The sequence below is a fragment of the Amblyomma mixtum genome, chromosome 3, assembly GCF_055824585.1.
Source record: "Amblyomma mixtum isolate Tamu chromosome 3, ASM5582458v1, whole genome shotgun sequence".
Classification (NCBI taxonomy): domain Eukaryota; kingdom Metazoa; phylum Arthropoda; class Arachnida; order Ixodida; family Ixodidae; genus Amblyomma; species Amblyomma mixtum.
This window is the reverse complement of record NC_143014.1, coordinates 175,397,324-175,503,646: the sequence shown is the minus strand read 5'-3', so window position 1 is coordinate 175,503,646 and position 106,323 is coordinate 175,397,324. Positions and strand designations below refer to the sequence as shown.

Sequence of the window (106,323 nt, the reverse complement as noted above, 5' to 3'; positions counted from 1 at the left end):
GGCTGTAGAAAGCATTTTTGACCCACACTTGATAGGCACCAGCAGCATTGCTGCACTGAGTATTAGAGACAACTTGTCATGTGACAGCACACAGCTATGCCGGTCAAGCTACTAGTGCCATCAAAGCAGGCGCAACCACCATGCTAAAGCACAGTTAACAAGATAATGGCTCCCTGAAATTCACAATGGGACAAGATCCCAGAGTGGGTTGTAGCCTTAAATAGTAGTGAACAAAAAGATATATTTTCAATTTTTTCATAAAAAATGAAAATATCACGGATATAAAAGATCAATTTGCTATTTCTGAGTATATTACGATGCAATAATGCTCTTGCCTTCCTCCAGGAGTTAAGAGTGTTACTGTTTGCCTTGAGTTCATTTTTCATTTTTGTCTTTTCGAGGGAACTTCCAATCGTGTTCATTTTCCATCTCTTGTAAATTATTATTAACTTGCTGTCATTTTCAAGGGACATATTCTGCGGTTGCATGTATTACTGCACATTTTTATAAGCAGTGGGTGGAATGTGAGGTCAACATAACATCATCAAGACTGCTCAAATGGTAATTATCTGCGACCACAACTATGAAACGAAACTCTACCAGCTTCCACTGGATTTCGGAGTAGTGCAGTCCACGCATTCACAAGTTTTGAAAAGGTGGAGGTTTGTTTTTTGATCTTCTCAGGAGACATGTCAGAATGACCAACCAAGTTGTTGAGAAAGGCACTGTTCTTGCGAGCCTGAAAACTCTATAGACTGTCTGTTATCAATATTTTCAAAGCTTTGGCCCTGGTATGAGGCTCTATATTGGCTCCATCAACCGTGAGATGTCAGGCGCAATGTGCTAAGCTAAACGACAGCAGCCTAGCTCAAAACCCACACATCTGTGAAAAGAATTGGATTTCCAGGGTGATGTAGGTCAAAGAACAGCTGGTGTGGATAGGTGACAATGGAAAAGTGCGATTTCATCAGAAGAATCTAAGTTCTTTTCATGCAGGAACGCTGGAATTTATTGTATACGTCGCCTGGATTTGCAATTTATATGGACCTCGTCATCAATCCCCCATGTTAAACCACACAGGCGGGAACGTAACGACAGGGGGCTGATTCTCTGCTCGTGGAGTCAGTTGACTGGATTTAAGGTATCATGAGTGAATAGTTTTATCAGGGAATTCTTGAAGAGGTTATGCTTTCATAGGTGCACAAGAATCTGGGATTTGGATATATGTTTCAGCAGAATTATGACCCAAAGCACTCTTGTACGCTTATGAAAAATTGGATGAAGAAGTGGATGATTGACATAATGGAGTAGCCAAGGCAGTCTGCTAAGATTATTTCAATTGAACAACTTTGGGTAAGCATCGTGCACTGTCCGAGGGACAGAAAAGCCAGCAGCACCGAACAGAAAGTCGACCAGCTGCTGCAGAAGTAGGGAAACATAGACTAGACCTTCACTGACATCTTACTGAACTCCATGCTTCGGCAGTGTCAAGCAGTAATCGATGGAAAAGGCTTGCGTGTGAAGCACTGACGCATTACGTTATTGTGAAAAGGCATTCTTGAAAGTGTTGCCTCATTTCATAATAAAGACAGATATTATAGCAGATAACTCCAGGCAGCACAGAAAGCTGAAAGCGCGTTGACGGAGCAGCTGCACAGACCTCTGCTGCTGGTGCTCTGTCAAAGGCTGAGGTAGATAAATATTTAATGAAAAGAAGGCAAAGAGGTCAGCCGGAAAGATGGATATCTGGCCTGCTACTCTACACTGGTGAAGGAGGTAGTAACTGGCTGAGGCTTCACACACACCTCGGTTTTTTTCAGCTTTGCTAGTGAAGTGGGCTTTCACACTAAAAAACGTCAAGAACTGCTTCCATCGTGCTAAATTTATTTGGCGAAATACTGGGCAATAGGTAGCCGATTTTGAGATAAGAACAGTGCGGCAATGACTGTTTTTCTGTTTTTCACGTTTCCACTTGCGTGCATACTGTCAGGAGCGTCGAAGCAGAACTGCTCCAGAATCTTAAGGGCCTCCCGCATCCTTGGCGATGCGATGCCCTACCATTTTTTTTCCCGGCTTCGGCGCCAGTTCCTTCGCTTGCGTCCACGACGTTCCGTTCTTCCACCAGGTGCCGAAACGGCGCGCTCGTCACATGCTGTTTGCTGTTAGTGTGGTGTAGCCTCCTCACAAGCCGCTTATAATGGGTGTGATGCGGTAGCAGTGGAGCTAGTTACACCGTACTAGCAGCAAACAGCACGTGATGAGAGCACAGTGTCGGCAGGTGGTCGAAATTATTCCGGAGACCATCCACTACGGCACCTCTTTCTTCTTTCACCCCCTCCTTTATCCCTTCCCTTATACGGCGCTGTTCAGGTGCCCACAGAGATATGCGAGACAGTTCCTGCGTCATTTCCTTTCCTAAAAACCAGTGTTCATTTTTTCACTGGTGGAAGAACGGAACGTGGAAACGAAACTGGATTTCACTCCTTCTTTTAACTTTCAATCTCCTGTATTCCATTCCCCCTTTCTCAACTTGTGCCTCATGGCACACTTCTTGAATAAAAAAATAACTGCTGGTGGTTTAGCTTTGCTAAGCATGGAATATTGAGCGAAAGCAGGTTTCTGCAGGTGGGCACCAATGCCACGTACATGGAAGTGAGATTGAGAAGTCCACTAACCCAGGGAGCCAGTTGTGGTCCTTTCCTTTCGTCAAAATCAACGGATTCTACAACGTTGTCAATGCTGACCCAATGAACGATGGTGGCCCACTTGGCTCAGTGGTTATGGTGCTCTGCTGCTGACCCGAAAGACACGGGTTCAAACCCGGCCGCGGCGGTCGAATTTCGATGGAGGCGAAATTCTAGAGGCCCGTGTACTGTGCGATGTCAGTGCACGTTAAGGAACCCCAGGCCGTCGAAATTTCCGGAGCCCTTCACTAAGGTGGCCCTCATAGCCTGAGTCACTTTGGGACGTTAAACCCCATAAACCAATACGCTTCTGTTTGGTTTTTGAGGAAAGAAAATGGCGTAGTAACTGTCACATCATTGGTACACCCATACTGTGCCGTGAGGGAAGATATAAAGGAGGGAGTGAAAGAAGAAATGAAGAGGAAATTGAAAACTGGTTTTTGAAGTGAAAGCTTCACTACACTAGGTAAAGCCAAGGTGACCGCGCTTGCGGATCTCACCTTCATTATCTGAAGGTCAAATTTGAGCTTCTGATAAAGGAAAGGTGCATAACTGGCCCCCTGGGACAGTAGACACCTTAGCCGCGCTTTAAGATATGAAACCGACGAAGAACGGGAGCTGCGGTCTGGTCCCCTGGGACAGCAGACATTAGTCGATCATTAAAGGGACACTGAGGAGAAATTGAAGTTGGCTTGTATCGACAGAATACCAGCTCCTGATTACAAAAACGCCACTCATACTGACAACAAAGCTCTTGTAACGTAGAAAAGAGCAAGAACCAAAATACAGGTATCGCCGCCACAGGCCAAACTCGCAAGTACAAGCGTCATGACGTCATATAACAAAACAGTGTTGCTGGAACCAATGGTTCTAGCAACGCTAGGACACGAGAAACACAAATCACTGAGGCGCAGCCAATGCATGCGCAAATCTCCTTGGCGTCGCCAGATGGCGCCACGTGCCGGGCAGCTAAGCGCTCGCCTGAAGCATCGGGACCAATCAGCGCCTGCTCGCCGGCGTTAGGCGGGCTCCCGGTATTCCGCTGGCGGTAACATGGTACACGGTATGCTAAAGGTGTCTATTTGCGAGAACTTCGTTGAACGAGATCCATCGTAACGCTCGCAAAACGCCGGTGCAAACGTAAGCGAAGCGACTGTAGCGACGGCCGCAATAGCCGATAAATGCCTTCAACGTGCGGCCGGCGGTAGCTTTCTTTTCGGCTGCTGCTAGGCCGCACTGCTGGCAGCCAGAAATCACGGAGTCTGCAACACGTCATGTTTCACGTCACTTAGTCCTCTGTCGTCATAGCCGAATCCCAAGTTTGAATCACAGCGGCGGGAAAAACCTTTTCAACTTCGAATCCAAATTTCTTAGAAATAAATGCATTTTTCGCTGCCGGCCAAGTGGCAACAAAGCCATGACATGCCGAACTATCGGATTTTGCTATAAAAAATATATTAATAGTGCTCTCCTCAGTGTCCCTTTAAGACACGAAGCCAACGAAGAGCGGGAGCTGCGTGACGTCAGAAAGAGGCGTCACGGCGAACGAATGGCAGCCCTTCGCTGGCGACGTAAAGAGCGCGGCATGATGCATTGCGCGCAGACTCAGGTGAAAGCTCAGCACTGCAGGTCGCTGTGAGGTGCGGAAACGCGAATTTTTAAAATTATATTGTAAATGATCGGTCCGCTTTTGAGGTCCAGTACGCAGCATGAACACTCGGTGGCCTGTACTCTACATAATGGAAGTGTATTATAAGCAACCTTGAACGCCCTTTTCAGGGACCCTTTAAGGGAAAGGATAAAGGAGGGAATGAGAGAAGATAGGTCATGTGGCTGCCACACCTCCACCGCTCTGATGACCTTGGCTTGACTAGGCCAGTAAAACTTTGGCTTAAAAAAGAAAAGAGGACGTGCGAAGGCACTTCGTTAGCGGCATGCGTTCCTTCTCCGTTTCTATTTTTCCTTGCTGTATATGCGTCTTGTTTGCATGTGGTGCCTGAAGAGCTGGTTTGCTTGTCGCGAGGATGTGGCGATTCTGGTGCCGATGGCTCTCAGGCATTGGGAGTGGGAACGGCAGAGCGTGCCGGCGACGCAAGGTAAAAAGTACGTCCATTTCCCAGGATAACAGACAGAGAGAGGGAACATGTGGGAAGACGCAGCTCCGCGGCCAGTCTACCAGCGGCAGCACAAGCCTCTTCAATCGCCCCAACTCTCCCCACACCGGGGAGGGGGGGTACCGGCTCCGTGCGATGATGGAGCTGCTGTGCAGGGCCTCCTAGGGCCTCCGCCGCTACGTCAAAGGATGAGGCTTTCCACGTACGTCAGGTTTTTCTGCTTTGCTAGTGAAGTAGTGCTTTCGTGCTAGAAAGGGTGAAAGAAGACAACAGCGACATGCCAGTTAGCGTCCGAAACTAGCGTTCAGCTGGGTTAGGTTGGCTGGCTGGTCGAGCCACCGTTGCTGCGGGTTGGCGCGAAGCTAAGAAAGGTGAAACCGAAACAAATCCGTCAGAGTGTTGTCCGATACGGAGTGCGCCCGTTCGGCGGCACGCCTGCTGTCACACGCTCTTAAAAGGTACGTGAGTGACTGTGCTACATGAAATTTGGGTTTTGAGCAGGGCTATTTCAACGACCTCTTACCGCACCAGTCATCCCTGGATGCACCATCCTTTCAGGAGGCCGTCCGAACTGACTGGTGCGAGACCTGTAGCGTCCGATGCCATGGACTTACACGAGCGTTGGCCGGGACCAAGCCAGAAGTTGGAATTAACGGGCTTTTACTGTAGTATTACCGCAGTCAGAAAAAGAAGCATGGGTCATCGCATTCTTGATGTGGATTAGATACCAGTATGTATTCACCAAATAATTATGAGCAGGTCAAGGGATGAAAAAAAATTCAGCTGCTTGAAAGTGGCAACACACAGGTGGCTTCAACGTCCGACCAATAATCTTGCTTAATATGTTCACTGCGGCAGTGATTTTCAGGGCCAATTCCCTCTGCATTGTGGGCCTAGAGATGTAAAATTTCAGGAAAATTTGAATGGCGTGAAAAAAACCGTTCTTTTCAGGGTTTTTTTCATGAAAAATTGGAAATTTTGCAAAACATGACAAAAACAGATTGATTTGCAATAGCACAACAATCAATAATAATGCTCCAAAGTTCAGTCGAATATGCAGTTATAGATGTCATATTGTGAAACGAACTTCTGGTTCTATTGCACCGAGAAGATAAATAATGATTTGCACTTCATGCGAATATGGAGGTATAAATATCATATTTGTGGAACGAACTTCTTGTTCTATTGCACCGAGAAAGGGAACATGAAAACTGATCTATAAGTCACTCCATATGGGACTCAGAATCACTGTCGCTGGATGCGACACTACGCGCAGCAGCATGGATTGAAGCTGTGTCCACAGCTAGGTTCGACTGCACATACACAAGCTTTCAAACGCGTTCCCCTGAAAGGCTGTTGCGAATCCTTGTATGGACATTCCTGAAACGTGACGAGTTTGTTCGCAGCTGACGGATGATGGTGGTATCTGCAGCAGTCGGCAAGCCAGACGAGTTAGCGACTGGTTGGGGTAAAGGCCTTGCCACCAGGTAGATGGGGTCACGTGCTTCGCTGAAGACCCGTCCTGTACCAAATTCCTGCGGATGTTCTGTACTCTGCTATGTTGGAAATCAAGAAGCTAGGCTTGTATTTGGCTAAAACCACTTACATGCACAGCAGCCTATGTTATTTATGCCGTGTGTGTAGTGCTGTAGAATTTGCAGCCGTTTTGTTCTACTTCAGCCGTGAGTTCAAGTATTAGTGTGTTTTTAAGTCAAGCCTGGATCTTATATGTGACTTGGCCTTCAACCCGCGTACTCGTAGCACGAACGTTTTAAAAAGCACTACCTGGCACCGGCAATGACGACTGCCCTCCAATCGTTCAAAGATGCACGCTGTAATTGTTTTGAAAGCAAGAACAAAAACCTGAACTAAAAGCAAGCAATCGTAAAACCTTGAAATTGCATTGTGAAATTTTCAATGTTTTTTCCATTTTCCCTCGTCTGAAAAAAAAACGAAAAAAAAAAACGGTTTTTTCCCAAAATTGCAGTGTTTTTTCAGGCCTTCACATCTCTAATTGTGGCCCACCAGTGGCCTCTGACAAAGTCAACTTATTGGAACCGACAACGTATGGCAATACCAACCTGACATGTGCATTTTCTTCAGGCTCTCTGAAAAATCTGAGCTGTCCCATGGTTTCACGGTGCCTCTCAATATTCGTGCCGCACAGCAAGAATACATGACATGACCCACCGGTGACCCTCGGCGCAGCGAAAAGTTCCAGACAACTAAGGTGCTAGTGCTACGCATACATTTCACTTCATGAAGATAAAATTAGTAAGCTTTGAAGTGTAGTAAACCTTTATTTGTGCTGTGTTTTTTAAATAAGACATTAAGATTACTTTCTGACCTCCTCACAAAGTGTCAATGGCTGTCAATACCCAAGAATCTGGGCTCCAGGTAAAGGCTTATACACAGTGATAAAATGCACACCAGGCCTGACAATATTTTGTCACTTAAGCAGCTAATTTCAACTGCTGGTGCACAACTCTTCATCACCGAGGTGCTTGGTTGCAAGAAGAAAATCTTTCAAGATTTCCAGAGTCCATGAATGCACAAGCTTTGAGATGGTTTGGCTGTCCCATACAAAAATGTCCACGCTTCACCAGTAGTGTGCTTCATGCTGTGGGAGTCTTACAACACCGACTCCACCTCCCAGACGCCTATAGTTCATGCTTCCACATAGCTTCCACTGGTTCTGTTCCGGGTCATAGACCTCAATTGTCTTCAGGTATGTGGTGCCATCGAATCCGCCAACAGCATAAAGAAGTCCGTTCACTACTGCCAGCCCCACCTGCAAAGGCAGTGCTTTTTTCACACAGGCTGCACACTTCCAATGGCAATGAGAGCTTTTTGTATTGGCTAGATGCATGCATGCCATGCATAAAGGCCAGCACAAGAAATGCATGCAATAAGCTCATGATGTCACAATAAGCAAGAAGTTAAGTATTTAAAAATCACAACTAAGTGGCATATTTCATAATGTGTACGAACAGCTTATGCAGGGCAAAAGGTCCTGTTCACTAGGCTGCAAGACGTGGCACTGTACACCAGGTTTCACTAAACTAAGAAGCTGGTCACGTTTATGCTGGTTCACACTAAGACTGGCTGTGATGTGTGCTCTCCTGCTGCAAACGCTGCTTCTCAATCACAACTGCCTCTCCAAAGAGTTGCGTACACCTGCAGTCAAAATTTCATGAAACACACCACTGACAAAAAATTTTGACGTAATATTTGCATAAAACTTGGAATAGAGATATGCAGCATGACATTGAGAGGGTGAATTAAACAGTGCACCATTAATTCTCAACCAATGCACCCTGGATGCAAAGAAATTGAATTTCGTAGACAAATCCACATTCCATAAACTTACGATGATGGACGTACATATATACACATGCACCACAATGAAAGCAGCAACAAATTCTTAATCAATTGTTGCTACGTGGTCTATTATGAAATGGTGCCAAGTTGTGGTAACCATGAAACACAGCTAAGGTAGTGCACACGACAGAACCTCAACAACGAGGTAACTATGGAGAACCAACAGTTTGCAGAAGAAAATGCACAAGAGCCTTTCCACTCTGTTGGAAGTGCAACTAACCCCAGAGCGCCGTGAGGTCATGGCCACTATTGGCTGCCACTGGTTCAACTGTGGGTTGTAGCGTTCTGCACTGCTGAGCTCTGTAGTGTCATCACGACCTCCGACAGCATAGATCATGTTGCTGTAAACAGCAGAGCCCAAGTGCTTGCGCCTAGTGCCCATGGATGCCACAGAACCCCAGCGGTTGGTCCGTGGGTCATATCGCTCCACTGGAAGAAAAAAAAAAATCAAATTAAGATGAGTGCTGCAGGCACACAAATAACTGTTCATTATCACTGCGCTTGCACACTGGCCCGGAGAACAGCCAGCAAAAAAATGTCGCTGTACCAAAGCATTTGTTATCAAGGGTCCTGCACACCATGAACTTGCAAAATGTGCAATGCTGCACAATCAGCAAGTTTGCACTTCAAATACAATCATTCCATTACAATAAAACAAGTGCGCCTAAAAAAAACATAACTAGTATCCACTAAATGAAAGAGGCCAGCTATTAATGATGCCAAGGAAAGCAGAAAAGTTCCAAGTGAAATTGAAAATTGAAATTTTAAAATGGCGGGCACTATATAAAAAAGAATATGCCACAAATGGCACACTGTCTCTTGTCCTTTGTATTAGTTGTCGTGAATGCGATATACAAATGCTAGATGTCTGAGTGACTGCAGCAGGAATACTTCATCTAACTGCTACGACTCATGGATAGAATGTCTTACCCTCACAAATCAACCATGAACAAAATGAAAGCAGATTAATTTGGCACTAGTGCCGCAATAAATTTTCATGGTTTTATTACATGACCTGTGGCAGCACAGTAATGACAGTGCTATGTGGGACAGCAGGTTGCAAAAACCATGAAATGAGTAGAAATATTTATTCTGTGTGGAAAGACAAGATTAGATGCTGCTTTATTAACAAAAGAAAAATTTTTTCCCCACATAATATTTAAAGTAGCTAACACCAGACAGACAACCAAATTGGAACATGGTGATATAGTGTATCTGATGTTGCATTACAGATAGCAAGCTGTAATTTAAGCCTATAGGGCAGGAATACAAATATATCACAGCTTACTGTCAAGCATCTTATTAACTGAATGCCACAGCCTATAGGGTAAGGCTCCAAACATATCGCAGCTCACTGTCAAGATCTTTTTAGCTGAATGCTGTAGCCTACTGCAATGGTAAGTTCAAAATTTTACAGCTGTAGGCCTTCAAGTAAGTTATTTTAAGAACACGGCTCTTAGGCGCCCGTTCAGCGTCAAAGTCGGCAAAGTCGCCACCTGACAGGTGGCGTGTTGACAGGTAGCACAGTAAAATGCCACCTGTCACAGGAAGATCCCGGAGGGTGGTTAGCAGCATAACACACCATCTGCCGGCGGTGGCAGGTGGCATGTGAAGAATTGCGCTCAAATCTCGCATTACTGAGTATCGTAATCATGTTTATTTTTTTTCCTGCCCTCTTTCCCAGAGAAAGGCAGAATCTAGAGCTGCCACAAAACTAACAAATTTTAAGACTGATGCATTATTTCTAAGGATGTCTGAATATCCAAAATTTTGAACACAAAACAAACATTTTTGTTATTCGATTCATATTCGGTTCGAGAAATTGGTAATAGAGAATTTCCAAGTATTCAATAACTTCCGAATATTCTACAGCGACTGAGTACTGCACCGGCTTTCACAAATCCGAAGATGGCAGCACCACAAAAGGAATCTGGGCAAATTATTCGCAAATCGAGTTTAAAGTGTCAGGAAAACAGTACACACTTGTCCACTTCGCTTTCTTTTTTGTTGTTTATTGTGTGGCTCAGGACGGTGCTAGGCTTGGACCTCATGAGAAAGTCTGCAAGCAGGCTTTCCCACATATCACATGGTGAAAACAAGATGGACTATTGTCAGCTTCTAACAATTGCAGCACGAAAGTGCATGCTTTTTTTGTTTGATCCTCTCATAATATTGCACGTTGCATACTGTGATGCTGTTTAATCAAGCAGTATACATTTCTGCACGTCATGTTTTTTTTTGTATGATGCTGAGTCAGTCTAGTTTAGTTATTCCACTTGGAAAAACCATAAATTATTTAAAAAAAAAACAAAAACATTTGCCTCTATCTTTTTCTGAAAAAATTTTTTTTTTTCATACTGAACAGATATTCAGTTCGAAATTCTCAGGAATTTTTTCTTCATATTTGTATTCGATTCATACTTGAAAATTTAAATAATTGCATGCCCCTAGTTATTCCATGTTATCAGTTAACATATGCCCTTTTTATACTGAAAACAAGATAAAAAAATATTTTGGGTGCTTTCAAAGGCATGAAAAATCATCAAGCACCTCCTCCACGCACTGTAAAGTTTTCTGGATAGTCCTTTTTACCAACAAATTACTATACTAGGGCACGAATATGCACTGTCCAATAAGAAATGAGCCCAATTTGAATTGAATTCTGCAAATAAAGCTGAGGTCCTGCACGCTCATAAAAATGTGAACAATAATATACGATTTCGGACATTTCTGAACAAATGCCATTGACCTTGATATATCGAATATCGGTTGTGTCGAACAGACAGAACATCCCCCTGAAAATCCCATGCAAAAGTATATCACTATTGTTGGTGTTTATTGAACTTGCATTCAATGAAGCATTTGATATATTGAAAGACGCCCCATGTCCCTGAAAGTGTTGCTCCTCCTAACGGCTTTCTTCGATTACTTTTCTAGCGCGGGGACGGGTCAGCTGCACGGCCTTGGACACATGGTAGTGCCATCGCTGCAAAACCATGTGACGAGGTGAACGTGGGGTCTGCTTGAGTGTGGCCTTCAGTCCCCTGTACTCAGTTTTCACGCCATATCACTGTCATGCGGTGAAGCTGACCAAACTAACTAAAGCTTAGTGGAGATTCACGCCAGTCGTGCTTTGCTGCCACTGGCGTGCACTTCAATTTTAATGAGTGATAATTCTATTTATAGTGTGCTCGTAACAGGATTAGACACCTTATGATAGGCTGTGGTTTCGATGCAATGCAGGTTAGGCCTAGCAACATATAGCGAGTGGCACATTGCTGCATGAAGCGTGTCACTAGCATGGGTGCAATGCATTCTTGCTTCCGGGTTATAGATACGCTTACCTACTGCCATTTTGCATATACTGAATTATCGATATGTCAAACTATTCCGCGACCCCCCTCTGGTTCGACTACACTATATTTAAAAGGTTGGATTCATCCAACATTCTGCTTGATACTGATAGCACCACAAGTGCTTTATGCAGCTGAACATGCAAAACAAATGGCGCACAGAGAGTCACTCTGGAATAGCAGCCATTGTGTCACCTACTTTACAGCAAAAAGCTGAGTTTTGCCACACAACCATCATTCTAATATCTTGATTAGCTAACATTACACTGCAAGCTGCAAGCCAGGCTCATTAAATATCCACAATACCACTGTTTGTTTCCATGCAAACAACATGCAGCAAAACTGGCGGTGATGGTTCCCACAAGTCTACTACCGACCATCCTGCGCAGTGAATGCTGTCATTACAATAGACTTGTTGACAATATTGTGGAGTTTTTTGACTGACTGAAATGGTATAATGAATCACTGCAATATTACACAGTCTACTAGGTTCACTGACATGTAGAGTCTCCTTCAGAACACTCAGCTCAGGACAAAAAGTGACAGTATAATCAATTTCATTTGAAAGCAGAAATTAAAAAATATATTTTCTAATCATTCTCTTATGCCCCACACCACTGGGCAAAGCGTCATAGAATAAGCGTCATAGAATACCACGATTACATGTAGATCACAAGATCGAAACTTCCCATGCCAACTATTCAAACTCTTCCAGAAAAAATGTAACAGTGTAAACCTTGTAACTCTTACCTGTGTTAAGCGGAGAGGTGCCATCGGAGCCTCCCATTGCATAAAGGTAACTGCCCAACACAGCCACAGCTACCCCAAGCCTTTTTGTGCTCATAGGTGCAACTTTAGCCCACCGATTTGTCTGTGGGTCATACCTGCAACCATATCAAAGCATGTTCAAGCATCAGTCATTACCATGTATAACAATAGCAAAAGTAAAATGACACAGCAAAACTAAAAAAAAAATTTGACAATCCACTGCATGGAACCTCAGACTCCTTCAAGGTGATGAGAATGTGACAAGTTTCAGTGTATTTGATACTTCTGTATGCCTAATGTAGTGCAATGTTATTGTTGAGAGTGGATGAGCACTATATTGCAAGCCTAAAAGTTTCAATGACTAGTGCAGTGACAAAGTGCTAGCGACCTTTTCCTTAGAAAATATTTCCAACTTGCAGTCAGTACCTTTTACTACTTTAACTATAATTTGCCCAATCATGCAGAGAAAACAATCAGTCTGCTCTACATATTGTATAATGCACCGCAAATATCTAGGAATGATCTACTGACATGGTGGGTGACCAAAGGCCCACAGACAGTACTTGTCTTCCCACAGACACAAAACTAATTCCAACACAGACACAAACTTACACCATGAGACCCTGAAAAATTGGCCAATTTTAACATTTCACCAGCTATATGTCAGCTGGGGGAAGATGTGACGCCAGCAATAAATGTCATTTGGAGCCTGCAGCACTAGCCCAAAAATGCCGACATGAACAACATGTTTGTTACACCAAAACAGTACCATTAATCTAAGCTTCTTGTTTTCTCAGCACTTGTTCTTTTGCAGGAATGTTTTCACACAGGCAGAGCTGCAGCCAGTGGAAATTTTGTCCAGCCATAAGCAGATCTTCAATGAATTTGTTGGCACCGTGAGCTAGCCCAGCAACATCAGGATAAAAAGCGTGCTTATGGCTACAAAAAGCTAATTACAAGATGTCCTATGTGGGCGAACTAATTCCACAAAAAAAGGAAACATTCTGACATTTAAAGTCATAATCGTTTGAGAAGCCAGGTAATACTGTATTTACTCGCGTAATTTGCATCCGTGCATAATTCGGGCATCTCCAATTTTTTACCCGAACTTTTGAAAAAAGTTTTACTCGCATACTTTGCGCTTTCTGCTGTACCAGATCACCAGCTTGTAAGCGGGTGCGCGCGTGGCAGGCTTGGGAAGATCGGCATGGCCGTGTCGCCGTGTGTGGTTGCAAAAGATGCAAGTGGCGAGGTCACGAATTGTGCACCGTTTACCCGGCTTGCTTGCGCTTGCGGCTGCTTTCCCGGATTAACAATTGCACTTGTGCCTCAATCCAAAACTACTGAACCGTTTGCTGTTCGGTTTGCCGCTAGTCAGCCGGGCTGCACGCGAGGGCACTGTTTTGTTGCCCGTTATTTCCTTTGCCCCCCACTGCTAGCTTCACGACTGTAAAGTTGTGCATTTATTACTTTGGGCTGCGCACGCACTGTCATGCTGTCCTACGGGGAACTACATAACGTGGGGCAGGATGGGAGAGGGTATGAGTCATAAATTTGGAGCTCAAAAGAAAAACTGCCGGTCATTGAGCTTTCACAAAAATATGCTCCATAAAGAAACATTTAAGCAGCACACCTTTCAACAAAGTTGAGGCACGACACGCCATCTTGACCTCCCACCGCATATAGGTAACCATCAAGTACAGCCACTCCAACGCTTGTGCGGCAGGAACTTGTAGGGGCAACATCACTTGACCACTGGTTTGTTTGGGGATCGTACCTACATAAAGGTCAAAATAAAGAATTTTTAAGAAAAATGCTGTTAAGATATGCATGACATCTAACATGAGACATGAAGATATGAGAGCGAAAATGTGTAAATGACTATGGACACTGAGACGATTAATGAACATGCACTATATATTTTACTCCTTTTGCTGCCATGTATGAGACCTACTTATTATGATAAGTTGTACTAATACAGCTGGTGATAAGTTCATCTCATCACGAGTCCCTTTGCTTCTAGTCACAGTCCTTGGTACTACATGGTGACAAATGGTCTGCATGTGGCTTTGTGGTTGCATTTTGTTGGTCACAATGAGAGTGGCGCAACAAAAATAGCTGCCCGCTTGCTATGAATAAAAGTAAATGCACAGAAACAAGCTTTGAACTTCCTTAAACCACTGCTGAGCTCTGCTCAGAGACTGAGCACGACATTGTTTCAAGCCTAGACTTAGACAGTAGCAACTCTGCTGATGCAGTAGCAATTTTGGCAGCGTCTAAAAGTTACCCTGCACCGATTTGTCAAATCCCCTGGCTGCACAACTGTGTCCCTTGTTTTCTCAAACTTGGGGGATAAGCAAGACAATAACTGATGTCAACAGTGTTGTAAAGTAGTCAATTTGTACATTTCTTTGATGAGGAGACAACTGATATAATTTCCAGCAAGCTGTTATGTTGTGTGGAAAAGCCAAACTACTACAATTTGTTTTCTTGTAATTTGACACACAAAAGAAGGCTTCGAATTATGAAGAAATGGTATGAAAAAAATTCTGCACAAGCTGATAAAAGAAAAGTTCCAGTAAAATTGGTACAATTTTGGCCACTTCTTGCAGTACACACAGGGTTAAGACAGTACAATTTCTTTTGTGGTGGCCTGGCAGTCCAATAGCTTTCAACATGGCTAATGCACATGCTTTAGCATATTCTTACCCAGGTGTCCATTATACTGTTACCAGAAGTTTAATGCTTTAGCTCCATGCTGGCAATGGAGGACAGCAACCACTTTACTGTAGATGCTTACTGCACCAGTTGTCACAATATAACACTGGTTTGTAGCATCCTGAATATTTCAGATCAATATCAATAAATTATTTCAGAAAGCATAGCGCAGAGCCAGTCATATTCATGTTTTCATGTGCACCAGACTGCTCAGGTGCTATTCACAAAAAGCTTGTGCAGCTGCCAGTATTGTTTCATTCTCTGTTTTCCTTTACACTGTTTCAAACTTTTCTATCTCGGTGCAAGGGCACTACCCAGTGAACTATATTGATGAACAGTGGATAGCAAGAGGTTCGAAGTGATGACTCAGGATATCATGGGGGCTGAACATGAATGCATTGGAGGAAACAAATGTTTTTTTTCTAACCTATCTATATTGCAACGCAGGGCCCAGATTTATGACTAGCATGGAAATTCAAACTTCACTATATTTTTTTCCAGCCAGCTTTCCAATGTCCATATAGAACAGTCACATACAGTAATGAACAAAAAGATATGATATTTCAGTTTTTCAAATTTAACTTTTTTTAGCGCACTGCACACGAGGTTGGTGGGATGACAATACCAGACTACTTACACAATAGCAACTACTGTTTATCATCACATTAAGCGACAATTTATTCCCACAGCAAATTTATTGAACAACTGTTTTCTGCACTGCGTGAAGGTATCAGTGATTATAAGTTTTTTTTATTACAAAATGAAGCAACAATTTCAAGAATGCCTTTTCACAATAACCTAATGCATTAATACTTCATACACAAGCCTTTATCGGCAATCACTGCTTGATCCCGCTGAAGCATGGAGTCCAGGAAGCTGTCAGTGAACGTCTAGCCCAGGATCCCCACTCTAGCAGCAAATTCTGGACTTTATGCAAGGCGTTGGTGGCTTTTTTGTTGCTCAGACGACACACGACACTATTCCAAATAAATAGCAAACAAATAAATAGCAAACAGGTCTTTTATATCCTTGATATTTTGAATTCATGCGAAAAAAATTGAAAATGTCATACCTTTTTGTTCACTACTGCAGCTCTATAGACACATATTTTATAAGTTTTGGTCTCTATACTAAGGATAATTTCCTTTAAACTTAAAGCTTTACCATAGAAAGATACAAACATCAGGTTTAGAAGTGCCTATGCTGCATCAAGGTCAGCATGGGCATCTTGCTGTTACATAACACAGGGTATAATTGATGTTGAAATTAATTTCCTTTCTTATAAACAAGGAGCCGGGAGGCTCCTTTAAAAAAAACTCTGTACTACAACTGAGAAGGAAAAACAAATATAATTCATTAACATGTGGTCAACATACGCAGTCGATCAGTGTGCTTTATCTGGCATAAAAAGTTTAAGACTTTCCTTCTTCACATTTCTTTTTTTTTGTGCAAACAAACAAGGAGCATCAAAATAAATTCATAATCAACATGCAAATTCTAACCGTTCAATGCTGTTCAGATATGACTGGCCATCATGACCACCAACAGCATATAGAAGGTCATTTAGCACAGCAACGCCAACACCACATCGCCGTTTGCTCATGGGAGCTACCATGCGCCACTCATTTGCTTGAGGATCATAGCGCTCCACACTGGCAATAGCGTCACCGCTGCACCATCCACCCACTGAAAGAAAGAAGAAACATTTTAACTAAAGCAGAACAGAAAGACCACAGGTCATGCGCTATATCAGTCAGGGAGCGAGCACAGGCTTTCATTCTGAATGAGGACTTTCACGTGCCATGCTTCAGCAAGTTGGGCTGCTTTCAGCTCTGTTCAGTCCAAACTGATAGTCAAAACTATCTCTTTGGCATCACACCCCTCTTAGTTGTGTCATAACTACCGATATACTGTGTTAAAACTAAATGCGACATAGGTGCGCTAGCACAACATGTATGCAGACTTCGCATAGGTTACTTATGACGGTTTTTACAGACAAATGTAAGTGGCAGCTGGCACGACATGGTTTCAGCCTTTCTGCTTGGCTTCAGCTGCTGCAAAACCGGTTTGCCTCCTTTCCACTAGGCTGCAGCTGGTGTGCACAGGTTTCGTCTTTTCCATGTGGCTGCAGCTGCTGCGAAAACAGTCCTCCTTCACCAGGACATCACCAGGCTTCACCAGGACACATAACGGCTTTTTCGCTTGTGACCAACATAGCGTAGCGCACTTCAGGCTGGCAGTTGGAGGCTTCACCAGGAGAGAGGATGGCTTTTTTGCTAGCGAGGCATCTAGTGCTAGCACACTAAAAATTCACAGCAATCACACGGAGGCACAATGTGAACTACAGTGATAGCTATGGTAATGCTGCAGGTTCACTGCAGTGATGTGAGAGCTGCTTCGGGGCTCCTTGTCGCTTGCGCCACTTCTGCTTAGAATACCTCGCTCACACTTCTGAATCCTATTAGCACTAAAATTGTTTTCAATCTGCTGTCAATTCACTTCCCACCCCTCAGATGTGATGCATAATTTACGTGGCCTTGTAACTTATACACCCACTAATTGGAGCAACACATGACACAGCCCAGTGAGCAAAACATGCACATCCAGCATTACAAGTATCGCAATGCTAACTGTGCATTTGCTATAAGTGTCCCACATGATTCTTGCAAAATGGCTGGACAGGTGCTTGATGATCACCATGGTCAGCTTGGCACACTGTGTCATTTGAAATGCTTTTGCACCCTGCAGACCTTGTTTTATTGCTCCTTCAGTTTTCCCTCAGACAGCACTACACATACTGTGCACGGCAAACATTTATTGCACCACTGCTTGAGGAAAATGCTAGGAAGTCTCCCATTAACATCTACTGCTGTAAAAATGATGGCATGATGCTGTAAATTGTGAATAATCAGTAAATCAAACCAAACTTTCACAAGTATATAAGCGCAAGCACAAATCACCAAAGTAGAGTTCTGGTAACTCAATTTACATAAAGGTTCCAGTGCAAGCACTGATTAAAAACAAAAAAAAACCCCGCCTATAATCCAAATTAGTGACTTGAACACACTTGCCCTATGTTATTGAAACTATACCACAAAGGCAGAGAGTGAATGTCGAGGCATAGCTGGCATGCAACAATTGCCAGAAATGCTATTATCCACCATTCTGTATGAGAATGGTTTATGGGGGTTTAACATCCTAAAGTGAATCAGGCTATGAGGGACACTGTAGTGAAGGGCTGCGGAAATTTCGACCTCCTGGGGTTCTTTAACATGTACAGGCATCGCATAGTACACGGGCCTATAGAATTTCGCCTCCATCGAAATTCGACTGCCGCAGCCGAGATTGAACCCGCGTCTTTCGGGTCAGCAGCCAAGCGCCATGACCACTGAGCCACCGTGGTGGCTCTGCACAAGAATGTTGCATACAGAAGACCAGTGCAATGATACAATAAACGCAGCTGACCAGATGAAAAAAGAAGCTGAGGATGAGTCATAATTGTGAAAGTAGCATTTAAAAAAATTAAAAGACAATGTTCAATTCACCTGCAAAGAGGACTTCACCTCTACGCACAGGTTTCCTAGGTCTAGTGCGTGGACCCTGCATGAGCGGCCTTTCCTGGGGCAGCAACAGGTAATTCTTTGCCTCGTCCACCAAATCACGGCACACTTCATCACTCTTTATCAGAAGGTCTGAGCCCACAGTGCCCACGAGAAACTTGGGGCTCAACAATGGGAGCCGAACATGCTGGAGCACCTGCATAAATTCAGCACTTCTTGTTAAAAGGAGTCATGCAAAATTTTTTTGTAAAATATAGTATGTCATGGCAGAGGGAACACACATGGTTACATCTTGTGCTTTACATGTGAAATGTAAAACATGCTTGTTTCTGAGAAGTTATCATCTTATAGGCCTTGAGTGAGATGCCATTACAAGAAAAGGAGGGTGGAGAATAAGACAAACATACCTGAAATATGCAAGTACGTAAAGCAGACAAAGAAAGTATGACTACACTGTGAAACAGGATATCACAGTAAGAATGCCAGCCACACAGCAAAATTTCTGACATGCTGAAAATAAACAATGGATGCTTTCAGCCTCACCTGTCCAAGGTTCTGCCTCCTTTCTGTAACATTATATTTCACCCAGGACATTACAGCTGAGAAAACTTGTTCTTCACTTCGGACGTTGAGTTCATCGCTAGATATTATGTCCACCAACTGGTTGACAGGTAGGAGCAGAAATTCTTCACTTTCCATCACCTGCACAGCAAAACAAGGTGCCACATGCAATGATATTATTCTGAGAAATCAATAGCCCACCTTCTGAAAGGGAGCACGCCAACGCAAATTATGTGCATGAGTCCTTTTTTTTTTTCAACACACTCTCGCAATGATCAGTAAACAGCTGCAAGCTGGGAGGGTTGGCACTGATTCATGCTGGAAGCAAGTGCTAAAAGACAGGAACACGAAGGAAAGATAGCATGTGGCTTTTCTCAGGACTCAAAGAGCAACCTTTGCTTACGCACTAACACTTTATCTATGTCTTTTGACAAAAAGCCTGACAGCTAATGAGACGTCAAACATTTCACTGGTAGAGGAATGAGTTCGGAGAACTAGAGAGTTGAAACTCCCGCTTGCAACTGTCCAAAAACAAGCTGCACTGCAAGTCATGAAAATGCCTGCAGAAAGGACGCACATGAACAGCCCAGAAACAGGAAAAAAAAAAAAGAGCCCCTCCAAAGAAAGACAGGATCGCGCATGGGCTAAATAAGATGATCCCAAATGCGACCAAGTACACAAGGTACATCAGATATTTTATCTAATGCATCCTGTGCAATCAGCTCTATGGGAGGAATGCCTTGTTTAGCATGATGTTACTTTGTCTTTGCTTTTTATTTTGATATTGCTGCATGCATTCATGGTGTAAAATGTGATGTTTGCCCTTTATTGAAATTGTTCTCCAGAATTATGAGAAGCAGTGTATCTTGCTTTCCTATTTCTTTGCGTTTTCCTGTCTTTTAGTGCTTGTTTCAATATAAAACCCTCAGCACCTATGTAGCACATAACTGTAGTGCTAACTACAGATATTAATCATCAAAATGATAGCAGAGGCAATTATGGTAATGATACACATTCCAGCTTGGAATTGTGCGAAACATGTTTTATAACATTTAAAGTAAATCTACATCAGGTTAAAAAAAACTTGTTGCTAAGCTAGTTGGTTTTAATCAAATCAAAACAGAATTGTGCAAACTTTTCAAACAGGGACACATGAAGAGAAAAGGGCAGAATACACATTTCTTGCCTTTTCCTTTTCTGTTTGTGTGAATGTGAAAAAAAAAACTCATGCCCTAATGTTTCTATTGCCACAGATAACCGCTACACGGCCACTGACCAAGTTGGCTATATGCACATGCTGGCACGGCCTTAGCTTCCTTTAGGCAAGTGAAATTTAGAGAAAGGTAATAAATTCTACCCGTTTCGGTTCCTCTTGTGTAAGTAAGGAGGGAAATTCATCGATAAGCTTTTGAAAGAAGCAAGAAATACCATGATTCAGACCTGCTTCTATAACATTTATCCTTATTTTTGCAAGCGAAAATAATGGTTAGTGGCTTTTACATTTCTGGGAGCAGATTTGAATGCCACTCAGTTCCAAAGGAATAAATTCCTTCCTATTCGACACCTTCAGCACGAATAGACATTTAATATAGATAGTATCCTAGGCCTGTGAGCACGTAGACTGGTTCGAAAGTTTTTATGAGTCTTGCATATAACACCACAATTCTGGTAACACTGCATAAGCATAAAAGCAGGTTCCTGTTGTCTACAGTGTGGGAGTCTCGATACAAACATGACAGTAAGTTTTCACAACACTTCTAACATGCTTATTATAAATATTAACATTAAAACTTATTGGAATGCAGTGCTCCTTTCAAGCTTGCAAGTACATTAGATACAAGACAACTTCACTGACCTCTTGAATGCTCCTTGTAAATGGAAGTATAATTACTACACAGACAAGACAGTACTGCAGTAAACAGATACAAACATTAGCTTGATAGAAGCACAGAAACTTGTGAAACTTGGTGCTGCCATATCTGTACTTAAAGCTCTTTCAAACTAGCCAGCATAAACATCCCGAGTTCTGCCCCGAACAAAAAAAATTATGGGCAGTGAACACTTAGATGAGCATAACGTGACAAATGCTGCCACTTGAACACCAGTTTTATCAAGTGCAATTCCTGTTTTATTTCTCTCACAAGAGACTGCTGTTTTTAATCTTTATTTAAGCTTATGTTGCATCCAATGACATTGTCGCATAATCTGCTAAAGCGACTGAATACAAACCTCCTGTTAAGACCGCTGACCAAATTTTGACTTCAGGTAAAAAAATAACTACCCTTTCATAAAAATGACAGTGAAGATAGGCTTGCATTAGGTTTTTCCCATTTATCAAGACTCAATTTGTGCACAACCTTCACAAACCACATGTTCAGCAGACAGAGTGCCACACAAATGTCACAAAAATGTCACAAAAAATAAACAATAAGACATGCCTCTTGAAAATTGTGCTGTGTAAACTTGTCCGCTATGCGCAGGAGTTCCCGGCATGAATGAGTATCGGCAAAGGCACGGATGCCAAGACAGTTGGTTGGGTCAAGCTGTCTTTTGAGAAACTCGCAGCAGACATCTTGAATCTCTGCCATTTGCAAGAGGCATGCAGCAGGCAGAAGCATTTGTACGTTGCCCTCTTCCACCACAATATGCGATGTGTAAGCAAAGTCCATAAGCAGCTCCATGGCATGCTCGTCTATGTCTCGTATTGTCACCTAGAAAAAAAGGAATACAAATCCAAGGCAATGAGGCTATCTTGAAAATACAGAAAGAACTCGTTTTAGCTGCCATGCTGCATAATTCACTTGTCCATATGTTACATTGGTTCAACCATGCATTTGCAACTTGCAAGATTCACTCAGACATCATACAGCTACTCAAGCACGATTCTAAAGGCAAGTGAAACCTTGCTTCCAGAAACAGCAAGACGAAGCAATACAGAATGCTTAGGCAAGCTAACTATGTTGGCACAGAGCCCCTAGTTGTGTTGTTAGCACAATAAAAATAACACAACAGCAATTAGACATCTAAACCAATAATATAAAGTGAGATAGCTGAATAAAAGTGAGCAAAGAACAGAGAAAGGCAACATGAATACAGATGCTGCGTTCGTGTCAACTTCTATTGTCCTTTCTTCACTTGTTTGGTTGCCAAACTTCACTGAATATGCATCAACCAGATGAGTTCAATACATACAAAGAAATATGTTTTGCCCACCCAGTTCAGGTAAAGACTAACGGTACTAACTGCATGCTCTTTTTTTGAACAGTATTCACCCACAACACCGATTTTTGAAGGCTAGCATGAAGAGGCAGCACCATAACGTTGCAAATGTCAAGTACAGCTCTATGACTAAACATTTTGCATATGGAATGAAATTTAGAGCACCTTAAAAAATTTACGTGCCAACAAATGTCTGAATAAGCACATTCAGTACACTTATTCTCTTTACTTTATGAGTGAAGGCATTTGACAGAATAACTTTTCCAGAAAAGCTGCTCTGAAATAGTGTTTGCGGTGTTGCAAATTATTTGCATTTAGAGACATAATATTATCAATAGCAAAAGTAGGAAGCATGGCGTGCCTCAAAGAATTACATGAGAGCATCACTATATACTTTTATGAATAATATTGCAATAACTGGTGCCTTCATAAATTACAATAGGCATGCAGATAGTAGAAGATTTTTCTGAACTGATGGTAAGTGCCACTTGAGATCAGGTAATGATAAAAAAATCTTAAGCATTTAGACACAATTAAATCTTAAGCATTTAGACACAATTCCCTGCAAATAAACAGTTCTAAAACCTGTGGTGGGTACCTTTTTGTGCACTAAATGTGCAGTGTTTGCGCTCTGATTTTCTCACATAAGCAAATTTACAATTCGACTTTCTCCTGCCTGAATGCACTAGGATCTTTGTGCATGAACACCTGCTATGTAATGTCATAACAACTGTATGCAGAATAACTCACGGAGCCTTTGCTAAATTATGTCAACAAATGATGAAAGTTCATCCCTTTCTGCATTACTGTTACTCGGTCTGGGCTAGCAGTACACAACTTTTCTTAGTACAATGGAGTTATATTGCAAAATAAAACACAACAGGTTCAGCTGGAAGTCTCCTGTGTAATGCACATACATAACAGTTATTCACAAAATTCAACATCATGAGCGCAAACCTACTTTATATCAACACGCAGACCGATGGCCATTTTTTTGTCCCCAGACAGCGTATGAATTTCGAGCATTAGGTTACGCTCCTGTATACAACTTAAATTTAGCTATCCAACAAAGGGTTGTATAATTTATTTAAAAACCTAAAAGAAATGTTGTGTTAAAGTACCGCTTTACTGATTGACTTTCTCGTTTTGTTTCCACTGCTGTTCATTCTAAAAGTTGTCTTGTATAAGTACATCTGTGCATGCTACATTTGTACTCACGCATTGTTTATCTGAGATGCTCGGATAAGTCAAGGTGTTGTGCTATACTTTTTCGCCCGCCTTCCTGACATCTGTCACAATTAATAGTTTTGTGGTGGAAAACGATAACTAAACTCTATAGTACAGGATGTTCACAACATTTGCCTATGGACGTTCTGCCGAGTTACAAGCGCTTTCTTCATAAGCAGTGCCTACACCACATGTAATTTTTTGTACTGACAGTTAGCCGACGTTTGCGGCACCACCAGTAACAGTTCCGAAAGTATTACCTCACCAACTGAGCACCTCGGAGAGAGCGTGCTGAGCCACAAGTCTTACCTCGGTTTGACGACTTTCCGCCAACTCTCCGGTGAACATTGCGTGAAAATATGGGCTACACGCCGACAGCACGATACGATGCGCGAATATCTTCCTGTTTCCCACGAGCAAAACGACGTCACAAAGCTCTCGATGTAGCCGAAGCAGATTGATGGCTTCAAGCGTGTGCCTGGAATGCTTTTCAGAAGTGTACTCCAGTCTTGCGGGCGACGTCGAACTGTCCAAATCCGTATGCAGTATTTCGCCCATGGTGCTTCGAAAGCAACGGATATCGTTCATATTCCTCAGGTCTTACATTGCACAGTGCACCCCTTCGTAGCCCTTTCCGCGCTCATTCGGTAACTTCAGAACAAGACAGCATGCAAAACCTAGACGTATACTTCTTACGCGCTGATCATTCTCACTCCAGTCAAAAAACACAACGGCGATTCCGCAAAGACGGAGGCCAAACAAGACCAATAGGTCAACGCCTCGAGATTCCGGTGAGTCGAACCACGGCTGGTACCTGGCTTTTTTACAGGAGCGTAGGCACAGATACCTAACTGCGGGAGGACTGGCGATAAAAACTAAACGAAACTGTACTCGTTGAGCCACAGGAACAGCTGTCGCGACATCACTCACGCAAGTTTGCGAAGATACACCAAGTGACCAACATACACTACATCGCTAGAGATAAAAACCAAAACTATAGAAAAACGCAGGCTTCGGCAAGTACTAGGTTGCCAGTGGCTCTAGTTCGCGAGTTCGTCAGCATTGCGAGCCTGAATACAAACATGTAAGAAACTCAAAATACAAAATAACTGCAAAAATAATTTTAATAAAAAAATAAAAGCACACAATCTGAGGTTTTCTGTTGATGTGGGAGCGAAATTTACCCTAGCGCAGCTAGTGTCATCAAGCGGCGCATTCCAAAACAAAAAGCAGAACTAAAAAAGCTCGGCGCCAGCCAGAGTCGGCGTCGTTGCACGGCCGGTGCTGCGGATTGACCTCGCCGAGTGTCGCCATTTTTCGGTGATCAATACCGGTGGGTATTTGACGCTTGCTCTCGAAAGTAAGTTTGTGCTGTTCGAGAACATATATTGAGGTTTGCATGTTAAAATATTCTTATATTCCCGTAGACGATACGTAGCGAATATCGCCTAAGTTCGCCAGTAAGTGCAGCCTCCAGTGATGGTACAGCGCGGCTGGCAACGCCCTGATCGCTGGTGTTCAACGCGAGCATCCGCAACAGAACCTGGCATCTAGTCCTAAAATAACGCAAGTGACTGCCCGGCTGAGAGGCTAGCTTTGCAGGGGTGTTGCTTGATTGCGTTGGGTGCGTGGCGAGTGCTTTGCTGTGTCAAATCCACGAGGACTCCGCAGTGACCTTACTTTTCATGTAGCGGAGCTGTAGATAGCTTAAGCTCTTGGCGCTCCATTTTGTGCATCCTTGTTGCTTGTGAGTAAATGTGCTCCACTTGGGTATAACCTTGTTCAGTGTATCTAAGAGAAGGGATAATCTTCAACAGCTGGTGTGCACATTGATCGGGCAGCCCTGAGTAATGTTTAGCTTTACAGCCGAGTAACGGTTCTTAACCGGCCTTCCGTTATTTTAGTAGGGCGTTTACAAACTAATAACGAGGCGGAAATGTGGACTTAGCGGCAGTTTAAATGTATGAAACTTTTAATGAAAGAGCAGAATTTTTTCTTTACCGAGTAAGTAATCGAAGCGAAGTCTCGTAGCTAGTAGTAAGCCTTGCGGAATGCAATAATCGCGTGCACCATCGCGGCCGGTGCGGTGCCTGGGGTGTGTCTCTAAAATTACCGCTTCCGCTTGCTGTGATCGTTTTGTGCCTTTATTGTAAACTAGCTAATGTATAATAGATTACGCGTACAGATTTTAGGTGACCTCGAAAGCATTTTCGTTATCACGTGTGAACGCGAAACTTGGCGGAAAATGGAGCAGGCGAGCTTCGGTAGGGAAGGCCCCGTTATTCCTGCGTTAGAGCTTAGCCCCCTTTTAATTGGTCTTGGCCCAGTTTCGTGCGAGATGTGTTGCGGAGCTTGAGCTCCATGTTCGGCATTCTTCTGTGCGATAAAAGTGTCGATAAATAGATCAGTTGGAATGCCGCGGCAGGCCTCGATAGGCAGCCGCTTGGTAGCCGCTTGGCATACCGCCTATGGGAGTATCCTCCCTGGCCTCCTCCTCGTGGGTGTGTCTGTGCGGTCGACGCGTACGCTGGTTGCCGGTGTAGGTGCACGCAGACGACTGTCTCGTCAGTGGTCACTTGCATCGACGTCCGCTGCTGTGGTTTCGCTTGCCGGTGCTGCGGGGAAACAAACTGGAGAGGAAAGCACGGTGCCTCTTGTTTCTGCTGGCTTATAATGTAAATTTCTGACCGTCTCGCGTGAAAGGATTGACACTTATCTTTCGGTACAGCCTGAGGAATAAGTAGGACTTGTAATCAACATTTTGTTGGCTTGTGGTTTCATTTTGAATTGCATCATTGTGGCTTACCTGAATTTCGTTATATTAAACTCTTGACAGATTTCATGAAAGACGGGCTTAGGACAGCTGTAATTCCTGCTACTAATACTCTCAAGTTGTGCCCTTGTTTCTGAGTAGCTAGTAGCAGTCGGCTGTATTACTTAAAATCCTGGAACACTGTGTTGAAAGTACTTCACTGTAGTGTGCCTGCGTTTCCCTTAAATGAGCTTTTCTCCGATTCATAAGTGTTTTGTTCTTCCATTTGTTCAGCTTATGTTTAAAAAACCCCTTGATTGTCTTTACTGACTACAAGCATTTTGTACATGTGACACATTTGCTTATCATGAAAATAACCAGAGTAGCAATAAGTTGTATATTCTGAGCTTAGAGTGCCAATATGGGGTTGTTGCAGTTAACTCCACATTTATTCAGGACAATTTTTTGATACCCTCTAAGCACTTTAAAGACTGTCATTCCTCTGCAGCCACACCCTTGCACCTTTTGTAAGGTGTGTTCCTGAGAATAGAAATAGCTGCCCTCATTAAATGGGCACACGCACTCAAGCATTGTTTGGAAATACCACCATGTTTTGATAATATTCTCGCACCAAATGAAAGTTTCCCATAGTATGCTTCATTTCAGCTTCACTCAGCCGTCTGAAATTCTTTATTTTTGGAAAACTCCTACACTGCAAATGTCCTGTACCTTGAAACCTACTGAATTGAGCTCTATAACTCAACACAATTGCTTTCTTCCAAGGACATATGGTACACATAATCCCTTGGATACGCTGAGTTTACATTGTCTCCTACAGTAACTTAATAGACTGGTACTGCTTAGTAAAAAAAAAAAAACTGTTGGGAATTTCACCTGGAACCAATTGGGTTTTCTTCCAGGACTATGCTCTGTCTTATTGCAAAATTTTTACTAGGGAATTGAAATTGTCTATTAGACACATCTTATGGAAGTGAAGGCAAACAAGCTTGCATCACACACAAGGAACACTACTTTCAGCCAGACACTACAAACATGCACGTTTTCTACCACTTGTACACCCTGTTTAAGGGACCCCCTGCTACGAGCCAGTGGTGCTTATCCAGTAATTGAAGTTGTTTCATTTAATCACTCCGAAGCTGATGAAAACAATTCAGTGCATAAAGCTGGTGATATCTTTTTACAAAAGCTTGATTAGTTCACTGTTCTGTGTATGCTCAGTAATATGCTGATCCCAGTCAAGACAATCAATTGGCTTCCAGTTGGGCGTTCTAATTTGAAAATTTCCGCCTGTGTATTTGGAACCAGTTGGAATGTCCGTTTGGAAGGCTCAAGTGGACGTTCTAATTGGAGCTTTGAATTGGTGTCAAGTACATAACTGTGAATTTTCCAATCGGAAGGTCCATCTGGAACTCAATTCTTGTTTTGACAGGGGCACTACATTCACTTTCCTACTGGAGTTTGCAAAACCAGTTTGATAATCCAGTTGGACCAACCAAATGGATTGCTAGGCCCCAATTTTTTTAATCCATTTCGCTGTCCAATTGCACCTGTTTTGTTCTAGTTGGGTCTAATTGGAATTCCCAACTGGTCCCAATGGTTTTTTTTTGACTGGGTGAGTAATCGTATCTTTAGGGCAGTGTTATTTCCCATAGTAGTTAGTTCAAAATTGTGAGGTAACAACATTCTACTGAAGTTAGTACTGCCCATGGAAATTAACTTTGCAGAATGGAGTTTTATTCTGAATTTAGTTTAACCCACTGGTAATAAACAGCAGGGTGGACTCAAATTTGTTTGCAATGTCTGATTTTATTGAGCCTGCAGGTAATAAATTTGTTATTGATTATACATGGGTTCATTGTCATTTCAACTGCAAATTAACATAGGTTGCAAAACCAAATTGCATTGAAGCTTACTCTCGGCTTGTGCACTTATACATGCAAGAAACAAAGTGTCACTGAACAAAGATGCAGTTGAGAATTATTTCACATGAAATGGTACAAGCTTCTTTTAGGTGGGAACAATAAAGAGATATTACTTGTATTCTGGCATTCATCAAAATTTTGAGAACTATTTAAAGGGCAGATTTTCTTGAACCTCCAGTGGTCGAATCTCACCAGATTGCCAAGTTATTACAGGTGCGATATTCATGCAGGTCAAAATAATGCCACAAAAGTTTGAGCTGTCTTGCTTTAACAGGAATGAAAGTATTTGACACTGCTTCTGCTCGCTCAACACATACTGCAAAAATGTCAATTGTGGGAAGGAGTGAATGAAGTCTGGCCTTATGAGTGAGGTGCTAAATAGGTGAGGTACTCTAATGACTCGCAGTTGTGGATATTGGATGCAGAGTTATTTATGGCAAAGTTATTTACACAAGCTCTGCTGATGTAAAAAATTTTAGAACTTTGGTTAACATAGCTTGTTGGGCAAGTTGGTACTGGATTGTCATAGCTGCAGAGCAGAAGATGTGAAAGCTAGCAAACAAGACTCTGTTCAGTACTTCTGCAATTGAAATTTTCTTGGCAGTGGCACTCTGTATATGTGCCACACAGGCAACCAGCCAATAGAAAAATGCATGCATTTTGCATATAGACAACCTGCTGTGCACATGGGCAACCTGCAATTGTTCCGCTGCATGCCTAAATAAAAACTGCTGCCGTCAGCCACTTCGGTCATGATAAACGCGAGGCCACATTCTCAACAATCGGAGGCACGCATGTGGCTGATAGCATTTTTTGACTAGGTGCTCTCGATGCACAGTTAGCTGACGTGTGTCATGTGTGGCTTTGGCAGGGCATGGAAGCTCGTGCCTATAAGCATAGGAAGGTGGCATGGAAAAGCACTACAGGTGCACCAAAAACTGCTTTCTCCTCTCGCTGGGCTATGTATTGGAGCACTGCGATTGACGGAGCAAACTTGATTGCCGGTGTCTGTACCAGTTGTTTCGCATAACCAGCACTCAAAAAAGACAGCAAGTGGACATTTCATTCACATTCCAACCACTGCAAATGTAGCATTCTAAGGGTGAAATTTTTTATGATTTCATATGCATTTAACACTGTTATTATGCACAGAACTTTGCTACTTGCTGAAAATAAGTAGTGTGTAAATCAGCAATGGTAATCAAGTATATGATCATATGTTGCTATTAAAATATTTGCCTTCTTAATACAGGTCCGTAAGTTAGCTGAAAGACTTCCTATGAACAGAGAAAAAGAAAATAGCAACTATGATAGTATACATTGACTGTGGGCCTTCTGGTGTAAATTACGAATTCAGTGGGGATTTAGCTTCCCTGATGATCATGCATGTGAAATAGTTCTGTGCTTGATGTAGACATTGATGCCTCGGTAAGCTGCTGTTGCATGTGTCGTAATAGTAGTCGTCGTTAGCCTGGATATGTCCACTGTGGGACAAAGGCATCACCCGTTTATTTCCTTTCGGCGTATGTTACCTATCGTAATTAATATATGAATCTGCAGGTTCTGGCTGGTCTTTGTGTAAAGAGCACAATATTAAATATGAGCATTTATAGGGCCAACTCTTAGCACTTTCCTGATTTTACTGGCAGTCTCCACAGAATGAACGGAGTTCGACACGAGCCGTGGGCTCCTGAAGGATGGCTGTAGCTCCGGTTGTAATGCATGTAGCTGTAAAACAGGTATACTATGTTTGGACATTAAGATCCATTATGTTCTGTCGTTCATAATTATGATTGTTTTAAAGTGCAAGGGGCTCTAGTGGCTGATAAGCGGGCTTCAACTGTTATGCTCCCAGAAAGTGGATGTTGCATTAATTTTAATGTACTATCAGCAGAAGTTTACGGGATGTAGATGTGCAGAAAAAAAGCTGTTTTATGAATCAGTCACCTGGAAAGTGTGAAGGTATGAGGGGATGTGCATTCTCCGTTGACTGGTAATAAAACAGGTTACTGCAATATCACAATGAAATTTCAGAGAACGCCCATCCTGTAAACTTCTGCTGCCAATAGTGCATGGTCATCCACTGCTAGAGTGAACACAGATGCACCATATGTTAGATACTTCAGAGCTAACAAGCAGGTGCAGGCAGCGTGTGGAGCTGCTGTGGCTCCTATGCTTCTTGAATGCATGTAGTAATGCGCTTATTGCTCACGTGTGATGCTCTGCAGGTCTTTAATCCAGCTTTATCACACGCTTCTGTATTCACTCTAGTCAACAAACCTGTACATATCTTCAAAACAAGTTCCAGAAGATAACCTTATAGTTGTGCGGAGTGTTGCATCTTTCTAGTGCCAACTTCATATTGCAGTTGTAAACCTTTTTGCGAATTCTTGCTTGCTTCATGCTTTTGATGGTGGCTGCAGCAGTGGCAGTTGATAAGATGGTATGGAAGAGGCCAGAAGGATGTTGCATATGCCACTGAGTTGGATCGTGCTATGAAGAGTAGGGATGCTGAAGTTGGGGAAGGGAGAGTTTCAAGCCAGAAGGTGTTGGAATGTTTGCATGCTCTTGTCCAGTGGTTGTACGACTTCTGGCCCCGTGCTCTTTTATGGTGTACACTCTGTGTCAACATTGTATGCTTGGTATCAAAATGTGTGCTAAATGTCAGGTGCACACTCTGTGTCAAGCACAAATTGGGAGCAGCTCCCTGAGGCTGGATGAATGCTAAGCATTTGAAACGTCTTTGTTACATGCCAAAGAAAGGAGTTTTTTTTTAATGATCTTGGTATTGCAACATAAGTGTTAAATTTTTAGCATTCCTCATGTTGCCAACCAAAGGAGTGTTCCCTGAACAGTCTTAATATTTCCATACTTTGATCTGTGGGACTTTGCGAGAAATCAGCTCTACATGAGCCAGAGGTGGTGTGTACAGGAAGTTAAATTATAGTTTTCTTATGCTGCCGCGGTGGCTCAGTGGTTATGGTACTCTGCTGCTGGCCCAAAGGGCGGGGGTTCGATCTCGGCCACGGTGGTCTAATATCGATGGAGGCGAAATTCTAAAGGCCTGTGTACTGTGCAATGTCAGTGCACGTTAAAGAGCCTCAGGTGGTCTAAATTTCTGGAGCCCTTCACTGCGGCGTCTCTCATAGCCTGAGCCGTTTTGGGACGTTAAACATCCATAGACAAAACCTTTCTTATAAATCTGGTTCACTGGGAGCAGCCATTTAGTTTCCAGCCGCTGGGCGACTCTGCAAGCTTATTTGTAAAGAATGGTTTGTCCAGTAATGTTTTATAGCTTCTTTAATTTTAATTGTGGAATATACCATGCCATTGCAGAAATGAACATTTTCAGCATTGGCAGTGGTCTCTTCTCGTGCATAGCAATTTGGGGTTGTTTCTCAGCTTAGTGGATGGCATGGCCCTATTTTTCAGGCGATTCCCTGGCAGGCTGAAGCCACCAGACGCAGGGAGCCATGGATGTCCAGCCAAGGGACATCAAGATTTTGGAGACTGTGGATGACATCCAGGAGCGGCGTGAGCAGGTCCTGGGTCGTTATTCCCAATTCAAGTCTGAGGCCCGCCACAAAAGGGATCGACTCGAGGAGTCTCGCCGCTTCCAGTACTTCAAGCGCGATGCTGACGAGCTCGAGTCTTGGATTCACGAGAAACTGCAGGCAGCCTCGGACGAGAGCTATAAGGATGCAACAAATCTGCAGGTAGGCATCCGACAATGGCAAAGGGCGTGAGCTTGACCTTATTCTTAGTGTCTGGCATAAAGAGAAGGGTACAGCATGTACAGTTCTTGTATAAGGTACAGTACCTCCTCGCTTGGTCTCATGATGCACAAACCACGTAGACACTGTTCTATTAAGCATAAGTTGTACTTTCTAATCAGGAAAATGCAGTCTGGCAATGGTTGTAGGGAATAAAGACAAGTTCACAGTACTGATGGTAAGGATGTTTCCACTTATGTAATGCCCTTTGGGCATTTAAGGGCATAATAAATGAAGGGTGATGAATGCTGCCTTCACAGCTAAGTTACCCAAGAAAATGGGATACTATTGCAATCAAAATTTTAAGAGATGTGTGTTCTCAAAGGAGTTTATTGAAGCCACGCCCGGCGACACAGCTGCACGCTGTAACCAGCGTATAGAGTGTGCATGTCCCCTCATGCATTCATACGTTTCAGATGAATCGATTTCGTGACTTCGACGAAATAAATTTTTCCCCGCATGCTTATTTCTCGTAAACTTTTGATCTGAATAGTACATTAACGTTACTATTCCTGGCATTTTATGTTGCTATTCCTATCAATTATGACACTGAACGAAATTTTGAACATCCGTGAGAAAATTACTCGCTAGTATTTTACACTGGAAAAAAATTCTTCACGTATGAAAATACCATATTTAGGCGGAAAAGTGTTTTTGATACCAAAAAAAAAAAAAAGGCGCCTGGAAGGGTTAATGAAAACCCGATGTGATCACTGCCAAATGTGAGCTCTGCCCACTCTTGTTTGATCACCTCATTAAATGGGTAGTGGTACCACAAGAAGATCGGGCCTGTAGTGCAGTTTTTATAACTAGCTGTAGTGGTTAATTTGTCTGCAATTGTGGTCATTTTCTCTGATGCTGTTTTGAACGTAAATAGTAGTGCTATCACATTATCTTTATTGCCTCACTGGCTTTGTGAATCGTGAATTGCCTATCGTAGCAAGGCCATTGCCTGCCATCTTATGCCCAAGTTGATGTATATATCTCTTTGACTTTTGTCTCAAACTGTCAGCTTCCCTAGGCTGTTTCATTTGTGTGTGTTCATTTGCACTCTGGCAGCTTGTCTCCTAGTCTTACTGTAAGCTCCATTCTCGTCCACATGAGTTAGGAGTGTTAGTTTTATTTATAGATGGTCTGAATATATCAGCTCTTTCTGCAGCATTAAGTGCTCATTAGTGAAATTAGTTCACTACTGTTAAAACCCATTAGCTTAATTTTTAATGATAGGGGTCATATTTGGTTGACTTTTCCTGTCTGCTAGCTATTCACAAATATTTTTAAGGTAGGTAAACATTAATGAGTGCATGGCCTCGTATATAAGGCTGGTGCAGTATTACTTGTAGCATCAGTTGCAGGTGTTTTATTGGATGGGAGTGGCAGGCAAGAGCTTATGGCGGCACCTTATATGGCAGACATGTTTGTTCTCTTCATGTTAGGCTAGTCATTCTATATTCATAGCAGTTATGAAATCAAAACTAAATTTATGACCTGTGTTTGCATACAAAGATATTTGAATACAAGTGCAGAATCCACTTTCACATTCAGATAGCTATTCTGTGACAATGATCAGACATACAAGTGTAATTTGGTTATGAAGGTTTGCTTAATCTCCAAGGCTATGGTCGATTTTGTCTTTTGTACTAAATAAACCTAGTCAAAAAGTTCCAAAACTAACTTGGAAGCATTGCAGTGGCAGCATGCATGTGGGAGAAGCTATTTTCAAGATTATAACCATTTTCGAGATACTTTTTCTCCTTTACATTGAGGTTGCATGGTTATTGAACTGGGTGCTGAGTTCAACAGTGGTCATCTAGGAATGCTTGTTAGTGCCAACTTTTCAGTATGATCTCATTTAACATGGTCGTTGCAAAAGTTGAGTTATTGCCTCCCGGATAATCAACTCTAATCTCCAGTTATCTCTGCGCATACTGTGTCTTGTCTGGCCGCTGTCGACTGGCTAAATAATGCATTTAGTGTATTGTTTATTCTGTACTTGTCTGCGAAGTAGGGTTTCTATTTGAAGCAAGCACAGGTCTAGGAGTTCCTTTGAAGATTGTTGACATTCTGGGCAAATAAAACTCTTGGTTGCATCTTTTTTTTTTTTTGCACAGGCAAAAATTCAGAAGCATCAAGCTTTCGAAGCGGAAGTTGCTGCTCACGGCAACGCCATCGTGGTGCTCGACAATACAGGAATGGAAATGATTGGCTATGGTCATTTCGAATCGGAAAAGATCAAGGTAAAGTGCAATCTCCTACAAATCTACAAAGCACTATAGTTATGTTTTCGTTATGCTTTGGCCTAAGTGTGGTGGGGCTTGAAAAGTTTTTTTTCAAGCAGAGTTCATCTTTAGAACTTTTAGGTTACCTGGTGCAGCAGTCTGTCATATCCTGTTCTTAAGATGTCCAAGCAGGCTACTTTTTTTCTCAGTGAAATGGCTGACACAAATGTGCACTGGTCGGAAGTATTTGTAAAGCTGAATATTTTGAATGCTATTTTGGAAGAGGGCAGTGATTATTTCCCCATAATTTAGCTCCTGTTGTGTAATTAACTTCAACTGGCATTTCACAGTAAATAAAATATCTGTATAAGCTGCACACTGTTGTGAACACTTTGCACTCGCAGCAAAATTTGTCGGTGCAGGAAGCTATTTTTGCTATTTTGTGGCAGTGTTTCTTCTTGAGGAAGCCTTGGTGGGTAACTCATGTTTGTACAAGGTGCATTATGTTCTTGATACCTCTCTTGCTGCATTGCTGTAACAGTGCATTATTTTTTTTTTTAAGGACCCAGTGAATGGTTGTACAAGTTGTATTGGGTCTCAACCAAACAAATTTATAATGTGAAATTCTGTGAAACTAAGAATCTGATGAGTTGTTGATGTTGCAAGCAGCTGCTGGGAGTACATGTGACATGGTGTCTGACCTTCAAGCATTGCTTTTTAGTATGACCATGTCACTCTTGGTGTTCCATGGAAGGAGCTTGTGCAGCACTGCTTGTTGTGCATACAAGCATTCTTGCATATGCTCTTACCACGTGCTCAGCCCTGGCACATTGCAGTGATCAGGCATAGTATTGCTTTATTGGGGAGTTGCAGGAGGAGTTCAGTTATCTTTTTCTTTTTGATGCTCTATGCAGGTTTCTCTTTAGCATGTGAAAGAAGTGATACCATTGGGGACCAGGTTATACAGTTGGTGATAACGGTCAGACGTACTGTAAATGCGCCATGCCTAAGCTTGAAATAAGCTGGGGTTTATTGATATGGTGACTCCCTTTCTGGAACTTTAAAACATTTAAAATACTATAAATGCATGGAAGGAGCAGCACGAGAAGTCTTTAAGAAAGCTACTAGTATTTGTGGGCAAATGAAGTTTGTATTTCCAGTTTGGGCATATCGTCTTCCTGTTTCAAGATGTGCATCATAACAAACAAAAAGGGACACTAACAATTGGGATAATGTTATTTGTTTCTTGTTATCAGTGCTATGCATTTGAATCTACTTGTTCTATAGGTTTTGTCAGCTATCTGCAGCACTAAACCTTTCCACAGAGCTGTTTTGTATTGTTAAGCTTGTTTTTGTTTTTAATTGTACATAGCAAAATGCTAGTTTTGAGGCATGCAGCTATTGAGGCATTTTCAGTTCATATTCTCTTCAAAGGTTGTTACAGATCAGGAGTATGTGCTTTCAGTTCATATTCTCTTCAGATCAGGAGTATGTGCTTTCATTCAAAGCCTGTGTGTTGTTTTGTAAGGAAATTTGACTTAGGCTTACATTTTTTTGCTGTTGGTGCATAGTAAGGACTACACACCATTTAAGCTGTGGTATTCATGAATGTGAATAGACCTTTTGCGATGGTAGCAGTTTTGGGAGCTTATTTCAGGTACGGACTGGAAATAAGTGTTCTCAAACAAATGTATATAGGCAGTTGCATAAGTTATTCTGTTTATGACTGAGCAGATGCTTTACCAGTAGTTGCTTTACTGTTGACTTTTATGAAGGCACAGTGCTTGCGGAACTGTGTAGTGCAGTAGAGACGGTGCTGCGTTTGTTCTGATCTGGATTACTGTATTTTGCAAATTGTTCAAGTTCTCAAGGCCTAGCTTGATTACCACCTGTTTTTTTTTGTTTTTTTTGGGGGGGGGTTGGAAAAACTTAATATTCCCCCCCCCCCCTTTTTTTTTTTGCAAATATCAACCCACTGTTTAAACATCCCCTGCATGATTGGTGGCTGTGCACTTTTGTAAGAGCACACATTACTCTGACGATAAAAGGAACTAACAAATTATAGAAGGGCTTATTGAGATACAGATGTGGTTTCTTTAATCTTCTTTTCGCTGTAGTTTATGCTTGCCTAGCTGGTCACACCAATCTACCTCTGGTAGCTATGCAAGTAAAGTGTGTACGTTCTAGGTGGTGTGCTGAGCATTCTACCAGTCTTTTATGTCAATCATGAAGGGGCTTGGGGTACCTTGACCATGGCTGCCAGCCATGATCTTTATGGCGAGTAGTAGTATTGAAGGTAGAGGACTGTGGCATTTAACTCCTGCATATAATACAGGTCCTGGCAGATTTTATGTGTGCAGTACTCGACCATTATTGCTGACTTTCTGACGTATTGTCTCTTTTAGTTTTTGAAGTCAAATAGCGAAGACTGGCTGGCCAGTGTTTTGTAGCCCTACAAGCCTACCTTGTGTACATAAGTGTTGCTCATTGGGGTGAAATCTGGGTTTTTTTTTCATGTCAATACTTGATAGTTTTGCATGCGGTGTGATGTGTGGACAGTGTGAAGTTTTGGAAGGGGCAAGTGCTTGATTTACTTTTTTAATGTGCCAGCAATGCCTTGATGAGCTTCATCGGCTCTGGGAGCTTCTCCTGAGAAAATTGGCAGACAAGGGACAGAAGCTGCAGCAAGCGTTGGTGTTGGTCCAGTTTCTGCGCCATTGTGACGAGGTCATGTTCTGGATCAACGACAAGGTGAATGCCGTTAAGATTGCTTTGCAAGTGCATTGGTCGTCATTGTGTGATGCGTTGTGTTTAAATAATACTAACATATTGTCGTGTCCGGTCGCTGTGTTGAATGCAGCGAAAGACGCACACGGTACTTTAAGACTTCGTTTATTTAAAGCCGATGAGGGTGCGACCAGCGTCGACCGAGGCAGGAGCCGAACTGGCCGCCCGAAGAAAGGAGGGAGCCGAGAAGCGTCCACGGGAGGGAGTGGCTTCCCAGAACAGGAGGAGGGTGCGGGGGGGGCACCGTGGGGGGGCATCCGGCGACAGCGTGCGACGAGGGGCAAGCGGTCGTTAGGAGGAGGATTGAGTGGTCGTTAGGAGGAGGATGCGAACTGTCGTTAGGAGGGGAATGCGAGTGGTCGTTAGGAGGGGGCGCACACACACAAAAGCAATAAGGGGACACAACACTTCCTTCCCCCTTAGAAAGTTGCCTGGTATCGTGCAGGGGGTCGGCGCTCACGCGTGGAGGCGCGCTGGCTTTGTGCGCTCGGGGGAGAAACACTTGTAGGCTGGCTGTTGTTCGCTGTGTCTCCTAGGTCTGTCCTGGGCGAAGTCTCTTCTTCCGGGAAGAGGGGCCAGGCTATGTGGGAAAATGGTGCACGTGTTCTCTCCGCTGGCGGACAGCTCTCAGACGGCGTCGTAAATCTACGCAGCTGGTTGAGATGTCGGCGTGCTACTGTGCCATGTATGTTGACGAGCCAAGAGCGCTGGCCTATGCGTCTGACAATTGTAGCTTCCTCCCAGCGTGGCTTTTTCAGAAACTGTCGGGCGAGGACGCGCTGCCCCTCATTAAGCGTGCCGCAGCGCGGAATTGCTTTTTCTTCCCGGAACGTCTCTGCCTTTGGCTCGGGGAGGATGGCTGTGAGCTGGGTTCGCATTTCACGCTCGAACATCATTTTCGAGGGGGTCTCGCCTGTTGTGCTCTGAACCGTCGTGTGCTGCTTGAAGAGAAAGCGCGCAAGGCGGCGCTGCAGCGAGCCTGTCTGATCTCTTTCAAGGGCGCGTTTTAGCTCGGCTACGTAGCGCTCGGCTTGTCCGTTTGTCGCTGGGTGGTAGGGGGCCGATGTAACTGATGAGATCCCGTTGTCGCGATAAAACTTGAGGATCTCCGCAGACACAAACGGTGTTCCGTTGTCCGACACTACCTTGCGCGGCAGGCCGAACGTTGCAAATAGTGATCGGAGGTTGTCAATGACTGCTGCCGAAGTCGTCTGTCCCATTTGCCTTATCTCAAGCCACTTTGTGTAGGCATCTACGACCACAAGGAAAGTGCAGCCCTCAATTGGTCCTGCAAAATCAATGTGCAGTGTGTGCCATGGTGTGTCTGGCTTTTCCCATTCTGGGACAGGAGCTTTCGGCGGGGCGCTCCGGCTGCTCTGGCAAGGCTTGCATTCTCGCACCACTGTTTCGATGTCGTTGTCAATGCCAGGCCACCACATGTAGCTTCTGGCACACTTTTTCATTGCAACGATGCCCCGATGTCCGGCGTGGATGAGAGACATAGCTTGTGCGCGTAGTTCTCTCGGCATCACAACTCGGGACCCAAATATGATGCAGCCGCGATGGGTGCTCAACTCTGTAGCTCGCCTGCGGTAAGCGTCGAAGTTGTCCCCTTTGAGTTTATGCACGTTGCCTTGTTGAACAGCTGTGTAAACTAGCCGGAGAGCTGCGCACTTCTGCGTAGATGCTGCAACTGTGCCTGCTGTAAGCGGAGGTTCTGGCAGTGCTTCGAACATCAGAACGTCTCCTGGTGGAAATGGTTCGTCAACAGTTGCGTCTAGTGGCAGACGGCTTAGCGCATCGGCGTTTTGATGTTTACTCCCATTGCGGTAGACCAGAGCGTAGTCGTACGCTGAGAGTTTGATGGAATGCTGCGTCGGCTCGATGACACCTTGCTGCTCCAGTTTGTCCAACTCTTTTTCAACTGAATCTCGGAGAGCAAACGGCACCGGCCTGGCCTTCAGAAATTTGGGTTGCGCGTTGTCCAACAACTCCAGTGTGACCGGGGGCCCTTCGTTTCCTGGAATCTCTTCCAAGAATACTCTTTCATATTTCTCTTGTAGTTGCTCAACCATGTTCTGGCTCGGCGTCTGGTGTATGCCGCATATCATCACGCCTAGTGGAGAAAACCAGTTTCTCCCTAGAAGGCTTGATCCTGTGCCCTTCACAACAAGCAGAGGTAGCGTATGGGTCTGGCCGTTGTAGTTAACCTGCACGTTGGCAGAGCCCAATAGTGGCAGATTCTGTCCTGACCACGTTCGCAGGTACGTGTTGTCTTGTTGCAGGGCGGGTGCGTCAGATGGCCATGAAGTTCGGAACGTGTCCTCACTGATCAGAGTACAGGCTGCGCCGGAGTCCACCTCGAACTTAATCAGCTGGTGATGTACGCTTACTTCTGTAAAAATCTTCGGTCGCGTGCCGAGATTCATGGTGTTCAGGTCGTACAACACAGATGGTGTTGCTGATGTTGTTCCATGGAGATCAGATAGCGGCGTATTCTCTGAGGCGTTCACGCTGTGATTAGGCTGGGAAGGTGACTTTATCTTGGCAAGTCTCCGTTTCGTAATGCATGCTCTTTCGATATGCCCTCGCTTGTGGCAAAAATTACACGTGGCTGACTGGAATCGACATCCCTGGGGGTTGTGTAGGTCGTCACACCGCCAGCAGCGTTGTGCCTTTTTGACCGATTTTACAACAACAGAAGGCTTGCGCACCTGGTTGCTTGTCTGGTGTACCGGCTCGGTGTTCCGGCGAATCCCTCTCTGCTGGTGACCGGCGCTCTCCGCTCGAACGGCGATGTCGTAAGCTTTGCTGAATGTGAGGTCCTTCTCAGCGAACAGGCGCTGCTGCAGTGACTCGTCACTCAGTCCGCACACAAATCTGTCACGTAACATCACGTCCAAGGGAAGCATGGTGGTGTTAGCAGAAGAAGCTGCGTCTCCCTCCTGCCCGGTAGCTGTTGTCGACAGCGTTCCAAAATTGCAGTCGGCAGCGAGCTTCTTGAGCGCTGCTACGTAGGCGCTCACTGTTTCTCCTTCCAGTTGATCTCGTCGTTGGAAGCGAGCCCGGCTGTAGACCTCGGATGGCCTTGGGTCGTAGTGCTTTTGCAGCGCTTTTACGATGTCGTCGTAAGACACTGCCGCTGGTGTGCTTGGCTGAATAAGGGCGCAGACAGTATCGTAGGTCTGCTCCCCGCACAGCGTCAGCAGGTTGGCCCTCTTCAAGGCTGGGTCTGTGATGTTGTTAGCTTCAAAGTAGAACTGAAGGCGTCCAACCCACGATGACCACGATGAGCCGTTGAATTCTGGTATCTGATTGGGAAACCCTCGCGTAGCCATGGCTTGTCAATAGCGTTGCGTAGCGCAGGTCGAATCCACTTTCTCGTCGCCACTGTCGTGTCCGGTCGCTGTGTTGAATGCAGCGAAAGACGCACACGGTACTTTAAGACTTCGTTTATTTAAAGCCGATGAGGGTGCGACCAGCGTCGACCGAGGCAGGAGCCGAACTGGCCGCCCGAAGAAAGGAGGGAGCCGAGAAGCGTCCACGGGAGGGAGTGGCTTCCCAGAACAGGAGGAGGGTGCGGGGGGGGCACCGTGGGGGGGCATCCGGCGACAGCGTGCGACGAGGGGCAAGCGGTCGTTAGGAGGAGGATTGAGTGGTCGTTAGGAGGAGGATGCGAACTGTCGTTAGGAGGGGAATGCGAGTGGTCGTTAGGAGGGGGCGCACACACACAAAAGCAATAAGGGGACACAACACATATATTTTTTCATCAGTTCTGATCATTTAAATAATACTAACATATATTCTTGCATCAGTGCTGATCACTTATCTTACATTTCATAAAAGGTACTACTTCAGGGCTCTGTTTGGGTTCTGTTTTTGTATAAAATTATTCGTGGTATTGAATTTTTCATTGCAATTAATAAACTGAAGCTTTAAAGAAGAAAAGAAATTGCTTCAGTTTGTGATGTTAGCTCTGCACATGGCATTTTCAAATCAAAATTGATGTTACAAAACTGCCAGCCGACTCTCCTGGTAAATGCAACATAGGAAGTAACTGGGCATACTTTGCGAGGTTAAGTTTGTGACTTATTGGAATTCTTTTGGTTTTCTGAATGCCTTAACATCTGTTCTGACTTTTCTTTTCCTTTGCCTAAAATGAAGTGTAGAGCGCATTTTGAGAAGTGGACCTGGAATTGTAATCTTGTTCTGGTACTTTTAGGCTTGAGTGTGTAGCACATGTAAGCATGCAGGCCCTTCAGCTTGGGTGTCAGTGTGGTTGCTATTGCAGCTTAGGAGTGTAGCTGTTACTGAGTGCTACTAGCGATCTGTTTAGGGGGAAACAATAGCAGGTAATCATGGGATCTACTTGCTGTTGTGCTAATTTTCCTCTTTATGAATACAGTGACTTAGACTAGTGGATTATATATTTACAGGAAACATTTGTGATGGCTGATGAGTTCGGTCAGGACTTGGAGCACGTTGAAGTCCTTCAACGCAAGTTTGACGAATTCCAAAAGGTGCGATGCATTGTTCTTTTTATGAATACTGTGAATGTGTTCCACTGTTTTTGAAAATTTCCTGATTGCTAATTTCTTGGTAATTAATCATAGGACATGGCCAGCCAAGAGTTCAGAGTGACCGAAGTGAACGAACAGGCGGAGAAGCTAATCAACGACGACCACCCCGAACGAGAAACTATCAGAAAAAGGCGAGAAGTAAGGCCCTCTTTGATTCTTTGATACAGTTGCTTAGTCTGACTTACAGATCGGTTAATGGTGTGATTGGACTTCATGACATTCTTTTGTGTTAATTATGAAGTTCGTAAGGCTTCGCACATTTTTTCTGTAGCAATGCTATAGTTGGTTCTGGGAGCTTAGTTCAGGTTCTTCCATGTTTGTTGGGTCCAGCATTTAATGTTCAGTTTTGTGCTAAAGAACTGTCATGTGGTTAGTGCTGTGCAATAAGTATGCAGAGTGGGGAAGGAGCAAATAGCGCAGTAGCTCTCCCCCTCCCCACCAGTTGGCATGAGGGAGGGGGCATAAGACTTGAAGAGGTGCTACCATGAGCCTCAGCCCACCCCTTAATGGAGAGAGCTGTGCATGCCTATGGTAATGTTACAGTACAACCCCACTATAGTAAACTCAGATATAGTGAAGTGAAACTGCAGTCCCATTTCACTGTCCATAGACGTCTGTAAAAAAATCTTTGACCAAAAAAAAATGTAAAGAAACTGCTGCAGTAAAAAGCATCTGGCCATGGCGCCGTACTTCCCACGGAATGATGACAACTCGGCACACGCGAGGCCAACATTCAGAGGCAAATGGATACGAAAAACAATAAAATGATGCTCTTTAAGATAGCTTCACCACCGAGCTCGGGAGCTGTGAGGAGAAGCCAACTTCTGGAAGTCCTTGGAGCTGGAGGCAAAGCACTCGGGGTGTACAGAAAAAAATAAAGTAAAGCTGGCTATGATTGCAGAAAGAAGGCGACGGGGGTTGCTGAGGAAGCAAAGACTCCAAATGTGCAGTGCAGAGTAGGGAAGGGAGGAAAAGGGGTGAACATTGGCAGCATGGCAGTGCGAAACGCAGGGAAGTGGCGGCACTAGAGCAGTTCTACTGCACTAGATGAGCGCGCCTTGACTGTGTCACGCATGTTTCCTAACTATGCCTCTCAAACAATGTTGAGGGTGCGGAAAATGATGTCGTGTTCACGCAAAACTTTTGTTTTCACATGAAATCAAATTCGCTTTATATTTGTAGCTGTATTTTATTTGTGCAAATGTGGTACCTTCACAAGGTGCAAACAAAATTGAAAATGTTATAGCAGGAAATGTGATTACTGAAAATATATATTTATCTTACAAAGGGACAATAAGAGGAGAATGGAAGGTATTTGTGAGTTTATTTTATAAAGCAACACTGTGTTTAGTGAGTAGTCAATTACCAGAGAGCATCCTCAGAGCCATGCCATCACCAACAACTGATATAGCAAAGGCCCTCATATAGTAAAGATTTTTGCTGGTCAGAGTCGTTTTTTACTATAAAGGGGTTCTACTGTATTAGCAAGGCTGCTGCATTTTGTATCTTAGTGACATTTAGATTCATTGCCATTCCAGAAACGCTGCTGTAGTGCCATTTTTAAAAAAAAAAAATCTTAGTCGTGTGGAATAGACACAAGACACTAAAGTAATTTTATTGACCAAGCAGACTATTACTTACGTAAAAAAAGAGTTCAGTAGTACAGATGCAGCTTTTCTTTTGCATGGATGCAGTATGGTTCCTCAGTTGTTTCGTTAGTAGTGTTTTGATATCGATTTTTGCAGTATGCTAGGTTGGCCTTTACACCTTGGCTTATTTTACCTGACATTTATCGTTGATTTAGGAGTAGTAAGAAATGGTGGTATTGCATATTGATTCTTTTACTTGAGAAGTGAAGTTTGCTAAATTGAAATTATTTGAACTCTGAAAAAAAAGGAAAAAGAGAGAGCACAAACTTGTAATGTGTTGAATAAGATATGGATAAAACTGTGGACTGGTTAAAGTGCTTGCCCCTCATGGGTGTATAGCCTCCATATGACATAAGTCATCATAACTGTATTTTCAGAGTAACTTGGAAAGGCGTGATTATACAAAGCTTGTAATGTGTGCAACTCTGCTACAGCAAGCTGAAATCCAGCTAAAGTAATGAGCAGTGGCTTTTTGTTGGCTGAATGTTCTGTCATGGATTACAGGAGCTGAACGAGGCTTGGAACAAATTGAAGGCCCTCACTTTGCTGCGGCAGGAGAGGCTGTTCGGCGCGCACGAGATCCAGCGCTTCAACAGGTTTGTACTGGTGTCTCTACTACTCAGTATAACTGTATTGTCTTGAATTATGTGGTCTGGCAATTGTGTGATTGTGGCACCAAAATTTGTGGGTTTTGGATGCTGTTTTATTAGTATCGTAATTCGCGAGAATAAAGTTAGCTGTGTACTTAATGGAAAAATTTTGTACGCAGAGATGCCGACGAGACAATTACGTGGATAACTGAAAAAGATGTAGTGCTGTCATCTGATGATTACGGCCGGGACCTGGTGAGCGTGCAGACTCTCCAGCGCAAGCATGAGGGCATCGAGAGAGACCTTGCCGCCTTAGAAGACAAGGTAGAGTCGCTGGCCTTTCCTCACAGATATCGGGCTAATGAAGAGTGAGAGTGAAAATTGCATTGCTGACTTTTTATTTTCTTGGCATAGTGTGGTGTAACTGATCAAGCAAAGAAAGCTTGGCTGTTCCTATTTCAGGTGATGACCTTGGGCCAAGAGGCTGACAGGCTTTGCAGCATCCACAGTGACCATGGGAGCCAGATCAGGGGAAAACATGCAGAGATCATGGCCACCTGGGAGATGCTCAAGAGAAAGGTGCGTGTGCAGCCTTCTTGTTGCTCAGAAGAGGAGCGCGTGTTGTTGTTGTTGGTGGTGACTGCTGCTGTTTGTGACAGCTGCTTTTAGAGCATTTTTACTTCGATTATATTTATTCGTCGAGCCCACTTATGATGAACACTTGCTTAATATGGTCAGAAGGGACGCTCCGTCACAGTTTACATGAGGGCCATGGAGCTGAATCTCTGATGGAACGAATGCCTGCGAAGATGAAATTCAGTTGCAGTGAACACTTGGGCACCAGGAACTCTGGTGCCAGGGCACATTGTGCACTCTTCATTGTGGTCCTATGTAAACATTGCTACCGCTTTTGCTTTTTTTGCATGAAGATTGTGAAAAGGGTGAGAGTTAAGCGAAGAAATTAAAAAAAAAAAAAACTTGGACCAGCAGCAGATTTTATTTTTCCAGGATACAAGGCTTCACTGTATATTTACAGTAAGGAGTCTCAGTGAAATACTGTAGTGGGACCTCTTACGAAAAATTAAGTGTGATTAGTAAAATGTAAGATTTGCAAGGGATAAACATCTATACAGAAAGAGCGTTAATACAAAAACCAAATTATTATATATTGACAAATTAGCTATGAAAACATATCAGACATGGCAATAACAACCATGAAAAAAATTCACTCGATTGCAAATGATGTCGGAGAAAAGAAGGTGATCAGTGAGGTAAAGTAATTACAAATGAGGTGAAATGAATTCCAAAAATTGCCTCTGTTTCCGTGCACTTTACTGCGTGGCTTACCCACCTCAGGAAATGACCTAGTGGCACAGGAGGAGCGCCACACTCCGGAGCTGTTGACACCCCATGTCTTCCCCTTCAAGCGCAGGACCCTCAGTGGGTCTTTTTATGCTGGGTCATGAAAAGTGATCTTATTGCACCTGAACAGAATTACAGGAACAGACTGGATGTATCTGCGCTGCAGCAGAGCGCATTCTTCACTTGCGGCAGTTGTCGCATGCTCCGCATGAGCTCGTCACAGATTCTTGAAAGCCAGAATAAATGTTACTAGCTCAAAGAGCTTAAGCACCTACTTCGTCAAATCTGTCTGTTTGTATGGTCCCAGCCAAGAGCAGATTCCGTATTTACTCGAATCTAGGCCGGCCACGATTCTAAGCCGAGACCCGAAAGTTGAAGGCCACAGAAAAAAAAAAAACTTACCTCGATTGTAGGCCGGCCGAAAAAACAACTGCGAACAAGAGGTACAGCACGCAAACGACATTTATTGCCAGGAACCCGCTCAGGCTGATCCCGGGCTGGCGTTTGGGCAAGGAGACGTATGCAACGCCAGCCCGGGATCAGCCGCCGATGTCCCGCCCGGCTTGAAGATTTGACGACTGCTCTGCAGCTAGTATAACTATCCGCTTAAAGGCGGCACTATAATGGCACCGCCTGTTTGGTGCCATGGTGTTGGTGATAAAAACCACGCACGAAAACTTCACTGCTGCGAATGTGCTCACGCCACCGCACGAGAACAGAACAAGGCCAAAATGGCAGCCAGTGCTCATGTGTGCTTTGATCAGTACCATCTACAGATAGCAACGGCTACGGATAGCAACGGCTACGGATAGCAACGGCTACGGATAGCAACGGCTACGGATAGCAACGGCTACGGATAGCAACGGCTACGGATAGCAACGGCTACGGATAGCAACGGCTACGGATAGCAACGGCTACGGATAGCAACGGCTACGGATAGCAACGGCTACGGATAGCAACGGCTACGGATAGCAACGGCTACGGATAGCAACGGCTACGGATAGCAACGGCTACGGATAGCAACGGCTACGGATAGCAACGGCTACGGATAGCAACGGCTACGGATAGCAACGGCTACGGATAGCAACGGCTACGGATAGCAACGGCTACGGATAGCAACGGCTACGGATAGCAACGGCTACGGATAGCAACGGCTACGGATAGCAACGGCTACGGATAGCAACGGCTACGGATAGCAACGGCTACGGATAGCAACGGCTACGGATAGCAACGGCTACGGATAGCAACGGCTACGGATAGCAACGGCTACAGTGCTGTCTTTCGTTGGCGTTTTGTGGGGGCGCCACCTGCGTGCTACATTTATTCGTATTTTATGAATACGAAACCTCGAAACGAAATCCTCGAATCTAAGCCGACATACGAGTTCTACATCTCGTTTTTTTGAAAAAACTATCGGCCTAGATTCGAATAAATACGGTAGGTGATTGTGCCTCGTGGACAGCGCTACATACGACCTTCCCTGATAGGCTCTTCTTGTTTTACTGTGTCTTGCTCAGCTCGCCAAGTACCCCTGCTACCCTTGTTACCCCTGCACTTTGTGCACTTTATTTGTCCAAAATATTGACTCCCACTAAGATTAAAGCTTGGATAGTGTGGAACATTTCCTGTGCACGGAAACGAGCCACTGCTGCTACCGGACCTGCACACAATGCTGGCATCATCTGCGAAAGGCTGTCGCTGGTTGGCACTGGTCAAAGACAGTGTCCTTGCAAGGTCTCAGCGCTTTAGAAGCAACAATTGACTATTTCCGGGTACAGATTTCACTCCTGGCTGATGTAAGCCCCATAATTAAAAGTGGTCTCTTATTATGTAGCACACTAGGCCAAAACACATGGTTCCAATTGCGATGTGCTAAAATGTGCCTACCGGCGTCAAAACTGGGCCAGGTGGATGACGACTTGCAGACGCTGCAAAGCCAGCGCACCTCTAAAGTCGGCCGTATGGTTGCCGTCTATATTATTAGTCCACTTACTGCAAACATGTGGATTTAATGAACAAATGATGCGTGGCATTCATGCTTGACTGTACTGTACTTGTGTAACAAACACTTTTTGTGAAACTGATTTATGCCAGTTTGGAAGGTACGTTTATTGGGAAACTTTGCTGTAGTCAAATAAAATTTTTCGGGATTTTAATGTCTGATGCATTTCTTTTGCAGGTCATTTGTTACGTAAGTAAACACAGTGGTCCTGAAATACACTGCATGTTATCGTGGATTTAAAATCTTCCATTTTTAGGCTGGGAAATCCTGATACTGGAACATATTATTTTGCCACTCTAGGCTAACGTGCCATAAAATGAGAAGTGAAATGAGTTATTGTGGATTTCTACTGTGTGTTTAATGCAAAGGGAGATCATTTAGTTTTATATATTGTACTTCATCAGAATGAAATTTCATTCTTGTCAAGATTACACTGTGTGAAACGCGCAACGATCACAGCAAACCTTTTTGTAGCATGAACCTATTGTTGTTGGTTCACGCTCAGTGTTGAGTCTTCGTTCCGTTTCTGTCCGTAAAAAGTTTAGCATGTTTCACCATGAACAACCAACTAAGCTCAGTTCTCGCACATTTAACCAATTGGCGTGCAACAATATTCTCTTTCTAGGCTCAAGAAAGGAGACGACGACTGGACGAATCGTACCTGCTGCACCGTTTTCTGGCAGACTTCAGAGATCTTGTGTCGTGGATTCATGACATGAATGCCATTATTTCGGCAGATGAACTGGCCAAAGATGTGGCTGGCGCAGAAGCTCTGCTGGAACGTCACCAGGAACACAAGGTGCCCGTGATTTTCATGTTGCCTTGTTTCACATGAAGCACAGAGTGTCTGAGCGAGTGTTAACCGCACCTTCTATGCCATCCTTGTAGGGCGAAATCGATGCGAGAGAGGACAGCTTCCGTTCAACTGCTGAAGCTGGACAGATTCTCCTGGACCAGAAGCATTACGCTGTTGATGAAGTCAAGGAAAAGGTAATGGTGCAAAATGCTGCTTACTGCATTCTGCTACTGTGGCTCATTTTAGCTTTGTGTTAATGAAGTGATTAGCTCATGTTAGTTAATCACTTGATTTGCACTTCTGGATGGTGGGCACAGGAGCTTCCATATGGACGTAATTTTAGGATATTAGCAAATTGCATGTGTCCTCAAACAATGCCGTATACTCGTGTAGCGGCCTGAACTTAAAAAAAAAAAAAAAATTGTGTGAATTCTGAAGGTGCAGCCCAGAAACTAATAAAAAAAATTACCTGTATTTTTGTCTCAGGCTAGTCCACAACAGTGGGTATGGCCCATACAGTGGGTGCAGCCCGTACAAGATATTATAAGTAATTTAGTGCATTATTTGCACCCAGAGTATATAGATGTTGACATACTGCATAAAATTAGGTACCTAATCCTGGTCTGGTTAAAGTGTCGATTATACTATGCCCTTGTTCAATCTCATCTTAATTACTGCTTATCAGTTTGAGGCTCTACTGCCAATTCAATGTTGACAGATTGGTGGTTCTCCAAAAATGAGCCATGCGCTACATTGAAAACATTGAACGGCTGGAGCACACTGCCCCAGCCTATCTTTGGCATGACGTGCTTGAAGTAAACCAGCTATACAAGCTTTATTTTGCTACATATATTGGGAATTAAATTGAGATTGTTCTAGATTATCTGACTTGTGCTTGCCCAGTAATACATTGCATAGCCGCTGTGGTGGCTTAGTGGTTATGACGCTTGGCTGCTGACCCGAAAGACGCAGGTTCAATCCCAGCCACAGTGGTTGAATTTCAATGCAGGCGAAATTCTAGAGGCCTGTGTATACTGTGCAATGTCAGTGCACGTTAACCCCAGGTGGTCAAAATTTTCGCAGCCCATTACTGCGGCGTCCCTCATAGCCTGAGTCTCTTTGGGATGTTAAACACTCGTAAAACCAGTAACACATGGTATAGCCATATAACTTCTTCATACTGCTTGTCATTAGAACAGCTTATGCTATCCAAACATTGGTGTATTTAATCCATAACTTTCTGAGCAGCCACCATCTATCATTGCTATCTTGCAGCTGCGTTTATCACCTGGAAGCTTTAAAAATATCTTCAAAAGTTGCCTGCTGTCATATTCAGTGTAATGAGTATTTTGTATTTGTTGTTTCGTGCTAAAAGTGCTTGCATGTTCAAAAACTTTGGACCTATTATGTCGTTGCTTGTAGTTGTTGAGCAATGTATGAATGACAGATCCCTTGTCAGGTAAAGAGCATCTGCATTTTGCCCTGTTATCCAAGACTGTATTGAAAAAAATATTGTTCCCAATAAAATGGAAAACTGAAGCAGCATTAAGGTTTCCTGTATTTCACCATGGTCAAGCTAAGTGTAGTTCCTGTTTGCCTTGTCTGAATGATTTGTTGTGTGGTCAAATGAAAGAGATCTTTGGCAGACACGTCTCAGTGTTGATTGTATTCTGCCTTGCATATGTGCAGCTGGGCATCCTGGAGAATGAGAAGAGTGTCCTCTTGGCTCTGTGGGAAGAGCGGCGCATCTTATACGAGCAGTGCATGGACCTGCAGCTGTTCTATCGAGACACTGAGCAGGCAGACACGTGGATGGCCAAGCAGGAGGCCTTCCTTGCCAACCAAGACCTTGGGGACTCTCTTGACTCTGTTGAAGCCCTGCTGAAGAAGCATGAGGATTTTGAAAAGTCTCTCAACGCACAGGAGGAGAAGATCAAGGTCTGGCATAAGCTTCTCTGTTAGAGATGTTTCCATGTCCTTTTGGATGCCATGGTTGTACAATGGAACCTCATTTACACCTTTCCGGTTCACACCATTTCCTGGTTCATACACTCAAAATCTCGGGCAATAAAAATGTCCCATATAGTTACTATTTTTATCCCGGTTCCTACTTTCCCGAAGAACACTATTTCCCGGCTACTGTATTCAAAATTTCAATAAATTCTGATCGTGTATTATGTTCGGTGACCAACTGCACATGTGCAAACATACACGTAGGCCAAACCTGGAGGCACTAGTCATAAAAAGCGGGCAGTCACCTGGTGTGGGGCTGTGGTGGCTTCTCTGCAATGCCTAAGTGCAATGGGGCGAAGCATTGCCTCTTTCTAAAACAAAACAAAAAAAACTTGCACAAACTTATAAGCGGGCCGTTCCCGTGGAGGAGAGACACGAAGAGGAGAAAAGCAGTGGCTTCTTTGCAGTGCTTAAATGCAAGGGGGTGAAGCATTCGAGAACTACAATGCACTTGCATACGAGCAAGCTGGGTGAAGAGCAAAAACACTGACAGTCAGCTGCTATGGCAACTTCTCTACTGGGCATTGGCTCAAGAGTGCGAAACATCCATTCTTTGCTACTGTTGCTATTTCAGTTGAACTGGATGTATTGCAAAGTTCTGCACTAAGGGCAGTGCATATGTGGACTGAATTCTGCGAGCACTAGAAAAGGAGGGTGTTCAGTCAGATCCTGTGCCAAAAAATGCTAATCGACATATTTATGAAGTGAAATTGTCAATAAATGACGTTCTTCCTGTGTTTAAAAAAAAAATGCATTGAGGTTATGCTGTGAACATGCATTGAAACAGCAACAATAAATTGCCTTGTTTAAACCTGGGGAAAAGTTGATGGAAAGGCCTGCTGATTTGTCATTTTGTTTTCGCAGGCTTTGGACGAGTTTGCAACCAAGCTCATTGAAGGGCAGCATTATGCCGCAGATGATGTTGCTCAAAGGAGAGCTGCTGTAAGTGTCATTTCTGTTGTGCTGATATTTCTTGTATTGTGCTTCAAAAACTTGTTTCATTCCTCAAAGCTTTAAGACCGTAAACTATCTTGCTTCACGTGTTTCTTCCTTCAGCTGTTGGAGCGAAGGAATGCACTTCTAGAGCGCTCTCACACTCGCCACACCATGCTGGAGGAGTCGTATCGTCTGCAGCAGTTTGAGCGGGACTGCGATGAGACTAAGGGTTGGATCAACGAGAAACTCAAGATTGCCATGGATGAAAGCTATCTGGTAAGTCGGTTCTTGTTATTTAGTTTTTATTTATCACAGGGCTTGCGAAGAGACATTACTTGTTGTAATGCTTTATAACATGAGGAGGAAAGGGTTAAACACTGTGTTCAGTACTTGGTTGTTAAGTAGCTGCTGCATGTTTGTAGACAGCATGTGCAAAAATAGTAAAAAAGCTCATTGTGCTCGAATCTTAGTGGAGTTTTGTCAAACTGTATTGTCATTCATAAGTACTGCTGGGGCACAGGCGCGCAGGAGGGGCAAGGGCCAGCTGCAAGATATCGCTGGGGTGCCTGGCAGCTCTGAACTCTGTTAGCGAGAGTGCACATGGGGCGTCTATTTCTGCCGGAAAAGGCGGTCTACTTACGGCCCATTCACACTTGAGCCACGAAGGGCGTGCGACCGGCTGTCACTTGCGACCAGGGAGTGGTTTAAGTGTACCGATGGTCACACTTTCAAGGGTCAAGGGTGACCTCCGGGTCACTTTCTCGAATTGGGTCTCTTTCGGAATGAAGGTTGTCGACCTTGGCTGTTACCAGCAATGAGAAGCTGGATGTGGAACAAGCTTTCATTCACTTCCGTGGCACCGCTGATCGGTTAAAGACTTGCAGTTGCGAAGCTAGAAAATAGAGCAGCATGGAACTGGCGTGCGACTGTGGCTTTTCAACCGTTGCAACCATTTGAGACTGTCTCTTTTGGGCAATATTATTCTTTTACTTGCCCATGCTAATTTCTGTCTCTTTTGGACCAAGGTGGTCACACAACCTCTGACTCGAAAGTGTGAATGGGCCTTCAAAGTGGGCCTGGAGTGGTGTTTTAATCCTTAGGGTTGATACTGAAAGTGGTGCTTTGATGTCTCTCAATGGTGTAGTGGTAGTAAAATTCGAACAGTTAAATGTTTATCTGACGGGATGTTCCTGGCGATGCCTTACCAGAATAGCAGCACACGCTGGTTCATTGTGATGGTCGCTTCTCTCTCAAAGCCCAAGGAAAGCAGAGTAGGTGCTTTTGGATGAGCACCCTAGGCATGGGAAGTGGGTATGCCATTCACAGCCATGATCATAGTTCCAGGCCACCAGGTGATGTGCCAGTGCATCTAGACTAGTGCTTTTGCATCTTGGCACTTTTGTCGGCAGTAGTTTACTGCATATTTGATAATGTAAAACAAATGCGTTCATGTTTTCAGGGTCAACACAGTCGTGTATTTAAAGGCTGTTCTTTTTCCAAAATTTGGCAGTTATTTAGAAGTTCTGTGTATCTTTGTTGTACAAAGTCAAGCAGCATTGTTTTTGTCCATTATGTGAGGTTAGCAGATTAGCGTCTTTTTTTTTTATTCCCCAGGTCCCGTGTAAGTTTGGTAATTGGGGCTTCACTTCAGTTCCAATAGGTGAAAGATGTGTTAGCATAAAGTGGTAGCGTTTTTTTACTCTGGTCCTAGCCTAATGCACATTGCTTAGTGTTTGGATGTGTCTGCAAGAATGCATTGGCTTGCAGGTCATTTTCTTTTTTTTTTTTTCAGTTCATGCATTGTTAGTAAACCAATTTGTGTGGTTGAGCTTGCTTCCCCCAAAGTGTTGTGGTTCTATAGTTGATGCTGCTTTGTGTTTAATAGTTCTTGCTGTTGTCATGATTATTTTACATTGAATACTACAGCCAATTTATGTATTTTTATTTTCCAGCCTTATTGTAACAAGGTACTGATCAATGGCATCTACTCCGCTGTAGCATTTTGTTGTATATAAGCAGTTCATTTGTCCTTCATTAGTGTGTCTCTTTGTTCATTTCTTCTCAGGATCCCACCAACCTGAATGGAAAAGTTCAAAAGCACCAGAACTTCATTCAGGAGCTCAATGCCAACAGAAGTCGTGTGGAGGACATCACAAGTACTGGCCAAGAGCTGGTTGATGCTAACCACTATGCATCGGACCGCATCAGGTTTGTTTAAGGAATTATGCCTTGATGCAATGTTACTAGCAGTGTTGTGAGATGTCTTACTACATTTTTTTTTTTTCCCCCCGCATGTACTGTATATTGGCCCTCACAATATTTTTGCCAATGCAATGAGCCTGTTGGGTAGCATTCTAATGTTGATTTATTATATTGAACTGTCGAACCTCTATATAACTAACACAGATATTATGAATTATTGGCTGTATTAACTCTGTTGAAAGGTGTTGAAAAAGGCGATAGCTTTCGCTCTGACGTACCATTTTCAGTGCGACACGGCTGTAACGAGGAGAAGCCACTCTTGATGACAGTTGGCTTGTCACCGTTGCATGCTGGTGGTGCTGTGTGGAGAAGCCAACCTCACTGACGCTAGGTTTTTTCGGTCTCCGGAATCGCAGCAAATGCTTTGAAATGGTGCTAAAACTCTGGAAGAGGTCTCCCCATTTCTCTAATAAAGTATCACATGAGTTGCTGTCTCATCACTGGCTAAATTGCACTGCTCTTGCGTGTGTTTTTGTTGAAATTTTTTCGTATGAATTTCGGCTAAATCGAGCTATTTTACGATTTGTTTACCTGTTTGCTATAATGAGCTGCAACTGTCCTTTGTGAATGTTGACTTTTATCTTGGAATGTGTAGCAGCTGCCCTGCATTTGCTGCATGCTGGAAGGCCAGCTGGCATACCTGTTTGTGTAAATGTGGACTAAAATAAATGTTGCTTCTTGCTTCTGTGCAACAGCCAACGCATGGAGGAAATTATCACACTGTGGCAGTCGCTGAGCAAGGCCGCCGACACCAAAGGAACAAAACTGAGTGAAGCTTCCGCTCAGCAGCAGTTCAATAGAGGCGTCGAGGACATTGAGCTTTGGCTGTCCGAAGTCGAGGGCCAGCTCATGTCGGAGGACTGTGGCAAGGTACGTGAACGAGACTTCAGTCATATGTGAGGAATTTCTTTGTGTGAGTAGGCTGGTTGCGTTATCTTGGCAACCAACCTATTCAAGTACATTTGAGGGGGGTAACACCCTGAGAGCATTTGGTTACTTTGTGAGGAAAGATGAAGAAGAGAAAAGGGAAGGAATCACTAATTTGCAATCCAAATGCTAGATATTTTAAAGTCAAATTGAATTATTCTGCAGTTTGTTAAATTTGAATTTGAAATCTGAATATTCGCACTGATCTGAATAGTATGCAGTACACTGCCATTTGATCATGCTGGCAGGCATCTGATGCCACTTTTTGGAAACTTGAATTGAGGGTGAAGAAATGTGGGATCCAGGTCTATGAACATTAATGGGCGATGCCATGTTAAAATTCGGCTTTCAGAGTTTGAAGAATTTGTATTCACTTTTCTGCAGGACCTCACCAGTGTCCAAAACCTCTTGAAGAAGCATGCACTCTTGGAAACTGATGTGGCCTCTCATTCTGTGAGTAACTTTTGGATTGTATTTGTAACTTTTAGATCGTATTTTTGAATTTCTCTTCCATTGAGTCTATTCGCTTTAGACATCTTCTTGCTCTTTGTAGTGTTAACATGCAGGTACCTTTCCTGTTTGAAGCTACATCAAAATCTGTAATAGTGTTTCCTTTGAGATAAGTTCATATTGGAAGGGTCCAACCTTTGCACTATTTAAGTTGTTGAGCACATTGTCATGTTCATCAAGAACAGTTGTGAAAACTAAATCATTTTGGCAAAATGTCATGTAACTGTATAGTCTTTCACTATTTACAGCCAGAAACCCTACACATGTTCTAAATTTTATGGAATATGGGGATTTGTGAGGACTGCTATTCCATAGTAGTAGCTTGATAGTTCAGAAGAGGCTCCATTTTATTTTGTTTTGCAGGTGAAGTGTTTCTTGAAGCAATAGGTTTAAGAATTGATCTTCAGCTATATAAGCTGCCTGTATGCTTTCATTGCATGACATAGTATTATGGCTGTTAGAACCAGAGCATATGAGGTGGCGTTTGAGCATTTGGCCAAAACCCAAGCTGAGTTGTAATGGAAAGGTGCTTTTAGTGAGTGAACTCTCGATTTGTTTCTAGACATACAGCTAAAAACAGTTAATTGCCGCCACGGTGGCTCAGTGGTTATGGTGCTCGGCTGTTGACCTGAAAGACGAGGGTTTGATCCCGGCCACGGTGATTGAATTTCAGTAGGGGTGGAAATGCTAGAGGCCTATATACTGTGCGATGGCAGTGCACGTTAAAGAACCCCAGGTGGTCGAAATTATCCACAGCCCTCCACTACTTAGCCTTAGTCACTTTTGGACGTTAAACCCCATAAAACCGAAACCAAACACAGTTCATTCAGAACAAAAATTTAAAATGGTGTACTTATTTCATTCTTGTTAACGTTGAGATAAAGGGGTTAGATGTGTGTTTCATGGGTTCTGCAAGTGAAAGGTACTTGCCTGTATGCATGAATGTGTATGTGGAGAGGCTGTTTACCTCTTCTCTTCATAGCCAAGAGTGTTTTATTGTGCCATTCCAACCAAGACCTAATCGGTAGTACTTAGGCTATGCTGCCGGTTGTAAGTAGTTTCAAACCTGAGATGTGGCATTAGTGGTAGATGGTAGCATTGGAGGTGCATGCGTTACCCCAGGCATTTGTATATGCTTCAGATCTCCCCTGGAAGATGTGTGCCTAAAGTAAGTATATCTGCTTGTCTCCAGGGTGATGCTTGGAGCAGTGCAGTGTCTACATTTGCGAACGGGACCTGAGCGGTATCAAATCTTTCCTGTACTAAGGGCAATTTCCACAGAAGTTGATGCAAAAATGTGTTGCCGTCTGAACGAGTTTGTGTAGAAAGATTAGTGGGGCATGCAAAATGAACGCAGGAATTTTTTTATGATAGATGGCTTCTGGTATGGCTCTGGCGAGGGCCAATTCTCATTTTCTTTTTTGCTAGTGCATATGCTAGTGCAAATGCTAGTGCAAATGCTAGTGTAGGGGCCCTAAAATGTGTTGATATGACAGGAATGAGTCAAAAAAAGATTTATTGAGACCTTGAAAGAAGTGTGGAATCGCAATATGGGTATGAGGACCTGACAGAATTGGCATAATTAACCAGCGGATTTGGATACATTTTTTTATATTTAATTCTGGCATACTCCTTTCAAAAAGTTGAAAATTTTTTCCCTACTGGATCTTAATTTGCATCTGAAGGGGTTAAGCGTTGTTGAAGGGTGGGGGGTATGCACTCGGTCGAAGTGCTGAGGACTAAAATGAGCATATGTGCGTGTGTATATGCAGGATCGTGTGGACGGCGTCATGATCCAAGCCCAACAGTTTGCGGACAAAGGTCACTTTGATGCACCGGCCATTATGGCCAAGAAGGCAGCCTTGGTGGAGCGATATAACATGCTGCAGGCACCCATGGCCACTCGCCGTCAGAAGCTGCAGGATTCCTTGCGCGTGCAGCAGCTGTTCCGCGATGTTGAGGATGAAGAGGCCTGGATACGAGAGAAAGAACCCATTGCTGCTTCCACCAACCGAGGTGGGCCTTCTTTGAGGCTAAAGTGTACTGTGTTGCATGCAAGCCTTACCCTCTGTTTTTTGTCTGTTTTTGTCTAGGCTCATGGCTTGCATAAGGCATTCAGCTGAGAAGTATTGATGGGTTTAATTATCATAAAATACAAATTTCACAGGCTCTTTGAGCTGTAGGTTGGACATTAGACTTCCTTGTTACAGGCTAGTCGCTCATGGGGGAGACACAGTGGTCAGGTACAAATTTCAGTGAGGCTATAGTGTAATCTGAGATGGGATTTAGCACTCCAAGTATGCAGAAAATTGTAATGAAGCTGTGTTCATATTTGTAGTGGGCTTTCATACAATGTGAACCACTTGTTATAGCAGTTGTGCAAACCGTGATAAACTGAACCATAAATTTTCAAGTCAGCATGCATGTCAGTCATGACCAAGTTGCCAACAGCTGTTCTCCATGAAGTGCGCCACTGCCCCAGTCACCTTATTTTTTCTTTTAATGTAATGTGACTGCAACATAGACGTATTAAACATGCTGTTTTCATTTAATGTGTAAGGAGTGAATGAGGGCAGTAATAATGGCAAAAAGAGGGTGCTTAAAACTTTCTGTGACCTTGTGCTGTTGTCCTCTATTAACTACTGTTACAGTAGTTTCACGACTTTATTATGGCTGTTGCTTTTCTCCCACATGGTAAACATTGTCTGTTGCCTTAAACTGTTAATGGAATTAGGTGCTCTCCAGAGGTATAAGAAATCTGCCTTTATCCTCAACTATTCCCACCTTCATGTGCATTACTTCGCTATTGTGTGAAAAGTGTGCTTATCGTGCTGAATACTGGAGTAGGCTTGCCCACTAAGCCAGCATAAATGATACTTTTTCTCTGCAAAGCTGCATTTTAAGCAGCTGTATGGTAGTAGTAAGTAGGGGAAGTGGTACTTACAAAAGCTTGCTTTATGTCCAGCTCAGTGCAGCACAGTCATTTTACTTTTGTTATCTCTGAAATATTAACAAATGTAAAGTGGACCACACTACTACATTTCCACACACCACTTTGGTGAACAGTGGGCAGCAAAAATAGCAGGACTGGTCAGCAAACTGTTTTTTTTTTCTACTTCGTTTATTAATGCTGAGAGCTCATAACATCCGAGTGATGATAATACGGGAGTGGATTTGAGTGAAATATAGTATATAGTCGCCGACAGATTTTTCACTCAGTGGTACCCGGAAAATGGTCCAAATAATCGGAACAGCTTAAAAAATTCTGTAAGCTTCAGAAAAAGTAACTCTTCTGCGAAAAACCGGCTTTAAAAATTGCGAAATTCGCTGCTTCCCATGTTCTGCTTGCAAGTGATATTACTTTGTCTGAGACAGTCATGCTTTTGTCATGCCACACCACCTCTCGTCGCAACACACAGTGTGATGTGGCTGCAGGTCATGCCATGAACGAATGCACGTGCTGCGCGGAGAACAGTGTTCCATGAACGAATGCACGTGCTGCGCGAAGAACAGTGTTCCATGAATGAATGCACGTGCTGTGCGAAGAACAGTGTTCCATGAATGAATGCACGTGCTGTGCGAAGAACAGTGTTCCATGAATGAATGCACGTGCTGTGCGAAGAACAGTGTTCCATGAACGAATGCACGTGCTGCGCGAAGAACAGTGTTTGCATGTGGGCAACAACACTTGTGAAGCGAAAAGTGACCCATGGGAACATGCGAGCGGAAGGGAGTGCCTCCTAATGTACACCCCTCCCGCATCTGTTGCCCCACACTGCTGGTGGCGTCGTCCAAGCCACAACGCTGCAGCTGTCCCGTTCTGCTGTTTTCAACGTGATCACATGCTCTTTGTAGGCCATCTCGATGGCAGTGGAGAGCGTGCCATTATCTCGAATGACAACGATGAACAAATAGCCAAGCCTGTCCAAGCCAGTACGCCTTAGTCACTCCTATCAGCACCCACAGACTCGTTTAAATTCAAGATGGCGCCTTTCACGGCGGCGGAGAACGGGTTGGCTGTGACAGCGATGCCCACTCACATCTAAATAAGGCTGAAAAACTTCCAGTTGAAAAATGATCTCTACATTATTGTTGGCATCTGTTTTAGTTCAAAAAATCAAACTTTTACACTCCACAGAGTCTGAAATATGGGTCGTGAAAATGTACACGCTCCTATGAGGTGCATGGCAGTTCCTCAGCAAAGTCCGAATTATTGGGGCCTGAAAAATCTGTCTGCTACTGTAATTGTACCGCGCAAACAAAATAGATACCATTGTCCCTCCGTTATGTTGCACAGTGCTGTGAAAGAATAAAAGTGTAGTAAATGCAGAAAGCACACAAGAGTTGTGTTCTGGAATGTCACAATGTTGTATGACTGAAGTGAGAAATGTTAAATTTAGTTGTGCATAAAAATGGCATAAAAAATTAAAAATGTATAACCAGCGCTTTACAGTTAAATCTGCATGTAACGAACCTCCATGTAGTGAATTTCTCGATTTAAGTTTTTTAATTCCCCATTGCCACCCCCATTGAAGCGTGTGTATTTGAGACCGCCATGTAAAGACCGTTATATTGAGGTCAACTGCCACTACACGAACTCGCTAGGCAGACTATCTGCTAGCACAACTATCTGTTAGCTTGTGCTCAGTTATGAAATTTGGCAGAAAAGCTTCACGATGATAGAGCACAAACTGACATGAGAGGAGCGTCAACAATCGCAACGAGCGACCGCAGTTGAGATGGGAAGGCAGAGAGTGTCAGCGATGCAAGGCGAAGAGTCTGCTTCCTGGGGCAACAGCGGTGGCCAGAACGAAAGAGGGAACATACGGGAAAAATGTGCCTTTGCGGCCGCCGGCCGGTCTACTGCAGCGACACGACTGCGCACGCTCTTCTCTAGCTTGGCCGCGATGCCCCTCTCCCCACCCCACTCGTAGCGACGTTACGCGAGCTGTGGCGGAGGTGGCGGCAGCTGCCACGGCAGTCACACTATCAGGCATTGAAGAATGGGTTTTCTGTAAACATTTTCAAGGTGGCTTCACCTATGTTAGTTTCTTACTTTGGTTTCTGTTCTGCATCGCCCTTTTGGGTCTTCTCGCGAAAACTGCATGCAACTAAAACCTGGATGTAACAAAAAAATCCTAGACTTCAACTTCGTTATCTCCAGGTTTAACTGTATTCTGAATCTTGTTTCAGATTAGGCTAGTCTTCTCTTTCAGCTTGTGGTTCCTTGAGTGCATTGACACACATCCAAAAACTGTTAACTGTGACAGCATTTTAAGGTGACAAGATTCATTTTTGTGGAGCACTTAGCTTTTTTTTTCCAGGACGTGACTTGATTGGAGTGCAGAACCTGATCAAGAAGCACCAGGCTGTGCTTGCTGAAATCAACAATCATGAGAACAGAGTTCGCAGCGTGTGTGAAGCAGGCGAGAACATGGTGGCTGATGGCCACTTTGCCCATGATGAGATAAACAAGCGAATTCAGAACCTCAGCGAGAGATGGCAGCAGCTCAAAGTGAGTTATTGTGCATGCTATGTACCTTGTGCCATTCTACTTTCAATGACTACCGTATAAATGCATGTAAGGGCCGCACTTTTTTTTTTTTTTGATGAGGGCCAATTTTTGGGGTAAAAATTTTTCCTTAAAGTAATACACACTAATCAGGGGATGAGCGGCTTTTATTCTACATTCAGTCGTCACTTGCAGAGTCTTCAGACTCGGAGCTGGTGCTGTGCTCTGGTGCACACTCATCCCACAAAGTCGCGCAGCATGGCAATGCGTAGCCGTTGTTCCGCACTTCCATAACATAGCAGAGCAGCTCTTCTTCCAGTTTAGGGAACTTGCACGGCTTGCCTTGGAAAGCGCGTGTTTTGCAGCTTGTGCTCTTCAATGCATCTTTTTGGTTGCACCATCGTCGGACGCACTTCTCGGCCGCGTAGAATTTACTGCCCGCCGCACGCTTGCCGTGGCCGAGAGCAAACTCCCAGCCATGTAGCAATTAAGGTGCTTGCCCATTGTGCTAAAATTGCAATGCTCGGCAGCAGCACATGAAAGCCACGACTATGGTGAACTGCCATGCTGCTACAACTCGCGCGCCTTTGACAGTCGCAAAAAGCTGGAGTTGGTGATACTGATGCCGATATGGATAGTGGGAGCTCGCGGCGGGAGAAAAAGTTGATGATGATGATGATGATATGTCATCAGTCATCCATGGGCGGCACCTAGAAGCTCCTGTGCGTGCGTGCGGCCTCTGCGATCAAGCGCGCTGTTGCTCGCAGCTGGAGCTGATCGTGGAGGTCATAATGCACGCATTTCGTGGGTCGTGGAAAGTTTGGATGCAGCCCTTACACGGATCTTTTTTTTTGTTGTTAAATATTTCCTTCGGGAAAACAGGGTGTGGCCCTTACACGCGTTTATGCAGTATTTTCATCTTCATGTAGCAGGTACAGTAATGTGCAACCTTTTATGAAGCTGCATGCTACTGTGGCTTGCTAAACTTGATTTTATCGCCCGATTCATGCTTTTACCAGCCAACTTCAGTTCAGGCTTCAGTTAGGAACAGAGTAATGGGGGAATCAGTTGTAAAGGTTTGGAATTAGTTTCTCCAACTGACATATTACTGGGTGCCACCACCTGGACCGCTGTTTGAAGCTGTGAATACGTCTGCCAGGAGCAGTTTATTTCCAGGGTGGATTTTAGTTTTAGATTTTAGGATTTTAGGAAGGGGAAGAAAAATCATGTAAGATCCAATTTTTTTGATGTAGACTGTCAAAATAATGCATTGCTCAAATAGGACTGCCCGCTCCAGAAGTCTATAAATATGTTACTACTTCAGTTACTACTTCAGTTACTACTCATCACTATAAAGATATCCTTATCAAAAAAGAAAAGAAAACGAAAAAAGATAGTCTGTGGAAGGTGAAATGGGACTGCAGTTTCACTTTACTATATAAGAAATTTCATATTAGACGGACGGTGGGAGGTGTAACATGCACTTAGGATTTCAAATCGCAGTGCAGATGGGCAATCACAACATGCCCCAGCTGGTTTCTTGGTTGCACTGCTACATCTTTTTAAGTAGCGTTGACAGCAGCAGTGAATAGTGCTGTGGCTTCTGTTTTGAGATGGCAGCCCATACACCCAACTAAGCTCCCCAGGTGCCTTAAGGATGGCATAGCTTTGTTACATCATGTAGGAATTTTTTCGCATTCAGTATCAAAACGCAGCAGCACAAAGCTACCATGACATACATTCAGTGCTGTTTATATTTCTACCATGCGTACAAGTATCTGTGAGCTTAGTATGGTGGTCAAGGGCATGCTACCATAGTGTTGGGTGAAGGTAATCTAGCTTCTGCATGCCCTGCTTGCATGTCAATGTTCAGTTCTTTTTTTTTATTATTGCAGGTTGGGCATCTAGTGGCAGTTATTTCAGCTTAATGTATCTTTTAATGTGCCTTTTGAATATCTGATCAGTTATCTTGAATTTCTTCTTCCAGGACAAGGCCTTGCAGCGGAAGCGTGATTTGGAGGACTCTCTCCAAGCGCACCAGTATTTTGCTGACGCAAATGAAGCAGAGTCGTGGATGAAAGAGAAAGAGCCCATTGTTGGTAGCCAGGACTACGGCAAAGATGAAGACTCTGCTGAGGTCTGGTTTTGTTTGGGAATAGTACTTCCATTTGCTAGTTCAGTGCTTTGACCTTAAGGCAGCAGTAATTGCTTGACAATACAGTACGGTCTCGTTACAACAGACCATGATAGTACCTAAGATTTTGTTTGTTGTAAAAGAAGTCTGCAGAATCAAAATACTGTTTTAGGGCATTGCAGGACAGCCTTACACGAGTCTGTTATAACCAGGGTGAATTAATGAGTCTAGTGTAGTTCTCTGTAGCCGTGTATGGCTTTTAGATCAAACTTCAAGGAGCCGGAGATTTTTGTTTCAATTTTCAAAAGTGCACCTTAATATGATCCAAGTCTAAATGCGATTTGCTTAATGGACAACATAAAATAAGGGTGAAAGTTATCAGTAATACATTGATTTCCCAATAGAGTGAAACCACATTGATTGGGAACTTAAGGGACTGAAAAACCTTTCAGAGAAGTTATACAACTCTGCAGATGGGAAGCTGGTCTTAAAGAAACTTTTTTACTAATGAACTCACAGTTATGAAAGCAGCAGGCATTATGTATGTTTTTGTGTGCTGATTCCAGATATGTAATTTAATTTAATGTAAAGCAAGTCAATGTGCACTTGTATGATATGCTATGCAACTTCTTGCCGACAGGTTTCAAGAAATTTTTCTGCAGGGAACTTGCTAGAATGCATGCCATTGGCTTCTCTTGGCATCAAACTATGCAATAAGAGTAAAATTATTATCCTGCCTATCATAGAAGTTGAGTTACAGGGTTTTGAAGTTGCTGCTTCACAAACGGGAACAAAGATTTGTATTCCTGCTTCTGCAGTGACGACTTCAAAATCCTATACCTCAACTTCTATGACAGGCAGGATGATAATTTTTACTGTTATTTCGTAGCTTTATGTCAAGAAACCAATGACAAGCAATTTATGCAGCAGAATTTTTTTTAACGCTCTGAGCAAAAAGTTGAATGAAATTAAATGACGTATTTTGAATTGTCACACAAAAATACATGTTTCCCGACAATTTCATAATTGACTTAATTGGGACCTTCTTACCCTCCTTAACTGATAATCAATGGTCGCCTGCTTATCAGTGAAAACTGCATGGCAATGACGATTTTTCGCAATTCTGTCATGGTCTGCTGCAGGCCCACAGTCGTGAATATCAAAGCAGAACTGCTCCAAAATAGTGGGGCCTAGCTGTGGAGCCATCTCAGAACAAGCAGCTTGTGATGAACGCACATTTGTGGCACACACGACCGCGCAGAGGGAAGCACGGGGAACGTACATTTGTGTCGGAACAGCATGATACCCAAAAAGAAGAAATGACAGCGGCACGTCAATGACCCTCCGAACCAGCATGCAGCTGGTCTAGCTACCTGATGTGTGGCCGATAGCTGATATAGTTGCGGATTGGTTGTGAAGCTCAGAAAACTAAGCTGTGCGGCGATGAGGAGACTGTGATCAACACTGCCCTCCTTTGGACCACATTTGAGTTACCCGTTGGAGGGGCCGAATTTTCAGCTCTCACAACGCAGATCTGGTGTATCCGACCTCAGCCTTCACTTTTTCGCCTGCCAGGAGCGTTGGAACAAGCCAAAGAGTTCGAATTAAGTGAATTCAAGAAAATTCGCAGTACGAATTAAGTGGCTCTAGAGTCCATTGAAATATAGCCAGCCAACCAAAATTTGGAAATTTATTTGAATTAACTGAAAGTTTAAATTATCAGTTTGAATTATCGAGAGTACCCTATTTTATTCAGTTGCAACACCTCTGAAAGGAGCTATGAAGCTTTTGTGAGTTGTATAGCTAACAGCTTTTGATGTAGATCAGAGTCAAGCCAAGGTCAAGCATGTACTGCACATCTATTGCGATATGGCTTTTAATTTGGAATTCTCAATACAGCTTTTTTTTTTTAAATTTAATTTGTCCATATTTTTTTTTTCATTTTCTTTGAGCATTATCTGAAAATGCTTTGCTTTTGGTGAGCTCTCATAATAGGGCTAAGTGATGTAATACTGAGCACTCCAGAGCAAACCATGCTTACTTCTGTTCAGTGAAGGCAGTGATTTTTCGAAACCTTGTGTTGAACTTGAAGAGGGTGATTACATCTTACTTTTCTTTTTCTTCACTGATTTCTAGGCCCTCCTGAAGAAACATGAAGCATTGATGGCTGACCTAGAAGCCTTTGGCAACTCCGTGGAGGCCTTGAAAGAACAGGCACAGTTGTGTCGGGTAAGATAACTATGCATGTTTCACTAACCTTTTGTTATGCATCCTGGTTCCAGCTTTGTTTATTATAGTCTTAAAGCTAATCATGTGGAGTGCACTTTTGCAACCAGCGCTTCCATGTTGGCTCAAGTCCAGCAGATCCTCCTGACCTTGCTGATAGGGCACTTCTGATGCTCGCGACACCTATCTGTATTCACGACTGTGGTAGGCAATATGGCAATATCTGTACACAAAAAACACTAAGCCGGCATTTTATGATGCCGATGACTATAGGGTGTTGCTGACAGTTTTTTTTTCATACTCTATTCTAACGTACATATAATTTTTAAATGATTTTTTTCCCGGAAGAATGGTGCGCATTAGAATCGAGTAAATGTAGTATCTGTTGTAACTGAACTTGATTTTTCAAGTATTTGCCTCATTAAAGTTCATTATTTAATTTGCAGTGTGTTGTAGCTTGTCTTCTGGTAAGTGTTGCAGGAAGCTCCACATTGCAAGTTCTTTTTAATTGCCTTCTTTTTACTGGGTGGCTTTGCAGCAACAAGAGGCTCCTATTGTGGATCAAGCAGGAAAGGAGTTTGTCATGGCCTTGTACGATTACACTGAAAAGAGTCCACGTGAAGTGTCTATGAAGAAGAATGACATTCTGGCATTGCTGAACAGTAACAACAAGGTCAGTGGCTTTCTTTTGCAGGCACTGCTAAGGTAGATCTTGTCAGACTACAGTAAGACCTCTAAATTCAAACCATGTTAATTTGAAATCCCAGGTAATTCTAAGAATTTTTGCGGTCCCTTCACTTCAAATTATCCAGTCAGATTTGCATTAGAAGTGGCAGCCTTTACCAGCGTGGTTAATTCGAAGATCTGGGGTGCTCTACAGAACTGCCGATCCCAATTTTCTCCGCAAACCGGTGAAGTGAGTATTGCTGATGCTTGATATGCAAAGCATCCCAGATCCAGCCATGGTACAACTTGCATGCCGCCAAAATGTACTCCTGAGCTTGTCTCGCAACGTGACCATTCTAGCTTCATGCTGACAACAGGTTGACTTCCCACCACCTTGCGCCGTTTCTTTGAGTGGTGTGCTATGGTTAGCAGGTTAGGTTACTGGCATCTCTGATTACGTTATGTACTGTTGTGTGTAAGTCAACCTTTCTTGAGAAAAACCACCATCCGAGATTGGGAGGTGGCCAATGCGTGGAGCCAACCTAGTTTTGGATGAATGGCTGGTAGTACGTGGCCTGTGCCAGCCCGTTCTCGACAGGATGCATGGGGCTGTGGGTGTCAAAGTCGTTAATACAAATGCAAATCTGTCCCGTTAAAGGAAATTCGAACTGCGTATAGTTTACATGGCTTGTTCGTGCTGGTGGTCACTTGCTTGGATGAGCGGTAGGTAGCATGAAAGCAAACTTCCAGTAATCTCGCGGCAGTCACATTTCAATAAGAGGCGAAATGCTAGAAGCCCGTGTACTGTGCGATGCCAGTGCACTTTAAAGAACCCCAGGCGGTTGAAATTATCCGGAGCTTTCCGCTATGGTGTCCCTCATAGCCTGAGTTACTTTAAAATTTCAAGCTCCAGAAAGCAGAGTGATTTATTGGAGAATTTTTCCTTTTTTCTTGCTCGAAAATTTGGGTGCTTGAATTTTTCATGCTTCAAATTCAGCGAGTAGGGTTCACTTTTTGACTGTAACCAGTTTGGTAGTAAATGAGTGTGTATTGCATCTACAGATCTGATATTGATAAAGCAGGGAACTGCCCAAATACACTTAGTGGCAGGATTTAGTATGGACTTGGTGTTCATTGTGATGCTATACTGTACAGATGCCAGCAGTAGTGCCTTTTACCTAGTGGGAAGCGTGAAATGCATCATGTGGCCTTCTTATTTGTGTGCAGGACTGGTGGAAGGTGGAAGTGAATGACCGGCAAGGCTTTGTACCTGCGGCCTACGTGAAGAAGGTTGAGGCTGGCCTGTCGGCAAGCCAGCAGCATCTGGCTGAGGGCAACAGCATTGGGGCACGTCAAGCCCAAATTGAAGGCCAGTACGGAAACCTGATGGCCCTTGGCCGCAGCCGCTGTGACAAGTTGGCAGAGTCCCTGCGTGCCTACCAGCTGGTGCGAGAGGCTGCTGAGCTGGCCCAGTGGATCAAGGACAAGGTGGGCTTCCACTGACATTGAGCTGGTCACTGTAATAGATTTCATCAGCAAATGTGTGGCTGAAAACTGTTATGCATTCTGGGTTGCCATATTTTTCTCTTACTGTGGGTGTGTGAAAAAATCGGTGGCGCAAAAGTAAGCATGGTACAATCCACTGAATAGGCACTCCTTTGTCACCTGTGATTTTGTGGGATAAGTGTTGTACTCAACAGTACTCAACAGCACACATTCCACTGCTAGGCCTCCAATATGTTCGGTTTCCACATGTTTTCACTGGCTCAAGCAGTTAAAGAATTGTCTGGCTATTCACGTTGCATACAGTGATTTGTGTTCAGTTGCACTATTTTGCATATTTTGTAAACACAATGGATTAAAATAAGATTTGAGAATTACCATATAAGCTCACGTAATGAACCCACTTTTTTTCCAGAAAAGATGACATCGAAGAAAGTTTGAACAGATTTTTTGTGGAGTCGAAATTTCATATCATACATCCGCCCACCTGCCTGTCCGTCCGTCCATAATCAACAAAAGCACGTGCTGAGTCCCGTTCGCGTTCGTGTCACCGACGATTATGTGATAGCCGGTGGCGCCAGCCAATTGTGGAGAGATAAAGCAAACATGCTGAATACTGGCCCTGAAGGTCAGGTGCGCGTTTTTTCCACGAGGTTAAAAAAAAAACTCTCGGGATGGTTACAAGTGTGTAATGTGAATGTTTAAGCCTTAGCTGCAGTGAAGAGTTGGGCATTTTCACTCTCGAGCTTGATAAATCTGGTTCTGAAAATCCTGCTTCCTTCACAGCATTTAGTGTAGAGGATGTTTTGTAGCGTTCTGGTTTAAACTGCTACACTCATCTCTGATGCGCAAGCGCTCGCTGACTTTGTAAGCATACAGTGGTGCAGCCCCGGGTGTGCCTGCGCGCTGAGCAAGCCACCACCCAAGGCCGCGGGCGCTCAATGTCTTGACGCTTTGCCAGGGTCCGTACTGCGGATGGCACGAAAACTGAGGAATACACCAAGAAAGAGTCAACGGTTAAAAAATTAAATTCTAGAGGACAAAAGTGGGGGGGGGGTGTGGGTTTATTATGCGATTAACTATGGCAGCCATTCGGTTAGCTTTATTCTTTTTGTCGTTTTCGTTTTCTTGTTCCAAGCTCTTTCCTTTTAAGCATCCAGCCTGGTTGCTCTTACTTCTTAGTGCACATGTCAAATGATCTTGGAGCACTGGGTGTTGCATTTGCATGTACCACCTGCAGCCATGTGAGAAATATAGTTAATGCAGCAAGTGTTGGGTATTTCCTCATTTCACTGCCCAACCTATATCGTGACAATATAAATGTGCTCTGCTGGTAATTCATTGGTAGTTAAACTGCGGTTACAAGTATCGCAAAAAGGTATTTGGGTATTTTTCCTTCATGCCAAGCAGATAAATGTGGTAGTTGTTTGGTAACTCTCCAAGTCTTAACCCACAACACAGGGGTGGAGAATGCAGGTAATTTGGGTATAGTGAGCAAAAACGAAAAAAAAAAGCTAAGCTTGGCTTGTAGTGTTTTCCACTAGGCTGTGTAATGATGCATGCTATTTAATGGCATAAGTGCCAGGATGGCCAAGTTGAGGTTGCATGTGGCTGCCTGATCTGACAGTCATGTCTTTTTTCTGGAACGAGAACTTCAGGTGCCAGTGGCTGTATGACTGCAGAAAGAGCGCGATAAGTCATGACACCGTAGCACAAAAGCTGTTAGAAACAACTCATAATTTAGTCATTTGGGAACATTGTGTGTTTGAGCCGGGAGTGGTGCATTGTGCAATTTTTACATTGTCAGGTACATTGAAAAGCCATGAAAAGGGCTAAGTACCTCAAGTGACGATGGTCGTTGTTCAAATGCAGGAGCAAGTAGCCCAAGTTCAGGAGGTTGGTGAAGACCTGGAACAGGTGGAAGTTCTCCAGAAGAAGTTTGACGATTTCATGGCTGACCTGAAGGGCAATGAGGTGCGCCTTGGAGAGATGAACAACATAGCCAACAAGCTGATGACCTTGGGCCAGACGGAAGCTGCTGTCAAGATTCAGACACAGATTGAGGTAAGTATATTACAAATGGCTCGAGCCTCGTGTAAGATAAGAGCTCGCTCTTGCTTTTCAAGCAGCATGATGTCGGAGGGCATGCACAGTAAACTTGCCAAAAAAGTTAACAACTCTCTGCATGGTGCATACGATGCCCTACAGTGATAAGAGGAATGCCTAGAATGGTACTTGATTCCGATTGCATTTGCTGGCTCCATTGCAGCACTACCACTGAACGTTCACATTCGTGTTTTTTTTATGTACTACACTATCTTGTTGTGGTTTTAGTTTCCCGATGGTTCTCGTACGTCTTTTCGCCTGAAAAGCATTAAGGTAGCAGGTATCTTAGTATTGTCTTCCAGTTGTTAACATAATGTGCCCTTATTTAATATTCATGGTATTTATCCTTATCATTCATGTGGATGCAGGACCTGAACCAGAAGTGGCAGCACCTTCAAGAGGTGACACAGGAACGTGCTCAGCAGCTGGGCTCTGCGCATGAAGTGCAACGCTTCCACCGAGATGTGGATGAGACCAAGGACTGGATCCAGGAGAAGGATGACAGCCTACTGGCTGATGACTGTGGCAACGACCTCCGCAGTGTCCAAACCCTGCAGCGCAAACACGAGGGCCTTGAGCGTGACCTGACGGCTCTGGGAGACAGAGTGAGTTGCCAACTGCCAGTTGTTCCAAGATACTGGACCATGTGTGGGTGAACATTTAAAGCATTTTTGACTTGTAAAGGTTTATGCAATAACGATACTTTAGAACCTCATTAATTCAAACTCAAATGGGATCAAAATTGTCTCTATGAAGCAAAGTGTAAACTTATGGGGACACTTTATGCTAGAAAATGTTTTGGCCTGAGTCACCTAGTTTAAGTGTGCGAAAGTGACGCAGTATTGTACATAAGAATGATACTGCTTTTGTTACAGCCCCTAGCTTTCTTCGTAAGGCTTTGCAAAGCGCTAACTGGCATGGAACGGGTGCACGCGGGCGCACGCATGCGCACACAAACGCATGCTTATGCACGTACACACCCACAGATGAAGCGCTGCTAGACTTGGATATAAAAACACACCACAACGTCATACCATGCGCAACAAGATGTGCAGTAGCCCTTGATCCGCACCTTCACATGTAAAAACAGAGAAAACAAAGGCGAAAAAAACCTTGTCAGCCAACACGTGCGTATTGCAAAAGCTTAAGATGGCAGTCTTTCAGATAGTTCAGTTCTGTTGTGTCTAAAATGACTGAAGGGTTGTTCATGGTCTTTTTGCTCATGGTATGACGTTGTGGTGTGTTTATTTTTCGGAAGAGACATGAGTATAAAAACACTTGTTAGTAGAGCTTCATCGTGCATGTCTGTCCGTCCCCTAGTAGCTCTTATGAACCCTAGCTTTCTATTAAGCATTTTTTATGCGATAGTTTGTTAACAGCTATTTTTTCTTTTTCGTTGCGTACATCAAGGGGGGGCAACAGCATGACAGTAATTCGACATTTAATTATTCATTGACCTGAATTATTGTGAAAGCCACAATATTGTCAAGTTTCATGACACCTTGATACTCTCCACCAATGTTTCGCTTGGTGCACTTGCTTGCTTGAGTGGATACAGGCAGTGATAGTTCCTCTGCACCATTCTCTAGGAACACTTACAATATCAGTGCCCATCTTAACAAATATCATTATTAGTGGCATAATCTAATTTTGAGTGCCACCAACATCTCCACTGGGGGCTTCCTCTTGTGATATAGGACTCTTCAGGGACAAAGCTGAGTGGCAAGTGGATATGAGATTTCTGCGAATTTTCAATGGCGCTGTGTGGGATTTAAAATTTTTCACCGCAAGAAGTTAGGTGATTTGGTTGTCAGGTCACGTTTATTTCCCAGAGTAATTTTCATGCTTTACAGCTTCCGTTGGATCACAAAGTAGTCAGCCTCGACATACGCACCGCGCACACCCGACATGTCCCGCTTCCCTGCTTCAACTGCCACGCACTTCCCACATTCCCCTGTGCACTCCATGCTCCCTTGCGGTGGTCCCCTCCAAACTCTTGTAGCAGAGTCCCATCCCATGACCTGTACCGGTCCCTTGCATGGTTATGATGAGGCTGTGAGCTTGAAGGAGTATAGACCCTTAATTTTGGTGGCATGTTTTTTTCTCTAATGGTGTGGAAGACACTGTTATGCATGAATCGCCATGTGGCATTTACCTAAAACCACTAAATAATTTATAATAGAATTTTTCTGTCGTGTCGTGCTGTTTCGGATTCAACAGCCGAACGATGACTGTGACGTCAACGTGTGCTTATAGGTCACGTGAGGCGTGGAATAGCTGCAATATAATCATTGTTTCTAATTCATTGTCATTCAGGTTCTTGAGGCAGGCTGGCTTTAACATTGTAGTGAAATAAAACGACAAAGCAGTGATTATATGTTTTTTCATACCTCACGTGACATGTAAGCATATGTTGACGTCAGTCATCGTTCGGCTGTTAAAACAGAAACCGAAACAGCACGAGAAACAAATTTGATTATAAATTATTTACCTGTTGTACGAGAAAACCATGTGGTAATCCACGTATGATAATGCCTTGCGCACCATTACAAAGAAGAAAACATGCACCCAAAAGTTAGTTGTCTATACTCCTCTAAAAAAATAGCAGTGCTTTTCAAAGCAAGGTTCAAGCACATGTGACAAAATGCTTTGCAATCCTGAATTTTGCATCACAATGCCAGCAATAAGGCTTTCGCTTCTCATATTTAGGGGTGTGCGAAAATTGAGATTTTTGAATACAAATAGAGTACAAATATAAAGAATAAATAGCTTCAAATATTGAATCGAATATCGAGTATCTGTTGAGTACAAAAAAAAAATTCCAGAAAATGATAAACAAGCAAATATTGTTGCCCTTATTTTTTTCAAAATAGTGTATGGTCTTTGAAACTGAAATAAGCAAAACTAGACTGCCTCAGCATCGTATAAAATAAAATGATATGCATAGAAATGTATACTGCTTGGTTAGACAGCATTACAGTATTCAACCTGGGATGTGGTCATGCAAAATTACATGCCGCTGCTGTGGCTCAATGGTGATGGTGCTCGGCTGCTTAACCGAAAGACGCGGGTTCGATTCCGGCCGTGGCGGTGGATTTTTGATGGAGGCGGAATTCTTGAGGCCCGTGTACTGTGTGATGTCAGTGCACGTTAAAAAAACCCAGGTGGTCGAAATTTCCGGAGCCCTTCATTGTGGTGTCTCTCATGGCCTGAATCACTTTGGGACATTAAACCCCATGCACTAAACCAAACCAAAATTAAATCCACAGCATGATATGACTAGAAACAAAAAAAAAAAAACACCATGGTGGCTAGTAAAACCTCATTTATTCAGAGTTAAAAGGACCGAAAGAAATACCTGGGTAATCCGAAGATAGATTTATATATTAAAAAAAAAATGCGGTAAAGCCTTACGAGGCAGCTTCATCGCACGACCACTTGTAAGCCCGTGACGAGCGCCCAGTTTCGGCGTGCTGGAAGAGCGAAGGGGCCCCGCCTAGCGACAGGGGCCTTGCGCATATTGACACGTCTGCCACTGCAACCACTTGAGAGGTGTGTGGGTTAGAGTGCACCATGCACTAGGCGGTATTTTCGCACGATTACTTGCCCTGTTGTGATACCTCGACTCCAGGAGCCTCACGCAAAATTCCGCAAGTAGGCTTTCCTGCATACCGTAGTTAACCAAACCATTTGGCGGAGGTCATGCTCAGAGAGTTAAGGTGATAGGACGAATGCTGTGGGCATTAAGTATGTGACATATTAAGAAAGGATTAAAAAAAAAAAAGAAGTGCGCTTTCGCATTGCAATTTTGCAGTTTTTCGAAGCAGGTCGTTGGCCATCTTGTTTGCAGCACGTGTGGTATGTGTGAAAGCCAACTTCCTGAATTTTACATGAGGTCAAGCCTAGTAGTGTCAGAATGCGATTGGTCCACGCGATAAACTACTGAAAAGAAAGGGAAGAGGGTATTGTTTTTCTGGAACTTTAAACTCAGTTGTTGCATAATTTGCCTAGACATAATTGTGGTTTTGGCACGGTCGAATTTATTAAAGTCTGTGCAACATACGATCCCTGGTGAGTATTCGGGAATTTTCGAATATTCGAAAATACTCGAATATCAATTTCTCGAATACAAATACGAACTGAATATTAAACATATTCGATTCATATTCGAAATTCTGAATATTCGCACGCCCCTACTCATATTATTTTGGGTGCAAAGCATAAACAGTAACATTGTGGTTTTGAGATGGGTCCTCCGCTTTAAATATTCTTGCACCAGCGTGGGTGCACTGTGTCCGTGCTTCTAATTTACAGATCCTTTAGTGTTGCCGTGTCTAAGGCCCCTAGTTTCCCAGTTTCTGCGAAAAATTGTGAATTGATGCATTTTTCACGAAATTGTGTTGTTAGCAACTAATCGTCATTTTTTGATACTGCCGTTGTTACAGACATCAGAATGATGGCAGAATTACTGATGTACCTTATTTGCACGAGTTTACCATAAGGGAAAAGAGTTTGAAACGTCGCATGCAGCCTTGCACGGAGCATGAGCTGCTGCTACTCGGTGTTTCAGGCTTCAACGACCCGTACTGCCTTCTTTCCACATCAATCGCTACTTTCTCTTTTGCACCTGCTCGCCTCTTGCTTTGCCCTAAGGTCATTGAAAAGCTGGCTTCTCCTAGCGGCTAGCGTGCCTGGTGACGAAGGTCGCTTTTCTTACCTTGAGCTTCGAGAGAAAAAAAGTGTGTATTCATACCATGGTACTGACTATAACGCGAGTTACAGTTTGAAGTGTTGTTTGATGGCTGAAAACGTGTTGTGGTATAATGCAGCACTATTTGCGGCTGCCATTCGAGTAATGGTACACATCAGGTGGCAGAAATCTTGTCAGCCATTACGATTAATACCCGTGCCACACACTCACAAGAAATGGCAGTAAGTGCTGAAGGCCTTAAGTTTGTTAATGCCATTATCAAAAGTGAGGATGACAATAACGCTTGCAAGGCAGTGAAAAGTTTCATCTGAATATAAACAGTGCTAATGAGCACAATATATCTGGAATGTCATTCAAATGTAATGTAAAAATGATTTTTCTTAAAATACGGCTGTTCCTGCTTAAGAAGTCTGAAAAGTAGCCATAAAGTCGCATGTTGGCACACAAGTCGAGAGTACCTGTCAAAAAGACTGGTTAAAATGGCGCTCTCCAAATCGAAAACGTGGCGTATATAGATGCTTTATCTGACGAAGTTACGAATTAACCATTTGCTACTGGTTAGGAAGTTGTTACTCATGCTTTTCTGCATGTGGAATGGCAACGAGAGTACGCATTGCACGGGCGAATGAGTTGTGTCGAACTCAGTAGGTCGCGAATGGCAGTAAAGTTAATGCCATTAAATTTATGCGTGTGGCACCGCACGAATGCCATTGAAACTTAAGGCAGTAAGCACTTAATGGCATTAAATCTGGCCGTGTGGCACGGGTATACCTAAGTAGTTGGCACATGAGGCATGGCAGACAATTGTGCGGCAAAAGATAGAATGGCATTTTGGATTTGGAAAATAGACAGTACTATAGAGCATTGACTTGGAGTCATTGTGCTGTAGCTTTTTACTGTTTTTTTTGCAGATTCGCCAACTGGATGACACTGCAGGTCGCTTGGTGAACACACACCCAGAGTCAACTGAATCCATGATCACGAAGAAACAGGAGATCATTCAGGAGTGGACCCGGCTGACTGCCAAGGCCAAGGCACGCAAGGAGAAGCTGCTCGACTCCTACGACCTCCAGCGGTTCCTTGCTGACTACAGGTGCTGTGTCCATTGATCCTTGTATAAAACACCACCATATGTACTCAGTAGCATTACTAGTGTTAGTGCTGTATATAATTGCATTTTTTCACTTGGACTGGTTCAAATCCTTCAGTACTTTTGCATGCACCTGTGCAGACAAGAATAAAATGCAAATTTTCACTTTTTGCTTGTAAAAGTTAGTTTTCCTACTAAGGTGTCGCTAAGCAGTCATTTGGCTTGGTTGACTGAAATGATTTGGCAAGTTTAATATTTGGACTTGAATTTTTTTTTTTTTTTTTGCAAATAAAAGGTTGTGACACATTAGGTCAGTTAGTTTCGTATACTATGTACGGCTTGTGATGGTCAAATTGCATTTGGTCATTCAACCATTTCAACTACCTGTCTGTGAAGACAATGCACCACAAGTTTTTCAGCTCTCAAGAGGCTTTTATTCAGTTTAGAATTCAAATACAGTCGCAGATCAATTTTTTAGACTCTGTGGGACCTAGCAAATGGCGAACTTGAAAAAAAATCTCTTTTCTGCAAAAAAACCGCCCTTAAAACTCACAACCGTCGCTGCTCCCCACATTCTGTTTGCAAGCAGTAACATTAGACTATCTGAGCAGTCATGCTTTTGCCATGTCCACACCACCTCACGTCACGGTACCAGACAGTGTGACGTGGCTGCAGGTCATGTCGTGAACGAATGGATGCACTAAGCGAAACAAGAACATTGTTTTCATAGGCAGTGATAGCAGCGAAGATAGAAAGAACATACGGGAAGAAGTGAGCAAAATCGAGCGCCTATGGATTATACCCTTCCCCTCTTATCTGCACCATGGGCGGTGTCATCTAGGCCTAGTTTCTAGTTTCTAGCCTAGTCATCTAGTTTTCTCTGCAATTGTGTGCTTTTTGTAGGCCACCATGATGGCAGTGAAGAATGTGTCGTTATCTCAAGTGGTAACAATGAACAAGTAGCCAAGCCTATCCAAACCAGTTTGTCCAATTGACTCCATTTAAATCCAAGACGGTGACGCTCACTTGCTTCTATATTAGGCCTAAAAAAAAAAAAAATTCGGTCGAAGGGTGATCACAGTATTTCTGGTGTCCATTTTAGTGTGAAAAATCACTTTTGGACTGTGCAAGGCCTGAAATATCAGTCGTGAATACTGTATTTACACGATTGTAAGTCAACTCAAATGTAAGTAGACTCCCCATATCATGTCGGGGGGGGGGGGGGGGGGGGGGGGGAGGAGGCATGGGGTGCCCCGTGCACCGTAGTAGGCACCCCGTGCCCACGGGGTGCCTGTTACCCGCCGCTCGACCAAAACTACCTCAGGCTGCGTGGTTGTTTTTCGGAAAAAAGTTATACTTACAGGTGAAGGTACTAAAGTAATCAGAGATGCCGGTAGCCGAACCCTCTAACCTCGACACAAAAGAATGGCGCAGGCCTGCGTTCGGCGAAGTCAACCCATTGCGGCCACGGAGCAAGAAGGGTCTCATTGTAGGACGAGCTCAGGCGCAGTTTTTGCGGTCCACTAGCCATACTATAGACCAGTTCTTGTGCTGGGAGTATTTGGACTAGGGCACTACACATATCAAACATCGGCATCACTCTGTAGTACTGCCTCTCGGCTCCGCGAGGCCGTTGCTTCACCAGTTTGCGGTGAAATCTGGATCGGGGATTCCTGTGTAGCACACCAGATTTTCTAATTAACTGGGCTGGTGCAGGATGCCACTTAGAATTTTCTAGTCAAATTTGCATTAAAAATTACGGGACCGCAGAAATTATTCGAATTATCAGGGATTTCGAGTTAAGAGTTGGAATTATCGAGATTCTACTGTAGGTCGACTTACAATCGTGTAAAAAATGGTATGTACCGGGTGCACAATGTATTTAAGAACAGTATTCCCTATCTCCATAGACACCAGCAGTCTCATCACATCTATCTAGGCCAGAACACGTGATTTTCTCCAGCGTTTGCAAGTCATCATGAGTGATGACCCAGGAAAGTCTATAAAGGCCATTGCAAAGGAGCTCCAAGTTGCAGAGTAGACTGTCAGGCGCGCTGTGCACGAGGACTTGAGGTACCATTCATAGGTCAGGAGGAGGCAATTCATGTCTGATAAAACTCTGGAGGATTGTCTGCTCCAGTCCAAGCGCTCTCTAAGCATGCTGAAGCCTGAGGACTATGGAATACTCTGGGTTTTTTTTTTTTTTCAGATGAAAAGAAGTTTGACCAAGACTGAAAAATTAACCACCGTAATAGCAGGTAGCTTTGCACAAGCACTAATGAGGTGCTTACAGTGATGCACACAAGTTCTCTCTGTGGTGGTGTTAGCCGGGTGCAGCCACTTTGACAAGGACTGCATGGCATTTCATTTCCTGCATCAACCTGTACACGTTCATTTTGGAACAAACTGCGCCGTATGAATGATAAGGTGTTGGTATGCAAGAAGCTGCACACCTAGATAGGTTTGGTTAGACTGTTGATGCCTATGGCTGCAAGGAATTCTGTTCTCAAATACCTCGTACACCCGATACAGGTTTCTATGAGGTTGTGACAGCTTCTCAACAGAGTCTCAACAAGTCCAAAATATTTTCAGTTCATAAAATCTGTTGCCGACTGCATTTCAATGACACCTGAAAAAATCTGCAACCTTATCTGATCCACCACTGCTGATCTTGTTATAATGGTTTGTCTCATTTTGTTGGTTTTGTCATTTTTTAATTCAAGATGTTTTCTGGAGCAGTATTTTTTTATTTATTTATTTCAAAATACTACAGGCCTATGTGGCCCAAGCAGGAGGGGCCACATAGGCCCCTCCTGCGCGTATGTAGTAAAATTGGCAGACCGCTTGCTACTGCGCTGCATTCTGTGCAAATGTGAACCTGATGCCCAATTTCATCACCGCTACAGCATGCACCAGGTGTCTGTTAATAAATGTGTTAAGTCTGTGTCTGTTAAGTGGTTTCACCTTGTCATTCAGTGTTTTTTGCATCTCATTACAGAGACCTGACATCATGGATCAACAGCATGATGGCTCTAGTGTCCTCTGATGAGTTGGCAAATGATGTGACTGGTGCTGAGGCACTCTTGGAACGTCATCTGGTGAGTTTCAGATATACCATTTCCAGGAAGCATGTACTGAGAAAAATTGTAGCAGAGACGAGTCATCAGAGTGCAGTTCATACTTGTTAATGAAAATGGTCATTTCATTTTTTGTTGTTGCCATTAGACCTCATCACTGTGTCATGTGTGTGAGTTGCTTGTACATGCCTACTGTGTGCATAAATATTTAGATTATTCAGATCTTATTGTGTTGGTCTGTGTTCTCTTCCTGTGCCTTTATGTGGCTGCTGTCTGTTAGCTTACCACAGGGATCCCTTTTAGAGATATTTATGCAGGTACAAGAAGCATGATGTAGGCCAACAGTAGTACGCATCACAAAAACTTTGTTTACTGGCTTTTTTTAACTTGCCAGAAGTTTCTGTTCCAAGGTGCCCGCTCTGGCCGCGGGTGTCCTTCCTCAGGAACTTGTGGCACATATTCTGTGTGAGCAATCTTCATTATGGCCGTGGCTAGGCAAAATATGAGGGAATCCTGCTATGTTGTCTTTGTGACACTTTGTTTACCATGTCAAGAAAAAGAGAGGGATAAAAGAAATTCTTGGAATAGTGCGTTTGTTTAAATGTATTTCGATTTGAAAGCTGTAGAGTACTGGCCTACAGTAAGCCGTATTGTTTGGCTTCTAAGGCTCTCATGAGGATAGCATACTTGTGGAAAGATGTGTTCCTGTATTTGTTGGTTGCTCTTGTTTGCAGAGTTTGCAAGGTATGCTGTGGTTTGGTTGGTTTCTGTTCCCGAGCGACGACCTTTCCAGTCTTACTGTTTTTTTCCCTTTTTTTTTTTGTATTCGTCACGTTGTTCTCTCTCTCATGACAGACGTACCGCTCTGAAATAGACGCCCGGTATGGCATTCCTCAGGTACATCCACTGCTCTCTTCGGCATTCTCCCCAGAGGGTGAAATTTTTCACAAGGAGTGCCTTTGATGTGCTTACTTACCCTGTACCTCAGTTCATTGTTGTGCTATCTGCAGGATGAGCTGCTCCCTTGCTTCTTTTTAAGAGGCTGTGCTAAATTTGTCTATCTGCTGTGGCTTTCATTCCCCAGAGTTTCTTTTCTTTGTTTATTCCTAATATGTGTGTGTCAGCTTTCCTTCTTCATTACTGTGTGTGCGGCCGTCGTGTGCTTTACTTACTACTCTCGGCTCAAGTTGTGTTCTGCTCCTGTGCTGACCTCACGGTTATAAGTGTGCTGCATGGAAGCTGGCAGGCACGTCTGGAACCGCTGTGGGAAACGTGCTGTACAGCATTTCATCAGCTGTGAAGTATTACCTGTGTGGAGGCAATTGCGTGCTGTCAAGTTTGCCTTGAAGGAAGCACAGTCGTGTCTTCCCCTGTTTGCCTTATCACTAATATAACGGCGCGAGATTTAAGCCTGCAGTGGCTCTGCAAGTCATTCTTTAATAGATCTCTTAAGAGTTCTAAGTTTCGTTGCAAATTAACTTGAGTGTCCTTTACCAGTGTGGCTATGAACATAATATTTGTACAGTCAACTCTTTCCTTTTGCTTGAGTGCACACACTTTTTTTTTAACGATTGTCATAGAATGCTAGTACTGGCTGACTGCCTGACCAGGCATTTACTGCCTAGATAGAATGCTTTTAATGCTCTACTTAACGTGGCGTGGGGGTGGGTTTAAGTTTTATACTGCTGATTTGCAACGCTTGGAAAATGTATCTCTTGGCTAGACATACTATGCATCAGACTTGCATGAGTTTGTGCAGTTCTTGGGTGGGGTAGCTATTGTGTTTTTTAGTTGTCATTTCTGTAGCCGTAGACTGCATAGTTCTAGAACATTATTGGTTATTTCCTTTTCCATTGTTATGGCCGCTTTTATTGTGAGTTAACATTTTTAACCAGAGTGGCATGTTTGTTGTATGGCTTTGTTTGTACCACATCTGCACCACTTGCAGTGTGCACCAGCTATCTCAAGTCTGCACAGCATGACTGGAGTTGTGCCATATTGCACCGCACTTATGCTGACAATATGGAGCTGTGAAATATTTGAACCTGCTTGCCTTTCAAATGCACCTTCTGAAGGGCAGTATTGTAGTGTCATGCGTGTATTGTTGAGTTTTAAAAAATGTGCTTTTATTAGGCCTCGGCAATGCAGGAAAAGCAAGCCTTGCAACCAACAGCCTGCCTGGCCACACAGAATTTTTTTTGTCTGCTGCTGAGAAGTTGAAATTTATGGTTGGCTTGGCCGGCTGTTTTATCTTGTTTAGCAGTTTTCTGCTTATAACAAACTATCATGTAACGATTGCTCATAGCTAGTGTAAAACACCTGATATGTTGCAGAGCACAAGCGTACTATTCTTAATCAATAGCCAGCTAAATTTCACCTTTTATTGGTTCTCTGTATTTTTGTTATGTGCGAGTGAGCTATCACTTGCATATTATTCCATCGCTTGGCTTTGGTTATTACACAGGCTTTTGTATTCCATCTGCTCTAGTCAAAAGTAATAGTCTTAATATCCAAACATAATATTCTTTTTTTAATGCGTGGGACCATACATGCTTCAACTGAACATACCTGATTCTTCAGAAGGTGCATTTTGTAACACGCTTTCTGTGTCGTATTACCTTTTATGTGTAGTAATGACAATTTTGGGTTTTGACCTTGTGCTGTAATTGCTGTTTTTTGAAGATGAATCAAGACAGAGGCATTAGCTCAGGCAGTGTCACTGAGTGTTAACTTTGCCATAAGTTTTATCGCATTCTTCCAATCTTTGATTGAAGTATTCATCTTTATAACATTTAAATGGTCGATTTCAGTTTTGTTTGTTCATGAAAAATGTTCATTGATCTGAAAAGCGGGCTGTAATCTTGGCTTTCTTGGCCGTAATTAGCAGGAGCCCAGGGGTCATATATTGTTCTGTACCTGACTTTTTTTTTTTTCTTCCATCATTGATAGTGGCTGACAGCCAATCAGGCAATGCTAGTGGCTGGCTGCGGTACTGAAGGCGGGGCTGACCAATGGCAAGGAAGAAAAAGGAATTGCAAAAAAGAAAATTTACAATATATGGCTCCTGGTCTCGCAGATTCCCTCCCTTCCCCCCCCCCCCCCCCCCCCCCTTTTTTTTTTTAAGAAAGCTGCTCTCATGCCTCTGTCTTGGGAATGCAAATGATTTTTTCCTGTTGTTGGTGAATCGAGGGACCAGTACCTGTGCTTTACAGGCGCTATAAATTGCAGCCTAATGTCTTAATTTTGTACTTCATTCATGGGGTGCCGTATAAATTCCCTAGCACTTATCATAATGCCATGCACATTTCGATGAGTTCAACACTGTTCGTTTACTCTTAAAGTAAATATGATCATCATGTCTGCTCATGTAGAAAGCATGTTTTTGTTTCAAGCACCCTGTCTAGTGGCATATAAGTTAACTTTTGGTCGGACCAGTTATCTTCACATCTTGTTTGACACCATTGGTGCAGTTTTTACCGAACGGTTCATATGGAGAAAATTGGGCATTGTGCTAACTATAGGCCTAAGGATACTTTTTTCACTCACCAAGCAGAAACAGTGCCATTTTCTACAAATTACTTTAATGACAACTGTGTTTTGAGATTATGAATACTTTTTCTTGGGTGACAGTTTTTAAGGAACTTTAATGCATTGCCATTGTGGCATATGACAATGATTTATGGGAACAGCTTTAAAAATGAAGCATTAATGAACTTCAAGCATTCAGCTTTAATGTAATTTCTTGTGCCTCTGTGGCATGGGTGTTAAAGAGGCCCTGCAACAAAAACTGAATAATTTCAGGTTTGTTGGTGCATAGAGTATATGTTGAGGCTTTTAGCATCGGCCATAGTGCTGAAATTGGGGGGGGGGGGGTTGAAATCTTAATTAGCTTGAGAAATTGAGGTGCCATCACTGACTGTGTTGCCGCTAAGAAATGGTTTTGTGTGTGGGCGCCTGACAACTGAGTAAATTTTGAGGGTATTAATTTTTTTATCATAAGTATGGTAAATTGTGTTGTAATATTGTGCTCTAGGCTAACAGAATGATGTGTGCCTTAAAGAAAAATTAACTGCAAAACATGTAATGCAAAGAGCACTTCTAGAGGCACTGCCTTATCTCTCTACTTTGGGGGTTTTGTCATGCTTATTGTACACATTCTGGGACATTGAAGAAAGCACCTGCAACTGCCCTGTATTGCCTGTCTACAGTAGAACCGTGCTATAGTAAACTCGAGTGTAGTAAAAACTCTGTTATAGAAAAGGGAAACTTCGGTTCCATTTTGCCTTCAGTTTTTTTTTTTTGTTTATGTTAAAGGCTTTTTTAATAAGCAGTTATAGTAAAGAGCCTCTGGTCATGGCGACATACTTCTCGTGCAATGATGACATGGTGGCATGTGTGCTGTTTAGGACATCCCAGAGCCACAGACATGTAACGGCACAATCGCGAGGCCAATGTTTGCCTTATATTTTAGATTTTCTTATTTAATAACTTCCACTTGTGTGCACCACTTACTGTGATTCTTTTTTATATGAATCTGTGTACCATTAATAATCCACCTGAGGCATACCCAGCAGTGCTTCACAAAATGTTGCAGGGCCCCTTTAAGTGTGTGTGACCTTTTAGACGTTAACTGGACACCGGCTGTGGCATTTGAAGTTGGGTCTCATTTTGCTTTTATATAACTTCACCTGTAATTTTGTAGAGTGGAAGCGTGCTTCTAATGCTATCTATGACTAGGGCATTTTTTGGCACATGTATTTCATTTTTCATGTAATTGGAGTAGTAATTACATATGTTAATCTCGTCGATTCATTATTATCTGCAGGAGCACCGCACCGAAATCGACGCTCGTGCTGGAACGTTCCAGGCCTTCGAGATGTTTGGACAACAGCTGCTTCAGAATGGCCATTATGCGAGTGTTGAGATTCAACAGAAGCTTGACATGATGACTGAGGCTCGCAAAGAGTTGGAAAAGTGGGTTGCCCTTCTAGATAGGCATAGCTTTTTTTTTCAATACTTTTGCAGTTGCAGTTATTAGATTTTTTTTTTATTTGTCAGAGCAAACAGTTGTATGGCAGTAAAGGTTTTTTTTTTTTTTCTGCTCATGAAACTAGCAAGGATTGTAAATAAAAGTTCGATTTTGACCTTGAGATTAGGTTGAGCCCCAGCAGCTAGGATTTATGGCTGTGTAAATCCTAACAGTACATCACACAGCACATCGGTGCTTTTGCTTTCTGCCTCCATTTAAATAGAAGACTCAGTGTCCATGTGCTGTGCAATGCCAGTGCACATGCAGGATGTTTTGACCCCACGTACCTTGCTATACTTAGTCTACCAGTACTCAAATTGTTGCTGTAAATCAAGAACTTGAGGGTTGTTAGTGTCAGCTATTTTCTTTCTCTTGCTTGTATTCTACTAAATTCATTTTAGAGGTGATAAGGTGTGGGCTTTAGTAGCAATTTTGAGGCTGCTTCATCCGGTGCGCATGAAACGTAATGTGTATGCTACTTTATGAAGTCCTCAAACACAGAGGGACATGAGGCACTATTACTGGCTATGACAGTTTACATAGCAGGCGTTCCGTTGAATTTGTGTGTAGTCACATGCCTGTTAATTTCTAAAAAGATCCGGGTACCTCCGCTGAGCAGATATAGAGGGTTGTCGCTGATTATGGCTGTCAGTTGTCTTCCTTCATCTGATCATTTTGTCATGTTGAACATGGGTGCCTTTAATAGCTTTAATAGCTGTAAGAAAAAAGATTGCTTTTTGGGGTCTTGACATGTTAGTGGCACTGTTGTGGTCAGGTCATGGTTCAGTGATATTCGCTTTCATTCTTTGTTGGGCCGATGCAAGTTGTGTGCTTAATTTTGGCAGGGCCTGGATTGCACGGCGGGTCAAGGTCGACCAGTGTCTGGACCTGCAGCTGTTTTACCGTGACTGTGAGCAAGCTGAGAACTGGATGGCCAGCCGTGAGGCCTTCCTTGGCTCGGATGATATGGGTGGTGACAATGTGGAAGCCCTGATCAAAAAGCATGAGGACTTTGACAAGGCCATTGGTGCTCAGGTAAAGTAGTGCTTGCTGCCAGCACTGCGATTGTTTAGTCTGGTGGGCATGCTTAGTCTTTGAGAGTGAAAAATCTTAGTGAATTAAAGAACATTAAGAAAAACATTTTAAAAATTGTTTCCCATTTTGTGGCTATCAACAGTTTATAGAACGGACAAAATAATCGCATCCGTAAAGCTGTCATGCTGGAGTTTTTTTTCTGTAAGGCATCCTTGCTACTGATCAGATCTTCATTTTCATGACCTCTTACTGGGCACTGTACATTAAGATCATTTTTTTTATTTATGCACACTTGCAGGCATTCTTAGGAAATTTTATTCATATCTGTGCATGAAGATTGTGGCCATGCACAAGCTTTCTGGAAGGTCTGACACCTTTGGCAAAGAAAAGGGAAAGAGCCGAGGTGAAAAGTTTAGTGTGACGAATTATACAATCAGCTGTTCTAATGTCAGTACTTGTGATAATTTTCAAACAAAATGATCATTGGGGCTGGTTCACTTCATGGTGCTTTTGCAGCCAGAATTTAGAATTTTCATTCTTTGCGTTTGTTTAACTTGAGGTTCCCAGTCAGCCATAGATTTTGTGTTGACCACTGCTGTTTTTGTACGTGCATGTGGCCTGTGCGTGCACACTGTGTCCTACTTTTTGGCCATGACAGGTATATTGTTCAAGATTGTGTATAGGTGAACTCGACTGCTCGGCTTAACGTCAGTTAATTTTTTTTGCACATGTCTGTGTGCATGTATGCAAACTTCAAAAGGATACGTTTTGAACATATTGCAGGAGGAGAAGATAGCTGCTCTGGCTGCTCTTGCTGATAAGCTGGTGAGTTCCGACCATTATGCCGGCAATGACATCAAGGACAAGAAAGAGCAAGTGCTGAACAGGTGCGTACTCATGTTCACAACTGATATCTGTCAGCCTGCATGATTTACTTGGAAAACGAGAACAGAAAAAGTAAGCTAGCAATGTACTACTTTATTAAGCGCTGAAATATCTTGGGTGTGTGTAAAAAATTTTTCGAAGGAAAAATTTTCCAGGCCAAAGCATGCCCAAGCATATTTGTGCAGTTTTATTGCATTCAGGCATTCAGTAGTAACTCTGACGTGTTAATTTTAATTAGGTACCAGTTCTTTTCATATTTCTGGAATGCAAGACCCAGTAGCCTTCTTTTCGTGGCTTAAAACCGCAAAAAATGTATGCAACCAAAGAAATTTCTAACCAATGCAGTATCAGATCTGGAGCATTTATTTTTGCTTTGGAAATGTAACATCCATTGACATCAAGCATGACCAGCCAGCCTAACTTGGTTATTTTCTGCATCCGCTAATTTGTTGTATTGATGCTTTTTGTGAGAAGGCTGAACTGCATGCTGCACCAATCTTTAAATGGTTTGGCAATTGTGTGCAAATAAAGGGTTCTTAACTTAATCTCATGAGCAGTTAATGTGACCAGGAACAAATCAGACGTTGTGGCAGATTTAAATCCGATCAAGCCATGACTAAAATATGGAGGGCAAATAAACAAAGGCTGCATAATTTTGGACTAATTTTATGCCTGAAGTATTTTGTGTGGCCAGGGATTAACATTGGCATCGTGCTGGCCGCACATTTGTGGGTGGATGAAATGTAGCTGCATCTGCTATGTGTGCTGTGTGCTTTTACCACTTAGCAAACAGCATCAGGCATAAAATACCAAGTCCTGTGGTTAGAAAACCTCATTAGACTAAGAAAACGAATCTCAAATGCTCCCCTTTTTGGCAGATGGAAGCACCTCAAGGAAGCCCTTATTGAGAAGCGATCTAGACTTGGAGAGTCTCAGACCCTGCAGCAGTTTAGCAGAGATGCGGATGAAATTGAAAACTGGATTGCAGAAAAGTTGCAAATGGCGATGGACGAATCTTACAAGGACCCAGCTAACATTCAGGTATGCTTTTACACTATCCCGATGAAGTCTTTTTTGCTTCAGCATGGCATTTGCTCATCTTCTTAGCACTGCACTTTCCGAGGCATGTTATGCACCATTTTAGAGCGTTAGCTCTAATACTCGCAATACTGAAGGTCTCGTTAGCATGAGACACAAGGCCATTCAAGTGGGACCAGTGGTTGGTACCATTGGTACACAGACTGTGGACCACCTAATTGGAGTAGAATGTTTGGAGTGGTATCAAACGATTCAGCACGCGATGGAGCATAAGATTACTAGTCGAACCAAAGCGTAGCATATCATAGGGATTTGCGTCGACAACCTTTGGTTCCCCAAACTGCGACTTCTTGAAACTTAAAACGTCCATTACGGCCGGCCTAACTAATTTACATAGGACATTAGAAGGGGTGTCAAACGATTTGTCTTCTTGCGCTGTATATGTTGCCATCAAAAATGTAGATAATCTATCCAGATATAACAAATTTTTACCAGATATAACAAAGATGGTTAATGACTCAATATTCGTTCGATATTGCTACCACTCGATACTCATATGCTGCCTCAGCGTGTTGCTCTTTTTTTTTGCTTTCTTTTTTTATAACATGAATACTAGTGAGCAGGATTGTCTTATCATTAGTATTATCACCTTAATTCAGTCATTCAAACATACAAGACATTTTGCAAGCCATCATGCAGTATCTTTGTATAGTGTCTGAGGTCGGGAGGCACTGCTCTTACCAACTAGTTTAGGCATTTCCTAAATTTTACATTTTCCATGCATTCATTTCTTCACGATTTCATTCACTAATGATGTTTTGGAATAAATCGCTCTAAATTCCACTAGGGGAAATCAGCTTGCCAGTAAGCTGGCCATAAACAACATATAGATGGCATGTTTAGTTTGCTCAGGAGTCTTGCAACTAAATGTCATAAACAAGTGTGATGATGAACTGCTTTATTCACTTGCTTACAATATGTGCATATTGAGGGCACAGAGAAGGGATGGGGATGAAGGTGATGTAAAGGTGAAAGTTGAGCCAGTGCAATGTTTTCTAAATGGGTAGCACAGTTCTTTCAGCTGTACACATTTTTGGAGGCTTGTAAACACTTCATAAATATGCTACACTTTTGGTGGTGTAGTAAAAACATTTCAGTAAAGGATTCATTCTTGCTTTTTGCAATTAGTTTTCACTTGTTAATAACAGACTGCATCATAACTTTGGATATCCAGGCATTGTATTTTCTATTGCGCTGCTGTGAGTTGAGGCTGATTTTGGATGTTCTGAGTTTATTTTCTACAACTGCGTGAACTTCTTGCAGGACCAACTTTTGGCTACAGACCAACACCAATCTGTTACCTAAGCAGGCTGCGGTAGCACTGATGTTGCCAGCTGGGGGTAAAAGCTGAGGTTATGCCCCATAAGAATACATGTAAACAGAAGTTTTTCAAAGCAGTTTTCTGATTTTACAGTGCACCTATGATGCTCCTTCAAACAAAACAAAAACAAAAGTTTTTCAAAGCAGTTTTCTGATTTTACAGTGCACCTATGATGCTCCTTCGTGGGGAAAGCCGAGTACCATAAAAACCCTTCTATAATACAGGCCCGCATATAATACGAGGCTTAATTTGGGGATAGCAAAAATGGAAGAAAAGTTTTCATCCGTGTATAACGCGAGTAAGAAAGGCAGTCAACTGGAAGTCTTGGAAGCCAGATGTCCGGTGTGCCGGGTGCGGCACATGTAGCGCGGGCGCCAGAGATCTGGCAGGTACAGATCTGGGCGCCGCGCTCACACCTACTCGTGCCCTGGCCTCCTTGGCAGTTTATGCGATAGTGGATTTTGGCAACTGTTCGCAAAAGTGTACAAAATTATTTCTTTCCTAGGCATTGTATGATGTTCTTTTTGCTCTTTATAATGCAGAGCAAGCACAAGAAGCACCAAGCCTTTGAAGCAGAGCTGGCTGCCAATGCTGACCGGATCCAGGCAGTTCTTGCCATGGGCCAAAACCTCATTGACAAGCGGAAGTGTGCCGGGTCAGAAGATGCAGTACAAGCTCGTCTTGGTTCTATTGCCGACCAGTGGGAGCATCTGACCACGAAGTCATCGGAGAAGAGCATGAAGCTCAAGGAGGCCAACAAGCAGAGAACATTCAATGCCGCTGTCAAAGACATCGACTTCTGGCTTGGAGAGGTAAATGATTGACACGGTCATAAGGAGGCAGAGATATGCGAAGGCATCCCTATTGCATTACTCATTTGGCACTGAGTTTCACCGTAATGTCAGCCACTGTTTGCTTGTTGGCAGAATTATGTGGATTGTGGGTAGTGCATAGTTTGAGGACAAGTATATTTCAGTACATGTGCTCAGTGGCATCTGGTTTTGATGCAGGTCGAGTCATTACTCAAGAGTGAGGACAGCGGCAAGGACCTGGCATCGGTACAGAACCTTACCAAGAAACACCAGCTGGTTGAGGCTGACATCCTAGCCCACGAAGACAGGGTCAAGGACTTGAATGCGCTCGCGGACTCCCTGGTTGACTCGGGCCAGTTTCACTCAGGCCCCATTCAGGAGAAACGGTCTTCTATAAATGAGCGTTACGAGCGGTTGCGCACCTTAGCTGCCTACCGCCGTTCGCAGTTGCATGAGGCCAACACCCTGCACCAGTTCTTCCGCGACATCGCAGATGAAGAGTCCTGGATCAAGTACGTCTTTTGTGCCTGCATTCTTATTTTTGGTCAGAAAGCTTCAAGTTTTGATTGGAGAAATGTTTAAAAATTGCAAGATTGTTTGGATAATGTGGTGCGCTATAACCTATGGTGCACTATAAAAGCACTATTCGCACATGCCTAAAGATTTGTAGTAAGATTTTGGTATGGTTAACAATGTGTCATGTATGTGGCTGCATACGAGCCATGCATTAATATTGGGATGCGGCATTTATATTCCAAGCTATCCTTATTTCTGAACATGTACAAGTGACATAACCAGCTTTTTAGAAGGCACATGCATAAGTGTCGGCTGCACTGGAAGTAAGATACTGAATTTTGCTGCTTGAATGTTGTTGACACACTGGTTTTGGCCACAGGGTCATTACACCCTCATGCCACCTTAATGTAACCAATGCATGCCTTTTTTTCTTACTTTATTAGTAAGCATCTGATGAAAAAAAAAATGTGTAGTTAATCAGCTGTTTGAAGCTATGCCTGTTTCAGCAAAAAAGTTGTTGTTCAGCGTATTTTGTTATTTCATGAATGCTTGAAATATTAGCGTCATCCTCTGTGCAGGAACAAGTGTCCTCATGTGCACAATATTTTTTTGCCCACTTTCAGGGAAAAGAAGCTGTTGGTGGGATCGGATGATTACGGCCGAGACCTGACTGGTGTGCAGAACCTGCGAAAAAAGCATAAGCGTTTGGAGTCTGAGCTGGGTGCCCATGAGCCTGCTATTCAGGCCGTCCAGGAAGCTGGTCACAAACTCATGGCTGAGTCTAACTTGGGCGTGCCAGAAATTGAGCAGCGATTGCAAACCCTGGAGCTCTCCTGGCGAGAATTGAAGCAGGTGGGGCATACACATTTGATCTCTTCTTTATTTGAGGCAGCAGGTTTACTATGTTTGTCAGTTAGTATCATCTGCAGTTGCATCCACTCTAACTGTCAACAAATAATTTTGTGGCAAATGAACTACCACAACTGTAATACGTATGACAGAAGAGATCAAAGTCAGCTTGCTCTGGACCATTGCATTAATTCCCATTGGGTGCGCGCGCGCACACACACACACACACACATCATCATCATCAGCCTGACTACACCCACTTCAGGGCAAAGGCCTCTCCCATGTCTCTCCAATTAACCCTGTCCTTTGTCAGTTGCCGCCACTGAATCCCCGCAAACTTCTTAATCTCATCCGCCCACCTAACTTTCTTCCGCCCCCTGCTACGTTTGCTTTCTCTTGGAATCCACTCCGTTACCCTTAAGGACCAGCGGTTATCTTGCCTTCGCATTACATGCCCTGCCCAAGCCCACTTCTTCCTCTTGATTTCAACTAGGATGTCATTAACCCGCGTTTGTTCCCTCACCCACTCCGCCCTCTTCCGATCTCTTAACGTTACACCTATCATTTTCCTTTCCATAGCTCGCTGCGTTGTTCTTAACTTAAGCTGAACCCTCTTTGTTAGCCTCCACGTTTCTGCCCCATAGGTGAGTACCGGTAGGATACAGGTGTTGTATACGTACTTTTCTCTTCAGGGATATTGGTAAGCTACCATTTATGTTCTGAGAGAACCTGCCATATGCGCTCCACCCCATTCTTATTCTTCTAGTTATTTCCCTCTCATGATCCGGATCTGCGGTCTAAGTAGACATATTCTCTTACTACTTCCAGCACCTCGCTACCAATTGCGAACTGCTGTTCCCTTGCTAGGCTGTTGAACATTACACACATGCACACACGCAAAAAGCTTTCTTTTGATAGACCTGGACCATTCATAAATAGCCCTGGCTTAGACTTTGATTCTACTCTATTTTATTTTTTCATTAGTTGGTGTGGCCATTAGAGTGGCCTAAATGCTGTAGGTTTCACATTTTGTTTAAATTAGCAGTGGTGCACGAAGAAACTTAATTGAGGAATACTATAACAGTTTTGTGTAGGGTTAAGGATGTATCTGATTGGTGGAAACTGCTTCAGTGTTGCTTTTTCTTGTGCAGTGCATAAATTCTAAAAGTTTCCATAAATGCTTGCTGCTCAATGAATTCCACAAAACTTCAATGTTCACCATGTATATATATACCATCAGACGAGAACCAAATGCAAACACTGCCTATGGGTAGAACACCACTTTTCACCTTGTTATATGTATTGAGCAACCAGTATGATTAATGTTTCCATTTAAAGGGTTACTGCAAAATGTAGGTATACTACATTCATCAGCCCATTGCACATCATCATTGCACTACACTTTTGAATGATACAAGAGTGTTTGCATTTGAATCTGGGTCTGGTAGTGCACCCATGAGCTGAAGTAAAGGACCCCTTTCTTCTGTTAGCAATAGCAGTTGAGCTGATAAAGATGAGAGATGGATAGCTGAGAGATGGATAGTATGAAAGCTAACCTCAGATAGTAATTTTGGAGCATACATTGCACCAAAATCCAAAACTGTCAGCTTTGGAAGTTTGGTTGATTCAGTTTGTCGCTCGCCAGTCTGGTCAGTCGGGATGGCAGAACACAAAGTACATGTGAGTTTATCAGCTTTGTTCTGTACTTGGCCCAACTGTTTGCCTTTTGGCTGTGTCATTGGATCTCTGTTGCTTTGAGATGTCCTATCCTGTGCGCGTGCCTTGATGTCATCCCGGAGGAAGTACCTCAATAGAGCACTCTAGGAAAGTCGGCTTCTATGCAGCAGGCCAGTGAAAGTTAGGGGAGTAAGAACAGTTGCAAAGAACTACATTCCGAAGAGCACACTGTAGACCTACATAATGTGAAAACAGTCAAGGGCTCCTACAAAGTTGAAAACATTGACCATGAAGGAACAAAAGCTTCGGCATGAGCAGCCAGGTTTAGAAGCTGCACCTGTCACCAGAATAAAGGCTTAAAAAATCCAGGATATTTCATAGAGTGACACTGTCATCATAGCATTTGTTTCTTCGTCCCTTCAGAGCGGAGTTATAAGTTGAAGGCAACATCACACTATTGCTCAGTGAGGAGCTTGTATCTAAAGACAATTACATGGAGGAGGAGGAGGAGGAGGAAAAGTACTGCTATCATATTGTTAGGTATTGCAAATGCTGAATTCTCCAAGAAGACTCTTTGCTCGTTGAAACACTTGGGTGGAGTAATAGCAGTGCAATGCTTAAAAGAGAAAGACTGGGACGAGTTTCTGTTCATGAAGCAAACCTGTGACCATAAGTGCTCCCTGTTATCCTACGTCTGGATGTAACTATTTTCATCGCTTCCACCAGTGTGGATTTTGTTTAATTTTAACCTTTTAAGCATCCCCATGCTGTTCAAATTAATGAGCTTTTACTTTATTACTTCAACTTTAATAAGTCTCTCGTGGACCTCTGAATTGGCACTCTCTTCTTTCGGCCTTCTGTACACTTAGATGGCAGGTGACCGTGGCCACAAGCTGGATGAGTCTCTGGTGTACCAGCAGTTCCTTGCCAAGGTAGAAGAGGAAGAGGCCTGGATTACTGAGAAGCAACAGCTGCTTTCTGTCGAAGACTGTGGTGACACCATGGCTGCTGTACAGGTTGGTGACTGATTTCTCATGTTTCACACTGCTCTTGTGTGACATTAGGAAAAGTGACTTTTTGCAAATGCGGTGGGCAGTGATAGCTGGCTTGTTGATCGTTATAGTCCAATTTTTAGAACATATGGAACAAAGTAATGTATATCTTTGGCTTCCAGAGCCAGCATCACTGTCCAATTGCATGCTCAGGACAACTGGCACTGCAGTCGTGGAGCTAAACCATGCTTCGTCAGTACTTGCCTGGGAATTTTTCAGAGCTTAAAGGGCAACTGCAGCACTCTTTAAGAATTCCGCGATATTCTAGGATTCAAATCTATAGAGAATATAGGTAAATGATTGCAAGTGTTTTTGCACTAGCGTTTAAAATGGTGACTTAATCGATGAATTGGATTTTAGGCTTCTCCTCAAAGCACTGAAGTAGTGCGGGGTACTGAAGTAGTAGTGTTGCCATGAAAGGCAGTTACATTATTTTACTCTTGCATTAATCATTGAACATCCAGGGTGACCATCAAGTTCATCAAGACACCAAGGTGTGTTTCACAGACAGTGGCAATGTGTGTTATTGTGCTACACTTCTTGCACAACTTCGAGTATACAGGCTTCTGCAGCGGAGCCATCATGAAAATGCTGCAAATACTGTCATGTGGTGAACATACAGTAGCTGCATGATGGCCTTCTATTTCGATGCTTTCTGCAGGGCTTGCTGAAGAAGCACGAGGCATTTGAGGCAGACTTTGCCGTGCATAGGGAACGATGTGGAGACACGGTGGCTGCCGGCCAAGGCCTGGTGCAGGAGGGAAATCACCACAAGGAGAGCATTCAACAACGACTGGACCAACTGGTGCAGCGGTTGGATGCTTTGGAAGCAAGTGCTGCTCGCCGCCGGGCCAAGCTCCAGGACAACTCTGCCTACCTCCAGTTCATGTGGAAAGCCGATGTGGTTGAGAGCTGGATTGGTGAGCTGCCTGCTTCTTGTTTCCCCACTGCTTGTTTCATGGACATCAGCTCTCAAACGAAAGTTTCCGAAGGGCAGCTGACTGAACCTGTATTGTGTTTTGGGTGCACGGGCAACAGAATGCTCAGAAGGTAGAGCCTTTGCCAGAAGCTCAGAGTCCAGGGGGTTTCCTTCTAAGCCATGTTGTGGGGCTTCTGTAGCATTCGGGAGATTCTTACCCATCGGAGGGCGCAGGACCAAAAATCTTACCTTCAGGTGATTTGGAACGCTGGATATGTATTATGAGCCACAGTGTGTGGCTTGGAAGCTAGCCCCCCAAGCTCTAAACTTTTGACAAAGAGTGTACAGTCGAACCTTGATATATTGAACATGGGTGTAAAAGTTGATTGGCTAAATTGAACTCTTCACATGCAATTTTCACTTTATATATTCTAAAACAGATGTAATCAATCTCTCCAGCACTAAGCCTTGCCTGCCCCGATGGCGAGCGGCAGCCTTTGCCGGACTACACAAATGGCGGGTGGTGGTGTGGCAAATGCTTGCGACATCGTTAGTCTCATCTTGCACATGCTGACGGCACCATGGAAGCAGCAGCGTGGATAGTTCTAGCCTTGCCATATCCTGTGATGCAGTTGTCCTGCAAATTAATTGTAGCAGAGGTAGCAGAGCAGTGGTTCTACCCACGTCTGTCAGTCTGGTATACCCATTTTTCACATAACCTTGCCGCAATGTGGGGAAGCCACTTAAATGGCATTTGGTTCACTGCTATTGCATACTGGCATGCAGCGCAGAGAAGCCAACCTATTTGGCATTTCGCATTGTATATTCTACTACTGCTTTTGGAATTGCCACCACCACCATCAAAACAGCGCATAAATATTGGTAAAGGTCTCTCCCTGCGTGCTAGTAAGGGTCCCCTGAGTTGGTCACTTTACTAAATTGCTCTGTTCTTGGGTGTGATCTTTGGCAAAATTTTATTTAATGAATTTTGGCTATATTAAACTTTCTGATTATCTGTTTGCTTGCTATAACAAGGTTCGACTGTACTCAACATTTTTGGTCAGATCATTTCACAATTCTCTCTTCCGTGATTTGCACATGCTACCGTTTACTTTTATAGTATTTCCTCAGAGTTCGTTATGAAATGTAGCACTAACTTTTGCTATAGACCAGATATCTTTTAAGACTGAATTTTCTTGTTGGTGTCACAATTTTGCTTTTTTGCGACAGATTTGCAACATCATTTTTTTTTTTTTTTTGCAGCTGACAAAGAAGCTCATGTACGCTCAGAGGATTTTGGCAGAGATCTGTCATCTGTCCAGACTTTGCTGACAAAACAGGTATTGGAATGGGGTGTTGGGATTGAATCTATTAAAAATGGGTGCATATGTAGTTAGCAGTCCGCTATTGCAGAAAAGGCATTTGTCAGTGCATGCCTTTAGGCATAGTGTTCTGACAAAAAGAACTCTCATACTTTCACTCTAACAGAGGACACGTTTAGGTATGTTGGATTCTTCTTCACTTAAAGCTTTCCACAGGAAGATGAAAAATGTCTGGTAACGAGGCTTAGTTGTCAGTTTTAAAATGGAAAAAAAAATTTGTGCTGTGATGGCACATTGGCTTGGATTGCCCAGTTGCGGGAATTAATGGGCTTGTGAACTAGCACAGAGCACTTGTATGCTCATTGGGAAGAACCCATGCTGTCATGGTAGTTATTTGTGATGAATTTTTGCTTTGTGATTTTAGTGTTACCCTTGCATATGGCACCTTGATAAATGTCATTCCGTGCACGAGTGTCATTTTTGTTTATTTGTGGCCAAGTTGATTTCTTTTTATTTCAGCGTAAAAAAAAAAAAAAGTCTTGACTCTGTTGCATTAATTTTAGAGTGGTAAATTCTGTGCACTGTGTTTTGTACTGATGAATATTGCTTTCCAATGTTTGCCCAGGAAACCTTTGATGCTGGCCTTGGAGCTTTTGAGCAAGAAGGCATTCAGAGCATAACTCAACTGAAGGACCAACTTGTTGCTGCTAACCACGATCAGACAGCAGCCATTATGAGGCGTCATGACGATGTTCTCACACGGTAAGCCTTGTGCAGTTGGAATTTTGCTGGTTGGGTAATGCTCTTCTGCTTTTGCATAGTTCTTTTTGGTCAAGATGTTATTTCCTTTTTTATACAGTTAAACCTGGATACAACGAAATCAGGGAAAGTCCGCAGTCATTCGTTACATGCAGTTTTTTGTTTCATCCGGTTTTCGCATGAAAAATTGAAGACTGTGCAGAATGGAAACCAATATGAAAAATTTAGATGAAATGGCCTAGCAAACGCATTCACATCAACCCCCTCTCTCATTTGCCAGCAGTGCCACAGAAGATATAGCGGCGTGAACAGCTGGTAGCCAGATAGTCTGCACCTGTTCGCACCTCTCTCACCCATTGATGGTGCCCCAGACCCAGCGACATGATAGATTGTTGTAGCTTTCCTGTAGCACCACCAGACTGGTGTATGAGGCAAAGCCTGCTGCCTACCATCCGAGCAGGCTCAGCTTGGATTGCTTTTTTCTGTTCTGCACCGTGTCTACTGTCATGGAGCGGAGGAGATGAAAACGGCGAAATCGTTAGTTCTAAAATACCATTTTTCACGCGACATTGCTGTAATGCGGGGAAGCCACCCTAGCTGGCGTTTGCCCTGTCGCCATCGCATACTGCGATGCTGTGCCGGGAAGCCAACCCAACTGGCGTTCGGCGCTTTGTTTTTTGCGGCCTTCCCAGCCACCGCGAGCAGCTTCAAAACTGCACTGAAACTTCGGAAAAGGTCCCTCCCAGTTGCCGTTCGTTCGCTCACTAAATTTTGCTTCTCCAGCATGAGGTTTTGGGGAAGTTTTCTGTTATGAATTTTGGCTATATCTGATTTTTTACCTGTTCGCCATTGCAAGGTTTCGCTGTAAATGGTTAACTGTCACTGCTTCACTTGTGGAGATGATGCATTGGTGAATACTATTGTGTGTGCAGTGCTGACATGTCATTTGTAATGAAGTGGAACTCACTTGTAAGAAACACTAGGACATATGAAGTTTTTTTTTCACATATCCAGCAGGTTGTAGCAGTTCTTATCAAACATTCGTTAAATCAGCAAATTAAAATTCAAGTGATGGTGACTGCTGAACTTTTGTATCTTGCTCGTTATAAATGTAAGCAGAATGGTAGTTGCTAAGTTTTGCTTACTTTTGAGATTACAAATGTACAAGAATCATGCTTGTAATTGCTTCATTTGCCTGCCATAAAGCTTTTGTCATCAACATCATTGATCTTAAATTCTCCAAAGCGCATGTCAACTGGTCATAACATCTGCTTTACAAACAGAGTATACAAAAACATGCTACAATATTTTATTCTTTATTATTATTTTTTAACCCCCCACCCCTAAAAAAATTCTTCTTTGATCACATCTGGTAGTCATCGCCAGTGACTCGGATGGTCAGTTTAAAGAAAAGCATGATTGTACAGCTGCCCACAGACTTAACACGAATGACGGAATGCGTGGCGTGGACTGCCATCAGCGCCATGAAGCGATAGTCATCGGGTTCGAGATAATGCTCTCAGAATGTTGCGGTGTCTGACGATAGAAGGTGTAAACCGCGGCAGCTTAGCGGGCAGTTCCTAGCTGCCGCAATAAGAAAACTGCAAAGAGCGTTGCCGGGGCCGTGGAGGCCGAATCAGTGAGCAAAAAGCGCTGAAACGCCCCCGTGACGAGCGCGCTGTCCACGCGGCGATCAGGCACAAGCGGAAAAGCAGTAAAAGAGAGCTGCACACCAGCTATCGTCAGCCACCGCAAACATACCGAGAGCATTGTCTCGCACGAATGACTATTGCTTCGTGGCGCTGACGGCCGTCCAGGCCACGCCCTCAGTCATTCGTGTTAAGTCTGTGGGTGGCTGTACCTGGGCTAACTCAGCAGTTCCTCATTCCAGCCACCAATTGCTGAATTCGTTCTTTAAAGTGGGTTCTAGCATACGCTTCTTTTTATATATATACACCGAGCGGTGTTCATCTTTGCTACTACTTTAACAGATTTGTATGTGCACGTCATGTTTTCCTTTTTCATGAAAAAAAATCTATTCTTGGAATGACTGTACACCATACATTTTTCAGGTGGAATAATCTGCTGGCAGCGTCTAATGCCCGGAAGCTTCGCCTTCTACATATGCTAGAGCAGTTCAAGCAGGTTAGTTGGCTGTATTTTGGGCTTTCCTGCTTTATATGCCTGTTAGAGTGTTGTGAACTCTTTCCGAGTTTGCTGCTGCATGCTGAATTTTTTACACTATACTCAGATTGAAGACCTGTTCCTCACGTTTGCCAAGAAGGCATCGGCATTCAATAGCTGGTTTGAGAATGCTGAAGAAGACTTGACTGACCCTGTGCGGTGCAACTCGGTGGAAGAGATTCGTGCTTTGCGAGAGGCCCACGCCCAGTTCCAGAACTCATTGGGCTCAGCACAGGCGGACTTTGAAGCCCTTGCTGCCCTCGATCGACAAATAAAGAGCTTCAATGTGGGCCCGAACCCATACACCTGGTTTACCATGGAAGCTTTGGAGGACACATGGCGCAACCTCCAGAAGATCATCAAGGTGCAGTTTTAGCCCTTGTTTTCATTATGCTTCTGAGTGATGGGTAGAATGTTATTTCCACATAGCTTGGGATGGCATGCGCAATAATTTACCAGTCGCCTCCAGTCTTTCACAATCCGTTTTGAAAGCCGTCAATTGATCAGCTTACCTAAGGTGGATGACGCTTTCAGATCGTGAAAAAATGGTGGAAAAAAAATTTTTACATAATTCTATCCGCTTGTATGCATCGTTTTCTATGCTGCCCTGAAGTTCGTTGCTGAAATCCACCAGGAAACAATAAAATCTCTTAGGAAACATCAGTGGCTCTAAAGAAGTGCTTGAAAGATAAGTTTTTCTCCATGCCGGTTTTCTGCTAACTAGATGCTCGCCTTGTGGAGCAGACTTCTTTGCAACTTTTTTCTTCTTTAACCCGGCTTGTTTTGTCACTGGTAGGATGTATTGGCAAGAAGTTTTTCATTTTGATCGATTGTAGATTTTTAGTGCGGCATCTTGTTTACAATTTAGATTTGTATATCAACTGCTTTGTAAAAAATGAAAAGAAACATTTTTGTTGGGGCAAAAAAAATCTTAAGTGTCATGACGTGTAGCATTCATTCAGAAATTCTGTGTATGTTGAACCAGTTTCCACCATATTTTATCGAGACTGTAGACTTTCTGCAAGGCGTCGAAGAGAAAGAATTTGTATAAAAAATTTTTTCTCCAGGTATAATGCTGAAAAATTGTGCACTTAAGTTTGAAAGCATTATTAACCATGAAAAAAAATAATCAAAATCCATCCAAAATAAGAAAGTTTGTGTTGAATGTCACATGCCCCCTTAAATGCAATCTGTGCATTGAACATAAACTGCAAGTGGGAAAATTGTTTTTGAATTGAATGGTGAAACCCTGTCTGTCTGACTTTGATCACTGTCTAGCCTGGTAATGGCCTATATATATGGCCTATAATGGTATATATTCTAATCGTGAAGTTTGGTGCTAACCCACACTGTTGCTTTCTGTATGCTCAGTTAGACAACTTGTTGAGACAGGCTTGTTTTTAGTTTATGATGATTCAGCAGGACAAAGCAGGGAAAAAGACAAGAATGAACATCGCAAGCACTGACCACTTGGGGTATCCATTCTTTGTTTCATCCCTGTCGTTCACTTTTCATTTGCACCAGTTATTCAACTTGGATTGCTTGTGTTATTCTAGCTGTTCTTAAATGCCCTGCTTGTACTTAGCCAGAGGACCTGAGCTCAGTACTGGCTGTGGCAGCAGTGTTTCAATGGAGGTGAAACACACAAGGTGCCAGTGTGCCGTGCGATGCCAGCGCACATTAAAGAACCCTAGGTGGTCTAAATCGATCTGGAGCCCTCTATTGCAGTGTCCCTCATCTCGCAGCCCACGTGTCTTTTCGGGATAGTATAAACTGTTGTAAATTGTGAGGTTTGAGGACTTTAACTGTGCAGGTGCTGTGCAGGCGCTAGGTGCTGTGCAGGCGCTAGGTGCTGTGCAGTCTGCTGGAAAGGATCAATACAATAGTCTTGATGATACGATCCTGTTTGATATGAATTTGGGATGATACGAATTCGTTAAATGCTGTGGCCAGAGTGCATTGTGTGCAGTGTGCAGAAATTCGAATGTTACAAACAACCCCTGCCCCAGTGCGGATGGTACAAACGCGCAAGCTTCCATCGCACCTGTGAGCATAAAGTACATGTTGGCCATACATCGCCGACGTTGCAATCGCCAGTCGCGCAGCGCGCACAGTGTGTGGCGAGCGGCGGCGCGCAACCAGTACAGCGCCGACGTCATGAGTCAGCGGCAGTCTTCGGCTGCAAGTAACCCCGTCAGCCGAAAACACATTTGCATGAATTATGCCTACGAATTGTGTTCGTTTTGGATGATACGACTATTTCTCGTGACCCCGTGAGATTCGTATGATCTGGATTCTGCTGGAACTGGATTAATGACCACCTGTGGTTAACACCCTCATATACATTGTTCCTTTTTCCATGCTCTGTGCAGGAGCGCGACCTGGAGCTTGGTAAGGAGGCACAGCGCCAGGAAGACAATGACCACCTCCGCAGAGAGTTTGCTAAGCATGCTAATGCATTACACCAGTGGCTGACAGACACACGGTGAGTGCCAGAAAGAGTGCCATAGTGAAGAACTGCATTTTAGAGCACAAGTTACAGATTGTGTGCTTTCTCTTCCATGTTCTCCTGGTACGCAGGATGTGGCTGCTGGATGGGTAAGTTTTGTAGAAACATCACTTTGTTCCCTTTTATTTTTGTAAGTCTGCATAGTTGAAGTGGAAGGCTTTTGGCTGTGGGGCTAGCCAGTCGTCCCTGGGTTCATGGTTGCATGGGGTCATGCAACAACTCCCACTGATAGTTCTGAAACTGAAAAACCATTCCTTGCTTTTCCTTGCAGATCCTCAATGATGGAGGGGTCCGGGTCCCTGGAAGCACAACTTGAAGCCACAAAGGTAAGTGGTTGGATTAGAGACCCCGAGTGGAAAAGTGCTGAGTGGTGCCTTGTGCTTCCTTCCAGCGCAAGGCAGCTGAGGTTCGGGGCAAACGTGGCGACCTAAAGCGCATTGAGGACCTGGGAGCACTGCTAGAGGAGCAGCTGATTCTTGACAACAGATACACAGAGCATGGCACCGTTGGCCTAGCTCAACAGTGGGACCAGCTGGACCAGTTGGGAATGCGCATGCAGCACAACCTGGAGCAGCAAATCCAAGCAAGGTGCAGTCTCGCTGCATTTGTAGGGCACTTCACTTGTAAATGTATGGTGCATAGCTTCTAATGTGAAAGAGCAATCGGACTTGTTGAGTTTTGTTATTTCCTTGTGCAAGCATATGGCAGTTAAGCACTTTTGTAGAGAATGGTGCAAGTCTGATGGCTTCAAAAGAAAGTGAATGAGGCTAAGTAGCTAGGTATATTGTGTGATCAGGAGATTAGTACTGTCTCTGTAGTAATCTTTAGTTGCACTATCTCACTGAGCTTTGTATAGTTGATGCTGCTGTTATAATGTGAGGGCTCACCTGCTGGCTCATTCCAGTTTATGGAATGCGGCAAGAGTTTTTTCAGGAAGTACAGAAACCTTGCTCATGTAAATATTGTTGCGCTTTTTTTTTCGTACATTTAGAAACCAGAGTGGTGTCACAGAAGATGCCCTCAAGGAGTTCAGTATGATGTTCAAGTAAGTAGCAATGTATTTTTTTTCATACTCCTGTTGTGCCCTCTCACATCCATGCTCAATTTTGCTGACATCACGCACTGTCACATTTTGCTGACATCACGCACTGTCACATTTGGGTTGCCTGGATTTTGCATGGTACAGCCCTTAAAGGACCCTTAAAGGAATCCCCATGCCTTGCTTCTCCATTTCAATCGCTTGCTGTCCTTCATCGCTTACCATGCACGTTCATCTGAACACCACAGTTTTTCTTTCCTGATTTTGAGAGTGCAGCCATTATGTGAAGGTGACCCTTCTTCAGTGCTTCTAAACAATGGTAATAGCAGTCACCATCAGGTCTGTCCATTGCTATCACATGAACGACAGGAAAGCAATATAAGCTTTCAAATACCCCTGCCACACGACAAATTTAATGTCACCCTTGTTGAACTGTATTTGTTCGACTTAATGTCATTTTTTTCTGCACGCTGCTACACCTCCAAAACTAATGCTATTTGCAAATGATGGCGATGGTGACAGTGTACTCCATACATAGTTTCTTAAATTTACCTCATACAGTGAATATTTCTCACCTATATAATTACGAAGGGATGAGAATGCGAAAAATAAAAGTGAATACAACCGTTCAGAGCAAGCTATCGCGTCGAAAAATGCAACGGCGATGCAGTATTTGGTCCGAAACGAGCGGGCAGGGCGCCTTCATGTTGTCAACCACACAAGGCTCCTAGTGAGAGAGTTTTATTTTTTCCAATGCTGTTTAGCATTTTTATGTATATAGATGAACGACCACACAATTATACAGACACAGAAATATTAAAATGCTTATGACGCTTTTGTAATTTATTTTCTGCGTATATTCTCACCTAGTCTCTGGTGTCGTTTTCATCGAATGACATATCTTCTCTTGTGGGAGCAAACTAATGTCATTTTGAACAAATGTCATTCGGTGGGAATGACATTAAATTTGCTCTGTGGCAGGGGTTAAGAAGCGTATTATGAAAGAATCAAATGAAAAACTACTCTTTCTTCCTTTGGTTCAGCTGTAAGCACATGGTTAGCCATGTTGTCTTGGGCAACATTGTTATGTGGGAAAGCGCTCTTGTGGAATTTTGAATATTCCTTACTGTTTGATTTTTTTCTTTCATTTTTTGGGTTGTAAGTTGGTGTGAGGCAAGCAGGGTACCAAGAGGAGGTACCCGCTTGGTACTGTGCTCTGTGGGAAAGGGATGAGGGATATAAAGTGATAGGGAAAGCCGTTAAAAATTGGGGAAGTGGCCCTTACGCTAGTGCAGTTCTTAGTCGAGCATTGTATACTGTATGTTGTGCCTAGGTGACCTATGTACCGCCACTGAAAATAAAATGCGCATTAGCTGTTTTTCTTGTGTAAAAGATTAGAAGGGCATGTCCTCTTTACAAACTTGCTTATGAAAAAAGGGGGAAAAATTATGCATGGTCAGCCTGTGCTTTACTGCTGCTACCTTGGGCGTGCTCCTGTTGCTTCCAGCTCTGGAGCTGAGGAGAGAGGGAAACCCTTGGAGATGCACTGTACTTGTGTGACACGCATTTCAAAGGTTTCATGGTTCCACTGAAATCAGGCTTAAACAGACGGCTTGGTAATGAATTCTGTAGCATGATCTCAAGTGTCAAAAGAAGCGCAGACTTAAGCTGTGCAGCATGACTGCAGCATTTTTTTTTGTTGTAATTCCATATCGTCTTGGTGGTGTTTCAAGAGAGGGTTATTGCACTTGACAAAGGAAGGCCTTTCATTATAAAACACTTTTCATCTTGTGATAAACAGCTTGAATGCTAGGCTGCTATTGTACTGTCCGTGCTTCTGCTGCGCATGTAAGATATCTGAATGCTCTGCTGTGTTCTTTTGCTCCTGTAATGCTCCAAATGCTCCAAGATGGGTAGCTGCAGTCAGGTTGAGGATTTCAGTCAGAACTGTATATGTGCAGGCACTTCGACAAGGACAAGAGTGGCAGGCTGAACCACGTGGAGTTCAAGTCCTGTCTGCGGGCATTGGGTTATGACCTGCCTATGGTGGAAGAGGGTCAGCCGGACCCAGAGTTCGAGGCCATCCTGGATCAGGTGGATCCCAACAGGGATGGCCAAGTCTCGCTCCAGGAGTACATGGCATTCATGATCTCGCGTGAGACTGAGAATGTACGGTCCTCTGAGGAGATAGAGAATGCCTTCCGCGCCATCACCTCCGGCGAGCGGCCGTATGTCACTGCCGACGAGCTCTATGCGGTGAGTTCTAGAGAGAACCATTTTTACTGTTTCAGTTAGCATAGTCATTTTCCGCATGATAATGTTAGACGTCCCCTTGCTAACAGTCTAATCTAATAGCCTCTGTGTGCAAAGCTTGTTGTTGTTCATAATAGATTATAGTACAGCAAGACAGTGCTAGTTGTCTTCTTGTCATTTGGCTTAGTTTCTTTTTTGCTGTCTTGAACTGCTCCCGTTTGGTGTCAAAGCTCTTAAAATGCTGTTTTCTTTAAATGAATGAGAAAATGACTGTCCTCGTTTTCTGCTCTAATTTCTGTAACTCTATACATTTAGTTAATACATCATGTGCTTGTGAAAGGGATAAATTTTAACTCTGGATAAGGACGGAAAACAAAATTATGCTTTTTGTGGTGTTCCTAAGTTGTAAGTGACGCATGTGCTGTGCACTGAGCTATTCTTTTTTTCCTTTTGTATTTGCAGAACCTTACCAAGGACATGGCAGACTACTGCGTGTCCCGTATGAAGCCCTATGTGGATCCAAAGAGTGGACGATCCATTTCTGGCGCCTACGACTATATCGAGTTTACCCGCACTTTGTTCCAGAACTAAGCACTGCCTTTTATGTGTTTCCCATGTTTGTCTTTAGATGGAGCTGTGCTTCTGATTATGCTAGCAACAAGCTCTGGCCTAGAGTACAGAAGACAAAATAATACCTGCCTCAACTGCCTTTTTAAAGACTGTTCCACAAAAAGTTCATTCAGTACTTTTTATTTCTTGTTCTGTTGTGTCATTCTTATTTCTCGACAGGGTTCACCTGGAGTCATTTTTTTGTGTATCCTTTCAAAGCAGCTTTTTCACTAGTGTAGCCTCAGGCAGTAGGTGGACTGCATATATTTGTTTTTAGTTGCATAGGTGGGGACATTGCTTTTATTTTACCTTTTTAAAGCTTTTACTTTTATGCCGCATTTCGGAAAGTGGTGACATGCTTGTGGCTCTGGCAGCTATCAGAAGTAGCATTATCTGTTGGTATTTATGTGTAACAGGCCTTTAATAAAGCAAGCTATGTTTTATTGGAAGATTATTGTCTTTCTACTTTTTTTAAAAGACTCTGTGGCTGCCTCTGTCACATAGTAGTATAAAGTTGAAGTACAGTCTGCAATTCCTTCAGCTATGTGTTAGTTTAATTAAGTTGCTGGCTTGTGTAAACTTGGTGGCAGTAGTAAAATCTGTAGGTGACCTTCTCTGCAGCTATGCATGGCAGTTCTGCTAGTGTAACTTAATGTCTCATTTGAGGAAAGAACTGTTAATGTTATAAAAAGTCTTTCAAGAGGTGTGTGAAGGTTAGTCTGATTTGTTATGAGCAGTTATTTCATTTATAATATGCTGTTTGCGTTTATAAAATACTGCGCAACTAGTGCCAGGAACGGTCTCGTTCCTGGGCACTAGTGTTCTTAAAGCCATATTCTTTCTGGACAACCTTGCTCATGGCACCAACTCTATTTTTCATGGTCAGTAGAAGTGTTCCGGGCACTTTTATGCTGAATTTAGGTCTTTTGTCAATGATCTTTCATGGTGTTCTTTGTGAACTTGAAAGGGACCAAAGCGTCAGGAATGGCCTAATTATGCAAATTCGTATTAACGAGAGTCCACCATATTGCACCTTCAGACCAAATCTGGCTGCTGTGGATTGAATCATTGTCAAGTGTCAAATAGAACAGAGTGGGTCAGATTCTGCTGGTGTTAGGTGTAATACGGTTGTCTTCGCCTGTTGTCAAAATGAGTATACCTCTTGTATGGTTTACGACGGAGTGTGGAAGAAGCCTCCGGACCTTCCAGTCTCTTCCGTACGTGGAGGGAAAAAATTGAACTGAGTAGTGTCCAGTGCAAATGCAAATTTTGAATCTTAGTCTTAAAATGAATGAGGAAGTGGTCACCGAGAGATGGAATTTGGTGGGTTTCATCGGCTAGGGCTGAGCCCTGGCGGACAGGTGGGCCCAATTTCGGCATGCCCGACGAGAAGGAGAAAGAAAGGCTGACATCACGCTCGTGCCCGAGTTTGTCTCGTTAAATTTCACTGTTATAGCTGTTGGCACGCCCTTCCTCTGGAATGCGTGGCCGCTGTCCGTATTGCAAAGAGGGGCGTGGGTTGCACGCGATGGCCACCATGGGCGTGCTAGTGTCGTCACGCGTACTGTGCATCGATGCGCACAACCACTGACAGTGATGTAACGGCCAAATAAATAGCGCATGTGGCGCAGAACGCTCGCACGGGCGCTACACAACGCCGCTGTATAACGTTGCGATCGAGAGGAAACGCCTAGCCTGTGAGGACCTGGAGTTTTGTCTATCAGAGCCGGCGAGGGCACGTTACAGAAGTTGGGTACACTCGTCGACGCTAAGTAGACCCCCAGAGTTGGTGCCATGCGAGCGTACGATGCTTGCGAACAGCGCGAATGCGAAGAGTCGGTTGCAGTGACTGCTTTCACATCTGCAGCAGCTGAAGCCAACGGTGACGGTTCGGTGCAAATTAGTTCACTCGCGCCGGCGGTAAGGGTAAATTTTTCGACAGCGGGGTCGAGTTTACGGCGCCTTTGCGTTCGCTCTAACAGAGTTGTGCGGCCGCGGTTGTTCGTTATATCTGAAACGCAGACCATTGCAATAATATATATTCTGACAGTAGCTGCACCCTCGTTCGTTATAACTGTGGCCGTTGTAAGTGGGCTCGACTGTATTAGTGCTAGCGCACTAAATCTGCTTGCTTGCTTTGGATTCATGCAGTTCCTATATATTCTAGTACGGGGGGTATCTCAGATCCCTTGCCAAAATTGGTGGGGGGTCTGAGACCTCCCCCCCCCCCCCCCCCCTGACTTTAAGCACTCTCATCGAAGAAGGATGGCCTTGAAGTGTTACTAAGGCGAGGCATGAAAACAGCCGAGGGATGCAGAAAGTGACTGCAAGCTCTAAGGAGTTCCGCGAACTACCGAGAGACAGCAGTGCGGAGGCGGCTCAGTCGCAGTGGGCACACGGCTGCCCCCCTGCGCAAGGAGAGCGTGTAAGCAATAGTCTGAGCGTCAGCAAGCACATGGAAAGAACACAGTGCCTGCAGCTGAGGCTAGCCTCTCTCATTGCTTCGTGGTGTGGCGATCAGAAAGCAGGTCTGCAAGCGCAGCCTTTTCATGTTTCATCAGCTGCTTACTCCTCACAGGCGGTTCGTGCTTGCTGGTCTCGCAAGTATTCCGTGCTTTGAGAGCTGCGAGGTATATTGTCGCCTTCCAACAGGCTGCCGGGCACAAGACCAAAACTTCATGCCTGGCATTAGGACTACTATACACTAGTATACCGTATACGCATACTTTGATAACAGGGAAGAG

At 43.5% G+C, this 106,323-nt stretch overlaps 2 protein-coding genes across 4 annotated transcripts; one reads left to right on the top strand and one right to left on the bottom strand.

Moving 5' to 3' along the window:
• Positions 1-7,078: 7,078 nt before the first annotated feature.
• dbo (Kelch-like protein diablo) lies at positions 7,079-24,624 on the bottom strand. The gene is made up of 9 exons (XM_089581997.1): positions 23,895-24,624; positions 21,578-21,850; positions 19,122-19,280; positions 18,564-18,774; positions 16,521-16,704; positions 13,934-14,077; positions 12,283-12,416; positions 8,400-8,608; positions 7,079-7,589 (listed from the first exon to the last, which is right to left on the bottom strand). The coding sequence occupies exons 1-9, from the start codon at positions 24,171-24,173 to the stop codon at positions 7,398-7,400; spliced, it is 1,785 nt and encodes a 594-aa protein (XP_089438123.1). The 5' UTR covers positions 24,174-24,624; the 3' UTR covers positions 7,079-7,397.
• Positions 24,625-24,826: 202 nt separating this feature from the next.
• On the top strand, positions 24,827-104,028 carry alpha-Spec (alpha spectrin). Of its 3 annotated transcripts, none has more exons than XM_089581994.1 (48): positions 24,827-24,918; positions 31,713-31,996; positions 34,165-34,290; positions 36,883-37,023; positions 41,496-41,579; positions 41,673-41,777; positions 43,793-43,884; positions 44,058-44,202; positions 44,341-44,457; positions 47,868-48,041; positions 48,131-48,232; positions 49,728-49,976; positions 50,916-50,993; positions 51,108-51,263; positions 53,053-53,195; positions 53,945-54,119; positions 54,561-54,629; positions 56,459-56,702; positions 60,011-60,201; positions 62,186-62,335; positions 64,469-64,561; positions 65,097-65,231; positions 66,452-66,712; positions 68,600-68,791; positions 69,202-69,438; positions 74,456-74,637; positions 77,633-77,732; positions 78,567-78,608; positions 82,537-82,685; positions 83,586-83,775; positions 84,559-84,662; positions 85,539-85,701; positions 87,622-87,891; positions 88,090-88,403; positions 89,031-89,259; positions 91,803-91,949; positions 92,647-92,905; positions 94,168-94,244; positions 94,852-94,988; positions 97,058-97,130; positions 97,237-97,533; positions 99,542-99,654; positions 99,750-99,767; positions 99,950-100,004; positions 100,070-100,266; positions 100,670-100,723; positions 102,679-102,973; positions 103,433-104,028. In XM_089581994.1, the coding sequence occupies exons 2-48, from the start codon at positions 31,754-31,756 to the stop codon at positions 103,559-103,561; spliced, it is 7,296 nt and encodes a 2,431-aa protein (XP_089438120.1). In that variant the 5' UTR covers positions 24,827-24,918; positions 31,713-31,753; the 3' UTR covers positions 103,562-104,028. The 3 variants fall into 3 exon arrangements, with proteins under 3 accessions (XP_089438120.1, XP_089438122.1, XP_089438121.1); XM_089581995.1 differs by having other exon boundaries at positions 24,832-24,945; XM_089581996.1 differs by lacking the exon at positions 78,567-78,608.
• Positions 104,029-106,323: the final 2,295 nt, after the last annotated feature.

Excerpts from the sequence above, each read along its gene's own strand:
- dbo (XM_089581997.1), bottom strand. The coding sequence starts at position 24,173 with ATGAACGATATCCGTTGCTTTCGAAGCACCATGGGCGAAATACTGCAT. Across the intron at positions 18,775-19,121 it reads GGAGGCAGAACCTTGGACAG|GTGCTCCAGCATGTTCGGCT; the intron begins GTGAGGCTGAAA and ends GAATTTATGCAG. Across the intron at positions 12,417-13,933 it reads TGCCTCAACTTTGTTGAAAG|GTATGACCCACAGACAAATC; the intron begins GTGTGCTGCTTA and ends ATATGGTTGCAG.
- alpha-Spec (XM_089581994.1), top strand. The coding sequence starts at position 31,754 with ATGGATGTCCAGCCAAGGGACATCAAGATTTTGGAGACTGTGGATGAC. Across the intron at positions 31,997-34,164 it reads AGGATGCAACAAATCTGCAG|GCAAAAATTCAGAAGCATCA; the intron begins GTAGGCATCCGA and ends TTTTTTGCACAG. Across the intron at positions 44,203-44,340 it reads TTGCCGCCTTAGAAGACAAG|GTGATGACCTTGGGCCAAGA; the intron begins GTAGAGTCGCTG and ends TTCCTATTTCAG.